General features: G+C 39.9%; 1 protein-coding gene and 1 long non-coding RNA gene across 6 annotated transcripts; one reads left to right on the top strand and one right to left on the bottom strand.

Moving 5' to 3' along the window:
• Nucleotides 1–8,971: 8,971 nt before the first annotated feature.
• Nucleotides 8,972–110,138, bottom strand: LOC132659669 (uncharacterized). Its single transcript, XR_009600333.1, has 3 exons — nt 109,970–110,138; nt 41,459–41,621; nt 8,972–14,137 (listed from the first exon to the last, which is right to left on the bottom strand). It is a non-coding gene; the product is annotated as an uncharacterized LOC132659669 (long non-coding RNA).
• On the top strand, nt 108,634–117,358 carry TAC1 (tachykinin precursor 1). 5 transcript variants are annotated; one of them, XM_012176219.5, is made up of 7 exons: nt 108,634–108,774; nt 109,173–109,304; nt 110,360–110,456; nt 110,909–110,953; nt 111,421–111,444; nt 113,006–113,059; nt 116,762–117,358. In XM_012176219.5, the coding sequence occupies exons 2-7, from the start codon at nt 109,182–109,184 to the stop codon at nt 116,809–116,811; spliced, it is 393 nt and encodes a 130-aa protein (XP_012031609.1). In that variant the 5' UTR covers nt 108,634–108,774; nt 109,173–109,181; the 3' UTR covers nt 116,812–117,358.
• Nucleotides 117,359–144,179: the final 26,821 nt, after the last annotated feature.

The raw sequence follows: 144,179 nt of genomic DNA on the forward strand, positions 1-144,179 counted from the left end.
AATATAATGAGGTATTACTAATATAATTACTATTATAATAAAATATTATTAATAAAATGAAATATTACTCAGCCATAAAAAAGAATTAAATTATGCCATTTTCAATAATGTGGATGAACCTAGAGGGTATTCTGCTTGGCGAATTAAGTTAGAGAAAGACAAATACTGCATATTATCACTTATTTATGAAATCTAGCAAATAAAACAAATGAATGAGTATTAAAAAAAAAAAACAGAATGAGAGACACAGACAGAGACTAATCAGTGGTTACCAATGAGAAGAGGGAAAATTTGAGGGGAAAGATAGGGGTATGGGATTAAGATATACAAATTGCTATGTATAAAATAAGCAGTGAGGATATATTGTACAGCACAAGGAAACATGGTCAGTATTTTGTGCTAATATTAAATGGAATATAATCTATAAAAATTCTGATTCACTGTGTTATACACCTGGCACATAACATTGTAAATCAATTAACTTCAATTAACAAATACAAACTAACACTGCATGGGGATATCTTTTTCTCCTTTATCAGATTGATTAAAATCTAAATTTGATAAATATCTGTTAGCAATGCTATGGAGGAAAGGCACTCATGAATTTCTCATTGAGATTGTAAATTAATAGAACTATAATAGAATAGAATTTAACTACATGTACCAAATTATATACCTTTACCTTCCAAGAAACACCACTTCCATGAATTTATCCTAAAGATTCATGACAAAAAAAAAAAAAAAACAACCCAAAAGGTGTACACAAAAATACAAAAATATCTAAGATTATTTATTCTCTGTGACTATATTTTTAACAAAGTAAGGCTTGAAAGCAACCCGAATGTCTATTCAGTGGAACTGACTAAATGAACTTGGTACATGCACCAAGTAAAATGCTGCTGCTGCTGCTGCTGCTAAGTCACTTCAGTCATGTCCGACTCTGTGCGACCCCATAGACGGCAGCCCACCAGGCTCCCCCGTCCCTGGGATCCTCCAGGCAAGAACACTGGAGTGGGTTGCCATTTCCTTCTCCAGTGCATGAAAGTGAAAAGTGAAAGTGAAGTCGCTCAGTTGTGTCCAACTCTTAGCGACCCCATGGACTGCAGCCTACCAGGCTCCTCTGTCCATGGGATTTTCCAGGCAAGAGTACTGGAGTGGGGGTGCCATTGCCTTCTACAAGCAAAATGCTATTGGGTTGTAAAATAAATAGAGAATATGTCTATGTATGTCCTTGGAGTAATTTCCGGAAAGTATGTCTGAGTAAAAAAGTAAAATGGAGAAAAGTACGTAGTAGGATATTGTACTACTATTTATGAAAAAAAGGAAGAACACATGAATTTGCTTATACATGTATTTTTAGCTGAAATGTAATAAAATAAAAATAAATAGCTAATTCTAGTAGGAAAGATGTAATATGGTAGAAAAGATAGGGTAGATGCCACATTTTCCCAGGAGTCAGACTTTCTACCCTATGTGCACATTTTTATTCCACCAACACTGTGGGTTCAAAAAAGAAGACGGTACTTGAGATGCAATTCTTAAAGTAGGCATCATCGCATAGGAGGGGAAGGTCACGTATTCTAGGGTTGACACCAGGGTTGGGATGGTGGCTTTTCCTTTATTGACCAGTGGGACTTTGGGCAAATTACTTCTCTAAGATTCACATTTCTCATGTATAAGATGGAGATAAAATTAGTACCTATCACAGTAGATTGTGCAAAGAATTAAATAAAACTGAAGTGACTTCACAAAGCAACACTTACCAACGGGAATATCAATGTCCAAAGTCATGATCAGTTTGAGGTGCAGCTAGAAATATAGGACGAAAAATGTGAATGATTTAATTCAAATTTTTAAAGTAGATTTAAGATTTTCTCTGTAAAAAATATCACTGTTGTAGCTAGTTGCTTTCTTGAGCAGAAGGGAAAGCAGCTATAGCCCATCGAGAATGTGAGTCAGTTGTCAGAAGTACGTCACATGCATGCAAATTTACATGCATACTGACGTTTATCAGAGAAAATTGTTGAGAATGGTTGGTATACAGGCTAGAACTCAATGGTAAAGAAAATATGAATGCTGAACACTGGCTAGCAATCAGAACGGTTGTCATAAAAACAATTAAAACATATTAAGGAGTTGTTTTATAATTAGAAAACTGGCTTTCAGAGTGACCTAAAAATGTCTCAAGTTTTCTCTCCCTTCTCTCCCTCTCTGATGTTCCTCTTCCAAGAAACAGAAAAAAAAAATAAATAAGAAAGGAAGTTGAGTCAGAGATTCTTTAAAGACTTTCTCAGTTCTGACATCTTATGAGTTAACAATGCAATAACCCCAAACTTTTAAATCCCCACCTAGCACAGTCTTCAGTGACAGAGGAGCAGGCATTCCCTACAGATGCAGCAATTTGCTTGTCCTGTGGAAGTGAGGCTGTGTGATTTGCCATCTGGAGTGAAATCCTATGAGTTCAGGTGTTACATAAATCTTCTCTGTGTAGAATTGTCATTTATGTTCCCGAGGTGTGTCATTACTTTTTCTTGGCATTTCAATTTGAGATCATTGTGGTTTTGTTGTGTTTATCCCTAAACAGAAGAGTCAAACCAGTTACCTCTTCTCAGTTTCACATAATACAAATAGAAGTGCTTCACATAAGCACTTAATGTTCTTACTGAAAAAGAAATATCCAAAAAACAAACAAAAATGAATTTCTGAATGGTGGCATTCCACATTATCAACTATCAACTTTGTTTTAGAATAAAAGGATGGGAGAGATTAATGCATTTTTAATGTAGCTTCATTAAAATTTTTTATACTTATATTAGTCAGCCAAATTTCATTTCCATTTAATACTGGTTCAGATTACATATCTTGGGCTCTAAAATCAGTGCAGATGGTGACTGCAGCCATGAAATTAAAAGACGCTTGCTCCTTGGAAGAATAGCTATGACCAACCTAGACAGCATATTAAAAAGCAGAGACATTACTTTGCAGACAAAGGTCTGTATAGTCAAAGCTATGGTTTTTCCAGTGGTCATGTGTAGATGTGAGAGTTGGACAATAAAGAAGGTTGAGAGCTGAAGAACTGATGTTTTTGAACTATTGTAGTGGAGAAGACGCTTGAGAGATCCTTGGACAGAAAGGAGATCAAACCAGTCCATCCTAAAGGAAGTCAACCCTGAATATTCATTGTAAGGACTGGTGCTGAAGCTAGAGCTCCAGGACTTTGGCCAATTGATGTGAAGAGCTGGAAAAGACCCTGATGCTGGAATAGACTGAGGGCAAGAGGAAAAGGGGGCAACAGAGTATGAGATGGTTGGATGGCATCACTGACGCAATGGACATGAGCTTGAGCAGACTCAGGGAGACAGTGAAGGACAGGGAAGCCTGGCATGCTGCAGTCCATGGGGTCACAAAGACTTGGACACAACTTAGTGACTGAACAAGACCAACAACAGATTACATACAAACATGGTGTTGGATTCTGCTAAGCACTCAATGACAAAGACATTTTTCCTTTAAACTCCAAGATAGTGTTTCCAAAAACAAATGTATAGGCCAAAATGCTCCAGAGGAAATCAGCTGTGTAATATTCTATATAGCTCAGTCACTCTTTATAACTGGGTTTAATAGTCTCTATGCTGATTTTCAAATGATTAGGATATTCTGTCCTCTATAGAGGAGACAACAATCAACTTACAATGGGAATCAGTCAAAACAATCCTCACTGGTCCAGATGCTGGGGAGAGCCTCAGGGACCTCTGCACACAGGCAGAAGAAGTCTGAAAAGTTTTCTCCACTGATGAGGGGTCTCAATCCACTCCAGTCACCCCAAATTTGATGACTCTTCATGCCTTCAATATGATTCCATTTAACCTAGACTTCTAGTTTGCAAGTAAGTCACTGAAAAGGTAGTTATATTATAACTTTTCCCATCTCATTCTCCTTGTAGCACCTGCTTCAATTTTACAAAGCAAACCTAACCATGGTTCATATTGCCTCATTTTAGTGACTTATGATGTCACTAAAAAGGCACAGTTCATAGATCAACCATATTAAATGAAATTATTTACATTTCCATTGACAAAGCAAATATTATACTTTCATAATCCACCAAGAACCCCTCTGCTCCAGCTGAAGGTGCTATTCCATTAGTGCTTAAAATACAAAGATTTTTGTGGGAAATTATTCTCTCTTCCCTGCCAACATTCTCTATACTCAATCTCATCAGTAATCCTTACTGGCAGAGTTGGTTATTCTTTCCACAATATATATAATATTTTTCTTGTGATGATAAAATGGTATATGCTTATTGTAGGATCTTTGGAAAATGGAGAAAAAAGAAGAGAAAATAATAAAAAGTGCTTATAATCCCTCTGCCCAAAGATGACAAATGTTTACATTTGGTATATTTCTTACTTTAATTGCCTATCATTTCACATGGTTTAAAATAAATTCTTTAGAGCAATCATGGTTTCTAAAGCCTCCCTTGTCAGCTCTTGAATTTATATCCTGAAAGTTGAAAGTGTTAGGTCGCTCAGTCACATCTGACACTACGATCCCATGGACTGTAGCCTGCCAGGCTCCTCTGTGCACGGAATTCTCCAGGCAAGAATACTGGAATGGGTAGACATTCCCCTTTCCAGGGGATCTTCCTAACCCAGGGATCGAACCCTGGTCTCCCACATTGCAGGCAGATTCTTTAGCATCTGAGCCACTAGGGAAGGCCCATTTATATCCTGAAATAAATACATTATCCTTGGCTGAAGTAGACTCAGGAGTTGAAGCTTCAAGAGTGAGGGGGAGAGAGAGAGAAAACAGAATCTGTTTCAGTTGTGAAATTATGACAGTAAGGAAGTAAATGGCCCCCTTCAAGGTTACTCCTGAAAGCCTCTACTCCCATGACACTATCATTGCCTTAGTCTGCTCTTTTGCCCTGAGAGTTCAACTATTAACACCGTTTCAAGTCCTTTTTTATTTTGCATTTGGATAAAATACCACCTCTCATTCTACTGTGTGGTACCCAGGATAATCCCTATAACTTTCCCTGATTCTGAGCCCTCTGGGCATCCTTTCCTTGCTACTCAAATCTCCTCCTACACTGCTGACTAGCTATGTCAGCCTTGGGCAGCCCAGGAGACAGGAATAAAGTGGTCTGATGCTTGTTCAAAGAGTAATTGAATACAAAATATGCTCAAGAGGGAGACTAATCTTATCGATTAAAAAATCTACAGATTTTTTTCAAATGTAACTTTAACACAGTTATATAATACACAGCATAATACAACCTATGAGGTTCTGCTAAAACCACTTTAATAAACAAAATAATGTATATTTGGGAATAGTAATAGTTATATAGTAATAGCAGTTATATCAGTGGAATCTGTGTTTTTGAGAATTGAAAAGTAAGCTGTATGAGAAATACTATGGTAAGTTTAACTACACTAAATATGCTTGTCCTGGTTGTTTTTATTTTTTAAACTTGTGAGTTGTCCAGTGATTTGTCCTTGGTGAGTTTCCCATCATTTAAGAAATTTGAGCACTGGATGAATTTTCACCCGCCAGTGGGCATCAGTTCAGTTCAGTCGCTCAGTCGTGTCTGACTCTTTGCGACCCCATGAACTGCAGCATGCCAGGCCTCCCTGTCCATCACCAACTCCCGGAGTTCACTCAGACTATGTCCATTGAGTTGGTGATGCCATCCAGCCATCTCATCCTCTGTCCTCCCCTTCTCCTCCTGCCCCCAATCCCTCCCAGCATCAGAGTCTTTTCCAATGAGTCAACATTTCTCATGAGGCGGCCAAAGTACTGGAGTTTCAGCTTCAGCATCAGTTCTTCCAATGAACACCCAGGACTGGTCTCCTTTAGGATGGACTGGTTGGATCTCCTTGCAGTCCAAGGGACTCTCAAGAGTCTTCTCCAATACCATAGTTCAAAAACATCAATTCCTTGGCACGCAGCTTTCTTCACAGTCCAACTCTCCCATCCATACATGACCACTGGAAAACAATAGCCTTGACTAGATGGACCTTTGTTGGCAAAGTAATGTCTCTGCTTTTGAATATGCTGTTTAGGTTGGTCATAACTTTCCTTTCAAGGAGTAAGCGTCTTTTAATTTCATGGCTGCAATCACCATCTACAGTGATTTTGGAGCCCCCCAAAATAAAGTCTGACACTGTTTTCAGTGTCAGATAACTGACATCAGCAGTTATCAATAGGACCATGACAAATATTCAACAGCTTGACAAAAAATAGAAAATATAAACAATGTAATAAGATGCCTTTTTAATGAAGATTTGCTATTAAAATATCTTTTATTTTATAAACTCAATAGTAGCTGGTAGTAGTTATTTGGTACTTTTTATCTTCTAACACAACTAAATGAAAAGTTGCCAATCCTTTATCCATCTCTCATTCTTATTTCTTTTATCTGAAAATTTACTGGTCTGTGAAATCCCAAAGTCTAGAACCACTGTATTGGCTGACTTCTATGACTCTCTGAATTCTCAAGGTTTACAATTATATATATGTAGATATTAAAATTTTAATTTTTCTGTAAAATCCAACACTAGTAAAGTGATCTTTTTTAGCAATACTTTATTTTCAAACTCACCAAAAAGTTGCAAGCAAAACTGCTTTATCAGTTACTATCCTATGTGTGTGTATACTATTTTTTATGAACTGTTGAAGAATAAGTTGTATCCATCATGCCCCTTTCCTCCTAAATGCTTCTGTGTATACTTCCTAAGAACAAAAGCATACCTTTTTACCTATTAGGATCCTTACCTATTAGGATGACTTTTATCAAAATGATAAGCAATAACAAGTGTTGGAGAGGATATATAAAAGGGAATCCTTGAACACTGTGAGTAGGAATGTAAATTGGTACAGCCATTATGAAAACAGTATGGAGGTTCCTCAGAAATTAAAAATAGAACTGCCATATGGTCTAGAAATCCCACTTCTTGATATACATCTGAAAGAAATGAAATCTCCTAAAGATACCTACTCTCCCATCTTCACCGAAGCATTATTCCTAATAGGAAAGACATAGAAACAACCTCAGTGTCCATCAATAGATAAACAGATAAAGAAGATGTCACACACACACACGTATCCACATGCATTAAGTTATTCAGCCATGATGAAGAAGGTAGTCCCGCCATTTACAACAGCATGGCTCAATATAGAGAACATTATGCTAAGCGAAATAAGTCAAAGACAGATACTATATAATTTCACTTACATGTAAAAAAAATTTTTTTTAAGTCGAACTCATAGAAACAGTGACTAGAATACTAGTTACCAGGAGTTGGAGGGGTGGAGGAAATGAGGAGATGTCCATCAAAGGGTTCCGTTCAGTTCAGTTCAGTCGCTCAGTCATGTCTGACTCTTTGTGAGCCCATGGACTGCAACAACCCAGGCCCCCCTGTCCATCACCAACTCCCAGAGCTTGCTCAGACTCACTTCCATTGAGGTGGTGATGCCATCTAACCATCTCATCCTCTGTCGTCCCCTTCTCCTCCTGCCTTCAATCTTTCCCAGCATCAGAGTCTTTTCAAATGAGTTAGTTCTTCGCATCAGGTGGTCAAAATATTGCAGCTTCATCATCAGTCCTTCCAGTGAATATTTAGGACTGACCTTCTTTAGGATGGACTGGTTGGATCTCTTTGTAGTCCAAGGGACTCTCAAGAGTCTTCTCCAACACCACAGTTCAAAAGCATCCATTCTTCAGTGCCAGTTTTCTTTATAGTCCAACTCTCACATCCATACATGACTACTGGAAAAACCATAGCTTTGACTAGATAGACCTTTGCTGGCAAAGTAATATCTCTGCTTTTTAATATGATGTCTAGGTTGGTCATAACTTTTCTTCTAAGGTAGTCACCATCTGCAGTGATTTTTGAGCCCCCCAAAATAGTGTCTGAATTCTCACTGTTTCCAATGTTTCCCCATCTATTTGCCATGAAGTGATGGGACCAGATGCCATGATCTTAGTTTTCTGAATGTTAAGTTTTAAGCCAACTTTTTCATTCTCCTCTTTCACTTTCATCAAGAGGCCCTTTCGTTCTTTGCTTTCTGCCATAAGGGTGGTGTCATCTGCATATCTGAGGTTATTGATATTTCTCCTGGCAATCTTGATTCCAGCTTGTGCTTCATCCAGCCCAGCATTTCTCATGATGTACTCCGCATATAAGTTAGATAAGCATGATGACAGTATACAACCTTGATGTAGTCCTTTTCCTATTTGGAACAAGTCTGTTGCTCCATGTCCAGTTCTAACTGTTGCTTCCTGACCTGCATACAGATTTCTCAAGAGGCTGGTCAGGTGGTCTGGTATTCCCATATCTTTCAGTATTTTCCACAGTTTATTGTGATTCACACAAAGGCTTTGGCATAGTCAATAAAGCAGAAGTAGATGTCTTTCTAGAACTCTCTTGCTTTTTCAATGATCCAGCGGATGTTGGCAATTTGATTTCTGGTTCCTCTGCCTTTTCTAAAACCAGCTTGAAAAAATAAATAAATAAATAAATAAAACCAGCTTGAACATCTGGAAGTTCATGATTCACATATTATTGAAGCCTGGCTTGGGGAATTTTGAGTATTACTTTGCTAGCATGTGAGGTGAGTGCAATTGTGCGGTAGTTTGAACATTCTTTGAGCATTCTTTGGCATTGCCTTTCTTTGGGACTGGAATGAAAACTGACCTTTTCCAATCCTGTGGCCACTGCTGATTTTTCCAAATTTGCATCAAAGGGTGAAAGTCTTCAATTATAAGGACTAAGTTCAGGAGGATATAGCATGGTTACAATAGTTAGTAATACAATATTGTACACTTGACATTTGCCAAGATAATAAATCTTAAGCGTTTTCACTACACACATACATCAAAGGCTATGAGGAGGTGGATATCTTAGCTAACATGACTGTGGATGTTGTTTCACAAAGGAAACATAAATCAAATAATCACATTACACAGTTTAAATATATACACTTTTATTTGTCAGTTATACCCCAACAAAGGTAATACTTCCATTTATATAGCAGACTATGAAATCTATTTTACATTATTTTATTTAATTTTATACCATGAGTAGAACATTATTATAGTTCAAGAATCAGGAGGTTTAGAGAGGTTAAATAATTGCTGAAGTTTACTGCAGCCTTCCCTAGGCAATTCTCATGGTTCCATCAAATATAGGCTTCTGTTAAGTCAAACATTTTTAATCTATTCCTTTTCAATTAATTTTTACATAATGGACTCAAATTATAAACATAATAGGGGAGTTATTTCAATGTTTCATGAAATATTCATTAAAATTGTCTTGTTTCTATTTATATATTACTTTCATTTGTTTTTATGTACTCTTGGTATTCAGAATTGGGCTTTCCCTTGTGGTTCATTTATCCACAAAGTATTTCCAATAAGATATACTGCAGAAAACAATTACAGCTGCTATAACAAAATGTATCTTCTGACTCATAAACATTATGAACTTAAAGAATTCACTCCTTTAATAGCTTTCCAATACCAAAATATTACAAATAGCTACAATTAAGGCAGGCATACATTCTACCCCATTAACTATGATATAGTTTTATAGTCTAATAATTTAAACTAAGCTCTCTTTGAGTTGGTGAAAAAAAAATGTCTCTATTTTCTTTGTAAAATAATCCATTCTTCAAACTGTGTAATCATCTCTTACGTGAAGTGTGCTAGGGCTTCCGACCATTGTCGATACCATTTTCTGCATACTTCCAACATCCATCCCTGCTACTAAAAGACATCCCAGATCTGTCCTTTTGTTTCTGTCTCCAATGCTACTACCCTGACCTAAGCATCATCATTACTCATATGTAGTAATACACAGGCTTCCTGATCTTCCCCCATTTCTAGACCATAATTCACACTGAACCTAGAATGACTTATGTCATGTGTGTTAGATCCTCTTATTTCTCTGCTTAAACATCACCAATATTTTATCATGCTCAGCACCGAATCTGATACCTTTACATAGCCTCCAGCCTCCACACACTAGCCCCTCCTACTATTTTAACTTCTGCCCACCCCCTCTACAGTCCCCTCCACCAAGCTCATTCCTGACTCAAGACTTCTGCACATGACCTTCCTTCTGTCTGGAGAGCTCTTCATTCAAAACTATATTTTCTCATCATTCAGAGCTCAGCCTCCCCAGAAAGGCTGTTTCTGGAACATCCTCACCCTGTCATTCTCTATCAAGTTGTACTTCATTTTCTTACAGCCTTTCCTTTATTGCTTACTGATTTGTTGATGGGCTTAAATTTTACCAGCTCTCTAGGAAGGAGAAATTGAAATTGGACACTAATAACCAAACTGTTGTGAATGATTTACCCTTTTCTGGGAAGCCTGCTTCCTTGTACAGTTCCTATATTATCACACACACTCTCTGCATGCTTGATCATCCATCTTGGTTCCCTATCTCTGGGCTATGACTTAGTTTGACAAACAAAAGGTGCTTCCTCTTCGCAAATATGAGATTTTATAGTATGAGTGAGCCATTATTGGGTAAGGTAACCTCCCGATAGGAACCTAAGCTGAAGACAGAACTGCATTCAACAGAAACTCAAATATCACATCACTTCCTGTTAATACCACAAGCACCCTGCCCCTATTGTGCTCCGTAGCTAAATGACAGCTTAAGAACATCTTGCCTGAATATATGTGAGATGTAGAAGGCTGATACCTAGTCTTAGAACACTTAGAATACCAAGTGAAATACTGTTGCAAGAGTTAAAAACTGGCTAGTTAGCAGAATAGAGATATTCTTGCCACTGCTCCTGCTGCTAAGTCACTTCAGCCGTGTCCAACTCTGTGCGACCCCATAGACAGCAGCCCACCAGGCTCCACAGTCCCTGGTATTCTCCAGGCAAGAACACTGGAGTGGGTTGCCATTTCCTTCTCCAATGCATGAAAGTGAAAAGTGAAAGTGAAGTCACTCAGTTGTATCCGACTCTTAGCGACCCCATGGACTGCAGCCCACCAGGCTTCTTCACCCATGGGATTTTCCAGGCAAGAGTATTGGAGTGGGGTGCCATTGCCTTCTCTGAGAGACATTCTTGGGTAAAGGGTTTCTGTGTGTCTGAGTTGCTCAGTCGTGTCCATCTCTGCAACCCCATGGACTGTAGCCCGACAGGCTCCTCTCTCCATGGAATTCTCCAGGCAAGAATACTGGAGTGGGTAGCTGCCATTCCCTTCTCCAGGGGATCTCCCAATCCAGGGATCAAAGCCGGGTCTCCCACATTGCAGGCAGATTCTTAACCAACTGAGTTATCAGGGAAGAGGAGGGGCTGCAGTTCACAAAATCCATTCACAATGAGTGGGACCCAATGCCTGCACCATTACCATAGGAAAGAAGTACCGAGCAGAGAGAAGTCTCTGAAACCGAGTACTTGGAACAAAACAAACCTGGTTTTCAAATCTCGATTTCACCCCTATTAACTTAGATGTGAATTTTTCTTGATTATCTATAAGATGTAAGTAATAATAACTACATTTTATAATTGCTTCTCAGACTACTGCACAAGACTGCCGGGAGAAATATCAATAACCTCAGATATGCAGATGACACCACCCTTATGGCAAAAAGTGAAGAGGAGCTAAAAAGCCTCTTGATGAAAGTGAAAGTGGAGAGTGAAAAAGTCGGCTTAAAGCTCAACATTCAGAAAACGAAGATCATGGCATCTGGTCCCATCACTTCATGGGAAAGAGATGGGGAAACAGTGGAAACAGAGTCAGACTTTATATTTTTCGGCTCCGAAATCACTGCAGATGGTGACTGCAGCCATGAATTTAAAAGACGCTTACTGCTTGGAAGGAAAGTTATGACCAACCTAGATAGCATATTGAAAAGCAGAGACATTACTTTGCCAACAAAGGTCCATCTAGTCAAGGCTATGGTTTTTCCCGTGGTCATGTATGGATGTGAGAATTGGACTCTGAAGAAAGCTGAGCGCCGAAGAATTGATGCTTTTGAACTGTTGTGTTGAAGAAGACTCTTGAGAGTCCCTTGGACTGCAAGGAGATCCAACCAGTCCATCCAAAAGGAGATCAGTCCTGGGTGTTCATTGGAAGGACTGATGTTGAAGTTGAAACTCCAATACTTTGGCCACCTGATGTGAAGAGCTGACTCATTTGAAAAGACTCTGATGCTGGGAAAGATTGAGGGCAGGAGGAGATGGGGATGACAGAGGATGAGATGGTTGGATGGTATCACTGACTCGATGGGCGTGGATTTGGGTAAACTCAAGGAATTGATGATGGACAGGAAGGCCTGGCATGCTGCGATTCATGGGGTCACAAAGAGTTGGACATGACTGAGTGACTGAACTGAACTACTGTGTCTGCCAATAACTGGAGGATAATCAATATTCCTTTCTTCTTTCCCCTCTACTCTTCTTCTGCCTTCTCCCAGGATAGATCTAAGAAATGGGTTGCAACTAGCCTAGTCAGAGAATTATCTATTTTTGCTGTAAGACACTGGGGAAGGTAGAACAGGAGCTGACATTTCAAGGTATTATAGGAGGATAAATGTTAAAACACTATCAATAAACACCAGCGAGGGTAGAAGTTAGATAGTTACACATAAAAAATCTTTTAACAGATATAGTGCCACAATTATGTAAAGATGTGTGCAAGGATGATCACTGTGGTGTTGATTTCAACACACTCCGTATAAACTGTATGAACACTCTGCTGCTGCTGCTGCTGCTGCTGCTGCTGCTGCTGCTGCTGCTGCTGCTGCTGCTGCTGCTAAGTCACTTCAGTCATGTCCAACTCTGTGCGACCCCATAGACTGCAGCCCACCAGGCTCCCCTGGCCCTGGGATTCTCCAGGCAAGAACACTGGAGTGGGTTGCCATTTCCTTCTCCAATGCATGAAAATGAAAAGTGAAAGTGATGTCAGTCATGTCCGACTCTTTGCGACCTCATGGACTGCAGCCCACCAGGTTCCTCTGTCCATGGGATTTTCTAGGCAAGAGTACTAGAGTGGGTGTCTTAAGGATCTGTGATGGAATGATATGTATTATTTAAAATGTACTAGTTAGAATAGCTCCAAGATATACTGTCAGATTAAACAGCAAATTGCCATCATATTATAATACCATAGAACTGAGTTTGTGTGTTTGTGTGTATGGTGTGTTTATATAAGAATATATAAGATGACATGTGCATGAAAAAAATTTAGAAACAAGCACTAACAGTGGACAAGATGCTGTGGGATGGCATAGGAATGAACACTGTTTAGATAGGGAGGTTTTTTACTTGAATTTCTTTACCTTTTGGCATTGCTTGAGTTTAAAAAAAACTGATAAGCATATATTATTTTCATAATGAAAATAAAATAATTTAAAATATTCCTTAAAAGCTACCTAGCAAAGAGAAAGGGAGACAAGAAAAATCCAGGACGGCAAAAGATAGTTAAGAAGTTAAAATTCCTCTGTGGCATTTTACCTTCAGCATTTGCAGCAGAGGCTTTAGAACATGATTAACATTTATGCTGAACACAGGCCGGAAATGGTGTCAGGGGACGTTCAGCTTTAAGGGATCCAATATGTTGCATTTGTGTGTGTGTGTGTGTGTGCCATTTCTCAAGGACTCTCTGTTCCTTATCAGTGCCTGGAATACAGGAACAAGTAGAGCTACACACAGTTCTCAGGACTGAGATCATGGGAAAGGGCACCTGCTTGGATTCCTTTCAGTGACTCCCTTCAGTGACTGTCTTCAACGACCTTGTATGTATTAGACTATCCATTTTGTTGCAACTGGTGAAATTTCGTTCTTTGTAATGGCTGAGTAATCATTTTACTGAAGATATATAAGCATGCAGTTCTGCTAATAAAATACCCTTGTTCCACTAGAGACTTGGGTCCCCCGTGTCCTTCTTTCTGTCTTCATTCTCTTCAGAGCATGGAAGCCTGCAGAGCTCACTTTCTTGCCCGGGCTTTCAAGACTTCCTTGAGAGGACGCCTTGTGCCTTCGTGAACAGTACAAGCCCTGTGCACGGGATTTATTGGTTTTCCACGTAATCTGAGAGATACTGCTCTCTCTCTCTTTTTCTCTCTCTCTTTCTGTAGACTCTGGTCCCCAGGTGCTGATCTATAAAAGACTGCAGCAAAATCAGATAATGAAAATCATACATATGACTTAGAGGAGCCCACTGGTGGGATGCTCAGATAAAATGCCTGGATGTTTGTTTCCATTCATTTAAGTGGTTCAGTCTTGGATGCTCACTGGAATCACCAGGGAGACTTAAAAATCTACCAAGACCTACTAGCAGAGATTCTCATTTAATTGATCTGGGGAGGGCCCAAGCATGAGAGTATTTTGTTTTAAAACACCTCCAGGTAATTCTCATTTAGCCAGAGTAGAAAACAACTTTTTTTTTTTTAAGTTTACTTTACAATACTGTATTGGTTTTGCCATACATTGACATAAATCCGCCACAGGTGTACAAGAGTTCCCAATCCTGAACCCCCCTCCCACGTCCCTCCCCATATCATCTCTCTGGGTCATCCCAGTGCACCAGCCCCAAGCATCCTGTATCCTGCATCGAACCTAGACTGGCGATTCGTTTCTTACATGATAGTATACATGAAATATCGACATGCAGTTCTTGACCATCTACTACTACCAGGTAGTGGCCTAGGAGTGCGTCCTACAAATACAAAGTGATTAAAAAACATTTAGAAATGAGCAGAGGACCTGGATAGACATTTTCCCAAAGAAGATATACAAATGGCCAACAAGTACATGAAAAGATCTCATCGCCAATCACCAGGAATATGCAAATGAAATGTAATGAGATATCACCTCAGATCTCTTACAATAGCTATCACCAAAAAAATGAGAAATAACAAGTACTGGAGAGGATGTGGAGAAAAGGGGACCCTTGTGAACTGTTGGTGGGAATGTATATTTGTATAGTCACGGTGGAAAACATCATGGAAGTTCCTCAAAAAAGTAAGAATAGTACTATCACATGATTCAGAAATTCCTCTCCTGGGTATACATCCAAAGGAAATGAAATCACTATCTCAGAGAGATATCTGTACCCCCATGTTCATTGGCAGCATTATTCACAATAGTCAAGATACGGAGACAGCCTAAGTGTCTTGTTAAAAGAAGAATGGATAAAGAAAATATGGTAAAAATATACAGTGGAATGAAATTCAGCCTGAAAAAAGAAAGAAAGAAATCTTGCCACTTATGACAAAGCATGGATGGACCTTGAAAAGACTAAGCTAGGTGAAATAAGTCAGAAAAAAACAACTACTATGTGATCTCATTTACATGTGGAATCTAAAAAAGTCAAACTCAGAGAAGCAGAAAGTAAAACAATAGTTGCCCGGGGCTGGGGAGTGAGGGAAATGGGAAGGGGTTGGTAAAAGGGAACAAACTTTCATTTACAAGACAAGGAAGTTCTAAGATCTAATGGACAGCAGGGTGACTATAGTTAATACAGCATCATATGTTTGAAAGTTGGTGAGAGAGAAAATCTTAAATATTCTTAACGCAAAAAATGGTGATTATATGACCTGATTGAAGGTGTTAGCTAATGCTAATGGTGATCACTTTGCAATATACGAGTGTATATTGTACATTGTCTACAGTGTAGATCCACACATTATGTACCTTAAACTTATATAATGTTATGTCAACACATTTCAATAAAGCTGTATAAATAAATTAATAAAGGACAAAAAAACTTCAGCCAAGTAACAATTACATTTGGATTTGGTATATTTTGATCTGTCTGTAACTGTGCAATTTGTGGATGACAACTAGAAAAATTATGTTTTTTCATTAAAAAAAATTTTATCTGAGTATAGTTGCTTTACAATGTTATGCTGTACGGTATAGTGAATCACTTTTATGTATGTATATATATATGTATATGCAGCTGCTAAGTCGCTTCAGTCGTGTCCGAGTCTGTGCGACCCCATAGACGGCAGCCCACCAGGCTCCCCCGTCTCTGGGATTCTCCAGGCAAGAATACTGGAGTGGGTTTCCATTTCCTTCTCCAGATATATACCACATCTTCATCCATTTCCCTATTGATGGCTATTTAGGTTGCTTCCATGTTCTGGCTATTGTAAATAGCACTTCAGTGAAGATTGGGGTGCATGTATTTTCTGGAATTATGGTTTTTTCTGTATAAATAGTGGCAGAAAAATAATACATTCTATATTCAATAGTAGATAACTAAAAATAGTTTCTGTGGTAACTGCACTAACTTGAAACTTTTTTATGTGATAACAATTATCCTAAGAGCTTATCTGGTACACGAACCATTTTATTCCAGATGTAGTCCACAAGGCAGCCACTTTTCCTAATCACTGGGAGCTTGGAAATGCAGAATCACTAGCTCTGGGAAAACTTGCTAAATCAGAATAAGCATCAGGCAAAATCTCCAGATTATTTACAGACAGTAAAGTTTGAGAAACACTGTGTGTTAGTTCTTAGAAGCATTTAAAATCTTTAGACCTCCTTAACCAAATCCCATTTTACTGACAGAGATTTGGTTATTCTGAAATTGAATGGCTAACATCCCAACAACGTATGTAAAAACAACAACATTAACATAAACCACTTATTGCTATTGCTGCTGCTGCTGCTGCTGCGTCGCTTCAGTCGTGTCCAACTCTGTGCGACCCCATAGATAGCAGCCCACAGTCCCTGGGATTCTCCAGGCAAGAACACTGGAGTGGGTTGCCATTTCCTTCTCCAATGCATGAAAGTGAAAAGTGAAAGTGAAGTCACTCAGTCGTGTCCGACTCTTAGCGAGCCCATGGACTGCAGTCCACCAGCGTCCTCCGTCCTTGGGATTTTCCAGGCAAGAGTACTGGAGTGGGGTGCCATTGCCTTCTCCGACTTATCGTTCAGATCAGTTCAGTTCAGTTCAGTTCAGTTGCTCAGTCGTGTCCGACTCTTTGTGACCCCATGAATCGCAGCACGCCAGGCCTCCCTGTGCATCACCATCTCCCAGAGTTTACTCAGACTCATGTCCATCGAGTCTGTGATGCCATCCAGCCATCTCATCCTCTGTCTCCCCCTTCTCCTCCTGCCCTCAATCCCTCCCACCATCAGAGTCTTTTCCAATGAGTCAACTCTTCTCATGATGTGGCCAAAGTACTGGAGTTTCAGCTTTAGCATCATTCCTTCCAAAGAAATCCCAGGGCTGATCTCCTTCAGAATGGACTGGTTGGATCTCCTTGCAGTCCAAGGGACTCTCAAGAGTCTTCTCCGACACCACAGTTCAAAAGCATCAATTCTTCAGCGCTCAGGCTTCTTCACAGTCCAACTCTCACATCCATACATGACCACAGGAAAAACCATAGCCTTGACTAGATGGACCTTAGTCGGCAAAGTAATGTCTCTGCTTTTGAATATACTATCTAGGTTGGTCATAACTTTTCTTCCAAGGAGTAAGCGTCTTTTAATTTCATGGCTGCAATCACCATCTGCAGTGATTTTGGAGCCCCCAAAAATAAAGTCTAACACTGTCTCCACTGTCTCCCCATCTATTTCCCATGAAGTGATGGGACCGGATGCCATGATCTTCGTTTTCTGAATGTTGAGCTTTAAGCCAACTTTTTCACTCTCCACTTTCACTTTCATCAAGAGGCTTTTTAGTTACCATAAGGGTGGTGTCATCTGCATATCTGAGGTTATTGATATTTCTCCCGGCAATCTTGAGTCCAGCTTGTGCTTCTTCCAGTCCAGTGTTTCTCATGATGTACTCTGCATAGAAGTTAAATAAGCAGGGTGACAATATACAGCCTTGATGTACTCCTTTTCCTCTTTGGAACCAGTCTGTTTTTCCATGTCCAGTTCTAACTGTTGTTTCCTGACCTGCATACAGATTTCTCAAGAGGCAGGTCAGGTGGTCTGGTATGCCCATCTCTTTCAGAATTTTCCACAGTTGATTGTGATCCACACAGTCAAAGGCTTTGGCATAGTCAATAAAGCAGAAATAGATGTTTTTCTGGAACTCTCTTGCTTTTTCCACGATCCAGCGGATGTTGGCAATTTGATCTCTGGTTCCTCTGCCTTTTCTAAAACCAGCTTGAACATCAGGGAGTTCACGGTTCACGTATTGCTGAAGCCTGCCTTGGAGAATTTTGAGCATTACTTTACTAGCGTGTGAGATGAGTGCAATTGTGCGGTAGTTTGAGCATTCTTTTGCATTGCCTTTCTTTGGGATTGGAATGAAAACTGACCTTTTCCAGTCCTGTGGCCACTGCTGAGTTTTCCAAATTTGCTGGCATATTGAGTGCAGCACTTTCACAGCATCATCTTTCAGGACTTGAAACAGCTCCACTGGAATTCCATTACCTCCACTAGCTTTGTTCATAGTGATTCTTTCTAAGGCCCACTTGACTTCACTTTCCAAGATATCTGGCTCTAGATTAGTGATCACATCATCATGATTATCTGGGTCGTGAAGATCTTTTTTGTACAGTTCTTCTGTGTATTCTTACCACCTCTTCTTAATATCTTCTCCTTCTGTTAGGTCCATACCCTTTCTGTCCTTTATCAAGCCCATCTTTGCATGAAATGTTCCCTTGGTATCTCTAATTTTCTTGAAGAGATCTCTAGTCTTTCCCATTCTGTTGTTTTCCTTATCGTTATCAGTTACTATATACAGGGCACTCTATGGTGGCACTAGCAGTAAAGAACCCATCTGCCAATGCTAGAGACATAAGAGACATTGGTTCACTCTCCGGGTTGGGAAGATCCCCTGGAGGAAGGCATGGCAACCCACTCCAGTATTCTTGCCTGGAGAATCCCCATGAACAGAGGAACCTGGCAGGCTACAGTCCATGGGGTCACAAAGAGTTGGACACAACTGAAGCAACTTAGCATGCAAGCACATGTTCGGACAGAATACACACTTCACATAAATTATTTTCACAAAAGTCTTAAGATCTGGTTAAAATATTCAGCTATTTCATTATTCTCCATGGGCTTTGCAAAGATTATATTAATAATTTTGCTGATATGGTAGAGTGTTTATTATACTTTCAAAAAATCATTTAAAAGGAGACTTAAGTAACCTCTAATTTAAAGTTACAGTCGCTGCAGAACATACAACAATAAAAAAAAGAGAAAAGTTAGATCATAAGATGTCAGTCAATCACATATTATATTTTACTTAAAATGCACACACACATGGTTTTAGTTTGCATAGTAATTTGATCAATAAGTGTATTCAGAAACCTTGCAGTCAAAATTTTCAGGCCTTGAAACATGGCCAAGAGAAACATTTTGCTCAAGTTTCAATTAAGCATTAATTTAAAAAAATAGGTTTATACAAAAACAAGGGTAGAACTTTTCAATATACTGAAAGTGTGCAAAAGTATATAAGTGAAAGTTCACTCAGTCATGTCCAACTTTTTGTGACCCTATGGACTATACAGTCCATGGAATTCTCCAGGTCAGAATACTGGAGTGGGTAGCTGTTCCCTTCTCCAGTGGGTTGAACCCAGATCTCCCACTTTGCAGGTGGATTCTTTGCCAGCTGAGCCACCAGGGAAGCCCAAGAATATTGGAGTGGATAGCCTATCCATTCTCCAGTGGATCTTTCTGACCCAGGAATTGAACCAGGGTCTCCTGCATTGCAGGCACATTCTTTACTGGCTGAGCTACCAGGGAAGCCCAAAAGTATATAAACTAGCTTCTAAGTGGATCTTGTCTTTCCTGAAAAAAATGCCAAAGTAGAAAATCAGTCTGAGATGGAAAAAATCTTTATCGTTTATCACAAGAAAATACCATTTAACCTATTTCCTTACTCTGAAGACTGATTAAACTTCAGGTGGAATTCAATCACAAAATGCATATTATCAACAATGCAGACAAGGCACATCTCTCTCAATCACAAAGTTTTTCCCCACTGATCTGTATTAGCTTCTACCTTGGACTTTTGACTTTAACTGAAACAATTTTTGTTGGAAACACCTGGTGCTCTGGGTGGGTAAAAATCAGTCTTGCTGCTCCTACAAGAAGCAATAGGAGGTTACCTACTGCCCACAGAAGTTATGTATTTTCAGCATGGTTGGGCGTATCTGGGCAAGCATATGTCCGGTCATGCTGAAAATAATAGTATTGAGGACTATACCAAGGTGAACATGAATTAATTAATTTACCATTAGGTTTCTGAAGCCCATCCTAGACTGTGCTTCTCTGGTTCATGGTGCCTATTGAAGAGTTGATTGAATTTGGCATTCGTGTTCAATCAGCCACTACATACTTCTAGTTCTGTGTTTGGCTGAGAGGACAGCTAATTTAAAACTGAATAATAAGAAAAGTGTAAAAATAATAAGTAGATCTGATAAGAAAGGTTTTTTTAAAAAGGGACCAAATGAGTGACAATTCCCACTGAGTGGCAAAAACATTACTTACCCTAAGTTTGAAGTGAAAGTGAAAATCGCTCAGTCGTGTCCAACTCTTTGCGACCCCATGGACTCCATGGGATTCTCCAGGCCAGAATACTGGAGTGGGTTGCCATGCCCTCCCCTCCAAGGGATCTTCCCAACCCAGGGATCAAACCCAGGTCTCCTGCATTGCAGACAGATTCTTTCCCAACTGAGCTATGAGAATATTGGAGCGGGTAGCCTTTCCCTTCTCCAGAGGATCTTCCTAACCCTGGAATCAAACCCACGTCTCCCGCACTGCAGGCAAATTCTTTACCATCTGAGCCACAAGGGAAGCCCCACTCTAAGTTTAAAAGCTGTCAAAATTTCATCCAATATTAACACTCCAACACAAATACATCCGAGAAATTCCTCATTTTCCATTACAAAGGAGGGTGAAATCAGTGAGTATCTGACATGGGTATACTGGGGAAATATAATTAAACAAAACCTTCTCCCAACCCAGAAAATCTCTCCACAAAGGTAGTGGAGAAAGAAAATGTTTATTATCAGAGAAGCATTATACAGAATGTGATGTTCTTCACAGACAATACACTAAGAGATTGCAAGAACAGAAAGGAATCTCACTCTTTTTATAGCCAAGCAGATACAGCCCATCACTTACATGTCCTCTAGGTAAAAAATAATTAACTAGTCCTTGAGTAAGAGGACTTCAACGTACCATTGATCACACACAGTTTATCCTAATTTTACCTGATAATTGAGGTGACTGTCTGCATTAGTGTATTGGTTTTATAACTCACATATTTATGACATAGTTTTGCAGCTTGGAGCAAGGGGCCCACTAATGTTAGGTTCCTACAGTCTCCAGAAATGGAGAGATAGGGGTGCTACACCCCTTGATGTTTTCATTTCAAAGAAAGGACCTCCAGGTCTTTCAGAGAGACAGTTTATATAGCTAATGAGAGATCTATTTAGTCTTCAAAAGAATTTGTATGCATTTCAGAGAAAGGAGAATATATGAACAAATTTTCTAGTACATTTCTAAAGTAAATGGTTGGGACTTCCCTGGTTGTCCAGTGGTTAAGACTTCACCTTCCAGTGCAGGGGTGTGGGTTTGATCCCTGATCAGAGAGCTAAGATCCCACATGCCTCATGGCCCAAAGCCCAGAACTAAACAACAGAAGCAGTGTTGCAACAAATTCAATGACTTTAAAAATGGATCACATCCAAATAAAGGAAATTGAAGAAAAATTTTTAAAAAAAAATGTTCTGAGAAAAAGGAGGGGCAAGTCTCCCTCATTTTCAACAGGGAGAATTAAGCCTCTTATTTTTCATTTGTATTTGTCCTTAGAGGCAGCATAACATACCCAGAGAGTCCACTTTTTCCACAAGCTCAAAGGAATGGTAAGAACAGCTGATCAGGACATGAAAGGACTCTGTGAAGTCCCAGGGAAGCTTTGGCTCTGAAACTTGGACCAAACCACTTAAATTTTCTGGACCTCAGTTTCCTCATCTGTAAAGTGAGGATATGAATGCTTACTTCACAGAATTGCTACAGAGATTAAATGAAGGATAAAAAATCAAATGCATCTGAAGTTCTTCCTAAACCATAAAGCCCTCCTGGCCCAATCAGCAGTTGCCCTTTACCTCGTGCTTTCAGTGAGGCAAGGACGCCTAGGGAGGCTCCCTTGCAAAGAACCCTGATTATTTCCTGTTTGCAAAATCCCATTACCAGGGACTGATTCTCTCTCCAAAATGCAGATGCTGTCAGACAATCAACACATTAGCATCATGTCCAAGTCAGTGAGAACATGTTTGCCCTGTAGGCTCCAGAGAGCAGCTATGCTGGAGAGCAGGGCGGAGGTCAAAGCCACAACAGGCTGCTGGACTCTCTAGTGGGAGAGAGGTAGGAGGAGTTGCTCCCAAAACAGCTCAGTTCCTTTCAGAGTTAGCCCTGCCCTGAGGTCATGGAGAAAAGGCACGATGGAAGTTCTTAACTCCCAATCATTCTGGCAGGAGATTACTTCTTCTTTTTAGGAGAAGAATTGGACATTCATTTCAAAACATTCTCATTGTGCAAATTTTCTCTATCCAAATCACCAAGTGTTCTATTTCCATTATTTCTAAATTTTGAAATCAGAGTTCATTAAGGAGGGGAACAGTTATGATATCATGTAGTAAAGGGGAACCAGAAGATTATCCAATCCTCAAGAAGGGATAGTGGTACTGTTTTAATAGGCTCAGGAAGAACACTGTTTTCACAGACACATGGCTTGATAAGGGTCTGTTTCCAAAAAAGGCTAAGAAACTCTGCACATCCCAACCTGAGTGTCCTTCTAAAATCCTGACTATACCTCATAAAAGGATAGCCCAGCCTGAAACTGAGTATCTCAAGATAGAGGGTAAATTTAGAGTGAGGAGGTTCTGGCATTGAGCTCTGTTCCAAAACACACTAGGAAGATTGCCAACTCCTAGTGGGAAACTTTCTGTCATAAGGAAACAGAGGCTACTACTCAATAACATCATAATCCAATTTCTGCAGGTTTTATTGGATGGGGGACTGTCAGAATCAGACTCTGCTAACATGACTCTCTGGGTCATTTTGCCTAACATGGAGCTTGTTACACACACACATGTGTTCCCATATACTAAATCCTACGGTGGAAAAGAGAAAACTGTAAATGGTTGTGGTTGGAAAGAGATGCATTTGAGTTTAAGAATAATGAGTCAGTAATAGCTGACATTTGCAGACCTCCAAGGAATCAGGCATTATTCAATGGGTTTAGCATCTATTAATTCATTCAATCCTTACAGCATTCCTAGGAGGCGGGTACTATTATAACTTCATTTTAAAGAGGAGGAAACTGAGAAAGCTCAAGTACATTTCTAAGGTCACACAACCAGTAGAGGTGGAGTTGGGATTCAAATTCAGGCCATCTGGCTCCAGAATCTTGTGTTCTCACCGCTTGGATATTTCTTTTCAGGGGTCTTAAAGCAGAACTTTTGTTACAAATATAGCACTTACATTCCAATTTGTTTCTTCATTTTCTGCTCTAGGTTGCTCAGAGCATAAACTTTTTCTGCTCTACAATATTTAAAGATCTGTTTTTCCCAGTCCACAGTAGGGGAGCTTGTTCACACAGGTAGAAATACTTATGCAATCAGTTACTTTATCTGCAAGCAGAATACAAGACAAATTTTATTTTTTTGTTACCAAATTAAAGTTCATAAATTACCATATGATAGCTTTTGTAACTTTGTCTTAATGTGCTTTGGATATGGCCAAAATACCAAACATTGACTAAAACAAATTAACTAGATTAACTAATTGTTCAAGGAGGTTATTTTTTATTTTCATATTGTTGTTCTTCTTCAGTTGTTAAGTCTTATCTGACTCTTTGCAACCCCATGGACTGCAGCATGCCAGGCTTCCCTGTCCTTCACTATCTCACAGAGTTTGCTCAAACCCATGTCCATTGTGTCAGTGATGCCATCCAACCATCTCATTCTCTGTCTTCCCCTTCTTCTCCTGCCCTTAGTCTTTCCCAGCATCAGGGTCTTTTCCAATGAGTCAGCTCTTTGCATCAGGTGGCCAGAGCATTGGAGCTTCAGCTTCAGCATCAGTCCTTCCAATGAATATTCAGGGTTGATTTATTTTAGGATTGACTGGTTTGATCTCCTTGCTGTCCAACAGACTCTCAAGAAACTTCTCTAGCACCATAATTTGAAAGCATCAATCCTTCACTGCTCAGCCTTCTTTATGGTCCAACTTTTACCTTAGCACATGACTACTGGAAAAACCATATCTTCAACTACACAAACCTTTGTTGGCAAAGTGACGTCTCTGTTTTTTAAAATGCTGTCTAGGTTGGTCATATCTTTTCTTCCAAGGAGCAAGTGTCTTTTAATTTCATGGCTGTAGTCACCATCTGAAGTGATTTTGGAGCCCAAGAAAATAAAATCTGTCTCTGCTTCCATTTTTCCCCTTTCTATCTACTAGTAAGTGTTGGGACTGGATGCTGTGAGTTTAATCTTCTGAATGTTGAGTTTCAAGCCAGTTTTTTTCACTCTCCTCTTTCACTTTCATCAAGAGGCTCTATAGTTTCTCGTAACTTTCTGCTTCATATCTGAGGTTGTTGATATTTCTCCTAGCAATCTTGATTCCAGCTTGTGACTCAGGCTGGCATTTCACATGATGTACTCTGCATGTAAGTTAAATAAGCAGGGTGACAATATATACAGCCTTGACGTACTCCTTTCCCAAATTTGAACCAGATTGTTGTTCCATGTCTGGTTCTAACTGTTGCTTCTTGACCTGCAAACAGGTTTTTCAAGAGGCAGGTCAGGTGATCGGGTATTTCCATCTCTTTAAGAATTTTCCAGTTTGTTGTGATCCACACAGTCAAAGGCTTTAGCACAATCAATGAAGCAGATGTTTTTTCTGGAATTCCCTTGCTTTCTCCATGATCCCACAATGTTGATAATTTGATCTCTGGTTCCTCTGCCTTTTTAAAATCCAGCTTGTACATCTGGCAGTTCTTGGTTCATGTACTATTGAAGCCTAGTTTGAAGGATTTTGAGCATTACCTTGCTGGCATGTGAGATGAGTACAATTGTACAGTAGTTTGAACATTCTTTGGCATTGCCTTTCTTTGGGATTGGAATGAAAACTGACCTTTTCTAGTCCTGTGGCCACTACTGAGTTTTCCAAATTTGCTGGCATATTGAGTGCAGCACTTATCAAATTAGCTAAGTTCCCTGTGCTGCAGCCCATAGGGTCACAAACAGTCAGACAGGACTTAGCAGCTGAACAGCAAAGTAATGCCCAGGACAAGTAATAATTAAAATTGTAGTGGCTGTGGCATCATTAATAGTGTACTTATTTTTTTAGATTAAACAGAATAATTTAGAGTAATATATGTACATTACAATTTATTTCACCCTGACTCTCAATCCCCTAATTCATTCTCAGGCTAAAACAATACTGTTTTAACAGTTTAAAAGAGAAAATCCATATAATCTTCTGAATGGAGATTCATAAATATCCATTTCAAAAAAATTCAACACTCATTTATGACTAAAAATAATAAATAAGTCAGGAACAAACGGGGTTATCTTTAGCCAGATAAGGAGAATTTATTATTTAAGTCAGGAGCTAAGCAAGGATGCCTGTTATTACTTCCACTCTTCTGTGTTGTAAAGAAAGCTCAGGGAAGTTGGATAAGGTGAGAAAAACTAAAGAAGAGAAATAATTTCTGAAAAAAAAAATGAAAATTTCTGGAAAAAGATGAAAATAATCACTTTCGAATTATATGATTTCCACACAATCCAAGGCTAGAAGTTTTCCTATGCTCTATCACTTTGTTGATTTCTATTTTCTTAGAGATTTCCTCAATTTCACCTTCCATCACAGTTTTAATTTCTAGGACATTTTCTTCTTCTCTGAGTGTTCCCTTTTTCATCTTCCTGCTCCTCTTTCATAACTGAAATCTCTTTATATCTCTTTGACAATATTAGGGTTTTATTTTCCCTATGTTTTATTATGCTCCTTGAACTTTTCTGTTTCTTGTGAATTTCTCTCTCCCTTGCCCTTCCCTCTTTGTCCTGTGTTTTTCATGACAGAAGTTTTCCTAAAATGTCTCAAACTCTTGGTGGTTCCATTTGTATTTAAAGGTCGTGACTGGACAGTTTTTTCTCACTTGTAAGACATTAACCATTTTCTGGGTCACCCACAAATAAGTCTCTGAAGATCGTTCTCTTGCATTAATTTCTCTCTCACTTACTCTGTTTAAGAAGTATGAGTCTGCCTTCTAGAGATATTGACTCAAAGCATGAGAGAAGAGCTAAGGTGTTCCTCATTGATGTGCAGCCCTTCACTCAATTATCTGTTTTTTTGGATGTGCTCCTACCTGTCAGATCACACTCAATCATTTTCTACCTGGTCCAAGTTCTCCAGAGAGAAGAGGGGTTATCTGGCAGCACAGGGTGGAAGAGTTTCTCTATATAATCTCCACCTTCCAAAATTCTCTCTAAGTCTCTCATTTGCTGTTTTCTCCTCTCCATTTTAGACAGTTCTGGGTTTAGAAGGTAGTGAAGATAAATGCATTTGTCCATCAGCCATATTTATCCAGGAGCCCATGCTTGAATATTAGTTCAAGGAGCCAGTTTCCTGCAACAGCCTTATGGCAGTGGTTCAATATAAATGAATTATTGATTTTGGAATACCAGAAGTTCAAACCCACAATATTGTGAAGTGACTAAAAACAAAATGCAACATCAGAAAGTGTTAATTCTGAAAAGCCACTGCAGCCATTGCAAAACCTCGGGCAAGTTCTCAACTTGAGCAATAACAAGACTGTTCAAAAGCCCTGGAAAACAGACCAAGAAAGAGAATTTCAAGGTCAGGTGTTCTTAAACGCTAAACAGAAAGGGGTACTTCTAAGAAATCTCCTTAACTTATCCCTCCATCATTAAACATGGATCCTTACCCCAAAGATTAGAAACCAGGCAGGGTTATCTATAAGATGAAGAAAAAGAGTCCACGGCTTTTCTTTAAATCCATTCAAGTATCAGACCTGTCAGATGACATAGAAGGCCTTACACTTAATTTGTGTCATTTGGACAAAAGTATCTCGAAACTTTAAGGATATTAAAATAGAGGATCAGAGATGACCCTAGTATTATTAGGCAATCACAATTGTATGAAAGGGACTGTGTAATTATGGAAGAGCATGGAAAAGGAAGTAGCAGAGGTTACTAGGTGATATAAAACTTAGGAGTTAGACACAGAGAATCTAAGACATTCCTGGTGGTCATTTTCCACCCTCCCTAAATGTGCTATTGGAATTGATGGATGGCCTTCAGCTTTTGCAGTGGAAGAATAGCTGGCTCCCAGCCAACTATCCCTAGAGGTAAGGGGGGAGGATTCAGATAATTTATAGTTTGCTCCAAATCAATATTTGTTTTTATAGCTGCTGCTGCTGCTACTGCTAAGTTGCTTCAGTCATGTCCGATTCTGTGCGACCCCATAGATGGCAGCCCATCAGGCTCCTCTGTCCCTGGGATTCTCCAGGCAAGAACAATGGAGTGGGTTGCCATTTCCTTCTCTAATGCATGAAATGTTTTTATAGCACATCTATCTAAAAGCAAGTTCCCTGGTTGATGAAATTCAGAATGTACAAAAAAGACTAATTGCTACACACACACACAAAAAAAAACCCTGGAATTGCTGCACATAATTCCATAATATATTTGTAAAACACACACATACACACACACGTACACACACTCTACAGGGTTTATTTAACTATTACAATAAACTAGGGTAAATAAGAAAGAATTTAAATTATAAGCCTTGAAGCAAACATGATTTCACAGTCATAAGCTATTTTACAACTGTGAATAAGATCCTTCTGGAGTGAATTCTGCAGGGAGTTTTGGGGGAAAAAAAAGGAAAAACAGCCTCTAGTCAATAAGACAGAATGAACACAAAAGCAGCAACAGCAGAAACCCACAATTGCCAGAAACACACAGCTTAAACAGATAAATACTAATCAACATCACATATTAATCCTATGCATAAGAGGAGGTGTTAAGAAAAGATGATAAAGGCTTCTGGGATGGTGAAATGTGTGCAAATGAGAGCACTATTATTAGGACCTGAAACTGAAGACATTCCTCTTACGTACTCCCATCTGCTATTAGCTAGGTGATCAATCCAGAAACAATCCTTTAAGATTAATTCAAGCTCAACCACATTTTGGCCTTCTGAATCATTTTTCTCTTTTCTCTGCTTATGACAGGGAGCTGGGGTTACCTGGTATTCAGTCAGCTATGTGGTTGTTCTATAAGCCATTGAAAGTCATGGACACACTTCAGTTACTATGCAGGCAACAGCAATAGTTGCACAGACCAGTTTTAAATGTATTGGCAAGGTATACACAGATTATTCTGTCAAGAACCAACAGATGTTACATTTATATTATTTACTTGAGGAGAAAATCTATCTCCTGAGCTCTTTTGTTTTCAAGTTCATGTAACCTGGAAAAACCCAACGTGGTATATAATCAATAAGATGAGAGATTGGATGTATATGTCCTCCGAAATCCTACTTCAAAAACAGTGTTCTGACATTCATAACAGCACGCCTTCTTAATGGATGAATTATCTCTTCTTTTTCTTTCTTGCAAACAAAGGTGGGGGCGGATTCTTCCTCATTTATGTGGTAACACTAGCTTAAATCAGGTTCTCCCCAAACCAAGGATCTGGATACAGGTAATCCATTAAGGATGTGCTATCTGAGGAGACCAGTGAGGGGTAAAAGGAGCAGGATTGGAAAGGGGTCCAACCCAGGCAAGAAGTTAGTTCAGGGAAGGAGTCCTAGGCCAGGCCTGATCCAGAGCAGGGCTTGAGAAAAACGACATCTCACAGTTTCTCCATCTGGAGGCAAAGAAGCTGAACCTGTGTATTCCTCCACTGCTTGGCTGTTGGCTACAGGATACCCCAGCAGGGAGGGGAAGGTGCCCTCCACTTCCTCCAGCTCTTCGTTCTGGCTCCATAGGCAAACCTCTGAAAGTCACAGGAGTGAGTAATTAGCAGCGACAAATCAAGAGGGTGGAGGATGGAGCCAAAGGGCATCTTGGCGGGGCACTGCTGCATCTGCTAAGAAAGGTAGTCATGCTGTGTTACTCTAACTGGGATCAGAAACTTTCCCTTCTTCTTTCACTGCTTATGATCCATATCCTATTTATAATCTCCTTTTGAGGATCCCCACTTTGGAGATCCAAAATCACTTTTGGGCTCCAAAATCACTGCAGATGGTGACTGCAGCCATGAAATTAAAAGACGCTTACTCCTTGGAAGAAAAGCTATGACCAACCTAGATAGCATATTCAAAAGCAGAGACATTACTTTGCCGACTAAGGTCCGTCTAGTCAAGGCTATGGTTTTTCCAGTGGTCATGTATGGAGGTGAGAGTTGGACAGTGAAGAAGGCTGAGTGCCGAAGAATTGATGCTTTTGAACTGTGGTGTTGGAGAAGACTCTTGAGAGTCCCTTGGACTGCAAGGAGATCCAACCAGTCCATTCTGGAAGGAGATCAGCCCTGGGATTTCTTTGGAAGGAATAATGCTAAAGCTGAATCTCCAGTACTTTGGCCACTGCATGCGAAGAGTTGACTCATTGGAAAAGACTCTGATGCTGGGAGGGATTGGGGGCAGCAGAAGAAGGGGACAACAGAGGATGAGATGGCTGGATGGCATCACTGACTCGATGGACATGAGTCTGAGTGAACCCCGGGAGTTGGTGATGGACAGGGAAGCCTGGCGTGCTGCGATTCATGGGGTCGCAAAGAGTCGGACACGACTGAGTGACTGAACTGAACTGAACTTTGGAGATCTGCTGCCTAATAGTCTCTCTCTAAACTCCAAGTCTTTTCCCACACTGTACCATCTCGGACCCTGTAGCATGAACAACATAAAGCATTTTTATTATCAGTTTGTGGCAAAGGGATTTCCTAATCAAAGAGTAAAGGGTTAGCTGTGCAACCTGAGGATGAAAGCTCTTTAGGTGTTTCACTGGAAGAAGGACTGAGAGGGAGGAAGGCTAAGTTCTTAGAGACACGTCCATGGTCTTCAAACTGGCTGTGGGCCAGATGCTGCAAGCCTGTACATAGCTGAGTGTGGAGGACATCCAGATAGCTTCATGAAGTTCTCAGAGAGACTTGTCTGCATGGCTCCCAGAGCCCTAGCTTAGAACCTGTGCTGGCCTGAGGCCCAGGAGAGAAGACAGCAGAAGCTCCTCTTACTATTAAGAACCACAATTGCATCATGGATGGAAAAGATCCAGGGATGTTGAATTCTGCTCCAAGAAACAGTTTGATATTTCATGACCATGTGGCAATCTTTGTTGTCATTTTTAAAATAATGATTCAAATTGTAAGAACCAAATTACACACTTTTTCCCTTATAGTAAGCAGATATATCCTCCCAATTTTTCTTCTGAAAATTCTTAAAAGGTAGTGGTTATTGTCCTATTAAGTGTTTACAAAATCTAGGCGGAGTTTACAGATGAAGATAATATTTAGAAATAATGAATACTTTATTAGATCTTTGCTTGAACTCTGAAATTTGATCAAAGAGTAACTTCTGATACTTATTCTATTAATTATGAATGGCAAACCTTCATGCTTCCTGCTAAGAGTACTATTTGTTACAAATCAGCCCAACTCCCTTTTATCCTTTCCTCTGTATCATACAGGGCAGGGAAGCTCCCCCTCCTCTGATTTTGGCTCGTGCAGCTCACGACCCTACCTTGACATTGGTGGTGGTGGTGGTTGTTTAGTCACTAAGTTATGCCGACTCTTTGTGAGCCCATGGACTGTAGCCCACCAGGCTCCTCTGTCCATGGGATTCTCCAGGCAAGAATACTGGAATGGGTTGCCATTTCCTTCTCCAGGGGATCTTCCTGACCCGGGGATCAAATCAGGATCTCCTGCTTTGCTCACAGATTCTTTGCCAACTGAGCCACCAGGGAAGCTCCATCTGTGACCTTCCACCTGCCCAAATCCTTCCCACCTCTCAAGACCATTTGAAATGTTATCTCCTGGAAGAACCTCTCCCAAGTTTCTCCCACTGAAGTTGCATTTATTCCTCCAAGGATTCTTCAGCATTCCCATGATCTCACTTTTGTAACTCTTATTGTACAAAACTACTCTGAGAGTTGTTTTCCTATCTCTGAAAGTTGATTTTAAGTTCTTATTCATTTTGGCATTTTGCACCTAGAGAGAGGCTTTACATAAAGAGCTCAATAGATGATCTTGAGTTGAATGTAGTTATAAGAATGTTTTGCATCTCTACATGTTGCACTATACGAGACGCTGAGGAGAAAAAGATATATAAAAAGATGAAAACAGCAATTCTTGAACTTCTAGTCATTATCTTAAAACTACCACATTAAACTAAAATTACAACAGATTTTACTAAATACAGTGAAAGATATGAGTACAAAGTACCGTGGGAGTACCACCAGTACCTGAGGAAAAGGCAGAAGGTAACATCTGCTTTAAAATGAGAAGGAAGATGAGGCTGATGGATGTCACATGGGAGCCATGGGGCTCGGCCTTGAAAGACACCAGGCTCCCACACCAGCACTCTTTCTACCTCTTGTGGGAGCACCCCTCCAGGCAAGGTCAGAGCCTTGCGCCTGAGAGAGAGGGCACAACACGATCAAAGACTCATGTAGTTTGCTCAGCAGGCGTGTCAGAGAAGAGGAACCAAGTCTCTGGATGCAGCCAAATTTAACCTCCAATGAGGGCACAGCATTCACTCCTGAGAGATCCCATGAAACAACTCAAGGACCAAAAACATGAAATTCTACCCACATTGATTTCTTCGAGTTCCTTTTAATGTGGTTTTCTTTAAAAAGGCAAATATTCAACATTTTAACATATTAAGCTAATTCATATGCTAGGGCTCTAAGATGCTTTTTTTTTTTTTTTTCCCTGTAGAAGAACTATGATCTTGGTAAACAAACAAACAAACAAACAAACAAAAAACAAAAAATTGGTATAAAGAAATTTGTTTGTTTCAAGATCTGAGTGGGCAATAAAAGGAGGGACAAAAGAATGAGTAAAGAAGAGAGTGACGTGAGCCCAGAATGAATAACAAAATATCAGGCCCCAGAGATAAGAAGGGAAGCAAACACTGGGGCTTTTTTTAGAAACCAGACAGACACGAGGTTACTTTGGGAAGTCCGCAGAGAAGGACAGCACAGAAAATTGTAGCGGAGGAGGAAAAATAACATAAAAACTAAGATTCTACCTCTTACCTCTAAGTTGGAAAAGAGTTGTGGAAGGGAAAAAAAAATGTAGGGAAAGATGGGTTTGTTCACCACCCCAGACTAATCTGCCATGAGTTCACTTGCAGTAAGTGAAGTCCTGTTGTCTCTCTGTAGACCTGCTATGAAGACTAAAGGACCCATGTTATGCTCCCGATGACCACCTTTGCAGTGCTCAAGCTTCCAACAGTGAGAGGGCTCCTCCTGAGGTTTAAACGACAGATTGTGATCCTGCATCACTCCAGTGACAGCTTGACAGAGGAGAGAAACCTGTCCCACACTATAGCCTCCTGCCAGCCTTGATGTATCTCAACCTCCTGAGAGCCCCAAGAATTAGTCACTGTGGAATCTTCATTATGATGCAGCTAATGAGTAAATGAAATCAAGAGGGAAAAGATAATTTGGTTAAATATGCACTGGGGATGGAAAAACAGATGGGGGCATTAATCCTGCTTACAATATTTGGCTTCAAATCAAGTCACATCATGACTAGTTAGGAGAAGCTGTTAGACATAACTATCAAAGGTTTCACTGGAAAACTCTTCAGCTTGGTAAGATCCTGACAGAACCAAACCATAAGGGTATTTCCATACCACCTGTGCCAGCTTTGGGTAAAACTGAAATGGCAACCTACTCCAGTATTCTTGCCTGGAGAATCCCATGGACGGAGGAGCCTGGTGGGCTACAGTCCACAGGGTCGCAAAGAGTCGGACATGACTGAGCGACTTCACTTACATTAAAGGGAAGTCCTTTATAGGTTTCCCCATAGGCTTTAATTTCAAATGGAAATCCAACCACTACAGTCAGCAAGCGTGGGTTGATCCAATTGCTTTCAGTGGGTTTTCTTCAGGGACTCTCTCTCACTTGGTCTAAACTGAAAGGCCGCTCTCTCAGGGCAGCTGTGTTCTACAAGAAAAGAACTCTATGGCACTCTGAATGGACAACTGATTTCAGCAGCATAAAACTCAGGGCTTTATAATCCTGAAGTGTCATTGAAGGCATTCTGAGCAGTGAAGGAACAGTATACTGGGAGTTTCTTTTAAAAATTTTATAACACTAGACCAAATCAACATGTACCTTTCAAATCCTTCTGTAAAAGCATTGCTTATAGACAGCTATCTGAGTGCTGAGCTGGCCTCAGTAGAACAAGCAGCCATCTGGGAAAAGGCAAAATGGGAATGTTGGCATGTGGCCCCAAAGGACTACATTCAACTCTCTTCTCTCCTCAGACCTCTGATTTTACTTTCATCTTCCTTACTGGCAGCAGATGACCTTGTCTCTGACATCACAGAGAAGAGAGAAGCCATTAAATTACCCTTAACTTTCTACAAAAAAAAAAAAAATCCTCTAACTGACCTGCATCTGCGTGGTCTTCTCCCTCTTTGCTCTTTCATGGTGGCAAAAATGTCTTTCTCCTCTCAAAGCCCAATTCCTATCTGTGTTCCCCAGATCACCCTTCTCAGCAAATTATCTAGAGGTTTGCCCATCTCTACTCACTTCCAAGGTGAATCTATCCTGTCCTATAACTTTAGTAAATCTGTGTCTCTGAACGACTTGTTTCTGGAATCCTAGACTGCTTACTTGACAGCTCCGCTTGGAAGACCCACTCTCCATAGGCACTAAACACGTGAGCTCCCTACAAGAAAGCTACTCCCACACTCGTGTTTCAACCTCAGAGATTACACAGACCTCCACTCAGGTGCTTGAGCCAGTCACCTGGAGGACTCTGTCGCACTCGTCTGGCTCTTGCTTACATGTCTAATAAATTACCAAGTTCCATATTATGCCTCAAATTTACTGTCTCTAACTCCATCAACTTCACCGTAGGTCCATCCACAACCATCGCTCACCTGAACTATTGCAATAGCTTGCTTCCCAACTCATCTCCTGCATTCATTTTTGCTACTTCCCCTTCCAGTCCATTCTCCATATCTAACCTTTCTGGGGAGAAAACAAACAAACACCATCTCATCATTCCTTACCTTCAACCGGCTCAATGGAGAGTCACTGCACGTGAGTGTGGGTATAATGCGCATGGTCTGGGGAACGTCCCCGTGCAACACTGCAGCCTTGTCTCCTGACTGCTTCCCAATTCTCTCAGTAGCTTTACTCTCTCTGGTCCTTGAACAAACCTGGCTTCTTCTCACAGCAATCACTCAGGAAAAGATTTCACCTTTCCTGTTAGCCTAACTCCTACTGTTAGCCTAACTCCTAAATGCTGGGGTGGATAAAGCATAAACTGGAATTAAGATTGCAGGGATAAATATAAATAACCTCAGATATGCAAGTGACACCACCCTTATAGCAGAAAGTGAAGAGGAATTAATGAGCCTCTCGATGAAGGTGAAAGAGGAGAGCAAAAAAGCTGGCTTAAAACTCAGCATTCAGAAAACAAAGTTCATGGCATATGGTCCCATCACTTCATGGAAAATAGGTGGGGAAACAATGAAACAGTGAAATACTTTATTTTCTTGGGCTCCCAAATCACTCCAGATAGTGACTGCAGCCATGAAATTAAAAAGAAAAAAAAAAAAAAACCTCTTGCTCCTTGGAAGAAAAGTTATGACCAACCTAGACTGCATATTAAAAATCAGAGACATTACTTTACCTACAAAGTCCATATAGTCAAAGCTATGGTTTTTCTAAGGGTCATGTGTGGATATGAGAGTTGGACCATAAAGAAGGCTGAACACTGAAGAATTGATGCTTTTGAACTGTGGTGTTGGAGAAGACTCTTGAGTCCCTGGACATGCTGGGAAAGATACAAGGCTGGAGAAGGGGGTGACAGAGGATGAGGTGACTGGCTGGCATCACCCACTCAATGGACATGAGTATGAGCAAACTCTGGGAGATGGTGAAGGACAGGGAAGCCTGGAATGCTGCAGTTCATGGGGTCACAGAGTCAGACACGACTGAGTGAACAACAGCAATTTCTGTTCACCCTCAAGATCAAAGTTTAAATGTCTCAATAGGGAATCCTTCAGAAATACTTTTAAGTCTCCATTTCTCTACCTCCACCTTATAAGTTAGATCCTACTCTTAGAATGCTTTCTAGTTTTTATTCCTGCGGCTGTCAGAATTACATTGGCAATATTTCTCAAAATATTATCCTTCTATTTTATGAAACTTTTATCTTTAATTTTATGTTTTTATTGAAGTATAGTTGATTTACAACGTTGTATTACTTTCTGGTGTACAGCAAAGCCATTCGGTTATATACATATATAACTTCTTACATATATTTTTTCAGATTCTTTTCCCTTTTAAGTTACTACAAAATATTGAGTATAGTCCCCTGTACTCTACAGTAGGTCCTTGTTCATTATCTTGTTTTATATACGCATGCATGCTAAGTTGCTTCAGTCGTATCTGACCCTTTGTGACCCTGTAGACTGTAGCCCACCAGGCTCCTCTGTCCATGGGGATTCTCCAGGCAAGAGTACTGGAGTGGGTTGCCATTTCCTCCTCCAGGGTATTTTATATATAGTACTATATATATGTAAATCCTGAACTCCTAATTTATCCTACAGTTTTCAAAGTTACATCTCAGGCTCACGAATTTGTTGTTCGGTTGCTGGTTTCCAATTATGATATCACTAATGCAAGGAGAGGCCAGTAACTCAGGACAGCAGAAGGCGCCTCTGGGCTGTTGGGTCTAAACTGACTCACTGCTCTGCTCCACTGAACCCCAGTTGTTGTCCTGGCTCTTCTCACTCCAAGAGTTGCCAAAACATTCATACTCTGCCATATCCTCTTCTTTATTTCAACTATTTTTGTTATTTTTCCCCAGCATCTCTTGAGTTCAGTAAACATAGCCTGTATTTTCCTCTCTCATGTGATAAATGACCTTCTGGTCTGTGCTTCTCAACAGATAGCACATGGGAAAGTCCTGGGGTCAAATGGAGTTTGGCTTTCCAGGAACCAAAAAGGTCAGAGTGTCCAGTGGGTGATGAGATCAGAGAGACAGGCTAGTGCTAGACACTGTCCTGTCTTAGAGGCCACACTCAGGATTCCATATCTGAGGATTCTATATCTTACCCTAATGCTAACAGAAAGCCAGTGAAGGGTGTTAAACAGAAAATGAGATGAGCAATCTTACCTTTAAAAAAATCACTGATATAGTCTTTCTGCTAAATTGAAAACCAGTCAGAGTATTTGCTCCTGCAAGCTACTTTGAGAGATGATAAATAGATTGTACAAAATGAAGTGTTAGTCCCTCAGTCATGTCTGACTCTGCGATGCCGTGGACTGTAGCCCACTGTGCTCCTCTATCCATGGAATTCTCCAGGCAAGAACACTGGGGTGGGTTGCTATTTCCTTCTCCAGGGGATCTTCCTGACCTGGGAATCGAACCTGTGTCTTCTGCATTGCAGATTACCATCTGGGCCTCCAGGCAAACCCACACAGAGTGAACTGAGCAGTAAAAAGAAAGTGGGAGACATTTCTTATAGCTCTAAAGAGTTGAAAAGTGCTTCTGTCTCTCTCTCTGCAAATTTGCTGTGTGGCCCCAAGGGTGCCACATAGTTTCCAGGTACTATAAGTAATAAACCTTACCTCTACCCCCTCCCCGCCAAAAAAAATTGAAGAGTGGAGAGTATATCACACAAGGAAAAAAATTATTGTCTTGGAGCTTTGGGAAAACCCTGCCACAAAAGACTCAAATCCGAGTCGCAGTTTTATAACTATCGCATCAATCTTTCCTTTCCTGGTCCTTGTTATGTGAGGAATGAAAATACATTGAAAAGATCAAATGTCTGAATCAGAACTTGTCAAGTCTCGAAGAAAATATCCAGCAGATGTCATTTTCCATTGGTAGGATACTTTGGAACTTTAGGAAGTTAAATTTAATCCAAGCATTATTTTCTAAATGTCACTTATTGTCCAGTCCATTTTATTGCTACATGCACAAATCATTTTTAATAATGAGGAATATGCAGGGTGAAGGACAGTTATAGTCCAGAGGTCTTACAAATCAACAGAATTACGTAGATCAAATTCCTGAAGCAAGTCCATGAATCTGTAAGTTATGAAATTCAATTTGTTTCAAATGTCACCAATTCATCATCTCCAGTTTCTGAGTTAAGAGCCGCTCTAGAGTATAATTCTGACACCAGGCACTACTTCACCCAGTGTGTAATTCTGAGACCTTTTCCCCCCAAATCAGTTTTTGCTGTTCTTTAAAGTTCCCCGGGTGCTCTGTAAATGCATTAGTAACAAGGCAACAACTTCCCCAACAAAGCATTGTTTGAAGTACAACAGACATTGCTGCTTCAAAGTCTTAAGCCAATTTTATTTAATTTCCGGGGCATAACATAGAAAGTAGCAAACTCTGATTGAGGCTTTTTTTTTTTTCACTGAGTAGCAGCCCTTTTCAAGGAGTCTAATGTATTTAACCACAGCCCTTTAGCTTCACATATTTCCATTACTGTAATTTCAGAATAACACTGGGATGGCCCACAGAACCATTAAAAGGCCCTCTTTCAAAGTAGGTTACCGAAGTCCATTACTGTAACGTGTTTTTTCCTACCACCCTCCTCATATAGATTGCAATCCCTTGGGCCAGGGTTTAAGATTACCGCATGCACATACAAATAATCCCTCAAAAGTTCTGACTTAATGAATTAGTCTTCCATTTTAAAGGAAAAGCATTAATGCCATTTTTTAAAAAAGGAACTAAATTTTACATCTTACAGTTATGTGACTAACTGATACACATTAAGTTTTAGAGGTGACTATTTTCCTATTTCCTAGAACAAAGGATATCCAAAAAACCATCCAGGACTAAAGCCAATTTTTACTGTCTCTCCCCACCCACCCTCACCCCACCAAACACTGGTCTAGAGCCTACCAGGATGCCAAGGAGAATCTGCCAACAAGAGTTATATCAGTTCAGGGAAAACACAGCCCTATCTTGTGTGCTGAGAGTTACCTTCCTGTTTAAGGTACATGGACCTCATTAATTACTTTACTTGATATAAATCTACAGACTGCATCCTAGGATCTGTGTTTCCTAAGCATGAGCCAAGTATTTTTTTTAATCCCACTCACACCCTGCCTTTTGCATAAGATAATAGATTACCCCTAGGGACACCAGGATCACTTCCAGTCACCAAGTTTTGGGATGAATCTTTAAAAACTCTTATGAAATTGGGATTCTAATTGTTTCCTCTCAAAAACACACAATAATCATAAATTTTTTACTTCTAATAGTAGCCAAGAATGTTCATGTGTCAAAATGGATTGCTTTTATTTTAGCTTTTTAATTAAAAGATATTGTGATTCAGGATTATGAGTCCCTGTAGAAGAAATAAGGGGACAGAATTGTGGACAGGCACACAAGGGTATTTCAAAGATAATGATAAAGTGCTATTTCTTAAACTGGGTACTGGGTATGCAATCATTATATCCTTAACCTTTATTTATAGAGGTTTTCTATTTACTAAATATTTTATAAAACCAGCTTTGAAAACAAAGCAAAGTACATGGGAACAGTCGCTGTTGTCAGTTTCCACACTTAAATTACTGCAAGCTAATTGAAGCAAATCAAACATTTCTGTGAAATTTGACAGGTTTACTAATACTTTCAGGAAAACATTATGGGAATAATTTCACTTCTGAAAAGACTTTAATCCAAAGTTGCTTTAAGATGCTATTCTAATAATCAGTTCAGTTTAGTTCAGTTCAGTCACTCAGTCGTGTCTGACTCTTTGCAACCCCATGAATCACAGCACACCAGGCCTCCCTGTCCATCACCAACTCCCAGAGTTCACTCAAACTCACATCCATCGAGTCAGTGATGCCATCCAGCCATCTCATCCTCTGTCGTCCCCTTTTCCTCCTGCCCCCAATCCCTCCCAGCATCAATACTATGATATAATCCCATCAACATTAGAAGGAAAAAATTAGGAAACTTCACCCCAAAAAACAACTTCAAGAACAACTGGGCACCATCTACCTACAAACATGTCTGTTGCAAATACAGACACAAATACACAGTCTCCATCTTCAGGGACTGCAGTCTAACAGGGAAGGAACACAGACACACAAACAAGTGATCTAACTGCAAGATAATGCTAAGTGCTAATCAGGCACATAAGCAGCATGCTATGGAGTTAAAGAAGTAAACTGACATACAGCTTAGCATTAAAAATGAACAGTCTAGTCAAAAACTGAGCAGATGACCTAAATTCCAAGAAGACATACAGATGATCAACAGGCACACTAAAAGATGCTCAATACCGCTAAACATTATTAGAGAAATGCAAATCAAAATGAATGAAGTGTCACCTCACACCAGTCAGAATGGCCATCATTAAAACTTCCACAAATAGTGAATGCTGGAGAGGGTGTGGAGAGAAAAGGAACCCTCCTACACCATTGATGGGAATGTAAATTGGTGCTGCCACTACAGAGAATAGTACAGAGGTTACTTAGAAAAGTAAAAATAGAGTCACCATATGATCCTGCAATCCCACTCCTGGGCATATATCCAGAGGAAACTCTAATTAGAAAGGATACATGCATCCCAGTGTTCACAGCAGCACTGCTTATATAGTAGCCAAGACATGGAAGCACCCCAAATGCCCATTGATAGGTGAATGGGAAAAGATGTATACACAATGGAAGACTACTTGCCCATAAAAAAGTAAATAATGCCATCTGCAGTAGCATGGATGGACCCAGACACGATCATATCAAGTGAAATAAGTCAGACAGAGAAATACAAATATCATATGACATCACTTATATGTGGAATCTTAAAAAATGATACAAATAAACTTCTTTGCAAAATAGAAACAAACTTACAGATATAAAGAACAAATTTATGGTTACCAAAGGGGGATAGCAGGAAGTGGAGGAGGCGAGATTAGTTAGGAGCTTTTAATTAACATATACTTCCTACTATATATAAAATAAACAAGAACATACTATATAGCACAGGGAGCTGTGTTCAATATCTTGTGATAACCTATAGTGCAAAAGAATGTGAAAAAGACTTCCTGAATCACTTTGCTGTACACCCAAAACTAGCACAACATTCAGAGAAGGCAATGGCACCCCACTCCAGTACTCTTGCCTGGAAAATCCCATGGACAGAGGAGCCTGGTAGCTGCTGTCCATGGGGTCGCTAAGAGTCAGACACGACTGAGCGACTTCACTTTCACTTTTCACTTTCATGTATTGGAGAAGGAAATGGCAACTCACTCCACTGTTCTTGCCTGGAGAATCCCAGGGACGGGGGAGCCTGATGGGCTGCCATCTATGGGGTCGCACAGAGTTGGACACGACTGAAGCGACTTAGCAGCAGCAGCACAACATTGTAAATTATGCTTCAGTAAAAAATGGTTTTTAAAAAAGGAGTTAGCTGAGACTTCCCTAGCAAACAGCATCTACTCTGATTAATTCACAATGGTCTAGGGTCAGCCCTTCATCCTTGCAGCTCCAGAATTTGATTTTATCAATGCCTCAGAGTTGATCAGATTCAGAGACAATGACTCACACTCACCAACTACCAAAAGTCTAAAGCATATAAATCAAAGAGCCAATTTATAAATTTACAATAAGAATTATAACTGCTGAGAAGAGCAGATGTCCACGTCGTCTGACACATGCATCTCTCATCACATAAAGCTAAATGGAAAGCCCTATAATAAGAAAGTTGTTTGGGATACAAGAAGTCATAAAAAGATCAGCTAGTGATATGGTTATAATGTTTTTTAAAAATGTCATTTTGGTAGCTTGATGTGTCCAGCTGCACAAAAGGGACCTGCTTCAGGAATAACCACACATTTCTGAGTCCTAACAGGAAAACTCATCCTCTAGATTGGACCAGGAGGATCATGCTCAAAGGCTGCCTTCCAAGTCCATATTTTTGTATGCTTCCAGGACTGACCAAATGCTCTGAGGTCATGTTCTAAAGCTGTGCTCTTTCTTTGGTTACATTAAAAACTGTTACCAAGTTAGAGTCAAGTCTATTCTAGTGGGGAACTACTTAACATGTTTACAAAGTCTTACAGTTTTCCGAAACTTAGTTTATAGGATAATTCTTGGGTTGCTCTTTAAGGTACATATGGAGAGTGACTAGCTTTAGGGTCCATGCAGAGGTGCCACAGGAGATGGGGCTGGCTATGGGAGTCTGCGGAAGACCACAAAGCGGTTGAATAACTTGAATACTATTCTAGAGAATGAAGATTTTTAGGAAGAAAAGTGACCTACCTCACCCTAGAAAGCAATGATCTTTACAGTCTCCTTTTGGAAAGCCATTCTGTAGGGAAAGCCTTCTGTAACATCTGTGACCATTTCAGATGTACTTCATTCAAAGTGTTCAGCCTTAAACAAGCTCAAAGGACATCATTTGGAGTTTCTTCTCAGAGAGGAGCTAAAATTTACAAAGAAAACACAAACAAATTATGTTAAACAGCACGTAAAAATTAATGCTTCAACTGTCAACTAGATTTTTCTCAATGTTTCAGGTTCGGTGACCTTAAACAAACCTTAAACCTAGTTTCTAGACCAGTTGACAAGCCACATGTGTATTTAAAACCTTCTAGTCACATTAAAAAATGCAAAAAGGAATTGGTGAAATTAATTTAAACTGTAAATTTTATTGAGTCTAATGTATCCAAAATATTATTTCCATATCCAGTTTTTGAAATACAAGTGCATTTTGTACTTAGAGAACATTTCATTTCATTCTAGTCATATTTCAATGCTCAGTAGACACATGTGGCTAGCGGCTAATGTTGTATAGCATAGCCTTATGCTACCTATTGGGGAAGGAAATGGCAACCCACTCCAGTACTCTTGCCTGGAAAATCCCATGGATGGAGGAGCCTGGTAGGCTACAGTTCATGGCATCACAAAGAGTCCCACACAACTGAGTGACTTCAATTTCACTTTTCACTTTTCACTTTCGTGCATTGGAGAAGGAAATGGCAACCCACTCCAGTGTTCTTGCCTGGAGATCCCAGGGACCAGGAGCCTGGTGGGCTGCCATCTATGGGGTCGCACAGAGTCGGACATGACTGAAGAGACAGCAGTGGCAGCAGCGTGCTACCTACTGTCAGCTTCAGGGTGTTTCACATTATCAGATAGAGCTGTGTTTCAGAGACCAAATTGTTCATAGCTATACAGAAGAACTGAAGGATTACTAACTTAATATGAATGTATTTTCTTCTGTAGGATGATGTGTGTGTGTTTGTGAGAGAGAGAGAAACAGAGAATATGAGGTAAGATATGAGCAGCCAACTGGTTCACTTGGAGCTAATAAGGAAAGCCAGATCTCTAGAAATTCTGTTTTCCTTTGGAAGGGTTTTAAAAACACAAAACACCAGAACTTACTTTGTCTGTGTTTCTATAACTTACTTAAGACATTCAGGTTCAAAAGGTATTCTGTGCATGTTGACTTAGCCTCACATTCAGTTCAGTTCAGTCATTCAGTCATGTCCAACTCTTTGCAACCCCATGGACTGAAGCATGCCAGGCTTCCCTGTCTATCACCAACATCCAGAGCTTGCTCAGACTCATGTCCATCAAGTCGGTGATGCCATCCAATTATCTCGTCCTCTGTTGTCTCCTTTTCCTCCTGCTTTAAATCTTTCCCAACATCAAGATCTCTTCTAAGGAGTCAGTTCTTCACATCAGGTGGCAAAGTATTGGAGTTTCAACTACAGCATCAGTCCTTCCAATGAATATTCAGGACTGATTTCCTTTAGGATGGAATGGTTGGATCTCCTTGCAGTCCAAGGGACTCTCAAATGTCTTCTCCAACACCACAGTTCAAAAGCATCAATTATTCGGCGCTCAGCTTTCTTTATAGTCCAACTCTTACATCCATACATGACTACTGGAAAACCAAAGCTTTGACTAGACAGACCTTTGTTGGCAAAGTAATGTCTCTGCTTTTTAATATGCTGTCTAGGTTGGTCATAGCTTTCCTTCCAAGGAGCAACCGTCTTTTAATTTCATGGCTGCAGTCACCATCTGCAGTGATTTTGGAATCCACAAAAATAAAATCTCTCACTATTTCCATTGTTTTCCCATCTATTTGCCATGAAGTAATGAGACCAGATGCCATGATCTTAGTTTTCTAAGAGTTTTAAGCCAGCTTTTCCACTCTCCTCTTTCACTTTCATCAAGAGGCTCTTTAGTTCTTCTTCACTTTCTGCCATAAGGGTGGTGTCATCTGCATATCTGAGGTTATTGATATTTCTCCCGGTAATCTTGATTCCAGCTTGTGCTTCATCCAGCCCGGCATTTCACATGATGTACTCTGCATATAAGTTAAATAAGCAGGGTGACAATATACAGCCTTGACGTACTCCTTTCCCAAATTGGAACCAGTCTGTTCCATGTCCGGTTCTAACTGTTGCTTCTTGACCTGCATACAGATTTCTCAGGAGGCAGGTAAGGTGGTCTGGTATTACCATCTCTTGAAGAATTTTCCACAGTTCGTTGTGATCTACGCAGTCAAAGGCTTTGGTGTAATCAACAAAGCAGAAGTGGATGTTTTTCTGGAATTCTTTTGCTTTTTCGATGATGTTGGCAATTTGATCTCTGGTTCCTCTGCCTTTTTTAAATCCAGCTTGAAAATCTGGAAGTTCTCTGTTAACATACTGTTGAAGCCTGTCTTGGAGAATTTTGAGCACTACTTTGCTAGCATGTGAGATAAGTGCAATTGTGCGGAAGTTTGAGCATGCTTTGGCATTGTCTTTCTTTGGGACTGGAATGAAAACTGACTTTTTCCAGTCCTGTGGCCACTGCTGAGTTTTCCAAATTTGCTGGCATATTGAGTGAAGCACTTTCACAGTATCATCTTTTAGGATTTGAGCTAGCTCAACTGGAATTTCATCACCTCCACTAGCTTTGTTCATAGTGATGCGTCCTAAGGCCAACTTGATTTCACATTCCAGGATGTTCTCCAGGCAAGAATACTGGAGTTGGTTGCCATGCCCTCCTCCAGGGGATCTTCCCAATCCAGGGATCAAACTCACATCTCTTAGGTCTCTTGCATTGGCAGATGGGTTCTTTACCACTACTGCCACCTGGGAATGTGGGACTGTGGAGCTCATATAATTTTCAGAGCTGCACAGTCTCATATACCATCACTGGTTCTAGTCCTAGGAACACATTCAAAGGTCAGGCTGCTTTTCTCAGTTCTCATAATGAAAGGGCTTACTTCCCCCCCTAAGCAGGCAATGAAGGTCTCTACGCATATTGACTTAGAATGGCTACATGCCACTGTCTGCAGCGGTCCCAGATCTACTGATGGTTCTCCTTTTCTTTTGCATGCTCAGTCAATCAGTCATGTCTGACCTCTTGCCACCCCTCTGTACCCAGCCAGGCTCCTTGTCCATGGGATTCTCCAGGCAAGAATACTGGAGTGGGTTGCCACTTCCTCCCCCAGGGGATCTTCTCAACCCAAGGATCCAAATTCATGTCTCCTGCATGCTGGCAGGCAGACTCGACTACAAAAACCAATTACTGTTCTCAGTCAATAGAGGGCCTCAAAGAAGTGCAGACTTTTCACAATAAAAGACCACATTCATGCCTTGGAAGTGGTTTACACTTCTATGGATTCTCTAACCATCTCTCTCATTAGAGTTACAAAACAGGTCAACTATAACTTACATCTTCAATAGAGCACCCTGTCACACTATACATTGTAACTATAAGTTTTAATGAAAAATAACACAATGCAATGAATATTCATTGTACCCTAGCTTCCATTCTAGGCAAATGCTCCTGCAATCTCACTGACACCGAAGACCAGGGGTCAGCAAAGTATGGCGTGTAGACCAAATCCAGTCTATTGCCTGTTTTTATAAAGCTTTATTATAGACAAACACAGACAAAACACACTCATTAATTTATGTATTTTTTATAATCTCTTTCCTGCTACAAAGGCAGGGTAAATAGAAACAGAGAGCATTTTGGCCCTTTAATTCTAAAATATTTACTCTCTGATACTTTACAGGGAAAGACTGATAACCTCTTCTCTTATCAAGGTAACTCCAAGCACAGTAACCACAGAAAGGAAAACCTGTCCACAGAGGACACCACTGAACTTTGTCATAAGCACATATTTTTCCCCTGAGAACTTGCTTTTCCTCTCCACATTTATCCACATAGTTACAAAAGAGTCAGGACACTTTGGACACCAAATTTTGGAATTTGGATTAATATAAATAAAGTTACAGTGTGACCATGCTTTTAAAGGAGAGAGATATAGACATATAAGATTTTGACAAGGTTAGCCTACAATCTAAATTTCAAAAAACAAACAAACAAACAAAAAACCTTAAATTTCCTAGAATACCTCAAAGATCTGAAGAACTATTGGATGATACTGAGAAATTCATCTAGAATGAAGCACATAATGACTCTTCTTTAATGAAAGAGTAGTTTGAAGATATTGGGAGATAGAATAAGAGATTTTAACATACTCTAATAGAAATTTCAGAATAATAAAGGAATAGTAGTTCAGGTGGTAAAAGAATCCATCTGCAGTGCAGGAGACCTGGGTTCAATTCCTGGGTCAGGAAGATTCCCCTGGAGTAGGGAATGGCTACACACTCTAGTTTTCTTGCCTGGAAAATTCTGTGGACAGAGGAGCCTGGTGAACTATAGTCCATGGGGTCCCAAAGAGTTGGACATGACTGTGACTAACACAGTGAAAAACCACACCTGAAAGAATGATATCTGAGACTTTTCCAAAATTCTGGATTAAATTTGCACTCTGATTATAGGCAGAATGAAAAATAAGTTCAAATCTGTACAATTTCGAGAAGAAGGCAAATTTTGAAAGAATGCATCAGCAGCAAGTTATAACAAGAGACTAGAGTGCTATCAAAGTGCTGTGTGAAAACAACTGTCAACCTTCCCTAGTGGCTCAGAAGACAAAGAATCTGCCTGCAATGCAGGAAATTAAGTTCAGTCCCAGGATTGGGAAGATCCCTTGGAGAAGGAAGTGGCAATCCACTCCAGCATTCTTGCCTGGAGAATTCTTTGGACAGAGGAGCCTGGCTAGCTATAGTCCATGGGGTCATAAAGAGTCTGATACAACTGAATGATTAATGCTAGAATTTTATGGTCAGCTAAACTAATATTTGGGCTTCCCTGGTAGCTCAGTTGGTAAAGAATCCGTCTGCAATGCAGGAGACCCTGGTTTGATTCCTGGGTCAGAAAGATCCTCTGGAGAAGGGATAGGCTACCCACTCCAGGATTCTTGGCCTTCCCTTGTGACAGCTGGTAAAGAATCCACCTGCAATGCAGGAGACCTGGGTTCAGTCCCTGGGTTGGGACGATTCCCTGGAGAAGGGAAAGGCTACCCACTCCTGTATCCTGGCCTGGAGAATTCCATGGACTGTATAGTCCATGGGGGTTGCAAAGTGTCCAACACAACTGAGCGACTTTCACTTTCATTTTCAAACGAATATTCAAGAGTGAAGACAAAACAAAGACATTTCAGGCTTAGAAAGACTAAGAGAGTTCACCACCCTTAGGGCTCACTAAAACAACATATTTTAGCAAGAAGAAAAGTAACCAAGAGGAATGCCACAAACAAAGTTGGATAAAATACTTTTAAAAATGTGTCTGAAGACATTATAAGGTAAATTGATCAGTAACAACATGAAGGGCCAGGATCCTGGAGGGAAGGGAAATGCAGAAAGCAGAGCTCCACGTGAACGTCTGCTCCTGCTCTGCAGACATCAGAAGATCTGAGCCACACGACACCAGGCTGCTGCTGCTGAGAGAAGTCTAATGAGAAGGGGGTAGAGACTAGTGTTTGAGTAAGTGCTCCATGGCATCTGTCACTCCTCAACTAACTTGGTTTTTGTCAAAATCCATAGCCTGAAACTAAGGATAATATTGCCTTCCATGAGTTCCTGATTAGGAGAAAGAGTGCTGAAACCTGCTACAGACTGAGCCTGGGCTGGTAGCTCAGAGTTTTTAAAAATTCTTAAAAACTGGAAATAGAACTGCCATATGACCCAGCAATCCCACTGCTGGGCATACACACCGAGGAAACCAGAATGGAAAGAGACACATGTACCCCAATGTTCATCGCAGCACTGTTTACAATAGCCAGGACATGGGAGCAACCTAGATGTCCATCAGCAGACGAACGGATGAGAAAGATGTGGTACATACACACAATGGAGTATTACTCAGCCATTAAAAAGAATACATTTGAATCAGCTCTAATGAGGTGGATGAAACTGGAGCCTGTTATACAGAGTGAAGTAAGTCAGAAAGAAAAACACCAATGCAGTATATTAAGACATATATATAGAATTTAGAAAGATGGTAACAATGATCCTATATGTGAGACAGGAAAAGAGACACAGATGTAAAGAACAGAATTTTGGACTCTGTGGGAGAAGGTGAGGGTGGGATGATTGAGAGAATAGCACTGAAACATGGATATTATCATATGTGAAACAGATCACCAGTCCAGGTTCGATGCATGAGACAGGGTGTTTGGGGCTGGTGCACTGGGATGGCCCTGAGGGATGGGATGGGGGAGGGAGGTGGGAGGGGGTTCAGGATGGGGAATACATGTATACCCATGGCTGATTCACATCAGTGTATGACAAAAACCACTACAATACTGTAAAGTAATTAGCCTCCAAGTAAAGAAAATAAATTAATTAAAGTTAAAAAAATTATTTATCTATTTTTATGATTAAAGTATTTCAAACCAATTAAGTGTAATACGATAAGATCATACATAATTTTTCCTCATTCTTGCTTTTTTCTTAAACTCTTACTCTTCTCAATTTACCTTGCTGAAAGTAGGTCAAATTTTATCTCTGTTTTGAGTAAACTCACTGGATACCTGGTATCAAATCAAATTCAAACCTAAAAGATGTTAGTTCATTACCTACATTTGTTCATTCTAGTGAATTTATCATGGCATTTCCAGGTTTTAAAACCGAATTATTCTAGAGATTTTGTTTTCTTTATACAGAAAAATCAAAACTCCTGTGGGTGTTAGATCAATAATTCAAAGTATAAGCATTGTTACAAAATTCAAGATACGTGAATTGAACTTTATAATAAGCAATATAATGATAAGGAGAAGGAGTTTCCTACTCAAATAAATTAATTTTATTAGTTATTTTACATTTGGCAAAGAAAATCTAAGTATTCCTCTAAACTCTCAACTGAAGTGCTATGGACTATTTTAAGTACATCTTGTCTTTAAGCTCTAGTGACAAAATTAAACAAGATATAAAATAATCTTATGATAATTTTAACTTGATCTTATTTACTTATTTTCCAAACCAAGGCCTTTTGAGTCTAAACACTTAACTCGAAGAAAGTTTGGAAATAAATAGCCATCTTTGTTGTTGTAGTCACTGAGTCGTGTCTGACTCTTTTTCAACCCCAAGGACTGTAGCCCACCAGGCCTCTCTGCCCATGAGATTTTCCAGGCAAGAATACTAGAGTGGGTTGCCACTTCCTTTTCCAGTGGATCTTCCTGACCCAGGGATTGAACGTGCATCTCCTGCATTGTAGGGAGATTCTTTACCACTGAGCTACCAGGGAAGCCCAAATACCCATCTTACTATACTTCAAATAGTAATTGAAATTACTACCTTAAAAAAGATATTCTGAAAATTCACTTGGGCAACAACAAAAAATATCAAAAGCACATCGTCAAGGCTACAGTCAAACACACAGAGATTTGGTCAATCATGTCTGACTCTATGTGATTCTATGGACTGTAGTCCACCACGTTCCTGTGTCCATGGGATTCTCCAGGCAAGAATACTGGAGTGAGTTGCCATGCCCTTCTCCAAGGGATCTTCCTGACCCAGGGATCGAACCTAGGTTTCCTGCATTACAGGCAGCTTCTTTACCATCTGAGCCACCAGGAAGCCCAGAGATGCCATTCTGTTAGTGACTCAAGGAGCACTCCAGTGTGACCTGTGGCTCAGAATAAGATGACCCCTGTAGAGACACTATTGGGGAATTACCTTTTGTGTATAGTCACCATGGCTTGGACAGTTCTAAACCAAATCATTTTTTCACAGTGTAAAACTCCACAAATTCATCAAATATTTGATAAAGTGCTAAAACACATCCAAAGGTGTTTCTTAACAAAAATCCTATGGGTCCTCTGTAGCCCAGTTCTGGAGATTGGGTTATCTTTTACCTGATGAAAGCATTGGTTTCTCAACTTCCAAACCAGAGTGTCCACTGTTCTTTTGATGTATATCATGTTGCCAAAAAAGGTGGGGAGGGGTTAGCCTCCCCATGGGTAAACAGGCCACAAGCTGTAGACCTTCATCAACTCTTCAATCTTACATTTTTGATGACTAACCAAAACTATAAAGAAAGCTGAGCACAGAAAAATTGATGTTCTTGAACTGTGGTGTTGGAGAAGACTCTTGAGAGTCCCCTGGATTGCAAGGAGATCCAGCCAGTCCGTCCCAAAGGAGTTCGGTCCTGGGTGTTCATTGGAGGGAATGACACTGAAGCTGAAACCCCAATACTTTGGCCACCTGATGCGGAGAGCTCACTCATTTGAGAAGACCCTGATGCTGAGAAAGATTGAGGGCAGAAGGCGAAGGGAACGACTGAGGATGAGATGGGTGGATGGCATCACTGACTCAATGGACATGGGTTTGGGTGAATTCTGGGAGTTGGTGATGGACAGGGAGGCATGGCGTGCTGTGGTTCATGGAGTCGCAAAGAGTAGACACGACTGAGTAACTGAACTGAACTGGACTGAACCAAAACACTAGGCAAAGAAAGTCATTTTTAGCACTATACACTCTTTCTAAGGTGTACACTGGATTAAATTGAACTACCTATGAGGTATATAATTTGAATGAATTGGACTCTTGACTTTTGGCAAGAGTACTTAGAAGAACCAGGAAAAAGCATTCTCAGTAAAATTTACGTAGTAACATAACCATAGTGCCATTGAGTTAAGGTGTACAATTTTATGACTGGAATACAGACAGAGGAACAGTACTTACCAAGCATCATTAGGTTTCTGTCTAACTAAAAAATAGAGGTTAAATATTATTTTTGTTAATATGATTGCTTATCAACCAGGAAACCAACAAGTAAACAGTCTAGTTGGTCTCTTGAAGATGATGCTTAAAAAATTCTATAACCTAATCAACCTGACATATTCTAAGTCAGCAATAGTTCTTAAGCTCCTTGCCCGCATCACTGTGGGAAATGCCATGTAACAGACAGCTTAGGACATAAAGGAGCCCACATTAAAAATAGAAAATCTACATTTTTCCATCGCAACTCAGTATTCTTTATAATTACCAGTGAATAAACATGAAAATATGATAGTAAAATTACATCCAGAGACTAACATAAAAAAGATAATGCATGGCCTCTTAAAAACGATTTCTTATTTGGAAATTGTCGTAATATCAAAAATAAATACAAAATGAAGGTCCTAAAGAATATGGTCAAAAAAGAATCGACCTGTTTCAAATGATGAAACACAAGGAATAACCAAAAAGCATTTTTGTTTCAGTTCTATTTAGCCATGACAGGCTAAAGGAATATAGAAGAGACATCTAGCCCAGAATGGTATTAAGAAAAGACTCTCTGTGTTAGATAAATATTAAATTGTATCTTGAAGAAAGAGCAGAAGTCAAGGAGGAAAAGAAAGTTTCCAAGGACATTTGAGCAGTGGGAACTCATGCGTAGCATTATAAGAATAATTATTGAAACCCACTCTCTGCTAAACATGGAAATATCACTTAAGTAAGAGAAAGACATGAAGGAACAGAAGACATAAATAGAGTGTTCTAGCCACCTCATATACATTTTTCTAATCCTCCCAACTACCCAAAAGATAGGACTGTTTACCCTCAGTCAGAGTTTAGAGAGGCTCAGCGGCTAATTCAGTCATTCAATCAGACTTTAAAATGAACTTGATTGGATGGAGAAGGCCACAAATTCTGCCTCTGTGAAACAATACAGAGGGAAAGGAACTCTGCAGCATTTAATTTTCTGTTAACATGGTCTAGGTGCTGAGAACATAGGAAAAGAGGCGAGAAACAGGTGACAGGTCTTATATGTTATGCCAAGTAATTTAAATCTTATTTAAAACCATTATTTCTATCTTTTACTGCAAGAGAACAAAATGATGAGATGCTTATTTAGAAAAATCATTCTCATAGCAGTATGGAAGATTTTCACTTAAAAGGCAAATGATGTGACTAGACATTTTTCCAGAGAACACATACAGATGGCCAAACAGACACATGAGAAGATACTCTACGTCACTAACCAGAGAAATGCAAATTAAGGCCTCAATGAGACGTCACCTTACACCTGTCAGAATGGCTATTATACACACACACACACACACACACACCCCACAGATGACAAATGTAGGAAGGATGTGGAGAAAAGGGAATCCTAGCACACTACTGATGTAAGTCAGTGCTACCAGTACGGTAAACGGCCTGGAGGTTTGTCAAAGAAATAAAAATAGAACAACCATAGGATCCAAAAATTCCACTGCTGGGTATACATCCAAAGAAAATAAAAACACCAAGTTGAAATCCTACATGACTCACAACGCTCATTAACAGTATTATTTACAATAGCTAAGATGTGGAAACAAGCTCAACAGATGAACAAACAAAGATGTAGCGTAAACACATAATCGAATGTGTACTCAGCCATAAAGAAGAATGAAATTTTGCCATTTCCAAAAGATGGATGGACCTGGAAGGTATTATGCTTAATAAAGTAAGTTAGAAAAAGACTATACTACATGCTATTATGCATATGTGGAATCTAGACAATAAAACAAATGAACAAATATAACAAAAAAGAAACAGATGTCGATAGAGAGAACAAGCTAGTAGTTTCTAGTGGGGGGAGGGAAAGAGAAAGGGGAAGACTAAGAGCAGGGGATCCAGAGGAACAAAATAAACAAAGCGCAAGGATATATTGTACAGCATAGGAATACAGCCAATACTTTATAAAAATTTTCAGTCAGTTCAGTCACTCAGTCGTGTCCGACCCTTTGGGACCCCATGGACTGCAGCATGCCGCAGGCTTCCCTGTCCATCACCAATTCCTGGAGCTTGCTCAAACTTATATCCGTTGAGTCGGTGATGAACCATCTCATCCTGTCATCCATTTCTCCTCCTGCCTTCAATCTTTCCTAGCATCAAAGTCTTTTCCGATCAGTCAGTTCTTTGCATCAGGTGGCCAGAGTATTGGAGTTTCAGCTTCAGCATCAGTCCTTCCAATGAATATTCAGGACTGATTTCCTTTAGGATGGACTGGTTGGATCTCCCTGTAATCCAGGGGATTCTCAAGAGTCTTCTCCAACACCACAGTTCAAACCATCAATTCTTTGGTGCTCAGCTTTCTTTATAATCCAACTCTCACATCCATACATGACTACTGGAAAAACCATAGCCTTGACTAGACAGACTTTTGTCGGCAAAGTAATGTCTCTGCTTTTAATATCCTGTCTAGGTTGGTCATAGCTTTTCTTCCAAGGAGCAACTGTCTTTTAATTTCATGGCTGCAGTCACCATCTGCAGTGATTTTGGAGCCCAGGAAAATAAAGTCTCTCACTGTTTCCATTGTTTCCCCATCTATTTGCGATGAAGTGATGGGCCCAGTAGCCATGATCTTTGTTTCTGAATGCTGAGCTTTAAGCCAACTTTTTCATTTTCCTTTCACTTTCATCAAGAGGCTCTTTAGTTCTTCTTCACTTTCTACCATAAGGGTGGTATCATCTGCATATCTGAGGTTATTGATATTTCTCCCTGCAATCTTGATTCCAGCTTGTGCTTCATCCAGCATTTCTCACGATGTACTCTGCATATAAGTTAAATAAGCAGGATGACAATATACAGCCTTCAAATACTCCCTTCCTAATTTGGAACCAGTCTATTTTTTCATCTCCAGTTCTAACTGTTGCTTCCTGTCCTACATACAGATTTCTCAAGAGGCAGGTCAGGTGGTCTGGTATTCCCATCTCTTTCAGAATTTTCCACAGTTTGTTGTGATCTACAGTCAAAGGCTTTGGCGTAATCAATAAAGAGGAAGTGGATATTTTTTTGGAATTCTCTTGATTTTTGATGATCCAAAGGATGTTGGCAATTTGATCTCTGGTTCCTCTGCCTTTTCTAAAACCAGCTTGAACATCTGGAATTTCTCTGTTAATGTACTGTTGAAGTCTGTCTTGGAGAATTTTGAGCATTACTTTACTAGCATGTGAGATGAGTGCAATTGTGTGATAGCTTGAACATTCTTTGGCATTGTCTTTCTTTAGGATTAGAATGAAAACTGACCTTTTCCAGTCCTGTGGCCACTGCTGAGTATTCCAAATATGTTGGCATAATGAGTGCAGCACTTTCACAGCATCATCTTTTAGGATTGGAAATAGCTCAGCTGGAATTCCATCACCTCCACTAGCTTTGTTCATAGTGTTGCTTCCTAAGACCCACTTGACTTCACATTCCAGGATGTCTGGCTCTAGGGGAGTGAACATACCATCATGGTTATTTGGGTCATGGAGATCTTTTTTGTATAGTTCTTCTGTGTATTCTTGCCACTTCTTAATATCTTCTGCTTCTGTGAGGTCCATACAATTTCTGTCCTTTATTATGCCCATTTCTTTACATGAAATGTTCCCTGGTATCTCTAATTTTCTTGAAGAGATCTCTAGTCTTTCCCAGTCTATTGTTTTCCTCTATCTCTTTGTATTGATCACTGAGGAAGGCTTTCTTATGTCTCATTACTATTCTTTGGAATTCTGCATTCAAATGAGTATAGCTTTCCTTTTCTCCTCTGCCTTTAGCTTCTCTTCTTTTCTTAGCTATTTGTAAGGTCTCCTCAGACAACTATTTTGCCTTTTTCCATTTCTTTTTCTTGGGGATGGTCTTGATCACTGCCTCCTGTACAGTGTCACAAACCTCCATCCATAAGTTCTTCAGGCCCTCTGTCTATCAGATCGAATCCCTTGAATCTATTTGTTACTTCCACTGTACAATCTTAAGGGATTTGGTTTAGGTCATACCTAAATGGTCTAGTGCTTTTCCTTACTTTTTTCAATTTAAGTACGAATTTTGCAATAAGGTGTTCATGATCTGAGCCACAGTCAACTTCTGGTCTTGTTTTTGCTGACTATATAGAGGCTTTCCATTTTTGGCTGTGAAGAATATAATCAGTCTGACTTCAGTATTGACCATCTGGTGATGTCCATGTGCAGAGTCTTCCCTTGTGTTGTTGGAAGAGTGTTTGCTATGACCAGTGCATTCTCTCAGCAAAACTCTGTTAGCCTTTGCCCTGATTCACTTTGTACTCCAAGGCCAAATTTGCCTGTTACTCCAGGTATCTATTGACTTCTTACTTTGGTATTCCAGTTATTTTACATTCCATAATAACTTTAAGTGGAGCATAATATATAAAAGTACTGAATCACTATGCTCTACACCTGAAACTAATACTATAAAAACTGTATAATACTGCAAATCAACTACAACTTTAAAAAAGAAAATGGAATTGTTCTCTAAAGGAGATTGCAGTCTAGCTACCTGTTACTTACACTCATACTTCTATAAGAATCCTGGATCAGAATAAATTCTGTAGAAAACTGTGAAAGAACTAAAGGAAAAGAGAGAAAATTATATATTTATAATGCTTACTCCTTGGAAGAAAAGTTATGACCAACCTAGATAGTACATTCAAAAGCAGAGACATTACTTTGCCAACTAAGGTCCATCTAGTCAAGGCTATGGTTTTTCCTGTGGTCATGTATGGATGTGAGAGTTGGACTGTGAAGAAGGCTGAGCGCTGAAGAATTGATGCTTTTGAACTGTGGTGTTGGAGAAGACTCTTGAGAGTCCCTTGGACTGCAAGGAGATCCAACCAGTCCATTCTGAAGGAGATCAACCCTGGGATTTCCTTGGAAGGAATGATGCTAAAGCTGAAGCTCCAGTACTTTGGCCACCTCATGCGAAGAGTTGACTCATTGGAAAAGACTTTGATGCTGGGAGGGATTGGGGGCAGGAGGAGAAGGGGACGACCAAGGATGAGATGGCTGGACGGCCTCACGGACTCGATGGACGTGAGTCTGAGTGAACTCCAGGAGATGGTGATGGACAGGGAGGCCTGGCGTGCTGTGATTCATGGGGTTGCAAAGAGTCGGACACGACTGAGTTACTGAGCTGAACTGAACTGAATAGCAATGTGTAGCTTTATTGAAAAGGGGGGTGATTTCAATTTGATTAGGATTTGAAATGGTAACCCACTCCAGTACTCTTGCCTAGAAAATTCCATGTATGAAAGAGCCTGGTAAGCTACAGTCCATAGGATGGCAAAGAGTCACACACGACTGAGCAGCTTCACTTCTCATGAAGGCTGCTTGCCACTTCTTGCTGCTGCTTGAATCATCTAGGAAGTGAAGGGACAAGTAAAGAGACTAAGAAATCCACCATCTTTATCCTTTTTATCTAGTGAAGTATCCTTTCTAATAAAAGGATTTTATATTCACGGAAGGCTCTCACTCAATATGACTACAGATGAAAGATTAGGACCTGTGATCCCGCTGTGTTTCTTTCTACTATAACTAGGAAGAAGTAAACCTAGATACGGTTGAGGTACAAAGTCAACCTGGTATATGAAGGTGAAAACAATGAAAATGACCGCTTATGTATCTTTTAAAGCATTTACTCTAGATCATTTGACATGAAGTGCTAATCATTAAATGAATTTTATAGTCATCCAGTTTTTCCATGAAAAAAGCAGGTTATTCCCATACAATGAAAATTCTATTCTATTAGTATAAATTAGTAAAAATATATTTGAATAGACTGACTACAGAATTTAAGGGATACTGAAAAATATAATTTCTAACCTAACTACTTGCTATTGGAACACTTCTACTTTCATGTATTAATATTTTCTCAGGCAAAATGCTTGGAAGAATTGCCTTTTAGAAATACAGAGTATGAATTAGTCCACCTTGGTCATGAAGCAATGTATTCTTTCAAGGTTGGGGATTGTTCTAGTAACTGGAAAGGCATTCAGATATGTGGCCATGTGTATTCTCATTAACCAAATTATTTACTACACGTCAATGTGCACATTAAAAATAAGACAAAATCATGTTAACAAGTCACATATATAAGCTATTTAATTTTCTCCAAATGCTACCTGAAAGGAAAAGTTTTCAAGATCTCTTAGAGAAAACATACGGATTAAATTCCACTAGATGGCAAAGATCTTAAAGGCAAAGACTGTCCTATCTTTATATTGTTACTACCTCGCTAGAGTAGGTATTCAATAAATGACAAATGAAAGAACAATTTACTAGTGCCTGTGCTGGTTCTATTCTGACCATTCCTTATCGGTTTCCTTTATTATATTCTCTCAGAATAATCTTACTACTGAGATATTTGCCCAACACAGTTGCTGGATACGTTTATCAACTAAAGGAAAGTTCCTCCCAGTTCCAAAATTGCTTTCTTTGTAACCCTTTGTATCCTAAATGATGCTAAATTGTATCTAATAATGCTTCATCTAAAACTGAAATGACTATACAGTTTTTCCACCTTAATCTGCTAATGTGGGAAATTGCATACACAGATATTCTAATATAAATCACCTTTGTCTTTCTTGATCATGATTTTAATTTTTATGTTTAATTGGAGGATAATTGCTTTACAATATTGTGTTGGTTTCTGTGATACAGCAACATGAATCAGCCATGGGTATGTATATGTCCTTGCCCTCATGAATCTCCCTCCCATTTCCCCCATTTCCCCCCTCTAGGTTATCACAGAGTCCCAGGCTTAACTCCCTGTGTTACATAGCAACTTCCCACTAGCTACATTATAATGCATTTTTTAAATACATTCCTAGTTTTTATGCCCTAATATGTGGAATAAGGGGCTTCCCTGGTGATTCAGACAGTAAAGAATCCACCTGCAATGTGGGAGACTTGGGTTCGATCCCTGGGTTGGGAGACTTCCTGGAGGAGGGCACGGCAACCCACTGCTGTATTCTTGCCTAGAGAATCCCCACGGATAGAGGAGCCCAGAGGGCTATAGTCTATGCGGTCCAGAGACTGAGGGACGAAGCACGCCTGTGAAATAAGACTCCTGCAGTTATGTTCATTAGGCAAGACTGGCCTGTGGTGTTCTTGTACTGTTTTGCTCTGTTTCAGCATTAAAGTTCTAGGCTCATGTCACTAGCTGGGAGTTCCTCCACTTTTGTCAGTCTTTGTATTAGCTGCAGAAGACAGGCATTAACCATTTCTTGCATCACCTCTAAATCTATCCAAACTAATTTTTGCTTTGGTGAGATAATACATTTTTAACTCCTAATTTTATTTCTTTAATGATCAGAGGTCTAAAATGGTGTCATTTCTTTTAGAGTCAGTGTTCTTATGGAAGATTTTGCTGAGAAAAAGTCCATTTACCTGTTTTCACATTTATTTGCATAAAGTTTTCTATAGTATTCTTTGATTAATTTTTCTGTGACTGCAGTATTTTCAATTATTTGCCTTTTTCATTTTTTATAGTGTTTACTTAAATCTTTATTTTTGTCTTAATTTTGCTAATTTTGATGTTTACTTACACTTTCAATGAATCAACTTTTGCCTATGTTATTTTATGCTGTTCTCAGTTTTCTTTTTTATTGTCATTATTTTTATTAAAACTTTATTTTTGCTTTTAATTTTTCAGATATTAGTATAACTACATTGACCTTTTCTGGTTCTTGTGTACTTAAAAATATTTCAACTTTTTTATTCTTAAAAAAAGATCAACTCTTTACCATAATATCTGGGGATTTTTCTGCAGTATTTTATTTGATTTCTGTGTACTATGGTCTTTCTTTACTTTTTTAACCTTTCCAAAATTTGTCTAGATTGATCAAAACTTTATTTCTCCTGTGCTTCTATATACTGGTTAACATCATAACTTTTTATTTTTTAGTGATTATTCTCAATATTTCTCATATATAACTGCTTAGGGTCTAAATTCTATCAACAGTTTTACTCTCATTCAGACACATACAAGGACTTTAGAGCTTTAACTCAGGCTATCTCTCTGTCTATTACATTATTATTGTTCAGTGTCTAGTCCTATTTTGTTGACAGTTCAGTTCAGTTGCTCAGTTGTGTCCAACTCTTTGAGACCCCATGGACTGCAGCATGCCAGGCATCCCTGTCCATCACCAACTCCTGAAGCTTGCTCAAACTCATATCCATTGAGCTGGCGATGCCATCCAACAATCTCATCCTCTGTTGTCCCCTTCTCTTCCTGCCTTCAATCTTTCCCAGCATCAAGGTCTTTTCTAATGAGTCAGTTCTTCGCATCAGATGGCCAAATTATTGGAGTTTCAGCTTCAGCATCAGTCCTTCTAATGAATATTCAGGACTGATTTCCTTTAGGATGGACTAGTTTGATCTTCTCGCTGTCCAAGAGGCTCTTCAGACTCTTCTCCAGCACCACAGTTCAAAAGCATCAATTCTTCGGCACTCAGCCTTCTTTATGGTCCAACTTCCACATCCATACGTGGCTACTGGAAAAACCACAGCCTTGACTAAACAGACCTTTGTTGGCAAAGCAACGTCTCTGCTTTTTCTATAATTAGCCAGTATTGTTACTGATATTTTATTGAATCAATCTTGTCTTCCAGATACACCAATTTATTTTCTTAACATCCCTTCTTGCAATTTGATACTTCTTTTAGGGACTTTATTTTCTTCTTTAGTTTTCTTTAGTAATGGTATGAAGTTGGTAAACCCATTCCCTCTTTACTTTGCTTGGAAATAAATTTGTTTTCCCTATATTTTATGTATAATATTTTAGCTGCATATAGAATTATAGCTTGACATTTATTTTCTGATTGCTATTTTTGTGATAAATTTACTACTGTTATAAAACATTAGAAATGTTTCCTTTAAAATTGTGGAAGGAGGGAGGTATTAGTTACATAACTTCTATTTAACTTATTTTGGTTTAGTATCATAATAAAAATAAGTAAAAGATTTATTAATTGAAAAGAGTCTAAATTTTATTACTCATAAATGATATAATTATGTAGACTATCCAAGAGAATTTACAGGAAAAAATGCTAGAAAAATATTCTAAATCCTGAGCAAAACATAGACCTAAATACAAAAATTAAACCTTAGTACTTTTAGAAGACAACGTTGGGGAATATAGAACAACGTTGGGGACTGCAGTATAGGGATCATTTTATAGAACAGAACATAATTTGTAAAAATCATAAAGAGAAAGGCTGATAAATATTAAGTTACATTAAAGTTTCAAACTCGTTTACAAGAGAAATATCATATAGTGATAGTCAAATTAAAAAGTCTAGATTTTTTAATGATAAAAATATCATACAGTGAAAATATGACCCTTTCTAAAAGAAGACTTTTATAATCTTATAACTGATAAAAGATTAGAATCCACATTATATAGAGTATCAGCAGATACAAACTATATAATAAGATGGATAAATAACAAAGTCCTATTATTTAGCACAGAGAACTATAGCAATACCCTGTGACAAACCATAACAGAAAACAATATGAGAAAGACTATATATCTATGAAAAACTGAGTCATTTTGCTGTATACCAGAAATTAACACAACATTGGAAATCAGCTAAACTTCAATAAAGTAATTGAGACCAAAAAAAAACAAGAGAGAGAATATTTATGCAACAATAAAATGCAAGCAACCCAAGAAAACAGTGAGCAAAGGCTATGAACCAGCAATTTATATAAGATGAAACCAAACAACCAATCAATGTGTCGTGGTGGATTAAATTAGTGATGACAACTTTTCCCTCCCCTGTAGTAGTTAATAAGCCTACACGCTGGTGCCATAGTCTCATGAGGGCAGAGTATTCCCCACTTTATGGGTGTCTGCCTCAGCTAAGTGCTTTGCTTTGGTCAATGGGACATAAGCAGAAGTGTCACAGTCAGGGACTTGAAATGCCCTCAAGCAATGTGGCTTGCATCCTTGCGTTCCTGCCTTTGCTGCAAGAGGAGGCTCACCAGCTGATGTGGATGAGAGACTCCCGAAAGAGAAGTGCATCCACAGGCCTGCTTCCTAAAGCAGAGCTGCACCAGTTGGGCTGAAAACCCATAAAAAGTGATGATTGCCTCTAAGTTCTGGGTTGGTTGGTTATCAGATATTATTGCAACAATAGTTAACTGTTGTACATATGAAAAGATAACTAACCTTATTATCAATAAGGGAAACAGAGATGAAGCCACAGTGTGGAACCATTTCCTGTCCATTGGATTGGCACTACCTAATATTGCTGTACAACGCTTTGGAGAATAATTTGACAATAAAGCTCAAAGTTGAAGTATTACAACTTCTAACTATGTTGCCAAGAAATTCTTGCACTTGTGCACAGACACATAAAAAGAATGTTTATTACAGAAGTAATAAACATATATTACAGAAGTAATAAACATATATTTATAACAGCAAATTTTTACAAATCAAAATATGCATCAACAGAGAAGATGTGTTCACAATTTGGAAAGCAGTAAAAAGGAACCATCACTATGCATTTCAGAATTAAAAAATCTCAGAAACAACGGTGAGCAACAAAAGCAAGTTTCAGAAGAGTCCATACAATCGTCCTTATATACTGTTCTAATCCATGCAAAGGCTTCCCTGGTGGCTCAGATAGCAAAGAATTGGCCTGCAATGCAGGAGACCCGAGTTCAACCCCTGGATTGGGAAGATTCCCTGGAGGAGAGAATGGCTACCCACTCCAGCATTCTTGCCTGGGAAATCCAATGGACAGAGGAGCCTGGCGGGGCTACAGTCCATGGGGTTAGACACAACTGAGCCACTAACACTCACTTTTCTCTTTCAACCCATGTAAAACAATGCTATATACTGTATAGATATAGACTATGCATCTTCACATATCAATAGCAAATTTGGAAAGCAGTGTGAGAAGTACTATTAGTAAAAACTATATAGGTGACATATTTCTTTAAAGAAATAGAGGAAACAGCAAAATTATAAGATTTCTCAAAACTGGGTGATAGACACAGCTGTCAGACCTGTTATTCTCTGGACTTTTCATTCTGCTTTAATATTCATAATTTCAAAAAGAAAGAGCTTTCAATTATGAGGGAAAGAACTTTCTTGATGCCAGGTCTGCCATTAAGTGGCTATGTGACCCTCAGCAAAACCTAAGGACTCTCTGGACCTTTGTTTTCTCATCTGCAAAATAAATATGTTGAACTAAGAGACCTTTAAATTTCCCTGCACCATTAAAATTGCAGATTATATTAATTTTTCAAATCGAATTAACTGCCTATTTTGATCCATTATGCTGGGCAGAATTCAGAATATCCACTTGTAGATGCAAAACCATCAATAGAATACTGTGACCTCAGATAATTAGCTCAGTTCAAGGAATAAAAACTAAACTGTAGATGGAACAGTGCCTCATTCCATGATCACAGAAGCTCCAAAATAAGGATGTCCTCAAAGACCTTCATGACCAAAAAGATGTTTCTATTGTTCTAAAACTTAAACACTCACAAAACTAAAAAAAAATAAATAAATAAATCATACTTCAGAAGAGAATGCGAGCAATATCCTTATGAATGTTTCATGGAGATTGCTATAGATCTCTAACAGGCCCCAACCCACAGCCCAATTTTCTATTCTGTCTTGACACAATTGATGCACAACTGTGATCATTCAAAAAATGTGACAAGCAAGTGCAGGCAAAGTAGAGGACTAAATTGGCATCATTTTTCCACTGTAGACACAAAGAAGAGTCTCACTCTTAATAAAAAAAAAAAAAAAAGACACATTATACCTAAAGAGTAAAATAAGCCTCCTGTAATACATTCATGAATTCAGTAGCAAGAGAAGTATGATTCTTCTTTCTAAGTGCATTAGGTTGTTAACTTCTTTGTTTCAAATTATTGGGAGAAAATAGAGTTCTTTGGCTACAGAATATGTTACATCTAAATGTCTGCATACACAGCATATCTAACAAAGCTATTTATACTAATATGTCTGTTTTTCAGAACTTCTAATATATAGGACTCCTGTTCTAAAATGTATTTTATGCTCCAGGTATACTGCAAATTAACCTGTGAGGCCAAGGAAACCAAGTTCTTTGGAATTAACCTCTAGTGCTTTCCTGGAGACAAGAATCTGCAAATACCTATCCAGAAGCACTTGAGGAAAGCAGCATCACATGCTGCACGTGGAATAGAATTTTTCCATGGTTAATAAGTATGTTTTTGAAAGATTCCACACTTAAATCATATTCAAAGACAGCATCATTTATGCTCATCTCAGTCACAGTGGCTGACACTCTAGATCTGATAAACGGCTCCTCCCTGCGTGTTTAAAAGTTGCAGTCCCTCCTGCTCTGAGATCTTGTCTGTGATATTCAATCTGGGTTCTGACTTAGAAACAGCCTGTAGTGAGGACCTCTGTGCTCCCCCAATTCATGACAGTGCCATCCTGTTGATTAAACACTTACTCAGTGGGCCATACAGCGGACTGAGGAGCCTGGTGGAATACAGTGCCTGGGGCCGCAAAGAGTCAGACACGACGGAGTGACTAACACTCCCAGGGTGCGCAATATGAATGCACAGCATCACGGAGCACCTAACAGGAATGTGGTGGGGGGGACCAGATGAGACAACTGGCATGCCCAGCTTCTGCAACCGGAGACCATCGTTTATCATTGTTCTAACATTCCGTATGTCGAAAGTCAAGCATTTACGTTGCTATTGTTTAGTCACAAATTCATGTCCGACTCTTCTGCGACCCCATGGACTGTAGGTTGCCAGGCTCCACTGTTCAAGCTATTTGTCAGGCAAGAATACTGGAGTGGGTCGCCATTTCCAACTCCAGGGTAACTTCCCAACCCAGGGATCAAGTCTCCTGCATGGGCAGGCAGATTCTTTACCACTGACCCACCTGGGAAGCCCAAAGCATTTATAGTAAAGTAGTTAAAGCCTAGGTTGTAGAGTCAGCTTTATGCAGCCTTCATTACTTATTAGCTCTGGGACTGATCTTGCATATCTCCCTCACTTCTGTAAGCCTCGGTTTCCTCAACTGTCACCAGCAGTTTCCCAAACCCTAAATTCTCACTGCACAATTGTCATCAGTTGCTTCTATAGCTGATGATGCATCTTAAATCTATCTTTATCTGTTGATTTTCTTTCTATAATTGCACTGTAAAATTGGCCACAGCCACTATTTCCATTGGGATTCCAAAGATAACCTATATCACTAGGGTAACATATATCCTCCAAGATTTTTGACTTCTTCCCAGGCCAAACTCCTCACACCTCCGCAATGGGAAGCATAGGAGGAAAAAGTTTCCACCAGCACCCTGCTGCGATCAGTAGCACAGCTGAAGGAGGAGTTTTAGAAAAGGGAAATGTCCAAGGTGGATTCGAGTTCTTTATATTATATTGTTCTTTCTCAGATAGTATAATATAAAGTCAGCTTTATTTCCTCTATAAAATCCTTGGTAAATTCTTTTAAAAAATAATAAACTCTTTTTTGATTAATTCTTTGCATTGGTAAAAAAATGTAAGCATCTTAGTCATTTTTGGTACACAGTTAAGTGTGTTAGCTATATTTAAACAGTTGTGAAACAGATCTCCAGAATGTTTTCACCTGGTATAACTAAAACTCTGTTCCCATTAAACAACAGCTCTTTTGCTCTCTCCCTACCCCACTCCTGCCTTAACCACATTTTACTTCTATTTCTGTAATCTGACTAGTTTAGATACCACATGTAAGTAGAATCGTGGAATCATAAAGTATTTGTCCTTTTGCGACTCAGTTCTCTTTTCTTTAAACTGTCAGGAGTTTCAATAGCTACTGTTATTTAAAAGAGGTATACTGTATGGCAAAACCAATACAATATTGTAAAGTAATTAACCTCCAATTAAAATAAATAAATTTATATTAAACAAATAAAATAAAAGAAGTATGCCATGTTACCCAGAATTGAAATAAATCAACCTGAAATATCAAGATCATTAATGCATGATCAACTAAAATACATGATTGAAGTTTACCTATATAGAAAAATACATCTACGCAATTTAGTCTTTTTGTTGGGTTGGATGGCATAAAAGTAGTCCATGTTACACATCATAGATTAAATTTAGATGTTTCTTTACCTTGTTAAATTCTACACTGCTTTACTTTGTACAAGAGATTTTGGGGGAGAATAAGAGAAGGATTTCATATTCAAAAGCAGAGACATTACTTTGCCAATAAAGGTCCATCAAGTCAAGGCTATGGTTTCTCCAGTGATCATGTATGGATGTGAGAGTTGGACTGTGAAGAAGGCTGAGCACCGAAGAATGGATGCTTTTGAACTGTGGTGTTGGAGAAGACTCTTGAGACTCACTTGGACTGCAAGGAGATCCAACCAGTCCATCCTAAAGGAGATCAGTCCTGGGTGTTCTTTGGAAGGAATGATGCTAAAGCTGAAACTCCAGTACTTTGGCCACCTCATGCAAAGAGTTGACTCATTGGAAAAGACTCTGATGCTGGGAGGGATTGGGGGCAAGAGGAGAAGGGGATGACCGAGGATGAGATGGCTGGATGACACCACTGACTCGATGGACGTGAATTTGAGTGAACTCCGGGAGTTGGTGATGGACAGGGAGGCCCCGCGTGCTGCGATTCATGGGGTCGCAAACAGTCGGACACAACTGAGTGACTGAAAGTGAAAGTGGAGAGTGATGAAAGTGAAAGTAGAGAATGAAAAAGTTGGCTTAAAGCTCAACATTCAGAAAACGAAGATCATGGCATCTGGTCCCATCACCTCATGGGAAATAGATGGGGAACAGTGGAAACAGTGTCAGACTTTATTTTTTGGGGCTCCAAAATCACTGCAGATGGTGACTGCAGCCATGAAATTAAAAGATGCTTGCTCCTTTTAAGGAAAGTTATGACCAACCTAGATAGCATATTCAAAAGCAGAGACATTACTTTGCCAACAAAGGTCCGTCTAGTCAAGGCTATGGTTTTTCCAGTGGTCATTTATGGATATGAGAGTTGGACTGTGAAGAAAGCTGAGCACCGAAGAATTGATGTTTTTGAACTGTGGTGTTGGAGAAAATCCTTGAGAGTCCTTTGGACTGCAAGGAGATCCAACCAGTCCATTTTGAAGGAGATCAACCCTGGGGTTTCTTTGGAAGGAATGATGCTAAAGCTGAAGCTCCAGTACTTTGGCCACCTCATGCGAAGAGCTGACTCATTGGAAAAGACTCTGATGCTGGGAGGGATTGGGGGCAGGAGGAGAAGGGGACAACAGATGGCTGGATGGCATCACGGACTTGATGGACATGAGTCTGAGTGAACTCCGGGAGTTGGTGATGGGCAGGGAGGCCTGGTGTGCTGCAATCCATGGGGTCACAAAGAGTCGGACACGATTGAGCAACTGAACTGAACTATACCCTTGGTTACAGCAGGGGCATGCGTTGATTTAGCTCAAGTTATAAGGGGATCAAATATATTCTTTTTTCTCCTTTCTTTTCAGCAGCCCCCCTCTATATTCAATTCAGCTCCATTCCCTTGTTGGTTCTGTACCCTGGGCAATAACACTCTAACTCCTCAGAGGTTCCCACCCTCTATCACATCCCTTTGCTCACTGGGGGAAGGCAGACTTTTAAACCACAGCCACAGAGCTCTGTGGAAGCTGTGAGATCTATGGAAACCAGCGCACTGACCAAGCCGTAGCATCTTATTATCTCACAACCTTGTAACAATAATTTCCACCTCATCTTTCATCCAAGACATTTCTACATTATTCTCACTGGTTAACTTTAACTCAGAACTTAAAAGCAATTGGTGATAGTGGTGCCAAGCTGATAACAACCAATCCAACAAGGAAACGAGCCTGTCTCAACAGCTGTACTGGGAGAACTTATAACCACATACCACACTTCACAGTGCCTTTGTCTGAATGCACACTCCTTGGATTGGGTAAAAGTCTTCTAGTTGGAAATCTGATTTAATACGATCTTAAGGACAAAGGTCTGTATAGTCAAGGCTATTGTCTTCCCAGTGGTCACGTACAGTTGTGAGAGATGGACCATAAAGAAGGCAGAGCACCAAATAATTGATGCCTTCAAACTATGGTGCTGGAGAAGACTCCCGAAAGTCCCTTGGACAGCAAGGAGGTCAAACCAGTCCATCTTAAGGGAAATTGAATATTCACTTGAAGGACTGATGCTGAAGCTGGAGCTCCAGTATTTTTGTCATCTGATGCAAACAGACAACTTATTGAAAAAGTCCCTGATGCTGGGAAAGATTGAGGGCAGAAGGAGAGTGAGTCAGAGGATGAGATGGCTGGACGGCATCACGGATGCAATTGGGCAAATTCTGCGAGATGGTGAGGGACAGGGAGGCCTGGTGTGCTGCAGCTCATGGGGTCACAAAGAGTCAGACACGACTGGGCAACTGGACAACACTAAAGGTGGAAATGTGCATGGAAGTCGACAGAAGCAGACACAAATCTTCTCCACACTCAAGCTATAATGTTTTTATGATTCATCTGCCTCCTTAATGGTGATCAAACAAGTGAGATGGATGGAATCTTTATGGGCATTATCATCACTCTATCTTTCAAGTCTTGACAGCAGTGACAACTTCTGCACTTCCCCCTAGAAATACACTATTCCCTCAGGGTTTCTTTTTCTGTGGAACGGGGGAATTTTAATGATGTCCATTTGGCCTGTAATAGTCTCTTTATTCTATGGATTATGGTGCTAGTCTGAGGATTCTGCTTGCTGCTGAAACGTAATTCAGAAGTTCCCAAACTTTCTTGGTATGCAGTATCCTTGTTGTCACAGTGATTTTACACAGTGTCTTTAGACCAAAAGAAACACCTAACTGTTCTATTGATTAGGCAGTAAAGCAACCTAATAAGTATTTGTATGTCCTAACAAGTTGGTAACTGTGTGAAAAAAACAGCTTGTAAAGGGCACTGCATGACTTTTCAAAGCTTGCAATCAGTAGAGAAAATGCCAAACCCTATTCCACATTAATTTTTCACACAGTACTTGCTTTTTATCACAGCAACTGATGAAAATCCATCTTTGCAAAGAATTATATCATCAAAAACATAGCACACTAATGAAAATTTAAATTACTTTGAGCTAGTAGTTCTTAGGATATGTAACAGATGTCAAGTATCGCTATGTTTCCCTCAAAAATTTAAAATATCTGGCATAGCTCTGTGACTCACAATGCTTTGCACATAGTTTAGAAACTTGGGGCTTGGGGCTGGTGCACTGGGATGACCCAGAGGGATGGTATAGGGAGGGAGGTGGGAGGGGTGTTCAGGATGGCGAACACGTGTATACCCGTGGCAGATTCATGTTGATGTATGGCAAAACCAATACAATATTGTAGAGTAAAATAATAATAATAAAATAAAATAAAAAGAAAGAAAGAAACTGTGGATATAACCAGAACATCGAATAAGCCAGTCTCAGGGTGTAAACACAAATCAATATTATTTTATCTCACTGACTCTTTGAATTTCACTTACTTGGAGAAATTTCTCCCTGTTGCCTAGAGTATCTACTATGTTCTAAGTATATTACAAGTATTAATTGACTTAATCTTCATCACCCAAAGAAGTCATCACTACTGTTATTCCCAACTTACAGATGATGAAACTGGAGCACAGACAGGCTAAGTAACTGACCCAAGATCAACACATCTGGAAAGTGGACAGTCTGGGATTCAGTCCCAGACAGCCTTTGGTTCCAAAGTCCAACAGCTTTAATGATCACATTATGCTGCCCCTTTAATGTGAAGTCACCACTTCAACCCACACTGAGTAGAGATAGCGACAACACCCACACTGGGGACTGGCTGTTATCACTCACATCTCTGCCGCCACTGCCTCAGAAATCAGGGACAATAGTCCCCACTTCATGTAGGCAGAATGGATGTTTTGGGGCACCTGTTTGTCTCATTGCTTGATGTGAAGAGCCAAAGTCAAATGGTCAAATTCCTGCATTCTAATGAAATGGAGGATGAGAAAAAGATTTATATTATATAGTGGGGGGTAGAGGCTCATCAGAGCAGAATTTGCCAAATACTAAAAGGGTGTGAACCGCCAGAAAGAATGGAAAATGCTTTCTATAGCACATAATACCCCATCTTACACTGATGTAAAGTTATGAGTAAAGTATTAGCAGTAACCATTATTGCCAATAATGATGTTAAATGAGGAATGTGTGTTCTTATGTGGTGTCTAGATCTTATTGTGATGAATCTATACTTAAATATGATTTTAATGTCAAAAAATGAATTTTCTATCCACAATTTCCACTAACATCTAGGAATATGTGCTATATCATTTCTTTCATTAACATTCACCAAGCCTACATAAATCACAGACTAAAAAAAAAAGATATTAAAAATGCATCAACCCACATGCTTTTGAAAAAGAAAAAAAAAAAGTTTCTCTCTCCTCCCCATGGTGATTCCCTTTTCTCTACACTTTTCAAAATGTTGGTCCAAATACAAATGTAAGTGATTTCTCAGGGCATAGCATGTTATATACCAGGATATTATCAACATGCTCATATTCTCCTCAAAACTATATTAATGGAAACTGGACTCAAATTAAGGTTATTAGTCATAGGAGCTAATTTTAAGTTTTAAGATATCTTTATAATTGGTGGGCTTCCCTAGTGGCTCAGACGGTAAAGAATCTGCCTGCAATGTGGAAGACCTGGGTTCGATCCCTAGGGTTGGGAAGATACCCTGGAGAAGGGAATGGCAACCTACTCCAATATTCCTGCCTGGAAAATTCCATGGATGGAGGAGCCTGGCGAGCTTCAGTCCATGGGGTCGCAAAGAGTGGGACATGACTGAGCGACTAACACAAACACACAGTATCTTCAAATATTAAAGAAAAATCATACTCTATCAGAAATAACAGGAGAACTACAATGTTTGCTGCTGCTAAGTCACTTAGTCATGTCCAACTTTGTGCGACCCCATAGATGGCAGCCCACCAGGCTCCCCTGTCCCTGGGATTCTCCAGGCAAGAACACTGGAGTGGGTTGCCATTTCCTTCTCCAATGCATGCATGCATGCTAAGTCACTTCAGTCGTGTCTGACTCTATGTGACCCCATAGACGGCAGCCCACCAGGCTCCCCTGTCCCTGGGATTCTCCAGGCAAGAACACTGGAGTGGGTTGCCATTTCCTTCTCCAATGCATGTATGCATGCTAAGTCGCTTCAGTTGTGCCTGACTCTGTGCGACCCTATGGTCAGCAGTCCTTCAGGCTGCTCCATCCACAGGATTCTCTAGGCAAGAACACTGGAGTGGGCTGCCATTTCCTTCCCCACTGCATGTTTAGGTGTGTTTATGTCTAAACATAGGCACACGAAGTGGGCTTCCCAGGTGGCTCAGTGATAAAGACTCTGCCTGCAATACAGGAGACACAGATTTGACCCCTGGGTCGCTGAAGATCCCCTGGAAGAGGAAATGGCAACCCACTTCAATATTCTTGCCTGGGAAATCCCATGGACAAAGGAGCCTAGCGGGCTATAGTCCATGGGTTGGGAAAGAGTTGGATGTGACTGAGCAACTCAGCGTACATGCATGCACACTAAGTAGAGGAAGAAAGAAAAGAAAAATATAAAAATGGGCAAGTGAAAATTTTATAAGTCTTCATGACGCACTTTGCTGAATCAAACCAACTTGGAATCTGGTTTCGACTATAGCATAACAGTTCCCTCTATGACACAGTTAATTTGCCAGACCCACTTGAATTTTACAGATCAAAAGCAGTAGAATGTTATCTATTGAAAAATATTTTCACATCTGTTCAAATATAATTAATTAATAATTCATTTTAAAAATCAAAGGGTTATCAACATTAAAAAGTGACTCCAAAAGTCACGATGACATCATGACTTTTGAGAAACACTTGAACACCCTGAAAGGTCTTAGTCACTGCGTTCTGTAGGATGGAGGTAGCAGCCTAAATAATTTAAAGAGATTACATAAGGAGGCAAAAGGGATATTCGTTTGCTTTTCTCCCAGAAAAAGCAGCATGCTACATAGCTACTTAACACTCACAGTCACATTGCTTATACAGAATGATGGCCTGGCCAGAACAAGGATGCCCCAGCTACTCTTCACATCCTGCTTCTCACCACGCTCGTCCATCTCCTCCCTGACTCCACTGCGCATGACACCCCTGACCTACCCAGCTCCTTCCTCCACAGTGTCACTCTAGACAGTGACTCACCTGCTCCCTTGCCAGCTTCTCTCAATACCCTTCCCTTCCTCATCCCACCATCACAACCTGTCTTTAGACTGCTGTCTTAGGGGGTTACTCTCTGCTCTTCTAGAACAGTTAAGTACTAATAGCTAACATATTAGTAAGGGTTAAATTGTTAGTGGCAAATAATGCTAAGTCAATTTTCCTCCAGAATAGCTGTATCCTAAAAGTGAAGGCCAGAGTCCCCACAGGTTATTCCTTGATTCCCCTGGGTAAACATCTGTATTATCTCTATCACATTACTTGAATGTGACATCTTTCTGTCTTACATTACAAAGTTGATGAGTGTGTTCATCTCCACTCTTCAATTATAAGATACAAGTGGACATCCACAACAGATTGTATATGGATGTTTTAGCATCCAGGAATGACTTCATTGAATCGTACTGACCCTATGAATAAAGCCTGATGGAGGAGGCAGGCTTTCCAGGGCACCTCAGTTCACGCCACTATTCTAGCCCTGCAGAAAAACCCACCCTGGAACTAGGCAAGGGGGTGAAACTGTCAGTCAGACTGCACTGCCTGTGTCCCCTCCACAGACAGTGTCTATAGCTACAGATGTGCAGCCTCACTTCCCCACCCAGCAGATAGGCTACTCAGTGCTGGGTTGACATAGGGGAAATAGAGGGGAAAAGAGGATGTGTGGAAGTTGGTAACGTCTCAAAAAGACCTACAACCAAAGATCTCAGGGAAAGAAGAGAGAAAAGATGGATGATTTCCTACAACCTTTCTACTTCTAGGACAAAATGACAAAGTGGGAAAACAAGTGTTACAAAAAGTACCAAATATTTCTCCCTACTTGTTTAGCAAGACTTTGTCCAAGAGGCTATTGAGTCGTGGTTTTCCTGGTTATGGGAAAGGATGTGATAAAAATTCACTCCCATGGCAGTTCTATCAGACACTTCACTCGGGAAAATAAGATTCATAAGATTCTCATGGCATGACATATCATATCATGTTAATATGCAGAAGGAGCTGCTGAAATGATCTCATTTGTTGGTTAAATTTGAGAAAATCCCATTATTACTAGGCATATTTCTTTCCATTTATACAGTGCCTTCAGAGGAAATATTCAGTCTAAAATTATAGCTGCCAGATCCAGTGACAAGACCTAGATAGTTAATTAGACACAAATAAGGGGAGAGGATGAGAGGAAAGAAGAGGAAAAGAAGAAAATCGGAAAGGAGGAGGAAAAAGAAGAGAAAGGAAAAAAATCCTAGAGTATCACTAAACATCTAAAATATTTCTAAGAGTGAGAATTCTTATATTTTAGACACATGTATTTCATGTTAATAATTATTCTGAAGTGACAATTTTCACAAATTCCACAAAGAATATAATCTGCACCTGAGATGAAGGCAAACTTCCCGCTTTGCAAACACTGAGGTGGTGGTCAGCTTTCCTACTTGGCTGCTAGATGCATCAAAGACATGCTGTAAAGCCACCACTTTGTCCATAGGGAGCTGGCATTCCAGAAAATTTGGAAATAGGAGATGTTAAAAAAAAAAAAAAAGAAAGAAAGAAAAGATGTTAGGAAAGCTCTGTAGTGAAAGGCAATGAGTAAAACATGATGTTCTCAATAAACAACCTAAAATACTTAGAGGTGGTGGTGTTGTTCAGTCACTCAGTTGTGTCCAGCTCCTTGCAACCCCACAGACTGCAGCACGCCAGGCTTCCCTGTCCTTCACTATATCCCAGAGCTTGCTCAGACTCGTGTCCATTGAGTCAATGATGCCATCCAACCATCTCATCCTCTGTCATCCCCTTCTCCTCCCACCCTCAATCTTTCCCAGCATCAGGATCTTCTCCAGTGAGTCAGCTCTTCACATCAGGTGGCCAAAGGATTGGAGCTTCAGCTTCTGCATCAGTTCTTCCAAAGAATATTCAGGGTTGATTTCCTTTAGGACTGACTAGTTTGATCTCCTTATTGCCCAAGGGATACTCTCAAGAGTCTTGTGGGGAGAGCCAATTTTCAGGGAAGTCCATCATTCATCCTTTATCCATTCACCCATTAATACATGTAGCCATCCATTGATTCATTCAACAAGTGTTCGTTGAAAGTCCTCTACATGCTGGGTCCTGGAAATACTGTACTAAGCAAAGCAAACATAGTCACAGAGTATATATTTTTCACTGGATAGTAGGGCTTTGTTTTTGCTCCAAGAGAGATTATGGAGAAATAATAAATTTTGGTCTTGTCATTAAATGGCAGAGTGTAGCACACACTCAATGAACCCCTTGGGGAAGTTAATTGGACTTTGTGTCACTAGGAATGTGATAAATTGATGTCATAACAGAGTGAACTGCCATTAATTATAACTGGCCACCCTCATAAATATTTCAGAAACCATTCTTTCGCTGAAAAGGAAAAAAAAAGTAAGAGAATTTTAGAAAACAAAATTTCTTAAACTGAAAGATATAAAGGGGTTTCATTTCCTATTCACTCTCAAGAAAATCATTCACATTAATGTCAGTAGTAACAAAGAATTACCAAACTTTGTTCTCTGCCTCTAAGGATTTTACATTTTAAATGTTGAGCTTCAAAATAAGTAGAGACCTGAGAAACTCTTTTAAAAGGCACTGTTTTTTAAGCAAAAACAAGACTATGCTTTATAAATCTCCATGACACCTGTCACATAATACTTTCCAACCTTACTGCCTCTCAAACCAGTTTTAAATCTCATACCTCTTTAATTTCTTTGAGAATTTGTCATAAAATGTAATGCATTTAACCCTCAGATCATGTCTGTCTACCAAGTGAAGCTTAAAATCTAAGACCAGACAGTGCTCATTGGTCCATCTTTAACCTGAAGTTCTAGCAGTGAAAATAAATGTGGTATCTCTATAAGCACCTTACATGCTAGTCGTTTTCCAGTTACTTATCCAACCATACTTTTCATAACCCTAACCCGGTACCTTGTCATCCCTTACATAGACTTCACCCTATTTCCATCTCTCTGTCTTTCTCTATGCTCCTTGCAGCTTTTGGAGTGCCCTATAAAATCACAGCAGATGTTGACTGCAGCTATGAAATTAAAAGATGCTTACTCCTTGGAAGGAAAGCTATGACCAACCTAGATAGAATATTCAAAGGCAGAGACATTACTTTGCCAACTAAGGTCCGTCTAGTCAAGCCTATGGTTTTTCCTGTGGTCATGTATGGATGTGAGAGTTGGACTGTGAAGAAGGCTGAGTGCCGAAGAATTGATGCTTTTGAACTGTGGTGTTGGAGAAGACTCTTGAGAGTCCCTTGGACTGCAAGGAGATCCAACCAGTCCATTCTGAAGGAGATCAGCCCTGGGATTTCTTTGGAAGGACTGATGCTAAAGCTGAAACTCCAGTACTTTGGCCACCTCATGCGAAGAGTTGACTCATTGGAAAAGACTTTGATGCTGGGAGGGATTGGGGGCAGGAGGAGAAGGGGACAACCGAGGATGAGGTGGCTGGATGGCATCACTGACTCGATGGACGTGAATCTGAGTGAACTCCGGCAGTTGGTGATGGACAGGGAGGCCTGGCATGCTGCGATTCATGGGGTCGCAAAGAGTCGGACACGACTGAGTGACTGAACTGAGCTGAACTGAACTGATGCCACTCCAGCACTCTTGCCTGGAAATTCCTGTGGATGGAGGAGCCTGGTGGGCTGCGGTTCATGGGGTCACTAAGAGTCGGACAGGACTGAGCGACTTCACTTTCACTTGTCACTTTGATTCATTGGAGAAGGCAATGGCAACCCACTCCAGTGTTCTTGCCTGGAGAATCCCAGGGACGGAGAAGCCTGGTGGGCTGCCGTCTATGGGGTCGCACAGAGTCAGATATAACTGAAGCGACTTAGCAGCAGCAGCATGCCTCCCTCTCTACACCTTCAGTTTCAGAACTCATTCCTCCTCCATTGTCAAACTCAAATACTACAGCCCATGAACCCAAGGTCTGCCTGATCTAGTTAATAATGATTTCTCCATTATCTCTGATTCCTGTAGAACTTAGTTTGTACTCTATACTTGGATACTTGCCCAAATATTAACAGCCTCTGTTCTTTGAAGAGGAGGAAATGTTTCAATTAATTAATGAAATATTACAGCATAGAAGTCCTGAACCCAACACTTATGCTGGTGTTTTAGATGGAATGTGAGTCATACTTACAGTAAGTACCTGACTTTTATCTGCTCTCCCTGTTTTTAAAAATCTGACTCTAGCACACAACATTAAATACTGAACTTGAAAGATGAAAGGTCCTCTATTCTTCCTTACAGCAAGTACCCTGTCCTTATTCCAAGTATGATCTAACATAATCACTGAATTATTCAAATTAAACTCACCTTTTGAAATTAAAAATAAGAAAACCTTGCCCACAATGCAACTCAAAATGTTTTTTTTATCTACACTCCAAGCCACTCACAATTGGACAGGTATCTGCTGTCAAGATCAGGTAACTAACCCACTCTAGTGAATGTAGTCTTGAGCCAACCATCAGGGGAGAGTCTCTTCTCTTTGCAAGGTCCCATTACATTAACCAAGTTTCTTTGGTGGCTCAGTGGTAAAGACTCTGCCTGCTATGCAGGAGATGTAGATTTGATCCCTGAGCCAGGAAGATCTCCTGGGGTAGGAAATGGCAATCCCCTCCAGTATTCTTGCCCGGAGAATCCCCATGGTCAGAGGAGCCTGATAGGCTATAGTATATGGGGTCGCAAAAGAGTCAGGCTCAACTGAGCCACTCAACAACAGTTACATTAACTAGCCATTTTTTCCTTATCAGTTCAGTCGCTCAGTCGTATCCGACTCTTTGCGACCCCACGGACTGCAGCCCATTGGGCTTCCCTGCCCAACATCAACTCTCAAACTTTACCCAAACTCATGTCCATTGAGTCAGTGATGCCATCTAACCATCCCATCCTCTGTCGTCCCCTTCTCCTCCTGCCCTCAATCTTTTTCAGCATCAGGGTCTTTTCAAATAAGTCAGCTCTTCGCATCAGGTGGCCAAAGTACTGGAGTTTCAGCTTCAGCACCAGTCCTTCCAATGAATATTCAGGACTGATTTCCTTTAGGATGGACTGGTTGGATCTCCTTGCAGTCCAAGGGACTCACAAGAGTCTTCTCCAACACCACAGTTCAAAAGCATCAATTCTTTGGCACTCAGCTTTCTTTACAGTCCAACTCTCACATTCATCATACATGACCACTGGAAAAACCATAGCCTTGACTAGATGGACCTTTGTTGGCAAAGTAATGGCTCTGCTTTCTAAAATGCTGTCGAGGTTGGTCATAACTTTTCTTCCAAGGAGCAAGTATCTCTTAATTTCATGGCTGCAGTCACCATCTGCAGTGATTTTGGAGCCCCCCAAAATAAAGTCTGACACTGTTTCCACTGTTTCCCCATCTATTTCCCATGAACCGATGGGACCGGATGCCATGATCTTCGTTTTCTGAATGTTGAGCTTTAAGCCCACTTTTTCACTCTCCTCTTTCACTTTCATCAAGAGGCTCTTTAGTTCTTCTTCACTTTCTGCCATAAGGGTGATGTCATCTGCATATCTGAGGTTATTGATATTTCTCCCGGCAATCTTGATTCCAGCTTGTGCTTCCTCCAGCCCAGCGTTTCTCATGATGTACTCTGCATAGAAGTTAAATAAGCAGGGTGACAATATACAGCCTTGATGTACTCCTTTTCCTATTTGGAACCAGTTTGTTGTTCCATCTCCAGTTCTAACTGTTGTTTCCTGACCTGCATAGAGGTTTCTCAAGAAGTAAAGTAATTAGCCTCCAATTTAGAAAGAAAAAAAAACCTCGGTTGTGCTCAGTCTCTCTGAAAGTATAAGCCATAGCCTTACAAAGACCTATAGGATGCTCCACCATCTGACCCTCTGCTCTCCCTGAATCCGCTTATGCATCCTCTTCTTCCCTAGCTCCACTCCAGCCACTTTGCCTCCTTGCCATCCTTCAAACACAGCAGACTCCCACCACCCCCAGGGTTTTTGCAATACCATTTCTTTCTTTTATATATACATTTATTTATTTTAATTGGAGGCTAGTCATTTTACAATATTGTCGTGGTTTTGCCATACATTGATATGGATCTGCCACGGGTGTACACACGTTCCCATTTCATTTGCTCCGATGGTTTCTTCTCAATGTTACCACCCTTTTGAAAACAGCAACACCTACTCCTGCCTCCATGATACTCCCTGTTTCCTTTATTCTGTTCTATTTTTCCGTAACAATGGTCATCTTTTTAGATACTATATTATTTGTATTCTTGTCCCTTTATTAGGTTTTTGATTAAAAACTATTAAAATTAAACTCTTTATTTTGAGATAATTATAGATCCACATGTAGAAATAATACAAAAATCCCAAATACAATTCACACAGTTTCTCCAGAGGTAACATATTACAGCAGTACAGTTCAATATCACAGCCAGGATATTGACGTTGATATAGTCAAGATGAGAACAACTCCATCGCCAGAAGGGCCCCTCATGTTGCCTTTTTATATTCACACCCTCTTCCCTTCTGCCCCATTTTTGCCCTAACCCCTGGCAACCACTAATATGTTCTATGTTTCCTAGGTTTTTCTTGTTTTTTCCCCCATTCTAGGATGTCAGTTTGACAAGGATCAGGGTAAACGACTGTCTTGAATGTATGGAAGAACCTGAGACACAGAGAGATTAAGAAATTTGGCCAAGGATGCAGAGCTGATGAGAGGCTTAAGTGGAATTTAAATCATCTCTTCAGAATCCAACATCTTAATAAGAGCAGAGTGACTGTCTAAGGCTGAATTCCCCAGAAGTATATGCTGACACCACGATTCAGGTAGTTTATTAAGGAAGCTACATTCATGTGATTTATTAAGGAGATGTTCCCAGGAGGAAACCAGAAAGGAGCAGGGGAACAGGCAGGAAAGAGGAAGGAGCCAAGAAGGGTGAGATCTCAGGAAAAGTTCTGGAAAGGATTGCTTCTGCCTGATTCCACAGTGGACGAATGGAGTACAAGTCACACCTGAACTCAGAGTAGTCCTAGGCAAACCTGAAGCAAGGGAGCTGGGCTTTAGCAGACCCTTCACTTACAGTCATTGATCAAGGTCTGGGGATGGATGAAATGCATGTTTTCAAGCATTTCCTGCCAATACTCTCTGCTTAAGGGCAAAGCTGCTCCAGTATCCTGACAGCAATTAGAAAATAGATCCTAGAAAGGAAGGCACACCACAGGGCAAGAAGGCTGTGTGGGGATTGGGGGGGGGGGGGGCACTAGCACATGTACTAAGTGGTCCTTTACCATTTCTCAGAATGCCTAGAATCGTGCCCTAGCTCCAGATCATGGCCTAAGACCCCACATAATCTAGCCTTTGACTGTGTGGATCACAGTAAACTGAGGAAAATCCTGAGAGAGATGGGCATACCAGGCCACCTGACCTGCCTCTTGAGAAACCTGTCTGCAGGTCAGGAAGCAACAGTTAGAACTGGACATGGAACAACAGACTGGTTCCAATCGGAAAAGAAGTACATCAAGGCTGCATATTGTCACCCTGCCTATTTAACTTATATGCAGAGTACATCATGAGAAACACTGGGCTGGATGAAGCACAAGCTGGAATCAAGATTGCTGGGAGAAATATCAATAACCTCAGATATGCAGATGACACCACCCTTATGGCAGAAAGTGAAGAGGAACTAAAGAGCCTCTTGATGAAAGTGAAAGAGGAGAGTGAAAAAGTTGGCTTAAAGCTCAACATTCAGAAAACGAAGATCATGGCATCTGGTCCCATCACTTCATGGGAAATAGATGGGGAAACAGTGGAAACAGTGTCACACTTTATTTTTGGGGGCTCCAAAATCACTGCAAATGGTGATTGCTGCAATGAAATTAAAAGACGGTTACTTCTTAGAAGGAAAGTTATGACCAACCTCGACAGCATATTCAAAAGCAGAGACATTACTTTGCCAACAAAGGTCCATCTAGTCAAGGCTATGGTTTTTCCAGTGGTCATGTATGAATGTGAGAGTTGGACTATAAACAAAGCCGAGTGCTGAAGAATTGATGCTTTTGAACTGTGGTGTTGGAGAAGACTCTTGAGAGTCCCTTGGACTGCAAGGAGATCCAACCAGTCCATCCTAAAGGAGATCAGTCCTGGGTGTTCATTGGAAGGACCTGAAACTCCAGTACTTTGACCACCTGATGCCAAGAGCTGACTTATTTGAAAAGACCCTGATGCTGGGAAAGATTGAGGGCAGGAGGAGAAGGGGATGACAGAGGATGAGATGGTTGGATGGCATCATCGACTCGATGGACATGGGTTTGGGTGGACTCCTGGATTAGGTGTTGGGCAGGGAGGCCTGGAGTGCTGCAGTTCATGGGGTCGCAAAGAGCAACTGACCTGAACTGAACTGAATCTAGCCCATGTCATCCATTCACTCCACATCATGTACTACCATTCTGCCGCTCAGTGACCACTGGGCCTTTGCACCTGCTTTCCTCGCCCAGAATACTTATCTCTTTACATGATGGACAGCTCTTGATCTGTCACATGCTGAACCATCACAATATTTTGTATTTATAAAAAGTACTTCTTTGTGAAAAGTACTTATAGTCTGTAATCATTTTGTTTCATCCGTTTATCGATTTATTTCTATTTTTTTTCTGTTTCTCCACTAAAATATAAGGCCCATCTAGGTAAGGGCAATGTCTATTTACCCAGTTACAAAATCCCTAGTGCCCAGCACATTATACGGGATCAAGATATCTCTTGAATGAAGAGAAACACTGGGAGAGAAAGTACTAACCATGCAGAATCACAGTAGCTTTGAACAGATCTTCAAAAAATTAAATTTATCCCACTAACAAATGAGGCTGGAAAGATGAGGAACATACTAGTTTAGTTAGTATGGTTACTTTTTACCTGATAATTTTAGCATCAGAAAAACCCAGCCTCTCTTTGCTCTTAGAGAAGACATTACTTTTGAGAGCCAAGGTAAGGCTATTGAGAGCTAACAATATAAAGGCTTCATTAGCCTGTAATTTTGCTACATTAGTTAAAATTATCCAGGGACTTCAAACAGAGGCAGGCCAGAAGGAAGTATAGAAAGCTGCTGTTCTCCAGCATCCACTAACTCTCCCATCACTCTGTTTTGTGAACTAGAAGACAGTGTACCAAATGGGATGTAGAAGCATTATTTTTATCTTTTGTCTCAACAGCAGGACAGAAACAATTCTCCCTATCCCCCCCAAATAGTAAATTTTTCTCTTTAAAAAAAGAGTAATCTGCTTTAACCAAGATAAGTTTTCTAACACAAACACAGAGCATGAATTTTAAGAACTGTTAAATGTCAAAACATTTCCAGTTTGTTGTTTGGGCTTCAGAAGTTTCAAGGTCTTATTAACGTGTCGTCTAATTTGCCACCAATGACAACAGACCCCAGTACGTGTACTCTATGAACACCTCCAGTTTTCCAATTTTAAATATTTCTGGTAAGGTCTATCTTACTCATTTCTTTGGAAGAACTGCATTATCTAATAACATAACCTGAATAATTGACCCTGAAGAATCAGGAAACAAGAGTATCCCCAGGAACATTGCAGAGCCACTCAGCAATGGACCCAAAGAAGCTGCTGCCAGCAAGAGCGGTGGCTCCATGAAAAAGAAAAACTCTAAAAGCAGCACAGGAAATGAGAATGGACATTTCCCTGGTGGGGCGTGACTTGCAGAGATATTTCCCAACCCACCCCCTATAGCCTAGTAAAAGTAAGAATAGCAACAACAACAAAAACAGAATTCTTAGTTGTACTTAAATTTTAATTCTCTTTTTAATCCTAATAATCGGATACATAAGCATGCATTCACCAGGCCTCTGTATATATAAGCATAATAAAACCTAGAATAGATTTTTCCCTTTCTGCAAGCACAAGCTCAATAGGTGAATCTTCTCATTCCTTCAGGTCTAAGTCATTCAGGATCCCTTTCTCAAAATTCCAAAAATACTTTTCCGTCTGTCTTCCAGTGCTAACACTTCCTGCCATCTACGGTAATGATTCTGTAAGCAAGTCAGCCTGTGTCCTCCCCAGCGTGGTCGGGTGGTGTTTGATTAGCAGCAGTACTCCGGAGCCGCACTGCCTGGCCCCAGCCCCGCCCTCCCCAAATACAATAACTAGCATCACTGGAAAGTATGACGCTTCCTCCTGGTAGAATAAAGAATGCAATTTTCTTTTAACTCGTTCTCCATTTCAGTTCTTCATTCCACCCGATGACAGAACAAGTGATTTAATCGATTTAAGGTTGTCTCCATCAATTTGGGTGTTTTCTCCTTCCTCTATCAGAGGAAAACTGCTTCCTGGTGTTGCATCTATGGCTTGGAGGGTGGAGAGGATTGCTGGAATTCTCACTCCTCTGCACCCCATTGCTGGTGCCCATCTCCCTGGCCAGCGCTGAGTTGCCTATGCTCCCACTGCTCCTATACCTGATCATGACACCTCTAGGTGTGCTGGCCCTCAGAGTCGTTGCTTGTGTCTCTATCTATAGTCAGAGTGGCATGTTTTTGGTCATTTTTTTAAATTACATTTAAAAAAAAAAAAAGGATGACCTTGATCTTCCTACACCTACTTAGACATACACTGTCTTTCCAAACCCATATAAACATCTAAAAATCTGAATAATTCAATGCTCCCAACGCACCTTTATGCAAAAAAAAAAAAAAAAGTGTGAGGTGGACTTATAGGAATATATTAGAAAAATACTTTCCTATAACATTTCATTTCCCCAAGAAAAGTTCTTGGGTAAAGAGTTCTTGTCAAAGGTTCTTGGGGAGAACCTCTTGTCAAAGTTTGGACACAACACACCTGCTCTGTTGTGACAACATGGGAATCCTTCAGATACCTGAATCCTAGGTCATGTTAGTCTTCAATATGTCTGGGGCTCTGGATGGTTTATGCTGTCTCACATATACTTCCTTATCACTGATGTCAATGACTCTCAAAGTATAATAAGAATCAATTATTATAAATAGAAGCTTATTTTAAACATTTGGAGAATCTTGCTATCCTGGACCAATTCAAACGTCATGTCTCCTCTGAAATTGTCATAAATTAAGCAGAGCCAGGCACAGGAAGAGCTGATCTGAAGTCAGGAATACTGAGCTCTAATCCTGGTTCTGTTGATGCTGCTGCTGCTACTAAATCACTTCCGTCGTGTCCAACTCTGTGTGACCCCACAGACAGCAGCCCACCAGGCTCCCCTGTCCCTGGGATTCTCCAGGCAAGAACACTCGAGTGGGTTGCCATTTCCTTCTCCAATGCATGAAAGTGAAAAGGGGAAGGGAAGACGCTCAGTCGTGTCTGACTCTTCGCGACCCCATGGACTGCAGCCCACCAGGCTCCTCCGTCCATGGGATTTTCCAGGCAAGAGTGCAGGAGTGGCGTGCCATTGCCTTCTGCATAACTGGCCATATAATCTTAGGAGGGCTTCCTAGGTGGCGCTAGTGGTAATGCAGGAGACATAAGAGACACAGGTTAGATCCCTGTATCAAAACGATCCCCTGGAGGAGGGCATGGCAACCGACTTCAGTATTCTTGCCTGGAGAGTCCCATGGATAAAGGAGCCTGGTGGGCTACAGTCCATAGGTTTGCAAAGAGTCAGACACGGATGAAGCAACTTAGCACACACCCACATGATCTTAGAAACATCTTTTTGGTTGTCTGTTTCATAACCTGAGAAAAGTGTTTGGCAAGATACTTGCTATGGTATCTTTCAATTCTAAAATTCCATTGCTACTAACTAAATATCTGCGTCTCCCCAAAATTAATATGTTAAAGTCCTAATACAATGACTAAGTCTTAACACAATGAAATGTGCCCTTATGAAAGAGACCCCAGAAATCTCCTTCACTCCTTCTAGTTATGAAGGCACACTGAGAAGACAGTCTATGAACCAAGAAAGGAGCTTTCACCAGACACTGAACCTGCAGGCCCCTTGAGCTTAGGCTTCCCTGCCTCCAGAGCTATGGGCATGAATGCTCAGCCGTGTCCAACTCTTTGTGACCCCATGGACTGTCGCCTGCCAGGCTCCTCTGTCCATGAGATTTCCCAGGCCAGAATACTGGAGTACTTCCTTCGGTATTTCCTTCAATACTGGAAGCCATTTCCTTCTCCAGGGGATCTTCCCAACCCAGGGATTGAACCTGCGTCTCCTGCACGAGCAGGTGGATTCTTTACCACTGCACCACCTGGAAACCCAGAATTATAAGAATTATATATCTACTGTTGGCAAGTCACCCAATCTATGGTATTCTGTTACAGCCTCAGCTAAGACATCCATCATGGATCTTTCTGTAAATATAAGAACCTAAAATAAAAACAAATCTTTCATCTCACTCTCCAAGGTTATCTCAAATCCTAGTTTTTTAAAGTGAGCTATGCCTTAATGATGATATCTAAACTCATGAAGCCTGTATTCATAAAATACAGGCCAGTACTGCAAGCTTGTATACATAATAAGAAGAGCAAAGATACATTGGCTATGGTGTCATTTACAGAAACTGAGGGTTGGTTGAGTAAGCTAATTTTATTTACATATACAGAGCTAACTGCTCCCTGGAAATAATCTCCATAAGTTTGTCAGTGAATATTACATTTCCTCCGGAACACTTGAATACTACATTTAGAGTAATAATGATATAATTGTGATTGCATTTTACTGTCTACCAGTTCCCAGGCAATATACTATGTGTTTTACAATATTATCTCATGTTATCACAGAAACTTTACAATATAGGCATATTAAACACAAACACATACACACATACACAGGCAGAACAAGATGTTAAATTATATGCCTACGGTCAAACAGCTAGCATATGATAAAAACTGGACAGTAAACCAGGCCCACCTTCCTGCGACATCAATGTTTCACGGCATTATCTACGCTCTTATGGCCTCAAATTGGCTCTAAGTATGTGTAGTCACCTAGGAATCGCAAAGTTTTAAAACAGCTATACACTGTATAGCTTAAAGTAGCAAAATCTTATAACCTACAACGGATGGAGTAATTCAAATAATTTTTCTTTTGTATTCTTAGGATATTCTTAAGAAATGTTGGTAGAACAAAGTTGCCATAAATCTGCCACTGAAACAAATTTTTTTAAATAAGATATAACTAGACTTCCTTTTCCTTCATGAAGCTTCTTCTAATTGATAACTTACCCTAGAACTACGGTGGGGGAATCCAAAATGAAGTACATGGAAAAGAAACTGACAATAAGCTTTTAAAGGTTTCTCTTAATTTCCAGTTACTGGTAATGCTATTTGCTAACTTTAGAAGAATCAATCCCAAATCTCTTGAATTCAGTTGGCTAAAAGAAAGGAAGATAAATCATTGGACTCCTATTTAAATTACTCACTTACAATTAAAAATTTGTTTACCCATTATTCTCTTGATTCTTCTTGCAGCTGACACAGATGTAGAATAATAAGTTATTATTTTATACGTAATTCTTAATCCAAGTAATTATATCCAGGATAACTCTATTACTGGGATAGCTTTGTGACCAATATTTACATATCACTAACAATGACTCATGGCCAATACAAGACAAGCAGAGGGGAAGGCTCCTGGCCTTTTCACTTTCTGTTTATAGAATAGGCATCTAGGCTAAAATATCAGACTTGTTCATGGTTTAGGCACTAGCAGCTTCAGGTTTCCACTAAACTTCAAAGATGATCACAGCCATATAGTGCTAGATATTTCCTTAAACAAGAGCTAAATTCTCCCAAGCTTTCTTTTGGCTTATAAACCAGATCCCCCCATATACAAGACCTCAGGCAAAACTCTTTCCCATCAGTAATGTTAACCATGCCTCTCTGTCTCTCAATTCCCCGCTTTTTTCTGAGAGAAGCTTCTTTAAATTTACTTAAGTTTTGACTTTGAAATAATTTCATATTTACAAAAATGTGCAAAATAGTACAAAGCATACTCATATTCCTTCCCTCTGGAAAGGAATTTCCTCAAATGTTAACATCTTACATAATCATAGTACAAGTATCAAAACCAGAAAATTAACATTGATATGATATTATTAAGCATTGATTCCCCTTTTAACTGAAATTTTCACCACTTTACCAGGGAATTTTGGAATATTGGTCTTCATGTATTCCTTACTCATAATTCCTTTTCTACAAATCTACTAAAAACAACATGGAGCTTGACTTTAAGTTTTTGCAACTAATTAATCAATTAATTAGCCTTACACATGGTTAATACATCAAAACCATCAGTGTAAATAAGGGAAATATGATTATAGAGCAAATAACATCTCTAGAGACTTCCCTACGAAACTGTTCTGATAAAACCCATAATCATTGGTAAAGTTTGTGTTTCCTCTTCTATCTTAATCCTATAATCAAATCTCAAGCAGTACTGATGACAAAATTTCACTACTAAGGACATATTATATTAGATAATTTTTATCTATTAGGGTATTTATCTATACTTGAGTTTCTTATAGTTTGAAAGATTAGATACTTCTATACATTTTAACAAGAAAATTATTATAAGCAAATACGGTTGGATCTTGTGCTTCCCCAGTGGTTCAGCAGTAAAGAATCTGTAAAGAATCCGCCTGCAATGCAGGAGCCACAGAAGAGTCAGGTTTGATCTTCCTAGGTCAGAAAGATCCCCTGGAGGAGGGAATGGCAACCCACTCCAGAATTCTTGCCTGGAGAATCCTCATGAACAGAGGAGCCTGGTGGGCTATGGTTCATAGGGTCACAAAGAGTCAGACACGACTGAAGCGACTTAGCACTCATGCCCGTATGGTTGGATCTTACTGTACAGCTTTGACTAGTGATTCTTCATAGTTTTCCCTTTTTATCAGTTATTCTATTTTCATATTGATGTAACTTTTATATTTAATAAAGGAAGTATTTCTCTGGACCTCCACTTTATTCTCCTCAGGTAAATGCATTGTCACAACAACTTGAGACAAAGTTAAGGACTATTGTGTGATACCACCCATGAGAGTAAACAACAGAGAGAGGCCCGCAAGGGCAGTACACAGGAAGGATATTCTCAGTGAAAGATAAATGGAGAGGGACTGCTTAAAAACTCAAAATATTGACCAATCAAAAGGGAAATGATTTTTTTTAAAACTGGAGGTGGGATGTAGGTCTACTCTGATTAGGTTATTATTTCAGGAATAGTATAAAGTGATGAACAAAACTGACATTTCTCTGACCTTAAGAAATATATATTTCAATTAAAAATACAGTTATAAGTAAACAATGTTTAAACACAGTTTGTGGTAATGGGATAACAAATGTGGAACAATGACAGAAAATTGAGGAAGTAACCTGTATGGATATGGTGATCAGGAAAACCTTTCTGAGATAGAGACATTTGACTTGAGAGCTGCACAATGAGGAAAGACCAGAGCTGTGCATGGAGCAGGGGGACGGATATTCTAGCCTGGACTTCAACAAACATTCAACAATGGACAAAGAGTAAATATATCATGTTTTGTGGACCATTTGTTCTCTGTTACAACTATTCACTCTGTCCCTGGAGCATGAAAGCAGCCATCGACAATACCTAACCAAATGGATGTCAGTTGTGGTTTAATCAAACTTCACTGACAAAAACAGGCAGTGAGCCAAATTTGGCCTATGGACTACAGTTTGCCAACTCCTGCTCTAGCCAGATATATGACCTGGGCAAAGACTGGGGACTGGGGCTGCTATGTTGTGAGGGGCAAGAAACGAGCATGAAGAGGTAAACAGGGCCCAGATCATGCATGGCTTTGAAAGCCAGGGTTAAGGATGTTATTTAAGCCACTTTGAGTTTTTTTTTTTAGTTGAAGGATAATTGCTTTACAGTATTGTATTGGTTTCTACTGAACAGCAGCATGAATCAGCCAGAGTTTTAATCAGCATAGTAACATGGTGCTCTGTATTTTGAAAGCTTATTATAATTCCTTTGTCGAAAGTGGATTGGAAGATGATTGAAGTGGCTCTGGATATACCATCCTGGACTCACACAACGAAAGTGGGAAGAAGAGGGTGTACTTAAGATATACTTAAAAGAGGGGATGCTAATTGACCAGTTGAACTGGGTTAGGGAAGGGGGAAGCTGAGACAAAAGAAAGGAGAAAATTAACTTCAATGCTGAGTTTTCTGGCTGGAGCAACTTGATAGATTACCATAGGTAGTCAAGTTGGGCTAAATTAAAAATCTCAAAGAGAAATACTAGAGGGAGAAAAGCCTTAAAAGCCAGGTTAAATCCATACTAAAGAGTCTTAAGAGAAGAGTTAAGGAAATTGTCTTCATGGAAAAGAAGAAATTACTGAAGAGTTTTGAAGAGCAAAATAATACAATCAGACTAATAATAAAAACTGTGTTCTACTGGAGAGATTAGAGAGAGATGTGCCAGGAGTCAGGGAAAATTATTGTGAAAGTTTTGAAGTCATACAGAAAAGAGATAATGAAGAGTTGTTCCAGGGTTATTAATATTAGAAATGGTAAAAAATGTAAGCTTCACAGGCCTTTTGGTTATATTTATATATGTATATATAATTGTATATATAATTTGTAGCTATTTACAATAAACAAATAATATAAACAATATCAAATATTAAAACATAAGAAGAAACAAAATTTTAAAGAGAAATGTTGAATAATCAGATTAGACTAGACTAGACTAGATTGAACTTCCCTATAGCTCAGATGGTAAAGAATCTGCCAGCAATGCAGGAGACCTGGCTCAATCTCTAGGTCAGTAAGATCCCCTGGAGAAGGAAATGTCAACCCACTCCAGTATTCTTGCCTGGGGAATCCCATGGACAGAAGAACCTGACAGGCTATAGCCCACGAGAGTCACAAAGAATCGACTAAGTGATTAACAAACACACAGACTAGATAGGGAAGCTAAAAATGAGTCCTGAAATAAAAAATTACATCTGAGTTCTCTGAAAGCCAAGATAAATAAAATAGAAGAAAAACAAGGGGAAAGAGGTAAAAATGTTGGCTTAAATAGCTCCCATCTGAGTTTGAAAGAAAATGAATACCTGTATATGAAAGGCTGAGTCACTCTGCTGTGTACCTGAAACTATCACATTGTTAATCAGCTATAAGTAAAGTGAAGTGAAGTCGCTCAGTCGTGTCCAGCTCTTTGCGACCCCATGGACTGTAGCCTGCCAGGCTCCTCCATCCATGGGATTCTCCAGGCAAGAGTACTGGAGTGGGTTGCCATTTCCTTCTCCAGGGGATCTTCCCGACCCAGGGATTGAACCGGGGTCTCCCCCATTCCAGGCAGATGCTTTAACCTCTGAGCCACCAGGGAAGCTATACTACAATATAAAATGAAAAGTTTAAAAAAATAGTTCCCATCTGATATAAGGAGGCATACCAGTTTTCCAGGAAAGACACACCAAAAAATAAGAAATAAATCTCACAGTCTTTTATATAAAGAATATTAAAGACCACAGTGAACTACACCATAAGAGTTATTTCATCCATATTTATATGCATTTCTCTAAGCAATTTCTTATACCATAACTCATATCTTATATCGAAACACCCAGTTAAACTGACTACCTGTGGAGGTATGGGTTGGTGGTGGTCTGCTGTAGGGACAGGGGCTCTGGGTGCAGCCGACTTGGGTATGGGATAAGTCCTCTTGGAGGAGGTCACCATAAACCCCATCATAGAGCTGCCAGAACTTACACAGGACTGGGAAATAGACTCTTGGAGGGCACAACAGAAACCCATGCACCAGGACCCAGAAGAAAGGAGCAGTGACCCCACAGGAGACTGTCCCAGACTTGCCTGTGGATGTTCCGGATTCTCCAGTGGAGGCCTGGGTCAGTAGTGGCCTGCTGCAGGGTTGGGGGCACTGAGTGTAGCAGTACATGCCTGGGATCTGTTGATGGCGGTCACCATTATCTTCATTACCTCCACCAGACAGCATATTAAAAGCAGAGACATTACTTTGTCAACAAAGGTCCATATACTCAAGGCTATGGTTTTTCTAGTGGTCATGTATGAATGTGAGAGTTGGAGTATAAAGAAAGCTGAGCACCGAAGAATTGATGCTTTTAAACTGTGGTGTTGGAGAGGACTCTTGAGAGTTCCTTGGACTGAAAGGAGATCCAACCAGTCCATCCTAAAGGAGATCAGTCCTGGGTGTTCATTGAAAGGACTGATGTTGAAGCTGAAACTCCAATACTTTGGCCACCTGATGCGAAGAGTTGATTCATTTTAAAAGACCCTGATGGTGGGAAAGATTGAGGGCAGGAGGAGAGGGGGACAACAGAGGATGAGATGATTGGATGGCATCACCTACTCAATGGACATGGGTTTGGGTGGACTCCAAGAGTTGGTGATGAACAGGGAGGCCTGGCATGCTGCAGTTCATGGGGTCACAAAAAGTCAGACTTGACTGAGTGACTGAACTGAACTAAAATAGCAGGGAGGGAACACAGCTCCACCCATCAATAAAAAGTTGTATTAAACATTTACTGAGCATGGCCCCGCCTATCAGAACAAGACCCAGTGTCCCCCTCAGTCAGTCTATCCCATCAGGAAGCTTCCATAAGCCTTTTATCCCACTCTATCAGAGGGCTGCTGCTAAGTCACTTCAGTCGTGTCCGACTCTGTGCGACCCCATAGACAGCAGCCCACCAGGCTCCTCAGCCCATGGGATTTTCCAGGCAAGAGTACTGGAGTGGGGTGCCATCGCCTTCTCTGAAAATCATAATTACAGAAGACTAACCAATCTAATCACATGGACCACAGCCTTGTCTAACTCAATAAAACTATGAGCCATGCTATGTAGGGCCACTCAAGACGGACAGGTCATGGTGGAGAGTTCTAACAAAATGTGGTCCACTGAAGAAGGGAATGGCAAACCACTTCAGTATTCTTGCCTTGAGAACCCCATGAGCCGTATGAAAAAGCAAAATGATAGGACACTGAAAGATGAACTCCCCAGGTCGGTAGGTGCCCAATATACTACTAGAGATCAGTGGAGAAATAACGCCAGAAAGAATGAAGAGACAGAGCCAAAGCAAAAATAACACCCAGTTGTGGATGTGACTGGTGATGGAAGCAAGGTCCGATGCTGTAAGAGCAATATTGCACAGGAACCTGGAATGCTAGGTCCATGAATCAAGGCAAAGTGGAAGTGATCAAACAGGAGATGGCAAGGGTGAACGTCAACATTTTAAGAATCAGAGAATTAAAATGGACTGGAATGGGTGAATTTAACTCAGGTGACTATTATATCTACTACTGTGAGCAAGAATCCCTTAGAAGGAATGGAGTAGCCATCATAGACCACAAAAGAATCCAAAATGCAGTACTTGGATGCAATCTCAAAAACGACAGAATGATCTCTGTTCGTTTCCAAGGCAAACCATCCAATATCACAGTAATCCAAGTCTATGCCCTGACCAGTCGTGCTGAAGAAGCTGAAGTTGAATGGTTCTATGAAGACCTATAAGAACTTCTAGAACTAACACCCAAAAAAGATGTCCTTTTCATTATAGGGGACTGGAATGCAAAAGTAGGAAGTTGAGAAACACCTGCAGTAACAGGGAAATTTGGCCTTGGAGTACAGAATGAAGCAGGGCAAAGGCTAATAGAGTTTTGCCCAGAGAACGCACTGGTCATAGCAAACACCCTCTTCCAACAACACAAGAGAAGACTCTACACATGCACATCACCAGATGGTCAACACTGAAACCAGATTGATTATATTCTTTGCAGCCAAAGATGGAGAAGCTCTATACAGTCAGCAAAAACAAGACCAGGAACAGACTGTGGCTCAGACCATGAACTTCTTATTGGCAAATTCAGACTTAAGTTGAAGAAAGTAGGGAAAACCACTAGGCCATTCAGGTATGACCTAAATCAAATCCCTTATGATTATACAGTGGAAGTGAGAAATAGATTTAAGGGCCTAGATCTGATAGAAAGAGTGCCTGATGAACTATGGGCAGACGTTCATGACATTGTACAGGAGACAGGGATCAAGACCATCCCCATGGAAAAGAAATGCAAAAAAGCAAAATGGCTGTCTGAGGAGGCCTTACAAGTAGCTGTGAAAAGAAGGGAAGCAAAAAGCAAAGGAGAAAAGGAAAGATACACCCATTTGAAAGCAGAGTTCTAAAGAACAGCAAGGAGAGATAAGAAAGCCTTCCTCAGTGATCAGTGCAAACAAATAGAGGAAAATAACAGAATGGGAAAGACTCGAGATCACTTCAAGAAAATTAGAGATACCAAGGGAACATTTCATGCAAGTTCAGTTCAATTCAGTTCACTTGCTCAGTCGTGTCCGACTCTTTGCAACCCCATGAATCACAGCACGCCAGGCCTCCCTGTCCATCACCATCTCCTGGAGTTCACTCAGACTCACGTCCATCGAGTCCGTGATGCCGTCCAGCCATCTCATCCTTGGTCGTCCCCTTCTCCTCCTGCCCCCAATCCCTCCCAGCATCAAAGTCTTTTCCAATGAGTCAACTCTTCGCATGAGGTGGCCAAAGTACTGGAGCTTCAGCTTTAGCATCATTCCTTCCAAGGAAATCCTAGGGTTGATCTCCTTCAGAATGGACTGGTTGGATCTCCTTGCAGTCCAAGGGACTCGCAAGAGTCTTCTCCAACACCACAGTTCAAAAGCATCAATTCTTCAGCACTCAGCTCTCTTCACAGTCCAACTCTCACATCCATACATGACCACTGGAAAAATCATAGCCTTGACTAGATGGACCTTTGGTGGCAAAGTAATGTCTCTGATTTTCAATATGTTATCTATGTTGGTCATAACTTTTCTTCCAAGGAGTAAGCGTCTTTTAATTTCATGGCTGCAGTCACCATCAGCAGTGATTTTGGAGCCCAAAAATATAAAGTCTAACACTGTTTCCACTGTTTCCCCATCTATTTCCCATGAACTGATGGGACCAGATGCCATGATCTTTGTTTTCTGAATGTTGAGCTTTAAGCCAACTTTTTCGCTCTCCTCTTCCACTTTCATCAAGAGGCTTTTTAGTTCCTCTTCACTTTCTGCCATAAGGGTGGTGTCATCTGCATATCTGAGGTTATTGATATTTCTCCTCACAATCTTGATTCTAGCTTGTGCTTCCTCCAGCCCAGCATTTCTCATGATGTACTCTGCATATAAGTTAAATAAGCAGGGTGACAATATACAGCCTTGACATACTCCTTTTCCTATTTGGAACCAGTCTGTTGTTCCATGTCCAGTTCTAACTGTTGCTTCCTGACCTGCAAAGGACAGAAATGGTATGGACCTAACAGAAGCAGAAGATATTAAGAAGAGGTGGTAAGAATACACAGAAAAACTGTATAAAAAATATTTTCATGATCCAGATAATCAAGACGGTGGGATCACTCACCAAGAGCCACACATCCTGGAATGTGAAGTAAAGTGGACCTTAGGAAGCATTACTACAAACAAAGCTAGTGGAAGTGACGAAATTCCAGTTGCACTATTTCAAATCCTAAAATATGATGCTGTGAAAGTGCTACACCCAATATATCAGCAAATTTGGAAAACTCAGCAGTGGCCACAGGACTGGAAAAGGTCAGTTTTCATTCCAATCCCAAAGAAAGGCAATGCCAAAGAATTCTCAAACTACTGCACAATTGCACTCATCTCACACACTAGTGAAGTAATGCTCAAAATTCTCCAAGCCAGGCTTCAGCAATATGTGTACCATGAATTCCCAGATATTCAAGATGGTTTTAGAAAAGGCAGAGGAATGAGAGATCAAATTGCCAACATCTGCTGGATCATCGAAAAAGCAAGAGAGTTCCAGAAAAACATCTATTTCTGCTTTATTGACTATGCCAAAGCCTTTGACTGTGTGGATCATAATAAACTGTGGAAAATTCTGAAAGAGATGGGCATACCAGACCACCTGACCTGCCTCTTGAGAAATCTGTGTGTAGGTCAGGAAGCAACAGTTAGAACTGGACATGGAACAACAGACTGGTTCCAAATAGGAAAAGGAGTATGTCAAAGCTATATATTGTCACTCTGCTTATTTAACTTCTATGCAGAGTACATCATGAGAAATGCTGGGCTGGAGGAAACACAAGCTGGAATCAATATTGCTGGGAGAAATATCAATAACCTCAGATATGCAGATGACACCACCCTTATGGCAGAAAGTGAAGAGGAACTAAAGAGCCTCTTGATGAAAGTGAAAGAGGAAAGTGGAAAAGTTGACTTAAAACAACATTCAGAAAACCAAGATCATGGCATTCAGTCCCATCACTTCATGGCAAATAGATGGGGAAACAGTGGAAACAGTGGCAACTTTATTTTTTGGGGCTCCAAAATCACTGCAGATGGTGACTGCAGCCATGAAATTAAAAGATGCTTGCTCCTTGGGAAAAAAGCTATGACCAGCCTACTAGACAGCATATTAAAAAGCAGAGATGTTACTTTGCCAACAAAGGTCCATCTAGTCAAAGCTATGGTTTTTCCAGTAGTTATGTTTGGATATGAGAGTTAGACTATAAAGAAAACTGAGCAATGAAGAATTGATGCTTTTGAACTGTGGTGTTGGAGAAGACTCTTGAGAGTCCCTTCAACTGCAAGGAGATCCAACCAGTCCATCCTAAAGGAAATCAATCCTGAATATTCATTGGAAGGACGGATGCTGAAGCTGAAACTCCATTACTTTGGCCACCTGATGCACAGCGATGACTCGTTTGAAAAGATTCTGATGCTGGGAAAGACTGAGGGCAGGAGAAGCGGACGACAGAGGATGAGATGGTCGGATGGCATCAGTGACTCAATGGATGTGAGCCTGAGTAAACTCTGGGAGTTGGTGATGGACAGGGAGGCCTGGCGTGCTGCAGTCCATGGAGTCAAAAAAAGCTGGACATGACTGAGTGACTGAACTGACTGACTGACCTTATACTATAGACCTGTGATAGTATTTTTATAGAAATTATAAGCAATGAAATCCAGGTAATGAGACTTACATTTGATTTGATTCATGAGTTAAGCTTGGACAGCTAGAGATCAAACCAGTCAGTCCTAAGGGAAATCAATCCTGAATATTCACTGGAAGGACTGATGCTGAAGCTGAAGCACCAAATGCTTTGGCCACCTGATGCGAAGAGCCAACTCATTGGAAAGCACCTTGATGCTGGGAAAGATCAAAGGCAAAAGGAGAAAGGGGTGGCAACAGAGGATGAGATGATTGGATGGTATCCCCAGTTCAACGGACATGAATTTGAGCAAACTCTGGGAGATAGTTAGGGACAGGGGAGCCTGGCATGCTGCAGTCCATGGGGTCTCAAAGACTTGGACACGACTTAGAAACTGAACAACAACAAGAAAATAGAAATACGTGATTAGCATTTCCTTTAGTCATCCCTGAGCCAAACACTCCGCACATGAATAACACCAACTCTACAGCAGCACAGACAACAAAGTGATAAAAGCTGGTGGCATAGACTCTGAAACCAGATGGCATGAGTTCAAACCGATTTGGTAGAGACATTAATGGAAGGAGGAGGACTTCCCTAGTCGTGCAGTGGATGAGAATCCACGTGCCAATGCAGGGGACACGGGTTCAATCCCTGGTCTGGAAGATTCTACGTGCTGCTGAGCAACTAAGCCTGAGCACCACAACCACTGAGCCCTGACTCTGGGGCCCATGAGCCACAACCACTGAGCTCCTGTGCCACAACTCCTTGTGCACCCTAGAGCCTGTGCTCCCCAAGAGAAGCCACCACAATGAAAAGCCTGTGCACTGCAACAAGAGCAGTCCCTGCTTACTGCAGCTAGAGAAAGCCCATGCAAAGCAACGAAGATCTAGCATAACCAAGAATAAACACACTTTTAAAAAATGGAAGCAGTACAAGAGAGCGGCCATGGATGCCAAATGGCAAGATCTTCCCAGGACTTGGGTAATCAGGGAGGACAGGTTCTGAGTAGACCATACCTTTCAGAGTTCAAAGTCAACTGTCTGATACACCAACTATTAAACTACTGCCTAGAGAAAGAAAATAGTAAAGTATGGCTCCACAACTGGGTTTCTCAGTTTGATTTTGAAAAATACACTTCCCTGTTTTAGGGTACCCAACGAATCTAAATATGTACGTTCTCATTACTAACCTAGTTCAAAATGATTCATTTCCTAATTTTTAACTAGTATTTCTATGATGTACAAGTTGGCCATTTTGCTAAGACAAATGGGCTCAGCTCAGTTCAGTTCAGTTGCTCAGTCATGTCCGACCCTATGTGACCCCATGGACTGTAGCACTCCAGGCTTCCCTGTCCATCACCAGGCTTCCCTGTCCATCACCAGCTCCCAGAGCTTGCTCAAACTCATGTCCATCGAGTCAGTGATGCCATACAACCATCTTATCCTCTGTCATCCCCTCTCCTCCTTCATTCAATCCCTCCGAGCATCAGGGTCTTTTCCAATGAGTCAGTTCTTCACATCAGGTGGCCAAAGTACTGGAGTTTCAGCCTCAGCATCATTCCTTCCAAAGAAATCCCAGGGCTGATCTGCTTCAGAATGGACTAGTTAGATCTTCTTGCAGTCCAACAGACTCTCAAGAGTCTTCTCCAACACCACAGTTCAAAAGCATCAATTCTTTGGCACTCAGCTTTGTTTATAGTCCAAGTCACATTCATACATGACTACTGGAAAAACCATAGCTTTGACTAGATGGACCTTTGTTGGCAAAATAATGTCTCTGCTTTTTAATATGCTGTCGAGGTTGGTTATAGCTTTTCTTCCAAGGAGCAAGCATCTTTTAATTTCATGGCTGCAGTCACCATCTGCAATGATTTTGGAGCCCCCAAAAATAAAATCGCCACTGTTTCCATTGTTTCCCCATCTATTTGCCATTAAGTGATGGAACTGGATGCCATGATCTTGGTTTTTTGAATGCTGAGCTTTGAGGCAGCTTTTTCACTCTCCTCTTTCACCTTCATCAAGAGGCCCTTTAGTTCCTCTTCACTTTCTGCCATAAGGGTGGTGTCATCTGAGGTTATTGATATTTCTCCCAGCAATCTTGATTCTAGCTTGTACTTCATCCAGCCCGGCATTTCTCATGATGTACTCTGCATATAAGTTAAATAAGCAGGGTGACAATATACAGCCTTGATGTACTCCTTTTCCTATTTGGAACCAATCTGTTGTTCCATGTCAGGTTCTAACTGTTGCTTCTTGACTTGCATACAGATTTCTCAGGAGACAGGTAAGGTGGTCTGGTATTCCCATCTCTTGAAGAATTTTCCAGTTTGTTGTGATCTATACAGTCAAAGGCTTTGGCGTAATCAATAAAGCAGATGTAGATGTTTTTCTGGAATTCTCTTGCCTTTTCTATGATCCAACAGATGCTGGCAATTTGATCTCTTGTTCCTCTGCCTTTTGTAAATCCAGCTTGAACATCTGGAACTTCACAGTTCACGCTTGCTATACATAATTTTCATTGAATTTTTGACCTTTAAGGCTCCAGTTTAGTAACACTGATATCTGATTAGGAGCATTTTCAGTAGACTTATTTTTCTGGTTTATTTTAACACTGCAGAGTCATGTTGAATAAGGTTATTTTCAGTCTTTTGGTGAGTATATACATTGCGAATTTTAATTGCACCCAGAGGCAATAGAATGAAAACATATTTGTTAAATATTAATAGTTTTAAAAACAAGTATTTTTAAAAAGTCACCAAACACCTAAACTTCTGATTTAAGAATCATCAGTGGCCAGGCACTTATAAGCTGAGAAACAATAGCTATGACCTTTGTTCTTCTTCCAAAGCAAGTTATCTTTGTTTCCTAATAGAATTTGTTGATGTTTACACCTAACAAAGAGTTAATGTCAGTTGAATTTATTTTGTTTTACTTCTCTCAATCCCTACCCCCAACCCCAACATTTCCCATCTTGATTCTGCTTCTCTGGTTCAGTGCAGCTCAGTTGCTAAGTTGTGTCCAACTCTGTGACACCATGGACTGCCAGGCTTCCCTCTCCTTCCCATTTCTGGGAGTTTGCTCAAAATCATGTCTATTGAGTGGATATCCAATACAGTCTTTTACTTCTCCCTGCCTGTGCTTATGCTCTTCCCTCTTCCAGAAATGCCTTCTATGCTACTCCCTCCCATCTAGGAAATTTCAGTCCAAGCTCCGTTAATACAATGCTTAATATTCTGTTACAGCATTTTTCATGCATCTTGCCTTCCTGACCTTCTTGAACCCTGCTGGAGCAAAACCCATCACCCATTTATCTCTGTATTGCAAATGCCATATTTGCTTAGAAAATAGCAAACATTAAATAAATGCTTATTGATTTAATTCTTTCTGTGGCATGTACAGAAAATACTGTATCCTTTTTCCAGAAGGGTGTCCACTTCTGACTTTACTGTGTGTGTGTGTGCCTAGTCACTCAGTCGTGTCTGACTCTTTGTGACCCCATGGACTGTAGCCCACCAGGCACCTCTGTACATGGGGATTCTCCAGGCAAGAATGCTTGATTGAGTTGCCGTGCCCTCCTCCAGCAGATCTTCCCAACCCAGGGATTGAACCCAGGTCTGCCACATTGCAGGTGGATTCTTGACCATCTAAGCCACCAGGGAAGTCCATGAATACTGGAGTGGGCAGCCTATCCCTTCTCCAGGGGATCTTCCTGGCCCAGGAATCGAACCAGGGTCTCCTGCATTGCAGGCAGATTCTTTACCAACTGAGCTATCAGGGAAGCCTGAATTTACTATACCAGGAAAATTAGTTTCCCATAAAAAGTGGCTCTCTGGACAAAGGGACAGCAACATAACAACTAAATGCTTCAAAAAGCAGTGTTATGAGACATAGAAAGAAATAATTAGATTTCTATGAAAGGGATTTGGTTTTCTCTTTCTGACTTACATTCTATATGACAGACTCTAGGTCCACTAATGCCTATATGTGAATCTAGAAAAATAGTAGAGATGAACCTATTTGCAGAGCAGGAATAGAGCAGATGTGGACACAGAGAATATATCATGTGTGAATACAGCACAGGGGGAGGAACATGAATTGGAAGGATGGGACTAAAGTGTGTGCACTGCCATATGTGAAACAGATAGCTAGGGGGAACCTGCCGTATAGCTCAGGGAGCTCAGCTTGGTGCTCTGTGATGACCTAGGTGAGCGGGACGGGGAGGTGGGAGGCATGTTCAAGAGGGAGGAGATATATGTATACGTATAGCTGATTCACTGCATGGTACAGCAGAAGCTAAGACTACACTGTAAAGCAACTATACCCCAATTTCAAAAAAGCAGGTGCAAGGGATTAGTATTCCCTGATGAAACCAGGTTTATATTACCCGGTTTTGAGTAGAACTGCTTAAAATCCCCTCTAGCCTACCTCAGATAGGGCAGAAACTTGCAACCCTCCCTTTGCCTCTGGAGTGGGGTCTCTTCCTAGGCAGTGGCAAATGTGCAATAACTCAGAGCCTGATAATAATAGAGGCTGGAAGGATTTAAAAGAGTGATTGGCACAAGTACACTTGAAAAATTAACAAAGCACATTAGAATTTTCATGAGGCAACAAGAAAAAAAAAAAAAAAAACAAGTGATAAAAGCAGCAAGACTTCCTAGGTGAAGAACACATAGAAGCTAAGCCAGTGTGTCAGGGAGCAGAGAATGGACTTTGGCCTTCAGACAACACATTCTCCCCATATCAGATTTATAGCAACAGCAGTGCCCCCAGAGGATTTTCTAAAGTTAAGGAGGCTGGGGTAACTCAACAAGAACTGATGTATCCATGTGGTATACATGATATCCAACAATTCCACAAACATTTACAAGTCAGATAACATGAACACTGTACTATTTCAGGCCTTTTCTAACACCTACAAAATAAATTAAAAATCATGAACTCCCAGGGAAAAAAATTAAAATCCACCATCAGCCACCAAACAAATCAAGAGTCGCAATCCAACTAATGCACTCATCTTCAAGGACCTGTAACCAATGAAAGAAGCTGAAAACTCTGGAGCAAAGCAGAGAGGCCCATCACTGCCTGGCTCCACAAGAGTCCCTAACCTTGCCATCACCTGCCAAGAGTTTTGTTTGTAAACTGACAAAAGTCTGAGAATTCTCAGTGATGCCACACATGAATGGGCAGATCATTATTTTCTTCCAAAACATGAAGAATACAAGTGGCTGAGAGAAACTGGTGACACCAGGGAAGAGAACAGAGCTGACACTCAGGGAAGTGGAGGGAAGCTGTCAGGCACACAGAACTCAGTCCAAGGGCCCCTTGCAAGAAAGGAACAGTCCTTCCAACCAGGGAATTGACATGGAACAATACACTTCATAGAATTTCAAGGGAAAGAGCAGAGATGAGGTGTTCAGACCACACCATATCTCATCCAAATTCTCCTCCCCTGTCATTTCCTCAGGCTAACAAAAGCGAACAGAGGGCAACATTCCTAGTTCTCAGAGGGGAGAAATCCTCCAGTATTAAAGAAATAGAGGCAAACAGTCAAGCCTACTCTGTCCAGAATCATCCAAGCAAATCTAGATGAAGAGAATGGCCCAGAAACTGTGCAAATATATTACACACTGCTTAGGATTCTCCAGAGAAACAGAACCAATAAGTGGGGGGCGGGGGTATATGTGTGTGTATGTGTGAAGAAGGAAAGAAAGGGAGGGGCTGGTTTTTAAGGAATCAATTAAATGTTTTAAAGAACTAGTTCCTATGGTTTTGGGGACTGGGAAATCTGAGATTTATAGGGCAGCCTGCAAGGCTGGAAACTCAGCAAGAACTTAATGTATTAAGTCCAACAGCAGTCTGGAGGCAAAACTCCTTCTTTCTTAGGGAACCTGTTTTTTCTCTTAAAACCTTCAACTGATTGGACAGAACTCACCCATGTAACATAGAAGAATGGCTTTACTCAAAGTCTACCGATTCAGATGCTGCTGCTGCTGCTAAGTCGCTTCAGTTGTGTCCGACTCTGTGTGACCCCACAGAAGGCAGCCCACCAGGCCCCCCTGTCCCTGGGATTCTCCAGGCAAGAACACTGGAGTGGGTTGCCATTTCCTTCTCCAATGCAGGAAAGTGGAAAGTGAAAAGTGAAAGTGAAGTCGCTCAGTCGTGTCTGACTCTTTAGCGACCCCATGGACTGCAGCCCACCAGGCTTCTCCATCCATGGGATTTTCCAGGCAAGAGTACTGGAGTGGGGTGCCATTGTCTTCTAATCACATCTTAAAAAAAAAAATACCTTTATGGCATACCTAGACTGGCATTTAACCAACAATTGGACAACACAGCCCTAGCCACTTTGACACATAAAGTAAACCATGCACACACATAGCCACCTAGAATAATGATGATAGTTAAATGTTCATTGCATGTACTGAGCACTGTTCTTTACTCCTCATGTGTAATTACACATTTAACTCCCATAGCAACCTTATGAGGTAAGTACTATTTATCATCCTATTTGACAGATTAGGAAATTGAGACATGGCTAGCAAGTGGCTAAGCCTGTATTTATGTCAGTAGCACTGGCTCAAAATTCATGCATTTTACCACTGAACTTAAAGAAAACACAACTCAGGAAACAGAACGAAACTCCCTCAATTACTTAACACCAGGAACACCTTAATAAGAACATAAATTCAATAAAATAAGATTACACCAATAAAATAATACAGTAATTAAATGAGAGGACACAAAGGAAATTACTAGTCCGTGAGAACAAATTAGGGACTATGCAACATGTTTATGGAAATAGGCAGTTTAGATTCAACAAGATGATTTACTGACACAAAAGTCAATTACTGACAAAAAGAGGAAAAGGTAAGATAATCTAAGTGACTGTGAATGAAAAGGGTAAAGAAAGAAATTTGGAAGAATATTGTAGATATGAAATATACATATTACAATATTATATACGTAATAAAATATATTATAATCCAAAAAAATCATAATATTCTTGAAGTGGAATTTCCATTTTAAAGGTATATTGACAAAGACATAATACAATAGAACTTCCCCAAAATGAACAGAGAATATTCTGCAAAACAAAAAGTTCATGACACACTAAGAAAATTAAATGTGAAACATATCCTAAGTGAACTATTAAATGTAAAGGATAAAGAAAGAATTCCTCAGATACTTAAGCAAAGCAGCAAATCATATCTAAGCAAGAGGAAATATTATCCCATCTCAGAATTCTCCACAACACTCAGTTCTACAAGACAATGAAGAAGTGTCCATAAAGTGTTGAGAAAGATGAAATTTAATTTTAAAATATTTTAACTGGGCTTCCCTGGTGGTCCAGTGGTTACGAATCTGCATTTCCACTGCAGGGGGTGCAGTTTCAATTACTAGTCAAGAAGTTCCACATGCCCCTGGGGAGCAGCATAGACTAAAATAGAATAGAATGAAATAAAACAAAATAAAACAAAAATATTACAACTATTCAAGATGCCATTCAAGCGTAGGAACCACTGAGAGGCATTCACTGGCATGAAAGAACTCAGTGAATGCAGTATGTTTGATTTCTTCTTGAGGAAGAAAAAAATTGCTTGACAGCAACATCCAGTCAGATAAAAGATGATTGAAAATGAACTTGACAATGGCAAAGCTAAATTAAAAAATTGTGGTGAAAGTAAGTCTGTTTAAATATAGGATGAAGAGAAGACAACTAATGAAAGTAGAGCAGCAAAAATAATTGTGAATGTTGTAAACTCGAATAATGTTAAAATAATAATATAACTATAAAAATTAGGAGGTGGGGATTAGGGAGATGGGAGGATGTTTGCATGTTAATGCCCTCATCTGTTAAAACAAGAAATAAATAGATACTCTCCAAATGTCTATTTTTTAAAATGTTCCATACTAGCCTCTTAAATTTATTTCTAAATCTTTTTTTTTTTAGCATTAATAGATTCTTTTATGGAAAAAATACCCTGTGGCGAAGAAATATTTTTCATTTTTATCTTCTACTAAAGTCAAACAAAATATAAGGAACTATCTTTATTAAAAATACTTCCTAGTAGGAACTCATCCTACTTTCATAACTTTTATTTATTTGTGACTACTGCTACATTCTTCAACTTATAATGCACATAGAAATATATTCAAATAAGGTTAAGAGTGACAATTTCTGAGTTTGGGGTAATTTTTAAAACACATTATTGTACTTTACTGCATTGCTTTATTTTGTAAAAAGAACATGTCTTATTTTACAAAAAAAAAAAAAAAAAAGATTAGGTGACTTTTTTCCCTTTAAAAAATGCAAACAGCAGATCAAGATGCTGTTTTACTCTAGCTTATGAGAAAATGAATTCCAGTATTTTTTCTTTGCATTTTCCTGTATGTTTTTAATTTTAAAACACAAAGGTTGATTTGTTACTTTTTGCTTTTTCACCATTCTACTTCGCAGACATATGTATTTTACTGATACGGACATTTTAAAATAAATTCAGTGTTTTGGGAAATAAAGAGTATAAATATCCCAAATAAAAGAAATAAAGAATATAAATAGCCCAAAATCATGCAATGTTCAAGGAGAAAGTGTATCAGTAAGTGCATGATCTTACTAGGAGCACTAAGTTAGCAATTAATGCATGACATAGAAAGGTGGGAAATGTATTCTTTGATCAATTTTTATCTCATTATTGTTTATTACTCAATTCTATGAAATAGCCTTTTCTTTTAATGTACTGTGGCACATTTATTAATACAACATACAGGATCTGAACAGAGTTATGCATCTGGTTACAATGAGCTAACATGGAAGAATTTGTGAAATAGCTGTGTTTATTTCATAAATCACATCAGTAACTCTGGAAAAAAAATAATCTAAAATGCCCCACTTTAGGTATGAAAAGATAGAGAGGGATATGATAAATATTTGCATGTAATATAATAACAACAACAATAAAAATAATAAAAGGATAAACTAAAACCCTAAAAGAAAGAGTTACTAGGAGGAAGAGGGTGAAGGAACAGGTATTGAAACTATACTTCTTTGAACACATTGTGTTTCAAATATTTGAGTTTAGAACTATGTACTTTAAGTAATTCTAATGAAAGCAATTCCTAAAACTCAAGAGCAAAGTGAGCAATGAACCTGTGTATATTAGAGTTGATACCACAATCATACAGAGAAGTTTTAAAATGACTTTAACACACAGTAAATTGACTGAACATACCCTGTGTGATATATCTAAAGATTTTTTAAATGCAATAAAACTCTTAGTATGTTTCTAACAATCATATTATTGATTATGTTGGCATCATGTATTGAGATAAAGCAACTGAGTAATGATGTTGATGTCATTGGGAACTGGGATTTTTTGGCATAGAAAGGAAGATGGAAAAATGAAAATGTTAAGGAAAGACCTGATAGTACCCTGATTGGAACGGAAAGCGTCAGAATATATTCATGACTTAAACACACACACACACAAACACATTTTCGGTTCTATTCATTGAAAAACTCTTGAAAGAGTGAAGAATTCATAGCAATGTACACCCATAATACCTAGATTATGGTCTCTAATTCTCACTTCTAATGCAAAAGAAACAAGAGCTCCTTAAAAGCAAATTTAAGGTTTGCGTCAAATTGCAGGTTTGAGGCAGGAAACATACAACTTAAACATGGAATATCCTGTCTCACTAAAAACAAGAAAGCCATCAAAGCCTGTTTAAGGCATAAAAAACCTCAGGAGTCAATTTGAAAAGACACCTTCTGATCACCTTTCTTCTTGTTGTCAGGAAATCAGATAATTTGAGCACTGATTAGAAGGAGCTCTGCTTCTAACTAGAAAAAGAAGAAATGGTGAACCCCAGGACTAGTAGAAGGAAAAAAATCATAAAAATAAGAGCAGAAATAAATGAAAAAGAAACAAAGGAGACTTTAGCAAAAATCAACAAATTAAAAGCTGGTTCTTTGAGAAGATAAATAAAACAGACAAACTATTAGCCAGACTCATCAAGAAAAACAGGGAGAAGAATCAAATCAACCAAATTAGAAATGAAAATGGCAAAATCGTAACAGATGACACAGAAATACAAAAGATCATAAGGGACTACTATCAACAACTATATGACAGTAAAATGGACAACTTGGAAGAAATGGATGAATTCTTAGAAAAGTATAACCTTCCAAAACTGAACCAGGAAGAAACAGAAAATCTTAATCAACCCATCCCAAGCATGGAAATTGAAACTGTAATCAAAAATCTTCCAACAAACAAAAGCCCCAGACCAGATGGATTCACAGGTGAATTCTACCAAAAATGTAGAGAGGAGCTAACACCTATCCTATCAAACTCTATCAAGCTCTTCCAGAAAGTCACAGGTAAACTGCCAAACTCATTCTATGAGGCCACAATCACCATAATACCAAAACCAGACAAAGATGCCACAAAAAAAGAAAACTACAGGCCAATATCACTGATGAACATTGATGTAAAAATCCTCAACAAATTCTAGCAAACAGAATCCAACAGCATATTAAAAAGATCATATATCATGACCAAGTGGGCTTTATCCCAGGGATGCAAGGATTCTTCAATATTCAGAAATCAATCAATGTGATACACCACATTAACAAATTGAAAGATAAAATCCATATGATTATCTCAATAGATGCAGAGAAAGTCCTTGACAAAATCCAACACTCATTTATGATTAAAAAAAAAAAAAAACCCTACAGAAAGCAGGCATAGAAGGAACATACCTTAACATAATAAAAGCCATATATGATAAACACACAGTTAACATCCTCAATGGAGAAAAATTGAAAGCTTTCCCCCTAAAGTCAGCAAGAAGACAAGGGTGCCCACTCTCACAACTACTATTCAACATAGTTTTGGAAGGTTTAGCAACAGCAGTCAGAGAAGAAAAAGAAATAAAAGGAATCCAGATGGGAAAAGAAGAAGTAAAACTCACACTGTTTGCAGATGACATGATCCTCTACATAGAAAATCCTAAAGACACCACCAGAAAATTACTAGAGCTAATCAAAGAATATAGTAAAGTTGCAGGATATAAAATTAATACACAGAACTCCCTTACATTCCTATACACTCACAATGAGAAAGCAGAAAGAGAAATTAAGGAAGCAATTCCATTCACCATTGCAATGAAAAGAATAAAATACTTAGGAATAAATCTACCTAAAGAAACAAAAGACCTATATATAGAAAACTATAAAACACTGATGAAAGAAATCAAAGATGACACAAATAGATGGAGAAATATACCATGTTCATGGATTGGAAGAATCAATATAGTGAAAATGGGTACACTACCCAAAGCAATCAATACATTCAATGCAATCCCTATCAAGAACTAGAACAAATAATATCACAATTTGTAAGGAAATACAAAAAACCTCAAATAGTCAAAGCAATTTTGAGAAAGAAGAATGGAACTGGAGGAATCCACCTGCCTGACTTCAGACTATACTACAAAGCTACAGTCACCAAGACAGTATGGTCCTGGCAGAAAGACAGAAATATAGATCAATGGAACAAAATTGAAAGCCCAGAGATAAATCCACACACCTATGGACACCTTGTCTTTGACAAAGGAGGCAAGAATATGCAATGGAGAAAAGACAATCTCTTTAACAAGTGGTGCTGGGAAAACTGGTCAACCACTTGTAAAAGAATGAAACTAGAACACTTTCTAACATCATACACAAAAATAAACTTAAAATGGATTAAAGATCTAAATGTAAGACCAGAAACTATAAAACTCCTAGAGAAAAACATAGGCAAAATTCTCTCCGACATAAATCACAGCAGGATCCTCTATGACCCACCTCCCAGAATACTGGAAATAAAAGCAAAATAAACAAATGGGACCTAATTAAAGTTAAAAGCTTTTGCACAATGAAGGAAACTATAAGCAAGGTGAAAAGACAGTCTTCAGAATGGGAGAAAATAATAGCAAATGAAGCAACTGACAAAAATTAATCTCAAAAATATACAAGCAGTTCACATAGCTCAATTCCAGAAAAATAAATGACCAAGTCAAAAAAATGGGTCAAAGAACTAAATAGACATTTCTCCAAAGAAGACATACAGATGGCTAACAAACACATGAAGATGCTTAACATCACTCATTATCAGAGAAATACAAATCAAAACTACAATGAGGTACCATCTTACACCGGACAGAATGGCTATCAAAAAATCTTCAAGCAATAAATGCTGGAAACAGTGTGGAGAAAAGGGAAGCCTCTTACACTGTTGGTGGGAATGCAAACTAGTGCAGCCACTATGGAGAACAGTGTGGAGATTCCTTAAAAAACTGGAAATAGAACTCCCATATGACCCAGCAATCCTACTGCTGGGCATACACACCAAGGAAGCCAGAACTGAAAGATACACATGTACCCCAGTGTTCACTGCAGCACTGTTTACAATAACCAGGACATGGAAGCAACCTAGATGTCCACTGGCAGATGAATGGATAAGAAAGCTGTGGTACAGTATACACAATGGAATATTACTCAGCTATTAAAAAGAATGCATTTGAATCAGTTCTAATGAGGTGGATGAAACTGGAGCCTATTGTACAGAGTGAAGTAACTCAGAAAGAAAAACAGCAATACAGTATATTAATACATATATATGGAATTTAGAAGGATGACCCTATTTGTGAGACAGCAAAAGAGACATAGATACAAAGAACAGACTTTTGGACTCTGTGGGAGAAGGCGAGGGTGGGATGATTTGAGAGAATAGCATTGAAACATATATATTACCTTATGTGAAACAGATCACCAGTCCAAGGTCCATGCTTGAAACAGGGCACTCAACCGTGAGGGATGGGATGGGGAGGGAGGTGGGAGGGGGGTTCAGGATGGGGGACACATGTACACCCATGGGTGATTCATGTCAATGTATGGCAAAAACCACTATGACATTGTGAAGTAATTAGCCTCCAATTAAAATAAATAAATAAATTTTAAAAAATAGAAAAGGAGGCCTTCTATTTTTCTTTGAAGAATGGAAATACTTTGGTTGTGTTTAAATAAATGAGGTCATAATTATGCTAAATTTGGAGGGGGAGGGCCGTATTTGAATGTATTAATTTACCAACTCATTATTTTAATAATTGGTAAAAGGAAGTAATCAAGCACTTATCCTCTCTTTCCTATATTAGCCATGTCTTAGAGTAACTACATAATTGTTGGGAATAATTTTATATGGAAGGAATAGGTTGAATAATAAATAAAATATGAATGAGAAAATCATAGTAACACTATTTTGAAAGTACTACTGTTAATGGATCCAAAATGGTCAGCAACAGCTGCTAACTCTCAAAAGGAGAAACAACCAGATATCATGTGCTTCCTAACAACACATGCAGAGTAACTTTGTCAAAAAAAGCAAACCAAGATGACATTAAACTTCTAGATACAAATACCAATTAACTGGAAATAGAACAGAGGAACAAGTTAAAAGAAACCATTAGGAGGCAATCAGCAAACTCCCAAACTCAGGACACTATACTGAGCAGTTCTTATCTATAAAATATATATACAGACAGGACTATAGATTAGGGAAGATTTAAGAGATATGCGAACTAATTGCAATTTATAAACGTTGTTACAATTCTGATTTCAACTAGTAAAGTGTATGGGGGAGGGACCCATAAAACAATGAGGACTATTTGAACACTGGACATTAATATAAAGAATTATTTTATTTTATGTTGCTTTTAGGTGGAATAATAGCATAGTTCTTTTATTTTTTTATCCTTTCTATAGACATGACAAAATATTTAGAGTTGAAATTATGTCTGAGATTTGCTTTGAAATAATCTGAGTTGTGGGGAAATACAAAGCGAAACTTGCAAATTGTTTCAAGTGGATGATTCTCTACTTTTGTACAAGTTTATACTTTTCCATATAAAAAATTATAGAGAGAAAGAATAGAATGCCTCCTGTTGTGAGGCTAGGCATAAAGAAATGAGATAGACACACAAAAATTCAAACATCAGGGTTACTTAATAAAGAACAACAAATAATAGAGGAAAAAATCGTGGCTTTAAGTCAGTTGCAATAAATTAGTTCCTTTATACACTATACTAAGAACATCAGAATCATAGTATTTACTAAGGAAAGGGGAGAACACAACACCATCCAAGAGACAGCAGTCATTTAGTCTGCAAGGCAAACCATGGGCTCATGAAAACCTGTGATATCTGTACAGAAGCTATTTGCCTAATAGCCTTGTATTGATAATGACTGTCCAATTAACATCTTCACTGCACTTGTTACACACAAGAAATCTATGAAGGATCTTAAGAGACCTTTAGTGACAAACAGGAAGGAGCCTGTACATCTCTTAGGGGTTTCTCGTAGGTAACTATAGCTAGCTTGGAACAAAAGATATCCTAAAATGGCACTGATATGAAAGTTCTTCATTCAATGCCACGTTTAAATGCCCCCATTTCCAAAACGTAAAATAAATCTGCTTTCATCCTTTGAAATCCTATGGGACTGGTAAGTCTTTTTCTATTACTGGAAAAAAAAAAAAAAAAAGCCAGTATTCTAGTTGATTTGAAAGAAGGTTGTTCTGCTCACAGAAAGATGCTGTGTCTTGGAAACACTTAAGATACTCTGCAGACGGAAATAGGGGGAAAATGCCCCGCCCCGCCCCCCATTTGAAGTTCTCCTTTCTTAGCCTGATTTCCGACAATATTTTAATATCTGAAGTTATTTGGCCATCCTTAGAAGTGCAACTTATCCTCTCACGGCACGAAAAAGTTGCCTAAGTCCGAGGAATGAGTCACTTTGCTCTGATGAGTAATCTCAGGTGTCATGGAACCTCGTTCCGAAGAAAGAGGGGAGGGGGCGTCAGATATGCAGACGGAAGAAGACAGGCCGCTGGGTATTGGATGGCGAGAACTCGATATTCCTATAATTGCGTCATTTCGAACCCAATTGGGTCCAGATGTTATGCGCACCGACGGATTACCGTCTCGGAAACTCTCAATCAGACGCAAGCGAAAGGAGAGGAGGCGGTTAATTAAATATTGAGCAGAAAGTCGCGTGGGGAGCGTGTCACGTGGGTCCCGAGACTCGGCGAGCCTGGGATAAATACCGCGCGGCAGCCAGCAGGCAAAAGACCGCGCTGCTGACCTCCTCCAACGTTGCTGCGACCGAGAGTGCGCAGCGCCCCGCGAGTGCTCAGACCAGCAGAGGAACCTCCGGGCGGGTCGGCTGCGGTAAGTGCCCGCGCGCTGTACTGCGCGCTTTCCGCGCTGCGCACCGCTCCGAGCCGGCGTCTAGCAGGGCTGGATGGGCGGCTGCTGCGGACAGCGGGGAAACAGCCGGGGGACAACTGGGGGGCTGCGAGGAAACGGGTATCCCAAGTGCTTTATCCCTCCTTGTCTTCCACCCGCACAGCCTCCTGGCTTGAAGGTATGGATTGGTGGTTGAAAGCTGGGGATTTGGGGTCTAGGAAGAAGGGAATTTGAGATTTTAGGGCTTGTCTTTCCTAACATGCACATGCAGGACTTTAGCCCTTTAGGTGGGTTGTCTTGTTTCAATCGGCCCTGAGTTCTGTTATGGGATCAAAAATTCTTTTTTTTCCCCCTCTGCCTTTTCTCCCTACTCTTCTCAGAAATCCAACATGAAAATCCTCGTGGCCTTGGCAGCGATTTTTCTCGTCTCCACTCAACTGTCTGCAGAAGAAATCGGAGCCAACGATGATCTCAATTATTGGTCCGACTGGTCCGACAGCGACCAGATCAAGGTGAGACCCATTCCCTAGATGGCCTGCGCCCTTCTTCACGGGTTTAGGAGCTGTCACTTACCACCATCCCACCATCACCCCCAGCGATAGCCACCCTAGTTACCCTAGTGGGCTCCGGGATGGGATGACAACCAGAGGCAGTGGGGACGAGCTGCGAGGGCTTGTAAAAGGAACGTCATTCCCCTGGGTCCTGCAACCGAGAACCAAGTTTCCTCTCCATCGTCGGGTCTCAGGAACTCTCTGGAGGAATAATACCCTCCCTAAGGATCCCAGGATCCTCACAAGACTGGAAACCTCACAAGGTTTCATCCCCTGGTAACGCGGATTTCGGGGACTAGTCCCGCTGCAAAAGGGCCTGGAGTTTGGAAACGCTGGGCAGGGACTGAGAGCGCGTCCGACGCAGGCAAAAGCAGGGGCAAGTGGCCAGTTGCTGGGGGCCTGGAGAGACGCAGGTGGGTGGGAAGCTAACTTCCGGCCTTGACTTTTATTTTACCGACCTGAAGACATAGCCGCAAGTTTTCCTTTAGATTGCTCGCAGGCTGTTTGCGCGAGGGACCCACATGCAGCAGGAACAGTGAGAGTCACGCACTGCTAGTCGCTCCTAAAGCGCTGTCACCTTACCTACCACCCCCGGCCAGTCCCTCCCCTCCCCCCGCCACACACACCTGTGTGCATTTAGGGCGGTGATAGGTCGCCGCAGCCAGCGCTTGAGATGAGACAAAGTCCGGTAGCTGAGAGGCTGCTGAGTGAGAGTCTGGGTGCTGGGAGCAAAGAACCGAAAGCGCTCTCAGGGCGTGGAGGCACTGTGCGTCCCGCTAACGGCAAGGCTGGGCTAGCAGGAGGCGGAGGTGCAGGACACCAACTGGGCGGGGAGGAGTGGAGAGAGGGAGCGCCCAGGCTTGAGGAAGCTCGGCTTCCTCTCTCCTCGGATCTAGTTCTCTAATCCTGGTCTGGCCCCACCGCCAGGATTTGCCCAAGGCTGGAACGCACTCCGAATTCCCAGTGCCTCGAACTGGTTGCCTTCAGGCCCGATAATCCCTGTGTTTGTCCTCTAGGAGGAAATGCCTGAGCCCTTTGAGCATCTTCTGCAGAGAATCGCTCGGAGACCCAAGCCTCAGCAGTTCTTTGGATTGATGGGCAAACGGGATGCTGGTGAGATGGGCAGTCGTCCCTCTCTGTCTCTCTGGGCAACCCACACACATACACTCCCACTCACGGTCTTAGCTGGTGCTCAGAGCACCCAGTCTCTCTTGCTCTATGAGCAGAGATTTCCACTCTAAAAGGGTATATCTGCTGGGGCGCGACTCTGGCCCTCACCTCACTAACACACATGTGCCCACAGAGGGAGGGAGATCCATCTGAACCACCAAGAACAGGAATGAACCTTTTTAGCTAAGTGCTTCCTTGCCCAAGGATCCAAACTGACAAGCAACAGGAGGGCTCAGGGTACTCAGTAGGTTCTCAGTGCTTGTGGAAAACTGACTTTAGATCACTGGGGTTAGAGTAGATTCAGCTGCCAGTGTCTTCTGATAGAAGAGTAATCTCCTTGAATTCATCACACCATCAGTGGAATGCGTGGTTAACGTCAATTTGTCTCTTGTCAGATTCCTCAATTGAAAAGCAAGTGGCCCTGTTAAAGGCCCTTTATGGTAAACATTTCTATAAATCTTTATTTTACTACTGTGAATGCACATGTGTGAAGAAAGCCTTTTGTGGACTCAAATACAGATTCTTGATAATGCCTGTTGAATTGAAGAGATGTGTTTGCTCTCTCTCTCCTGAGAATCAGAGGTGATGGACCTTGAATGCATGTCTCATAAGAAAACAAGAGACGTGGTATGGTCAGGCAGTTATTAGCAGACCTCAGAAGTCTCACAGACCTCAGTTTGAATCTGTGGCCCATGTAAACCAATTAAAACTATTCCTTTTTCTAAAACATTGCCTTTATTATTAATAATTTGGTTAGCATTTATGGTTCTGCTATATTTCTCAGGATAGTACATGAATGAGAAATGTTGCATTATTTTAAAAAACTATTTGTTTTATAATTCTCTTTAAAAATGTAGCTCCTTTTAAGCAAATCTATTGTTTGCTAATTTTATCTTTCTTTCTATAGGACATGGCCAGCTTTCTCACAAAAGTAAGTTCCAAATTATTTTGACATTTATCAAATGCAAATATAAATTATATTGAATTCCATTTTATATAATATCTAATTTTCTGTTGTAATGTAGGACTTGATATTTTTAATTAACATGATTTAAGAGTGGAGGATACTCATATTACATCCAGAACATAATTGTTTAAAGTTCCGTTGTTTAAACATATCATACCTACCATAAAGATGCATTATATTAAAAATCCTTTAGCTCCCAATTAAACTGTTGTTGAATTCCTGATCCACAGAAACTGAGATAATAAATATTTGTTGTTATTTTAAACTGCTAAAGAAAGAAAACAGAAGAGGGAAAAAGGGAAGGAGGGAGGAGTCCTTTAATTCATACAAATTGTTAGTTTTAGGTAAGAATTTCAATCCTAGGGGTAAAACTCCATGACACCTTCCTCTTCCCTGATTTTCACCCTGCCACTTCCACTGCAAAGACAAAAGCAAAAACAAAAACTGAAGCATTTATAGGCATCTCCGGGTTCATTTTAGTATGTTGGATTCCATGTTGACATAATCTATTAGAGTAATCCAGCAGTCAGTTAGGAAGATGAAGTGAATGTCTGAGTAAAGAATCCACACTAAAGTAAAGACAGAAATGTATCAATAGTTTTGTGATCCCATGATGGGATGGGAGACCTCAGTCTTTCCAAGCAGAGTGAAACATTCTTAGGGCAGCAAAGATGGCAGAATTGTGGCACTTGGCAGTCATTAGATTGCAGTCTCCTAGTTAATGGAACCAGAGTTGCAGAAAGTCCCAGGGATCCATCTTAATCACACTCACTTAGCCCAAGGTGCAATCCAACTTGGATTCTGGCTCACCGAGGGCAGAGCAGGCCACACTAAGATAGCAGCCATGTAGTATAAACCAAGCTAATATAGTATAAACCAAGAGATATTCTACCACTAGAGTTAAAATAATCATCCTTTCCAAAGGTTTCATCTTTGAAAATAAAGAAACATTTTCATATTTATTTTCTCAGGATTTTACTTTCAAAGGAATTATATATAGCACAATTCTATGTGATGAAAATAAATGTACTCTATTAAATCAAAACTTACTTTTTCCAAAGGAAATTTTTTTAACCTAGTAAAATAGAAATAATGACCTTTAGAAATTTATACGTATTAAGTATAGGATTCTGATTTAACTAAACTTTAGTTTCCTGAGAAATATAGCATATTCAGTAATATGAAGATATTTCTATCACATATGTGGCACTGACTTCCTAAAAATCAAAGCTTGCTCAAATAGCCACAATATTTAAAGCATTATATAAAATACATAAAATAGAATATGAATAAAGTATACTTGCTAATATTTAGATATAGAATTGAGAAAAGTGCTTCATTGTATTATTTTATTTACTAAGACTTACTAGGAGTCTTTATTTCTTCAGGCTCACCAAAACTTGAAATAGTTATGCATTTATTATATAGGCATAAATTTGGAAGCTTGCTTTTCTTGGTACTAGTTATAACAGTTTATTTCCTCAGATATATACATATTAAAATACCCCTAAATGTATTTTTCCAGGGCATAAAACAGATTCCTTTGTTGGACTAATGGGCAAAAGAGCTTTAAATTCTGGTATGTATAAAACCATGACTGGACATAAACAGTATCTTAAATCTACTGCTACTTTCTCAAGGCATTCTTTTCAAACTATTAAACAGGAATAATAAAATTAAAATGAGTACTTATGTTGAAAAAATCTAACTGCAATAAATAAATCCAAGAATGGATTTATAGCTGATTGAGCGAGCTAATACCACAACAGCAGTCTATCTTTCTCAAACTCCTAGTGTCTTCCCCTTTTAATCATTACCTAATCCGAATCTTTGGGCTAGTCCAATACCCTTTCTCTTATATCAGTTCAATAAGCTACACTTTACCTTACTGAACTAAGAGGGGTGGGGAAGGTGAAGGGGGGATTAAAACCAAGCTAATTAGAAAGTCTTACAAAAGGTTAAATCTGACAGTCTTCTAACACAGAAATAAACAAAAACAAATCCATTTTTACAAATCACTTGCTCTTTATGAAATTATAATAGCTCATACTCTATACCTCCTGATGAATGTTTAACACTAGGAGAGTAACATAGTCCATTCCAGTGCCTTAAAAAGAGAAACCATCAAATTATCCTAGAGGGTTTTAATCAGTCCTGGCTAGAAAACCCTTAAAGAGAAGGAGTGCTACAGTTCTCTAATTCTGAACAACTCTTTCACTTGATATAAAGGCTGCATATTTCCTTCCTTTGCTTTAGTTTCTATATTGTATGTAAACGCCACTTGTATAGATCTTAAAACTCATTTCTTAACTCATTCATCATAGTATTTTCAAGGTTAAATAACCCCTGTATCTTTTTCCTAGAGACTAATATTTTGTTAAGCTCATTCAGGCCTTATAATCAATAGGTTATTTTTCATAGAAAAGTATTCAAATTCTCTGTTTAACTTCAGTGAAATTAGAATTAAAATACTAATCATGTAATTAGTTAGAAAGTAATCACCCATCTTACCCATTTAGAGTATTTCCAGTTTCCTGAAAATCTACAACTAAGATGTGCTGACTTAACTAATCTGAAAAAGTCAAGCAAAAATGAGGTATTTTAGCCTATATATTGGTTCTCTACCTTGAAAATTTAGATAGTACTTTTGTATTTCATCAATAATTTGGAGGGTTCTCAATTTTAAAGAAGTTGTGAATGTACATAATAAAACACTAAAATTGTTTTACTGCTATGTATTATCTTCCACCTTTTAGAAATGGAATAAGTTTAAACCACATTGGCGTTATATGTATCAGAAGTATAACACTAGCCCTTATATACCTGTGGTTTTCTTGAAACCATGCCAGTCATCAACTTTTCATTTTCAGAACTGACACAGGTTTCAGAACATGCTTAACTTTACAAATAATATAGATATGTGCAATTTGGAACAAATTAGGTGCTATTAAAGGTACTTAAAATAGTAATATAATTATAGATAGTATTAAATAGAATCATTATATGAATCACAGTCAATGACTAAATCTTTGCTCCTCCATTTTAGTTAAGAAAATATCAAAGGAAAACATGGGCAAACATGTAATCTATAACCAATCAGGTACTTTGGCATATAATTGGTTGAGGCAAGGTTATCATAGTGTCTACCACCTACAGCCATCTGATCCTTACCCTGTTGTGGTAAGGACCTTTGACAGTCTGACAAGCCTAGAAACCATCTTCCCAGGGAAACCCCCATCAGCTCATACACACAAACATTTATGGTTTGAGAGGGTTCAAGGACCAGGTGAGAACTTTGCTTCCAGTTAAGACATTGTTCTCCAGCTTGATCACTAATCTGCCTTTGGTCAGTTTACATTAGCATTCACCTCCCTTCTCTGAGGAATAGAATTATGTTACGAATGCTTGCCGGCTTTGTACATGTTTGACATGTACACTATTAAAAACATTCAGCTTATTGTCGACCTCACTTAAGTGAATGCTGTATACAAATGAGCATCTGCTCAGTGGTAAAGGAGGGAAGCGACAGCACTGGAGCCTTTACCTACCTTCTCTTTCAGCAAATCCTTCTCAATGAGAAAATTGGTTAGAGTGGCATCTATGATTCCTGATGTCCTTCACAGTTCTTTCTATTCAAAGTCAGCATTTTATCCATGCATACTGAATTTTTAAAAGTGCAGTAGTTTTAAAAATCATTTATCATGTAAATCTAAGTGTATAAAGTATTAGCTAAAATAATGAAAAATGGACATAAGTATTTTGTCCAAAATCCATCACAAAAATCTGATCCTTATTCTTTTGTGGCTACAGACCCCTTTGAAATTATGTTTAATATAATAATATAATTTGGTACTTTTTTCTTTCCACATAGTCAAAGTACTTAAATTACTTGCTGGCTATATGTTAAATACCTTTGGAAACAGTGATTAATGTTTCACAGGCCATTTAGGGTGCTAGGAGGTAAGTTAAACTATGTTGTATTTAGATGATACAATTACCCTACTTTCAGACAATGAGATTGTTTTTAGTCTCATGGACAGTCTGTCATTGGAAGGAATCCAGAGGACAGTAAGAAACCTTCACACTATTAGGTACCCCTATCCTGGTGCGTCAGTGGTAAAGAATCTGCCTCCAGTGCAGGAAACATGAGTTCGACCCCTGGGTCAGGGAAGAAAGAAAGTGAAGTCGCTCAGTCGTGTCCAACTCTTTGTGACCCCAAGGACACCAGGCTCCTCCGTCCATGGGATTTTCTAAGCAAGAGTACTGGAGTGGGTTGTCATTTCCTTCTCCAGGGAACTTCCCAACCCAGGGATCGAACCCACGTCTCCCACATTGTAGAGAGACACTTTACCGTCTGAGCCACCAGGGAAGTCTGGGTCAGGAAAATCCCCTGGCAAAGGAAATGGCAACCCACTCCAGTATTCTTGCTAGGGAAATCCCATGGGCAGAGGAGCCTGGCAGGGTATAGTTCACTAAGTCACAAGAATGAGACAGAACTTAACAACGAAACCACCACCACCACATACCAGAAATCAGCAAACTTTTTCTGTAAACAGCTAGATCGTAAATATTTTAGACTGTGTGAACCATGCAGTCTCTGGAGGAACTACTCAGATCTGCCATTTTAATGTCAAAGTAGGCAAAGACACCTGGAGAAGGGAATGGCTACCCTCTCCAATATTCTTGCCTGGAGAACTCCATGGGCAGAGGAACTTAGTGGGCTACAGTGTGTGGGGTCACAGAGTCAGGCACGACTGAGCAACTAACACTTAACTAACTTAGGCAAAGACAATACATAAATGAATGGGTGTGGCCATGTTCCAATAAAATGTCATTTACAAGAAAAGATGGTGGACTGGATTTGGCCCATGACCTATATATAGTTGGTTGACTATATCCTGGAATAAAAGCCCCGCATTTTGCTTTCATCCTCCTACTATTCCTGTTTACTTTAGGCACTGTCTTTTCTGTAAATCACCAAGGTGTCTGTCACTGCTTGAGAAAGCTATGGAGAATCAATATTGCAATATATTGTGGAAGTATACTTTGAGGGCATCAAGTCTATAAGGATGACCAACATAACCAAGAATTCTGTGGATAGATCACTGTCAATCACGATAAAGACTGAGACCCGAATAGAAGATACACAAATAAGACTCTTAGAAATACTTCAGTCAAGGGATAAAGTAATGAGTTTAAAATAAATTTCCTATGCTTTGAACTTTGTTTACCTGTGTCAGTGATCTTCTTAACAAACCCTTTACCTTCTCTTTGTTCTCAGTGGCTTATGAAAGGAGTGTGATGCAGGATTATGAAAGAAGACGTAAATAGACTACCTAACATATTTATTGAGCTTCATTTGTGTCAGTGGTCAAGGAAAGGTAAAATGAGACATGTACTATGAGGAATAATTATTTATTTAATAATTGTTGTTTTGAGTTTAAAACTCAAGAAGTATTTATTTTTCATATTGTGGCAATATATGTTGTAAAAAAATGTGTTGCAATTCTAATATGACAACTCAGTCAGAAGTAGAAATCAGTGGTAACTTCTCAACAAAGCACAGTGTTCAATGAAGTTGTAAAAACCTATCAAAGATATATTCTCCAAAGAAAGGAATCATTTCTATTTCTTGGAAGCAGTCACATCAGCTACTACTACGGAAAAGAAATTCATATATAGGCTGTGCTTCTCCATTTATTTTCATGGTGAAAATGTGCTGAGAGTTGGTATCAAACTGTGTTTGTTCCCTGCGGCATGTTTCATGTTTTGTGGCTATATAGAGACATTTAAAAAGTTTTTCTGTGATTCTAAGGCATTTTATTGTACAATGTGTCATAATAGTTAACATTTTAAATAAAAGAAAAAGTATCTTAAATTGGGCCTTATTCTTTCATTAACCTTTATGTCTAATTGGCAACCTTTCTTTTAGTGGATGAGATATGTTCCAACCTGTTTTGGCTGTAAAATAATGAAACATAAAGCTACTAAATTTCTCTTTCTTAAGGAAAATGACTAAATGTAATCACAGTTTCTCTTTCCCACACGCATGCACTTGTTGTTGGGATCATTCATGGGGAAAACAATTACATTCTGGTTACCCAAACAGTAAAGGTTCAGTTCTGTTTACGTGTGTTTATGATTCTCTTTTTCAAATAGAGCAACAACCTACTTTAAAGATGCATTTTACTGATTATTCCCTTGTTGAGTAAGACAGCAGCACAGTACTATTTCAGTCCTCCTTAAAGCCCAGGGATAAGTGGACCAGTGTTTGAGTCTCACTAGAATTAAGACACTAAACCAAACTCTCACAAAGGTCACTGGAACATGCAGAAAGATAGGGAGCTGATAATATGGCATCACCCCCGTAACAAAGATAGAGCCCCTCTCTTACATTTCTAAGAACTGCCTGTGATTACTAGTGCCCATAACACTCGAGCAGAAGCACAGGTATCAGAAATACTGAGCAATCAGAGGAAAGCTCTTGTGTATATATTTGAGGGAAGGACTGCCAAGTGCCTTTCTGATTGCATACTGTTAAATACTGACAAGTGGTAAAATAACTCAGGACAAGCATTGCTCAGTAAAGTAAAATTCTGCGAGTTTTTTCTGGACTAGTGACTGTTTTTGATCAATGTTAAAACCATTTGTGAGACATGAGTGCTAAAGCATATTTTAACCTTTATATCTTTAAATGAACAATTTTTTCAAAAAAACTCCAGTGAACTGATTTTCCTTACTACACATTTAAATACTACAGATTATATTATGATCATCACTTTACAATTGAGGATATGAAGCTCAAGGAAATGTTAAGGTAAGAGATTATGACATAAGAGGAGTCAGGATTCGAAAGGAATTATGAGGCCAAAATACCAGAGCAAATTAATATCTAACAATGAGATTGATTAAGCAAATTGGCATATTGACACAACTGAAAATTATGGCATCACTTAAAATGGCATTATTGTGTGTTTAGTGACATAGAACAACATATCTGGTATATTGTTAGGCACACAGCAGTATTTCTACATTGTATGTTTGTATATATTTTTGCATAGATGTTCTAACAGGAAGGAATCATGTAATGGATAAGACTGTGGGGTTCAGAGTCAAACTACCCCATTACTTAACAGCTGTGTGATGAGGGGCAAGTCCCTTAACTTCTTTCTGCCTTATTTTCCTTATCAGTAAAACTGGACTAGTGATGCCACCAACTACTATCATGCACCACTCTACACAGAGGACAATAGCCATATGGAGTTTAGGGGAGGGTCATGGGACATGATGCACGTCAAGCTTTGAGCATGATCTCCGGCACACTGTGAGCATTCTGTGAATGTTACCTGCTGCCATTATTAGCTATTCTTCAAAATCCCCAGAGAGAAAATTAGCACTATATTATAGCCAATAAATGCTTTTTGTAGACACACAGTAGCAGCAGCAGCACGGGGGTCGATTCTAAATAGTTACCACACAAGTTAAATCTAGAACCCGTTTCACAAATTGAGTGGCTCTTTGTGCTGTGCATCAATGGGCCAGACAGCCCCCACGGCCCTTTGCTCTCTGAGATTCTGTACGTCTCTGCAGCAAGATCCCATGGTGCTGTGTGAAGACCCCCATCAGACAGTCTGCACTCCTGCCTGCTCTCCCTCCAGGCCCAGAAACCTAGCAACAGCTGAGCAGGAAAGAGACAGATTCAGCTTGAAGTTTGTACTCATGAAATATTTACTATTACTTCCCCTCTGTGGCATACTTTCTTCAACTAAAATGAGTTTTCTTCACCAATATTCTTTCTAAAATATGTTTATTCTGTTACAAAACAGCAAAAAAGATCAATCTGTATAGCTAAGTTACCTGAATACTTTATTGCTTTGGTTTGAGGTTTGTTTTAGGGGTTCTGTTTTGGTCAGGATCCAAGGCAAAAATAAATGATGCTCAAGCTGAGTCACAAAGGTGTGGGCAGGATGTGGAGAAGCCAGCAAAGGAGTGTGGTCTCCAGGCTAGCATCCTTGAAGCCACTGCGACCAGTGGTCCTAAAGGATCAAGATGAGGAAGTCAGGGTCTCTATGCACCAAGGGCCACCTGATGGCTGTTTTCTTCATAGGAAGATGAACAGACAGAATAGTCAACATGGGGGTGCGAGGAATAAGAGTGAGGAGATGAGTGAATATATGCCCCAACCTCACCCTCCTCTTCCTGTCTAATTTGCTCTTGGTACTTCCATTGGGCAAACCCACCTGAAAAACAAAGGCCTTGGAACTCTGCATACTGTGCACTCTGGAAAGCTGCAGAGATAGGGCACCATAGCAGCTGGAGAAAGTTGGTGAGCACACTGGGAGGTAGAAAAGGAAGATAAGATGCCCAATACATTAAGTACTTCATTAGTGAAAGTGAAAGTCACTCGGCTTGTCCGACTCTTTGTGACCCCATGGACTGTAGCTCGCCAGGCTTCTCTATCCATGAAATTCTCCAAGCAAGAATATTGGAGTGGGTTGCCATTTCCTTCTCCAGGGATCTTCCTAATCCAGGGATCAAATCCAGGTGTTCTGCACTGCAGGCAGATTCTTTACCACTTGAGCCACCAGGGAAGCCCAAGTACCTCATTATTTTGAATCAAAAGGCAACTCATAAGCAGAAATTTAAATAGAGAAATGAAGAGAGTAAAAATAAAAGTTGTTCCTTGAACACCAATTCTACTCCTCAAAGATACAGCTTCATGTGGCTCCATCCAAAGAAACAAACAAAATTAATCTTATTTCAACTTGAGCACATGCTGAAATCTCCCCTTTTAACACCAAATCATTATAAGCATTTTTTAAAGGTACATACATTTTTATAAGAAGTTAATAAATACGTTGGGATTTGTGAAAAACAGAATAAGGACTTTTGGTGAACCAGAAATAGTCCAGTAGGACCAGATTCCTGGAAAAGAAAGCACAGGGAAGCCATAGCTGTAAGCCATAGCCCTGTCAGGAAAATGCAGAGGTTGCAGAGGAAGGTGTCAACCCCAGAATTGAGCACTGCAAAAGGGACTTTTCATCAGCAATCCTGGTGCCATGAGATCCAAAAACAAAATCTAAAAATTCTTTAGGAAAATAATATCTAGCCAAAGTATGAATTTGTAAAAAAAGAAAAACCAACTAAAACCTGTTAGCTTAAGCCTTTATTAACCATCAAAACAGGCTCAAGATGGCTGTTCTGCTGGAGAGCAGATAACCTAAAGAATTCACATATTAGATTGATGACAGTCAGTCAGAGTTCCACCATTTGTAGAACTATTGTCAGAACAATTCTGAGAATTGTTCAATGTTCAGATTCTCAGAAGGTATGGGGAACTTAGGCTGCTGCATTAGTCATGGGACAGGATTCAGAGACTGCATTTAATAAGACCTATCTAACACTAAAGACATCACCAAAAAACTGTTAGAACTAATAAACAAATTCAGTAAAGCTGCAGTAATTTTGCAGAGTACAAAATTAACATATAAAAGTCATCTTGTGTTTCTATATACTGAAAACTAGTTAGCTGACAATGAAATAAAGAAAAGAATCCTATTTAAATAGTGTCAAAAACAATTAAATAGGGATAGATTTAACCAAGTGAGTGAAAATCTGAACACTGAAAACCATAAAGCATTGGTGGGAAAAAACTGAAGAAGACATAAATGGGGAGAGATTCTGTGTTCATGGATTGGAATAATTAATATTATTAAAATATCCATACTACCCAAAGTGATCTACACATTCAATGTAATCCCTATCAAAATTCCAATGACATTTTTCACAATTCTGAAATGTGTATAGAACCAGAAAAGACCCCAAATAGCCAAAGGAATCTGGAGAAAGAAGAAAAAAAATTGAAGGCATTACACTTCCTGGTTTCCAACTATATTACAAAAACTATAGTACATCAAAACAACATGATGCTGGCATAAAAAAGATTTAAAGACCAAAGGAACAGAATCAAGAGCCCAGAAATAAATCCACACACACAGTCAACTAATATTTGACAAGGAAGCCAAGAATACTCAATGGGGAAAGGACAGTCTCTTCAATAAATAGTGCTGGGAAAACTGGATGTTCACGTGCAAAAAAAGAAAAAATGAAATTGGACACCTATCTTACACCTCTCACAAAAAGTAACTTGCAATGGATTAAAGACTCAAATGCAAGACCTTCAACCACAAAACCTCTAGAAGAAAACACAGGGAAAATCTCCTTGGTCTTGGCAATAATATTTTGGGATATGATACCAAAATCACAAGCAACAAAGCAAAAATCAACAACTGGGATTACATCAAACTAAAATTTCTGTGCAGCAAAAGAAACAACACAATGAAAAAGTAGCCTGTGAAATGGAAGAAAATATTTTCAAATTATGTATCTGATAAGGAGTTAGTATCCAAAATAGATAAAGAACTCATACAACTCAATAACAAAAACATTCAAAAAACAAATAATCTGATTTTAAAATAGGCAGAGGACCTGAATGGACATTTTTCTGCACAGAGCATACAAATGGTCAACAGATATATGAAAAGATGCTTAACACTGCTAATCATCAGTGAAATGCAAATCAAAACCACAATGAGATATCATCTCATACCTGTTAGAATGGCTATCATCAAAAAGACAAGAAGTAACAAGGGTTGGCTAGGACACAGAGAATAGGGAACCCTTGTAAGCTGTTGATAAGACAGTTGGTGGGCAAAAAGTATGGGAGGAAATTTAAAGCTCAATAGAGAAATTAACTCCAAACTGATAACTCCTCAAAAAGGTGGGAATGTAGCCTTGGGCTAAGATGGCGGAGGACATCTTAGGACAGGAAGACCACTTTCTCCCCCACAAACTCATCAAAAGATCATTCAAATGCTGAGCAACTTCCACGAAACAACTTCTGAACCTTGGCAGAGGACATCAGGCACCCAGAAAGGCAGCCCATTCTCTTCGAAAGGAGGTAGGACAAAATATAAAAGACAAAAGAGTTAAGGATGGAGACCCATCCTGGCGAGGGAGTTGTGAGGGAGAAGTTTTCAAACACCAGGAAATTCTCTCACCGGCAGGTCTGTGGGGAGCTTTGGAATCTCAGAGGGCAACATAACTGGAATTTCAGTTCAGTTCAGTCGCTCAGTCCTATCCGACTCTTTGCGACCCCATGAATTGCAGCACGCCAGGTCTCCCTGCCCATCACCATCTCCCGGAATTGGAAGGGGGAAAAGAAAACAGAATACGTGTCTAACCACAACTCCCAACAGAGATGTAGCCCAAATGCTAGCATCCGCCACCAGTGAGCAGGGGCTGAACAGGGAGACGCCGGTTGTGTGCTTAAGATAAAGACCAGGACTGAATGCCCTGAGGACAATCTAAGAGAGCTAACGTGACATAGCAACCCAAACTGTAGGATAGCCAGAGAGAGAAAAGAGAGAGAGAGGTTTCCTGCTAAAAGCTCTAATCTAAGACACAGACTGTCCCACTCACAGAACAAAGGATTGAGCGAATATCCAAGGAGAGCTAGCCAGCTCCAGATGGGCCCATCTCCCTCTCCGGAGGCATAGAAGCAGGCAGGTGACAGCCAGAGCCAGAAGGTGAGGGGCAGTCTCCACCCCAGAGATGGCATCCTCCACCAAACTATGAAAGGCTCTCAGCTGCTAATCAACTCTTCCTGGGATCCTGGATGGTTGACATCTGCCAGGAAGGTCGCAGCCAGAGATCAGCTCCCCAGAGGAGACACATGGCACCCCTGAGACGGTGCTCTTGCAGCACACCTAGGAAATTGAGCCTCTGGGACCAAGACACAGCCTACCTGGGACAGTGCGCTTGCCAAGCATCTGGACGCCTGAGCTTCTCCAACCTGGGAAGGGCACAAAACGCAAGCCCAACTGAGTTTGTGCCTTTGTGGAGTACCCGAGAACCTGAACCTGAGCAGCTTAGTACACAAACCCCAGGGCCCACTTTGGACAGTTTCCCTATAGAGCAACCTGGAGCCTGAGCAGTGTAGACTGGGAAAGCACACACACCCTGAGCGGGGGCAAACCCAGTGTAGTCCATACACGGCGAGACTTCCCCACACATGCCAGTGATATTTGTTTGCAGTGTTCCTCCCTCCCCACAGCACAACTGAACAAGTGAGCCCAAATAAGTGACCACCTTGACCCCCTTGTGTCAGGGTGGAAATTAGACCCTTAAGAGACTTGCAAACAGAGGAAGCCAAAATAAAGAAGAGGGAACTGCTCTGGAGGTGACAGGTGCAACAGATTAAAACCCTGTAGTTAGCATTGACTAAGCACTGGAAGGGGCCTATAGACCTTGAGAAGTAGTATAAGCTGGAACAAGGAACTATCTGAAACTGAACTGACCCCACTGCCCTCAACAGCTCCAGAGAAATTCCTAGATATATTTTATTATTATCATTTTTTAATTTTAAAAAAATTTAAGTTCTTTATTATGCCTTTAATTTTCATTTTATAACCTACTATTACCTTGCAAAAAAAAGACCCTATTTTTAAAACAAATCTCATATATATTTTTAAATAATTTTTGTGATTGACTTTGTTTTGTCTTTTTAATATTGTATTTTTGAGACTCTAACCTCTACTCTAGTGTTGAGGTCCTTTAGTGGACCAGAACCTGGCAGTCTGGAGTTGACAATAAGAAAGTAAAAGAGAGAGAGAAAGAGGCTGATATTCCTTGGTTTATGCAGAAAACCAATAAAGCTCTTGACACAGAGTTTGCGTCACTCATGAAGGCACCGGGCGTCTTCTCAAGGGGGTGAAGGCACAGTGTGCCTTCTCTAGAGGGTGTGAGAAGCCCAGGCAGGAGAGTGAGCAAGACAGGTTTCTACACTCCAGAGAATTAGCTGGAGAGAGAGAGGGAGAGGGAGAGAAAGACAGAAAGACAGATAGACACAGGGACCCAAGCTCTGATGGAACAAGGGTGTTTTATTCAACATAGTGTGGGTATATATTCTGTCTTACAAGGTAGCTATTTTCAGCAAAGATAAAGATCAAAAGTCCAGACTTACAAATTATCAAGGAAACATAAGGCAATCCATATCAAAGAGAGAGGGTTGTAAACAATTACTTTTACTGTATGGTTCATAAAAAGGAAGAGGGTCATAAATAGTTACTTATCACCGTATGGAAAAACTAATGAAGGAAATGCATGCTTCCTCAGCCCCGGGAGTGGTTTGCCACTCCACTTAACTTCTGAATATTCAGAAATTAATAAGGAACAGAGGATTCATGACAGATCCAAAACAGCACACAGGAAGCCTCCTGTTAAATGCTTCCTGACACTCTAGACTTTTAATCTTTGCTTTTTGGTATTTGTAATCAATTTTGTACCTTTCAGTACCCATTTTTACTTAGGGGTGTGATTACTGGTTTGATTGCTCTCTCCCCTTTTGACTCTCCCTTTTCTCCCTCAAGTCACCTCAATCTCCTCCCTCCGCCTTCTCTTCTCTACTCAGCTCTGTGAATCTCTCTGGGTGTTCTGGGCTGTGGAGAACACTTAGGGAACTGATTACTAGCTAGACTGGTCTCTCCCCTTTCGACTCTATCACCTCTATCTCCTTCCTCCCTCTTCTCTTCTCTGTGTAACTCTGTGAACCTCTCTGAGTGTTCCAGACTATGGAGTGCACATAGGGAATTGATTACTGGCTATATTGCTCTCTCCCCTTTTGATTGCCCCTCTTCTCTTCCTGGTCACCTCTATCTCCCTTGTCCCTCTTTGCTTCTCCATGTAACTCTGTGAACCTCTCTGGGTGTCCCTCACTGTGGAGAATATTTTCACCATTAACCTAGATGTTTTATTATCTGTGCTGTATGGATGGAGAAGTCTTGAGGCTACTGTAAGAATAAGACTGAAAACCAGAGGCAGGAGGCTTAAATCCAAAACTTGAGAACACCAGAAAACTCCTGACACCAGGGAACACTAATCGATACGAGTTCATCCAAAAGCCTCCATACCTACACTGAAACCAAGCTCCACCCAAGAGCCAACAAGTTCCAGAGCAAGACAGACCACGCTAATTTTCCAGCAATGCAGGAACATCATCCTGAGCATTAAAATACAGGCTGCCCAAAATCACACCAAACCTATAGACACCTCAAAACTCACTACTGGACACTTCATTGCACTCTAGAGAGAAGAGATCCAGCTCCACACACCAGAACACCAATCCAAGCTTCCCTAACCAGGAAATCTTAACAAGCCATTCATCCAACCCCACCTGCACGGATGAACCTCCACAATAAAGAGGAACCACAAACTTCCAGCATACAGAAAGGCCACCCCAAACACAGCAATCTAAATAAAATGAAAAGGCAGAGAAATATTCAGCAAGTAAAGGAACATGATAAATGCCCACCAAACCAAAGAGGAGGAGACAGAATCTACCTGAAAAAGAGTTCTGAATAACTATAGTAAAGATGATCCAAAATCTTGGGGGAAAAAATGGAGTTACAGATAAATAGTCTGGAGACAAGGACTGAGAAGATGCAAGAAATGTTTAACAAGGACCAAGAAGAAATAAAAATGAGTCAGTCAATAATGCATAATGCAATAACTGAGATCAAAAGCACACTGGAGGGAACCAACAGTAGGATAACTGAGGCAGAAGATAGGATAAGTGAGGTCAAACATAGAATGGTGGAAATAAATGTAGCAGAGAGGAAAAAAGAAAAAAGAATTAAAAGAAATGAGGACAACCTCAGAGACCTCTGGGACAATGTTAAACACCCCAACATTCGAATCATAGGAGTCCCAGAAGAAGAAGAAGGCAAAAAGAAAGGCCATGAGAAAATACTTGACAAGATAATAGTTGAAAACTTCCCTAAAATGGGGAAGATAGCCACCCAAGTCCAAGAAATCCAGGAAGTCCAAAACAGGATAAACCCAAGGCAAAACACCCCAAGACACATATTAAACAAATTAACAAAGATCAAACACAAAGAGCAAATATTAAAAGCAGCAAGAGAAAAGCAACAAATAACACACAAGGGGATTCCCATAAGGATAACAGCTGATCTTTCAATAAAAACTCTTCAGGCCAGAAGGGAATGGCAGGACATACTTAAAGTGATGAAAGAGAAAAACCTACAACCCATATTACTACACCCAGCAAGGATCTCATTCAAATATGAAGGAGAAATCAAAAGCTTTACAGACATGCAAAAGCTGAGAGAATTCAGCACCACCAAATCAGCTCTTCAACAAATGCTAAAGGATCTTCTCTAGACAGGAAACACAGAAAAGGTTTATAAACTCGAACCCAAAGCAACAAAGTAAATGGCAACAGGATCATACTTATCAATAATTACCCCAAATGTAAATGGGCTGAATGCCCCAACCAAAAGACAAAGACTGGCTAATGGATACAAAAACAAAACCCCTACATATACTGTCTACAAGAGACCCACCTCAAAACAAGGGACACATACAGACTGAAAGTGAAGGACTGGAAAAAGATATTCCATGCAAATGGAGACGAAAAAAAGCAGGAGTAGCAATACTCATATCAGATAAAATAGACATTGAAATTAAGGCTATGAAAAGAGACAAAGAAGGACCCTACATAATGATCAAAGGATCAACCCAAGAAGAAGATATAGCAATTATAAATATATATGCACCCAACATAGAAGCACCACAATATGTAAGGCAAATGCTAGCAAGTATGAAAGGGGGAATTAACAGTAACACAATAATAGTGGGAGACTTTAATGCTCCACTCACACCTATGGGTAGATTAACTAAACAGAAAATTAGCAAGAAAAGACAAACTTTAAATGATACATCTGTCCAGTTAGACCTAATTAATATCTATAGGACATTTCACCCCCAAACAATGAACTTCACCTTTTTTCTCAAGTGCACATGAAACATTCTCCAGGATAGATCACACCCTGAGCCTTGGTAAATTCAAAAAAAATTGAAATCATTTCAAGCATCTTTTCTGATCACAATGTGGTAAGATTAGATGTCAACTACAGGGAAAAAAAACTATCAAAAATACAAACATATGGAGGCTAAACAACATGCTTCTGAATAACCAAGAAATCACAGAAGAAATCAAAAAGAAATCAAAATATGCATAGAAATGAATGAAAATGAAAACAAAACAACCCAAAACCTATGGGATTCAGTAAAAGCCGTGCTAAGGGGAAGGTTCATAGCAATACAGGCTTACCTCAAGAAACAAGCGAAAAATCAAATAAATAACCTAACTTTACACCTAAAGCAATTAGAAAAAGAAGAAATGAAGAACCTCAGGGTTAGTAGAAGGAAAGAAATCATAAAAATTAGGGCAGAAATAAATGAAAAACAAAAAAAGGAGACTATAGCAAAAATCAACAAAACTAAAAGCTACTTCTTCGAGAAGATAAATAAAATAGACAAATCATTAACCAGACTCATCAAGAAAAAAAGGGAGAAGAACCAAATCAATCAAATTAGAAATGAAAATCAAGAAATCACAACACAGAAATACAAAGGATCATAAGAGACTACTATCAGCAACTATATACCAATAAAATGGACAACTTGGAAGAAATGGATGAATTCTTAGAAAACTATAACCTTCCAAAACTGCACCAGGAAGAACTAGAAAATCTTAACAGATGCATCATAATCACAGAAATCAAAACTGTAATAAAAAATCTTCCAACAAACAAAAGCCCAGGACCAGATGGCTTCACAGGTGAATTCTACCAAAAATTTAGAGAAGAGCTAACACCACCTATCCTATTCAAATTCTCCCAGAACATTGCAGAGGAAGCCAAACTGCCAAACTCATTCTATGAGGCCACCATCACCCTAATACCAAAACCAGACAGAGATGCCAGAAAAAAAGAACACTACAGGCCTATATCACAGATGAACATAGATGCAAAAATCCTTAACAAAATTCTACCAAATAGAATCCAACAAAATATTAAAAAGATCATACATCATGACCAAGTGGGCTTTATCCCAGAGATGCAAGGATTCTTGAATATTTGCAAATCAATCAATGTGATACACCACATTAACAAATTGAAAGATAAAAACCATATGGTTATCTCAATAGATGCACAGAAAGCCTTTGACAAAGTTCAACATCCATTTGTGATAAAAACCCTTCCGAAGGCAGGCATAAAAGGAACATACCTTAACATAATAAAAGCCATATATGATAAACCCACAGCAAACATTATCCTCAGTGGTGAAAACTTGAAAGCATTTCCCTTAAAGTTAGAAACAAGACAAGGGTGCCCACTTTCACCACTACTATTCAACATAGTTTTGGAAGTTTTAGCCACAGCAATCAGAAAAGGAAAAGAAATAAAAGGAATCCAGATTGGAAAAGAAGTAAAACTTGCACTGTTTGCAGATGACATGATCCTCTATATAGAAAACCCTAAAGACACCACCAGAAAACACTAGAGCTAATCAAAGAATATAATAAAGTTGCAGGATGTAAAATTAACACACAGAAATCCATTGCATTCCTATACACTGAGAAAACAGAAAGAGAAATTAAGGAAGCAACTCCATTCACAATTACATCAAAAAGAATAAAATACTTAGGAATAATTCTACCTAAAGAAACAAAAGACCTATATATAGAAAACTATAAAACAATGGTGAAAGAAATCAAAGATGACACAAATAGATGGAGAAATACACCATGTTCATGGATCAGAAGAATCAATATAGTGAATAATAGTATACTACCCAAAGCAATCTATAGATTCAATGCAATCCCTATCAAGCTACCAATGGTATTTTCCACAGAACTACAACAAATAATTTTACAGTTTATATGGAAATATAAACAACCTCAAATAGTCAAAGCAATCTTGAGAAAGAAGAATGGAACTGGAGAATCCACCTGCCTGACTTCAGACTATACCACAAAGTCAGTATGGCACTGTCACAAAGACAGAAATATAGATCAATGGAACAAAATTGAAAGCCCAGAGATAAATCCACACACCTATGGACACCTTATCTTTGACAAAGGAGGCAAGAATATACAATGGAGAAAAGACAATCTCTTTAACAAGTGGTGGTGGGAAAACTGGTCAACCACATGTTAAAGAATGAAACTAGAACACTTTCTAACACCATACACAAAAATAAACTCAAAATGGATTAAAGATCTAAATGTAAGACCAGAAACCATAAAATTCCTAGAGGAAAACATAAGTAAAACACTCTCTGACATAAATCACAGCAGGATCCTCTATGACCCACCTCCCAGAGTAATGAAAATAAAAGCAAAAATAAACAAATGGGACCTAATTAAACTTAAAAGCTTTTGCACAATGAAGGAAACTATAAGCAAGGTGAAAAGACAGCCTTCAGAATGGGAGAAAATAATAGCAAATGAAGCAACAGACAAAGAATTAATCTAAAAAATATACAAGCAGCTCACACAGCTCAATTCCAGAAAAATAAATGACCCAGGCAAAAAATGGGCCAAAGAACTAAACAGACATTTCTCCAAAGAAGACATACAGATGGCTAACAAACACATGAGAGGATGCTCAACATCACTCATTATCAGAGAAATGCAAATCAAAACCACAGTGAGGTACGATTTCATGTCAGTCAGAATGGCTGCTATCAAAAAGTCTGTACGCGATAAATGCTGGAGAGGGTGCAGAGAAAAGGGAACCCTCTTACACTGTTGGTGGGAATGCAAACTAGTACAGCCACTATGGAGAACAGTGTGGAGAGTCCTTAAACAACTGGAAATAGAACTGCCATATGACCCAGCAATCCCACTTCTGGGCATACACACCAAGAAGGCCAGAATTGAAAGAGACACGTGTACCCCTATGTTCACTGCAGCACTGTTTACAATAGCTAGGACATGGAAGTAACCTAGATGTCCATCGGCAGATGAATGGATAAAAAAGCTGTGGTTCAGTTCGGTTCACGTGCTCAATCATGTCCGACTCTTTGTGACCCCATGAACTGTAGCACGCCAGGCCTCCCTGTCCATCACCAAGTCCCGGAGTTTAACCAAACTCATGTCCATTCAGTTGATGATGCCATCCAACCATCTTATCCTCTGTCGTCCCCTTCTCCTCCTCCCCTCAATCTTTCCAAGCATCAGGGTCTTTTCAAATGAGTCAGTTCTTCGCATCAGGTGGCCAGAATATTGGAGTTTCAGCTTCAACATCAGTCCTTCCAATGAACACCCAGGACTGATCTCCTTTTGGATGGACTGGTTGGATCTCCTTGCAGTCCAAGGGACTCTCAAGTGTCTTCTCCAACACCACAGTGCAAAAGCATCAATACTTCGGTGATCAGCTTTCTTTATACTCCAACTCTCACATCCATACATGACTACTGGAAAAACCATAGCCTTGATTAGACAGACCTTTATTGACAAAGTAATGTCTCTGCTTTTTCATATGCTGTCGAGGTTGGCCATAACTTTCCTTCCAAGGAGTAAGCATCTTTTAATTTCATGGCTGCAATAACCATCTGCAGTGATTTTGGAGCCCAGAAAAATAAAGTCAGCTACTGTTTCCCCATCTATTTGCCATTAAGTGATGGGACTGGATGCCGTGATCTTAGTTTTCTGAATGCTGAGCTTTAAGCCAACTTTTTCACTCTCCTCTTTCACTTTCATCAAGAGGCTTTTAGCTCCTCTTCACTTTCTGCCATAAGGGTGGTGTCATCTGCATATCTGAGGTTATTGATATTTCTCCCAGCAATCTTGATTCCAGCTTGTGCTTCATCCAGCCCAGTGTTTCTGATGATGTACTCTGCATATAAGTTAAATAAGCAGAGTGACAATATACAGCCGTGATGTACTCCTTTTCCTATTTGGAACCAGTCTATTATTCCATGTCCAGTTCTAACTTTTGCTTCCTGACCTGCATATAGGTTTCTTAAGAGGCCAGTCAGGTGGTCTGGTATTCCCATCTCTTTCAGAGTTTATTGTGATCCACACAGTATTGCAATGGCATAGTATATGCTTTGGCATAGTCAATAAAGCAGAAATAGATGTTTTTCTGGCTCTCTTACTTTTTCCATGATCCAGCAGATGTTGGCAATTTGATCTCTGGTTCCTCTGCCTTTTCTAAAACCAACTTGAACATCTGGAAGTTCACAGTTCATGTATTGCTGAAGCCTGGCTTGGAGAATTTTGAGCATTACTTTACTAACGTGTGAGATAAGTGCAATTGTGCAGTAGTTTGAGCATTCTTTGGCATTTCCTTTTTCTGGGACTGGTATGAAAACTGACCTTTTCCAATCCTGTGGCCACTACTGAGTTTTCCAATTTTTTTGACATATTGAGCACAGCACTTTCACAGCATCATCTTTTAGGGTTTGAAATAGCTCCACTAGAATTCCATCACCTCCACTAGCTTTGTTCGTAGTGATGCTTCCTAAGGCCCACTTGACTTCACATTCCAGGATAAGAAAGCTATGGTACATATACACAATGGAATATTACTCGGCTATTTAAAAGAGCACATTTGAATCCGTTCTAATGAGCTGGTTGAAACTGGAGCCTATTATACAGAGTGGAGTAAGTCAGAAAGAAAAACACCAATATAGTAATATTAATGCATATATATGGAATTAAGAAAGATGGTGATGATGACCCTATTTGAAAGACAGCAAAAGAGACACAGATATAAAGAACAGACTTTTGGACTCTGTGGGAGAAGGCAAGGATGGGATGATTTGAGACAATAGCATTGAAACATGTATATCACCATATGTGAAACAGATCACATGCCCAGGTTCGATGGATGAGACAGGGCACTCAGGGCCGGTGGACTGGGATGCCCTGAGGGATGGGATGGGGAGGGATTGGTGGGAGGTGGCTTCAGGATAGGGAACATATGTACACCCATGGTTGACTCATGTCAATGTAGGGCAAAAATCACTACAATATTGTAAAGTAATTAGCCTCAAATTAGAATAAATTAATTAATTTTTTAAAATGTGGGAATGTGCTTCAATAGAGGATACTTTCAGCAGATATTAGCTTTCCTCAGTTCCCTAAACTTTGTGTGCATTTACTTCAAATCTTTAAAATATTTACCTATGCACTCTTCTTCCTCAAAGCTAGTTTATGAACATGTAACAAAACTATTTTCTAAAATGTCAAAATATGGAGACAATTTCTAATCTTTACTTCATTGAGTCATTATTTAGCATAGAGAAATATTTAAGGGAGCTAAAAAACTTCCTCTACTGCTATTTCATATAATGCTATTCTTTCTTAATACACATCAATGGCCTCTGCTAAATAGGTAACAAGTCTGCTGCTGCTGCTAGGTCGCTCCAGTTGTGTCTGACTGTGTGACCCCATAGACAGCAGCCCACCAGGCTCCCCCATCCCTGGGATTCTCCAGGCAAGAACACTGGAGTGGGTGGCCATTTCCTTCTCCAATGCATGAAAGTGAAAAGTGAAAGTGAAGTAACTCAGTTGTCTCCAACTCTTCGCGACCCCATGGACTGCAGCCCACCAGGCTCCTCCATCGATGGGATTTTCCAGGCAAGAGTACTGGAGTGGGGTGCCACCACCTTCTCCGAGGTAATAAGTCTATTGGTAAATATATCATTCTGCATTTGTAACCTTTAAAAAATCCTGATTTAATTATGTTAGGCTGCAAAAATGTATTCTATAATTCCACAGAAACACATTTGGGTTTTTTTTTTAAATTCCATTGTAATGGCTTTCTTGATGCCCATTTTATGTGACTCCATCCTGTAATGACAGAGGTTGGGTTTCTTTTGTACCAGTTCAGAAAAGTAAAAATCATGTTGCGTTACCCAGGCATAACAGGTCAGAAAGATTGGTTCATTCACTCACCTACTTATTCATTCACTTGTCCAGTCATTCATCACATGTCAATTGTCTTTTAGCTGTAAAACACTGAAATAAGTAAATTAGATAGTGATACTGACATCAAAGCACTTATGGGAGGATGAGATATGCACAAATAATTAAACTCTGCTGCTGCTGCTGCTGCTGCTCCTAAGTCATTTCAGTCGTGCCCGACTCTGTGTGACCCCATAGACGGCAGCCCACCAGGCTCCCCTGTCCCTGGGATTCTCCAGGCAAGAACACTGGAGTGGGTTGCCATTTCCTTCTCCAATGCATGAAAGTGAAAATTAACTGAAGTCGCTCAGTCGTGTCTGACTCTGAGTGACCCCATGGACTGCAGCCTACCAGGATCCTCCATCCATGGGATTTTCCAGGCAAGAGTACTAGAGTGGGGTGCCATTGCCTTCTCCATTTAAACTCTACTGATTGCCATGAGAGAGATACAGATAAAGTTTGACTTGCCATGTAATAGCAGACGCCATTTCCCTCTGGCTTTCTGGTAAACTCTTGTACAGAGAAGAGTGCTGGCTGGAAATGGGGGAAAAAGAAATGAATGAATAAGTGAATAAATAAAAAAGAGGTATATTTAGGTTTTAATGATCAAGAATCTGGTTATTGGAAGATAAAGAAGGTAAGTTTCAAGAACCAGAGTCATCCTTATGAATCTTATTTTGAATACTCTAATGAGTTCTTTTTCTAGCTGAGCAATAAGTGCCTCAGCATGGGCCCAAGCCTCTTTTTCCATACTCTCCTGTTACAACTGCTTGAGAAATTATCTATGAACATAAAGACAAATATAGTCCTAGAAACTGGGAAATTTTTTGAACTATGGTTCACCAATCAAATGAAAGCTTTCCTTTCCAAAGGAATCACCTTGAGGTTAATGCACTTAGTTCCATAATGTTCAGCTTATTCAGCATACCCTTAGAACTCTGGAAACTGCCTCCAGAATCTGCAACAGCTCTTCATAAACATTCACAATTGTTACTTTTTATCCTTTTTTCCCATTCTTAATTAATTTTAAAACCATTTTATGTTGTATTGGGATATAGCTGGTATCAAAATGGTGATAGTTTCAGGCGAATAAGGAAGTGACTCAGCCATAAATTTACACATATCCATTCCCCCCACAAACTCCTCTCCCATACAGACTGCCATATAACATTGAGCAGAGTTCCCTGTGCTATACAGTAGGCACTTGTTGTTAATCCATTTTAAATATAGCAGTGTGTACATGTCCATCCCAAACTAACTACCTCTTCCCCTTATCCTCCCCCTGACTCAGCAACCATAAACATTTTTATCCTTCTAGAGCAGCTTTGACATTTGGGAGTTCTGATATTTCCTTCACTTTTAGGCCAGTCCAGCAATATTGTTATTGAGTATCTAAAAGAGATAACAAAATCAGCTCCCCAAGATATTTGCTCTATGAGCTGACAAAGCATGTAAAGTGAAAAAGAGACTGGTTTAGATGGTTACATTACCATTTTAACAAACATCTAAACAAATCCTCAACTACCTGTTATAATGCCATGGCATATTTTTTCAGCAACAGAAAATTGATTTTTACTTTAATAATAATTTGATTTTTAATTTTTTTATTTTATTAAATAAGAATACCACAAAAGATTTACCCTGTTAAAAAACTTTTAAGGGACTTTCCTGGTGGTCCAGTGGTCAAGACTCTGTGTTCCCAATGCAGAGAGCCTGGGTTTGATCCCTGGTCAGGGAACTAGATCTCGCAGGCCACAACTAGTAGATCCTGCATGCTGCAATGAAGATAGAAGATCCTGAGTGCTGCAACTAAGCCCAGGCACAGCCAAATAAATAAATATTTTTTAAAGAAACTTTTAAGTGTACAATAAAATATTATTAACTATAGGAATGACGTCGTAAGCAGATCTCTAGAGCTTATGTACCTTGCTAAGTGAAACTTTATACCCACTGATTAGCAACTCTCCATTTCTCCCTCCCTCCAACCCCTGACAACCACCATCCCACCCTTTGCTTCTACAAATTTGACTACTTTAGATCCTTACAGAACTGAAATCATGCAATGTTTGTCTTTCTTGACTGGCTTATTTCACTTGGTATAATGTCCTCAAGGTTCATCTGCAGAATTTCCTCCTTTTGGAAGGCTTCCCATGTGGCGCTAGGGGTAAAGAATCTGCCTACTAAGTGATGTGGGTTCAATCCCTGGGCTGGGAAGATCCCCTGGAGGAGGGCATGGCAATTCACTCCAGTAGTCTTGCCTGGAGAATCCCTTGGACAGGGGAGCCTGGTGGGCTTCAGTCCATGGGGTTGCAAAGAGTCCCACACGACTAAAGGAAATTCTTTGTGTGTACCGCCTTACATTTTCTTCATCCATTCATATATCTGTGGACTTTTAAGTTGTTTCCAGATCCTTAGAAGGCATACTAATTTCTTCAAGATCTTGATTTTAATTCTCTTGGATAAATACCTAAAAGTGAGAATGCTGAATCCCATGGTAATTCTTTTTAATTTTTTTTTAAGGAATCTCTATGCTTTTTTTATATAGAGGCTGCAAAAAAATATATTTTGCAAATGTTTCCCATCATTAGTGTACAAGGATTTGCAGGGGCATATTTTCTAAAAGCTCAGTGGAACTGTTGTTGAACCCAGGTCCATGTGCCCAGTGCTCAGTGAGGCCAAGCAAACTGAAATGTCAAGTTTGGAACAGGTTTACTGCAAAGGCCAAGAAAGGAGTACAGGAGCTCAGCTCAAAAGACCCAAACTCTCCAACAGTCTTCAGGGAAGAGTTTTTAAAGGCAAATTTTGAGAAAGGGATACATGACTTTCTTCTAACTGGTAAGTGGTGAGGTAATAGGATGAGGATCTACAATATCTTTTAGAACTAACACCCAAAAAATGTCTTTTTCATTATAGGGGGCTGGAATGCAAAAGTAGGAAGTTGAGAAACACGTGCAGTAACAGGCAAATTTGGCCTTGGAGTACAGAATGAAGCAGGGCAAAGGCTAATAGAGTTTTGCCAAGAGAATGCACTGGTCATAAACAAACACCCTCTTCCAACAACACAAGAGAAGGTTCTACACATGAACATCACCAGATGGCCAACACTGAAATCAGATTGATTTTATTCTTTGCAGCCAAAGTTGGAGAAGCTCTATGCAGTCAGCAAAAAAAATGACCAGGAGTGGACTGTGGCTCAGATCATGAACTCCTTATTGCCAAATTCAGACTTAAATTGAAGAAAGTCGGGAAAACCACTAAACCATTCAAGTATGACCTAAATCAAACCCCTTATGATTATACAGTGGAAGTGAGAAATAGATTTAAGGGACTAGATCTGATAGACAGAGTGCCTGATAAACTATGGACAGAGGTTTGTGACATTGCATAGGAGACAGGGATGAAGACTATCCCCAAGAAAAAGAAATGGGAAAAAGAAAATGGCTGTCTGAGGAGGCCTTACAAATTGCTGTGAAAAGAAAAGAAGCAAAAAGCAAAGGAGAAGAGGAAAGATATACCCATTTGAATTTGGAGTTCCAAAGAATAGCAAGGAGAGATAAGAAAGACTTCCTTAGTGATCAGTGCAAAGAAATAAAAGAAAACAATAAAGTGAGAAAGACTAGAGATCTCTTCATGAAAATGAGAGATATCATGGGAACATTTCATGCAAAGATGGGCACAATAAAGGACAGAAATGGTATGGACCTGACAGAAGCAGAAGATATTAAGAAGAAGTGGCAAGAATACACAGAAGAACTGTATAAAAAAGATCTTCATGACCCAGTTAATCATGATGGTGTGATCACAGATCTAGAGCCAGACATCCTGGAATGTGAAGTCAAGTGAGCCTTAGGAAGCATCACTATGAACAAAGCTAGCGGAGGTGATGGAATTCCAGTTGAGCTATTTCAAATCCTGAAAGATGATGCTGTGAAAGTGCTACACCCAATATGTCAGCAACGTTTTCACTCAGCAGTGGCCACAGGACTGGAAAAGGTCAGTTTTCATTCAAATCCCAAAGAAAGGCAATGCAAAGGAATGCTCAATTGCACTCATCTCACACGCTAGTAAAATAATGCTCAAAATTCTCCAAGCCAGGCTTCAGCAGTATGTGAACCGTGAACTCCCAGATGTTCAAGCTGGTTTTAGAAAAGGAAGAGGAACCAGAGATCATTGCCAACATCTGCTGGATCATGGAAAAAGCAAGAGAGTTCCAGAAAAACATCTATTTCTGCTTTATGGACTAGGCCAAAGCTTTTGACTGTGTGGATCACAATAAACTGTGGAAAATTCTGAAAGAGATGGGAATACCAGACCACCTGACCTGCCTCTTGTGAAACCTGTATGCAGGTCAGGAAGCAACAGTTAGAACCGGACATGGAACAACAGACTGGTTCCAAATAGGAAAAAGAGTACATCAGGGCTGTATATTGTCACCCTGATTATTTAACTTCTATGCAGAGCACATCATGAGAAACACTGGGCTGAAAGAAGCACAAGCTGGAATCAAGATTGCTGGGAGAAATATCAATAACCTCAGATATGTAGATAACACCACCCTTATGGCAGAAAGTGAAGAAGAACTAAAGAGCCTCTTGATGAAAGTGAAAGAGGAGAGTGAAAAAGTTGGCGTAAAGCTCAACTGTTGCGGACTTTTACAGACCGCGTGCTGGGGACCGGAGTCAATGAAAAGAGAGAGAGAGAAAGAGAGAGCAGTATCTCTCGGGTTATGTGGAAAACCAATAAAGCCCATGCATAGGACTTGTACCACTCATGAAGGCACAGGGCATCCTCTCAAGGAGGTCTTTAAAGCCCAGGCAAGAAAGTGAGCAGGCTTCCACGCTCTGAAGAGAATGAACACAGAAAGAAGGATGCAGGGGACCCAAGTCTCTAGTGGAACAAGGGTATTTTATTAGCAGAACTGCATGCTTATATATCTTCAGTAAAATGATTACTCAGCCATTACAAAGAATGAAATTTCACCAGTTGCAACAAAATGGATAGTCTAATACATACAAGGTCGCTGAAGAGAGTCACTGAAGGGAGTCACTGAAAGGAATCCAAGCAGGAGCCCTTTCCCATGATCTCAGTCCTGAGAACTGTGTGTAGCTCTACTTGTTCCTGTATTCCAGGCACTGATAAGGAACAGAGAGTCCTTGAGAAATGGCACACACACACACAAAATGCAACATATTGGATCCCTTAAAGCTGAACGTCCCCTGACTTTCAACATTCAGAAAACTAAGATCATGGCATCCAGTCCCATCATTTCATGGCAAATAGATGGGGAAACAGTGGAAACAGTGGCCAATGTTATTTCGGGGAGCTCCAAAATCACTGCAGGTGATGATTGCAGTCATGAATTTAAAGGACGCTTACTCCTTGGAAGGAAAGTTATGACCAACCTAGACAGCATATTAAAAAGCAGACACATTACTTTGCCAACAAAGGTCTGTCTAGTCAATCTATGGCTTTTCCAGTAGTCATGTATGGATGTGAGAGTTGGGCTATAAAGAAAGCTGAGCACCAAAGAACTGATGCTTTAGAACTGTGGTGTTGGAGAAGACTCTTGAGAGTTCTTTGGACTGTAAAGAGATCCAACCAGTCCATCCTAAAGGAAATCAGTCCTGAATATTCACTGGAAAGACTGAGGCTGAATCTGAAACTCCAATACTTTGGCCACCTGATGTGAAGAGCTGACTCGTTGGAAAAGGTTCTGATGTTGGGAAAGTTTGAAGACAGGAGGAGAAGGGGACAACAGAGGATGAGATGGTTGGATGGCATCACCAACTCGATGAGTTTGAGCAAGCTCTGGGAGTTGGTGATGGACAAGGAGGCCTGGCATCCTGCAGTCCATGGGGTTGCAAAGAGTCTGACATGACTGAATGACTGAATTGAAATGAATAGGGTGGTATTCTAGCCAATCATCAGCTTTTTTGTTCTAACCTGTCTGGGGGTCTGTGTCGGTGCTCACCCTGAAGGAACCATCCTCCACATGGGTGGTGATACCTCAGTTCCTACAGATGAACTCAAAGATAGATCAGATTGCTCTGTATATTCCTTGAGGAGGAACTAGGACTCTATCAGTTCACTACTGCTTCTTTTTAAAATATATTTATTCATTTATTGTTTCACCGTGTCAGGTTTTAGTTGTAGCAGTGGGATGCAGTTTTCTGATTAGGCATCGAGCCCCGGGTCCCCTGCATTGGGACCATGAAGTCTTAGCCACTGGACCACCAGGGAAGTCCCTGAACTACTGTTTCATTACTGCTTTTCCCTTATTTATTCACTTCCTCATTTCCCTAATTAGCAACTGTGAACCTACCCTTTGGAACTCCAGGAAGGTGCAGGAGGCTGAAGCCCTTTTCTTATGTACAAGAAACAAGGAACACAGAAAGGCTTTTGTATCCCAGAGTCTATCCTGTATAGAACCATTGTAGCCTACACTCCTCAGTCTTAAGTGGGGAACAGGTATGGGACAAGAAAGGGAATAGTTTTGGATAGAGAGGTAATGATAAACTAGGCAGAAGATCTTAGCTTTCACAAGGACACAGTTTCAGAACTGAAATATGAAGCATACACAGCAACTTCTAAGTTGCCAGCAATTCAATAAGGACTTGAAAAATATCAGAGTGAAAACTTTAAAGTCTTAGATTACCATTTTTAAAGAGTTTTTTTCATAGCAAACAAGTACATCAGGAGAACTAGAACTTTTTATTGATGAAAAGTATGAAGGTGCCTCTTAACTTTCATGTTTTTGCAACAGCCTTGCAGAAACTTGAAAGAGTGAATGAGCATCTCCAACATAATACCCACTAGGAACATATGCCATGGAAAAAACAAAGGAATATCCTAAAGTGTAAGATGGTAAGGTATCTTATCTGTGCTCTTAGACGGTTAAATACTTTCCCTCAAATCATCATTATGATGGATTATTAATGCAGCATCTTCAGTGTCATACATCTGCAGAGATATGCCAACATCCTTCCCTTAAATGTCCAGGAGAGACTATATTTTATAAATACCAACTTTCTATGTTAACTACTTTTTTCATTATTCAGTAATAAACTAAGATACTCTGTCCTATGCTTGACCCAGAAAATGAAATAATCTTGTCAATCCCTTCAAATACTGGTAGTTTTAAAGACTTTCAGAAATTTCCATTAACCAACAATAGCATAAACAATATCAAAAAGTCCTTGTTGTTTATTTTTAAATGTGTCTATCTCATTTTTCTTTTCACTCTGCAGCTCACATAGTCAAGCTTTTCCTCAAGATTAAAGAAATGATACATGAAAGAATCTCCTTTCACTCTTCCAAAATTTTATAGGATATTCTTACAAGTTTGTAGACATAATTATCTTGATTTCTAGAGAAGAAACTAATGTAGAAAATTTTCCAGGTGTTTGTCCAAATACTTTAGAAACTAGAGAAAATAAGGAAAATACTCTTTCAAATAAAAATAATTTATGTAATGTATGATACACATTACTGCTGCTGCTGCTGCTGCTGCTAAGTCACGTCAGTCGTGTCTGCCTCTGTGTGACCCCATAAACAGCAGCCCACCAGGCTCCCCCATCCCTGGGATTCTCCAGGCAAGAACACTGGAGTGGGTTGCCATTTCCTTCTCCAGTGCAGGAAAGTGAAAAGTGAAAGTGAAGTTGCTCAGTCGTGTCCGACTCTTCGCGACCCCATGGACTGTAGCCTACCAGGCTCCTCCATCCATGGGATCTCCCAGGCAAGAGTACTGGAGTGGGGTGCCATTGCCTTCTCCGATGATACACATTACCATTCATTTTTTAAAACTAAAATTATTTCCCTGTGTGATTTCTATTATAAATTATTAGGCCCACTGAAGTAATCTATTTCAGTGGTTCTCAAAAGAGACTGGACGTCGGACCATGATACATGATATTCATTCACAAAACATGTGACCTAATCCCAAATGGAGGACTGCAAATTAGAAGATTCTGAAGATTATGAACAGTTCTCAATACACTACCCTCAAAAACTCATTCTCATCAAAAACTACAAGGAGGTATCGCCTCACAGTAGTGAGAATGGCCTTCACCAAAAAGTCTGGAAAGAGTATGGAGAAAAGGGAATCATACTATACAGTAGGTAGGAATGTAAATGTTGGTGCAGCCACTCTGGAAAACGATATGGAGATTCCTTAAAACACAAAATAGAGTTGCCATATGACCCAGAAATCCCACTCCTACGCATACTCCAGAAAAGATGGAGACTCTAATTTGAAAAGCTATGTGCACCCCATGGAGTGCAGGCCTGTAAGGCCTGTAAGGCCTGTGCTCCCCTAGCTTCAAGACTGAAGAAAAAGCTCAGAGAGAACAACAGACACATCAATGGATGAGGGGCATCTTACCTGTCTGAAGCAAGGTCTGGAGCAACACCCCACTGTGTGCAGTGGGCGCAGGAGGAAATGACGGCAGTCTCCACTCCCTGGGGCAGGGGAAGGGGAGATTACCAGTTACAAGGGAATTGAAATCAGGTGGAGTACATTAGTTACCAGGGAAACCAGTAGAGGCCACGCCCCTCACCCCTACCTTGATAAGAAGACACTCCAGCTGGGATCTGGGGCAAGTTGGAGGAAGGTCAATCCTGTGAATGGTTTGTCAGCGAAGCTGCTGGTGCTGCCACTAAGTAACTTCAGCTGTGTCCACCTCTGTGCAAACCCATAGACGGCAGCCCACCAGGCTCTGCCGTCCCTGGGATTCTCCAGGCATGAACACTGGAGTCGGTTGCCATTTCCTTCTCCAATGTATGAAAGTGAAAGGTGAAAGTGAAGTCGCTCAGTCCTGTCTGACACTTAGAAACCCCATAGACTGCAGCCTACCAGGCTCCTCCGTCCATGGGATTTTCCAGGCAAGAGTACTGGAGTGAGGTGCCATTGCCTTCTCCGAAGAAATACATACTACTTCATATAAAATAGGCAGACACAAGGATTTACTGTATAGAGCATGGAAATATATTCATTATCTTATAATAGCCTATGATGGAAAAGCATCTGAAGCTATACACCTAAAACTAATACATACTGTAAATCAATTATAGTTAAACAAGAAATTTTTTATAATACTCATGTTAAAGAAAATACAAGGTAAGGGAAGTAAATAAAAATGCTTTTTACCTTTTCTTCTTTTTAAATTTCACAACCCTAGGATTTTAGCTATTATTAATAGAAAATTTGTTACGATCTACCTCATGTCTGTAGAAGAACTAAAAGACATAAAGAACTAAAGAGCCTCTTGATGAAAGTGAAAGAGGAAAGTGAAAAAGTTGGCTTAAAACTCAACATTCGGAAAACTAAGATCATGGCATCTGGTCCCATCACTTCATGGCAAATAGATGGGGAAACAGTGACAGACTTTACTTTGGGGGGCTCCAAAATCACTCAAATGGTGACTGCAGCCATGAAATTAAAAGACGCTTGCTCCTTGGAAGAAAAGCTATGACCAACTTAGACAGCATATTAAAAAGCAGACACATTACTTCGCTGACAAATGTCCATCTAGTCAAAGCTATGGTTTTTCCAGTAGTCATGTATGGATGTGAGAGTTGGATTATAAAGAAAGCTGAGCACCAAAGAATTGATGGTTTTGAACTGTGGTGTTGGAGAAGACTCTTGAGAGTCCCTTGGACAGCAAAGAGATCTAACCAGTCCATCCTAAAGGAAATCAGTCCTGAATATTCATTGGAAAGACTGAGGCTGAAGCTGAAACTCCAATACTTTGGCCACCTGATGTGAAGAGCTGACTCATTGGAAAAGACCCTGATGTTGGGAAAGATTGAGGGCGGGAGGAGAAGGGAATGACAGAGGATGAGATGGTTGGATAGCATCACCAACTGGATGGACATGAGTTTGAGCAAGATCCAGGAGTTGGTGATGGACAGGGAGGCCTGGTGTGCTGCAGTCCAAGGGGTCACAAAGAGTCGAACATGACTGAGCAACTGAACTGAAATGAATCTCATGTCTGGTATTTTATTATAGTTGCTAACGCTGCCCTCTTTATCTTTCATTAGTTCATTCATTCAAACACTGTTTTTTGACCACACATTTACTGAATGCCTGCTGGGCATCAGGCTTTGTGATGGGCACTGGAAATGAGTTAGGAGATAGATGGGCTCCAGGTTAGACAGTTATATCTGGCCTCCTGTTTGCATTTCATGGGGGCACAAAGAAGGGGGCTTCAGGCTGGATACCTACAACTACTAGAATTTCCTGAAACAGGAGATAGATGGACTCCAATTAGGGCATTTACAGTCAGCCTCCTGTTTGCCCTCTGAAATGGAATTAAAACCAGAAACAGGCTAAACAGCCAGTGTTTGTCTCTTGTAAACACTTTAAGGTAATAGTCATGGAAAGGACAAAGAGAGCCAAAAACCTGTTTGAAAGGATTAAAGGATCTCCACTCCCCTCTTTCTTGGGACAAAGGAGACACTGCACATGCACAGAAAGGCTCCTTGTGAGTCAAAGTTCAGCTCAGTTCAGTCCCTCAGTCATGTCCGACTTTTTGCGACCCCATGAATCGCAGCACGCCAGGCCTCCCTGCCCATCACCAACTCCCGGAGTTCACTCAGACTCACGTCCATCGAGTCAGTGATGCCATCCAGCCATCTCATCCTCTATCGTCCCCTTCTCCTCCTGCCCCCAATCCCTCCCAGCATCAGAGTCTTTTCCAATGAGTCAACTCTTCGCGTGAGGTGGCCAAAGTACTGGAGTTTCAGCTTTAGCATCATTCCTTCCAAAGAAATCCCAGGGCTGATCTCCTTCAGAATGGACTGGTTGGATCTCCTTGCAGTCCAAGGGACTCTCAAGTGTCTTCTCCAACACCACAGTTCA

Source organism: Ovis aries, chromosome 4 (genome assembly GCF_016772045.2).
Source record: "Ovis aries strain OAR_USU_Benz2616 breed Rambouillet chromosome 4, ARS-UI_Ramb_v3.0, whole genome shotgun sequence".
Lineage (NCBI taxonomy): Eukaryota > Metazoa > Chordata > Mammalia > Artiodactyla > Bovidae > Ovis > Ovis aries.

Coding starts and splice junctions, on each gene's coding strand:
- TAC1 (XM_012176219.5), top strand. CDS start 109,182: ATGAAAATCCTCGTGGCCTTGGCAGCGATTTTTCTCGTCTCCACTCAA. Junction 110,457..110,908: donor GATGGGCAAACGGGATGCTG/GTGAGATGGGCA, acceptor GTCTCTTGTCAG/ATTCCTCAATTGAAAAGCAA. Junction 113,060..116,761: donor CAAAAGAGCTTTAAATTCTG/GTATGTATAAAA, acceptor CTTTGTTCTCAG/TGGCTTATGAAAGGAGTGTG.